The following is a 144179-nucleotide window of genomic DNA, read 5'->3' on the forward strand; positions in this document are numbered from 1 at the left end:
CCCTCTTTGCATGCTAATATCCTTACTGGGAATCTGTCGCATAGACATGGTTCCCAGACCTCTGTCTGCATCCCAGACTTCTCTTGTGTGCTTCAGATAGCAGACATCTGCCTACAAGATATTTTGATTTTGATATCCCACAAGGCCCTAAAGCCCCACATGTCAGAAATGAATTCAACTTCTTTTCTTGTCCTATGGTCCTGTTCCCAATCCCACATGTCCCATCTCAGACTCTGACACTTTGTCGCTCAGCCCAGAGACCTGGGGTCTTTTGGTACTTATGTCCAACATCCTCCCTGCCTCCAATTCATCCTCCTCACCACTGCAGAAATAATGTAGAATCAAAAATAAAATATAATTGTTTTGCAGTCCCCTACCCTCATCCCTGCCTTCCTTCCATTCCATCTCCTTCTTTCTGCCAGATTTTCAAACCCTTCAGTGGCCCCCTTACACCTCAGGATGGAGTTCAAAGCTCTGAATATGTTCTGAACCTTATTTCTTTCCAGAATCCTTCTATCTAGATTCTAGTTGTTTTTAAAACTCTACATTCTAATGACTTCATGCTCCTTGTTTGCATTGATATTTATATGGAAACTTCTCTGAGTCCTTGTTTGCACTAATTGATATTTAGATGTGAACTCCCCCCACCCCTTAATAAGGTATCAGGAAAGAGAGTGGATAGAGCAGAAAGGAATTAAAGAAGGATTGGCAAGGTGCTTGTTTACCCACTGGCTTGAGAAGTTTAGGGCAGGGAAGGAGAGGAACTGTATTCAAAATAGACAGGCGCTGAGCAGATGCTACGCACTGCATCCCAGGTGCTGACTGACAGCCTTGAAGAAGGGTCATTGACCTCCTCAGCCCAGGGGTGTGGTGTGGGTAGGGGAGAGGGGTGCTGTGAGGGCTGGGTATACCAGTGAAGCAGAGGCCACCATGATGAGCAGGAGAGGATATGGTGAAGGGTCCAGGTAAGTCTGGTATGGAAGAATGTGAGGGGACTAGTTAAGACCAGATATTTAGGGGATTCTCAGGTACAGCTGGGAAAGAGGGTGAAGTGGAGGGGAGGTGCTATTTGGCGGCTATCTAGGAGGGAACTCTGCAGCAACTGATCTTCCTACTAGTTGCAGAGAAAACGGAAACCGTCTGACGGGAATTCTGAATTCCACTACCAAACCTGAAAACATAATGCACTTTTCTTCTCTGCTTGCCTCCAGTTACAATGGAGCGCTTGTCTCTGTTACGAACTAAAGGCAGCTATCAGTGTTACCCATACTACCTGCCTGTTACAACTCCTTTCTGTACAGATTTAAACATGACCAAGTGTCTAGCCTCCTTTTATTGCACCTGCCTTGCAAACTACTAATGTATCTCTATTCTACCTTAAAATTCTTCTCAAAAAACCTGCTTCCTATACTCTATCTCCATATCCTTACCTCCCTTTTACTCCTTAGCCTGTCCATTTAGTTCCCACAGCTCTCCTTAAAACAAACAAAACAAAATAAACCAAACAAAACACAGTCCAGGGCCATCAATGACTTCCTTATTTTAAAATCCAGTGGACATTTTCACACTTCATTTTATTTTACCTTGCAATGTTTAATATTCTCACTCTCTTCTTCCTAAAACTTTTTTTTACAACTTTGGCCTCTATAACTCCTACTCCCTGTTTTCTCTTTGTCTGTCCCTTCTAATCCTCCTTTGCAGAAACTGCCTAATTACCTGGATTAATTGCAGATTTCCTCATTCTATACCTGTGCTCTAGGAATCTCATCCTCACTCATAGATTAAAACTTCTATACTAATTCTAAAATTGTGTGTCTCCACATTACAAGCACACTGGGCTTCTTTCTATTCTTCGAATGCACCACGTTGGGACTTTTGCACGAAACTGTTCCTTCCCTCAAGGAAACGCTCCCCGTTAGTAAACTCCCGCTCAGCTGTCATCTCTCAACTGAGGATCACTTTTTTTTTTTTTTTTAATCCTCACCCGAGGACATTTTCCCATTCTTTTGTTCAGGTAGAGTGGGAGGGAGAGAGAGGAACAGAGAGAGAGAGAGAAACATCGATGCGAAAGGGACACATCGAGTGGCTGCCACCCGCACAACCGACCAGGGCCGGGGACAAACTGCAACCGAGGTACATGCCCTTAGCGGGAACCGAACCCGGGTCTCTCAGGACCGCAGGCTGACGCTCTAACCGCTGAGCCAAACCGGCCAGGGCCTGAGGATCACTTTTGAAGGGGAGCCTTTCCTGACATCGTAGGTTTTATGTTTCCATATAACTGTTCCTTTCCTTCAAAGCATTTAATTTATAATTTTGCTTTTGTTCTATGCTTCCTTTCCCTTTTGGACGACTGCAACCCTCCGGAGCTATGGTGAAGGGCAAGGGGAGCAAGGTAAATATTGGTTGTTTTCAGCCTCGCCCACCTTTCCACGGGTAGGTGAACTCTGCCTCTTGTCAGTCAGAAGTTCCTTTCCGGCAGCAATGCTGATGGCCAACGTGAGTCACCATGTACGTAGGACTGCTGGGACCGGCTGGGGTGTAACCAGTGGAAGAAATAAGTTTGCAGCACTTCCAGAAAGTCTCAGGCATGCGAACCCAATGTTCTTTCACACACCTCAAATACTGCCTCTCAAGGCCTCATTCTTCTTGTCCAGCATACATCCTCCCAAGACATTCCTGAGACGGGGCCCTGGGATGGAACCAGCCAGAGGCTACTCAGCCTTTTCTTTTTAAACTTTTTATTTTGAGATCATTGACATTTACATACAGTTGTAAGATATAAGAAAGATTCCATGTACCCTTTATCAAATTTTCCCCAATGGTAAAATCTTGCAAAACTGTAGTTCAATATCATAACCAGTTTACTGATATTGATAGTCAAAGTACACATTCCCACCAGCACAAGGAACCTCACGCTGCCCTTTCATGGGCACGTTCACTTCCCTCCCACCCTCCTCCTCCAGAAACCCTGGTAGCAACTAATCTCTTCCTCATCTTTATAATTTTGTTATTTCAAGAATGTTATATAAATGGAATCACGGTTGCCTTGTAGGACTGGCTTTTTTTCACTTATTATAATTTCTGGCAATTCATCCACGGGTGGCATGCATCAACAGTTTCTTTTTTAACTGCTGATATTTCATTAAATTAATATATCAGTTTAACCATTCACCCATTGAAAATCATATGGGTTGTTTCCAGCTTTTTACTATTATGAATAAAACTTCTATGAACACTTGTATACAGGTATTTGTGTGATAAGAATTTAAATTCACAGGAGTATAATTGCTGATTCTTATGATATTCGCATATTTAGCTATTTGAGAAACTACCACGACAGTTTTCCAGAGTAACAGTCCCACCAGCAATGTATGAGTGATCGTTTCTCTGCATCCTTGCCAGCATTTAGTGTCTCTTTGTTCTTTGGCCATTCTGATAGGCATGTAGTGATGATATCTCATTGTGGTTTTAATTTTTATTTCCCTAGTAGTGAAGCATGTTGAATATCTTTCACATACTTATTTGCCATCTAAATATTATCTTTGATGAAATGCCTCTTTATGTTTTGCCCATGTTCTAATTAGATTGTTTGCTTTTGTATCATTGAGCTTTGAGTTATGTCTATACTCTAGATACCAGTGCTGACACCTATTAGTGTGCTTTGCCATTATTTTCTCCCACTTTGTAGCTTATCTTTTCATCCTTTAACAGATTATTTCACAGACCAAAGTTTTACAATTCTATGAAGCCCAATGTCATGCCTTTGTGGATCATGTTTTTGGTGTCAAATCGAAGAGCATTTTGCCTACCCCCAGATCTCAAAGATTTCCCCTACATTTTATAGCCCTAAATCTGTCTATGATTCACTTTGAGTTCATTGTTTTTGAGTAAAATGTGAGACTTACAAAGGGTTTTTTGTTCGTTTTAAAATAATGTCCAGTTGTTTCAGGACATTTGTTGAAAAGGCTGTATTTCATCCATTCAATTGCTTTTGCACTTTATCAGTCAGTTGGGCATATTTGTGTGGGTCTGTTTCTGAGATCTGTATTCTGTTCCATTGATCTATGTGTCAATCTCTCTCAAGATCTCTTCATCAAGAACAGTTTTAATTACTGTATCGATAAAATGTCTTGAAATTAGATAAACTGATTTTTCTCTTTGGTCTTTTACAAAATTATTTTTAGTTCTTTTGGCTTGTCATATAAATTTTAGGATAATTTTGTCTGTATCTATTTTTAAAAAGTCATTGATCTTGTTATATATACTACGCTGGGTTTTCCAGCCCATGAACATGTCTCTGCAATTATTTAGGTCTGCTTTCTTTTATTAGCACTTTGTAGTTTTCAGCATATAAGTCCTGTACATGGTTTGTTAGATTCATGCCTGTCATTTTTCCCAGCAGTGCTTCCGATATTATTTTATTTACTTACTTTTAAATCCTCACTCAAGAATATTTTTTCATTTACCTTCAGAAAGAGTGTGAGGGAAGAGAGAAACATTGATGTGAGAGAGACACATCAATTGGTTCCCTCCCACATGACCCTGACCAGGGCCAGGACCAAACCACAACCAAGGTACGTGCCCTTGACTGAAAATCGAACCTGTGACTCTGGTCTTTGGGCTGATGGTCTAACCGCTGAGCCAAACTGGCCAGGGTGACATTGTGAAATTTCGGTCTCCAAGTATTCAATGCTAGTATATAGAAATAAAATTGATTCTTGTGTTTATAGTTCCTGGTAAGCCATAGCTAGAAATACATACAGGAGGGCCTAAGTGTTCACAGTTGGAAAATTTCCAATTCCAACTGGTAGGTTCATAAGCCTAACAAAGCAAGCATCTTGAAACAATGAACCCAAACATTAGGTCTGAATGAGGTGGCTTATGGCTTCCTGTGATTATCAATTGTGCTGAGGGGCTCTTGTGGCAGACCAATGGGTGTTATCTTGGGGAGGGGGAGTCCCTAGGAACTCACTCAGGTTGCTATCCTCATCCCTACCTTGAGTGCTTCCCATGAGGAACACAAGAGTTACCCTGAATAATGTAATAAATGAATAAATGCTTCTTGGCTGTAAGCATTTCTATGGAATGTTCATGTCCTTTGATTCTTGATAAAGCTTATCAGTTGAGGGGGGAAATTGTTCTTGCTTCCAGGCTGCTTTCATAAGAACTTCCACGAGTGCAGGACTAAATCTGTAACCTGCCTCCCTCTTCCCAGCCTTGGCACCTTAGATGGCTGTTCTTTTGTGAGCACTCTCATTTGGAGATTCTCCCTTTTTTCATTAGAGAGTTTAACAAAATTTAACCAAAGAATGGTTGGCTAGAATTATATTTTTAACATATGTAGTTTTCATCTATGTAATATTATAAATAAGACATGTGTGAGGGTTATCATGACTAATAATCAGGGCAGCACTGAAAGATATTGTCAAGTTACTTTTTTGGTTTTAAATTCTTACCTCATTCAGACATGGCAACTGCTAAGCTCCGGAGAGCCTCATCATTCTTTCATTTTCTGTAAATATTGACTTGACAAAAACTTAAAATGTAAAACTGACCCAGTCAGTGTGGCTCAGTGGTTGAGCATCGACCCATGCACCAAGAGGTTGACGGTGCAATTCCCAGTCTGACACATGCCCAGGTTATAGGCCCAATCCCCAGTGGGGGTTATGCAGGAGGCGGCCAATTAATATTCTCCTCTCATCAGTGTTTCTCTCTCCCTCTCCCTTCCTCTCTCTCTAAAATCAACAAAGAAAAATTTAAAAGTAAAACGGGCATATTGCCTACTAAACTACTTATCAAAAAAACCTAAATACTGCATTAAACTTATTACAAATTTGACAGATACCCATTTCTAACTCCAAAACTGCAAACATTTATAACTTCTACATATTTCTTCCTAACACTGACTTCTAATAAAAAATACAGGTCATGAAGTCTTGTCATAGATACTTAAAAGAAAAAACAAAAAAAACAAAACAGGTTGGCAATGTCACTGAAAAGTGTTATTTAAATTAGATCTTTGGGATAAATAATATCTTAACATTATTGTTTCAAGGACATTGAAGACTTGAAAGGCTTACTTTTCTTGCATGTAAGCTGTACACTATCGTCCTTGAAATTAGAAGTAGGAATTTGGTCTTTTCATTAACTCCACTTCCTACATTCAAAATCTTCAAAACACAGAGTACTGTATTTCAATCAGAATCATGATCCTCATATCACCGAACACAAAATGTATTCTTGCATACTTCAGTAATACATATTTTAAATTTATAAAAGTGAAGCAAAGGTTGGCAGTGTAAGAAAACTGCCAATACATTGCAAATCTCAAATACTGGAATTAATGTAATACAATATTGTGTGTCATCAGATATTAGATAAAACATGACCATTACATGGATAGCTCTGGAAAATGTTCATAGTTTGTAAGAAACTCCATTCTTTTCAATAAAATGTATTTTCTTTTCAAATATGAACTTTTCAATTTATGACACAGAAGGGAAATATATGAAATCCACTATCTTCCCTTTTCTATATTCTGCTTTCAGTCTTTCATGCTTTATAAGTTTCAGTAGCAAATGCTCATGAACTTCATGGGGAAAATATATTTTGCTGAAGAAAAGAAGTTTGGAGAGTTGAGATAAAAAATATGGGGAGTTTGCCCTGACTGGTTTGGCTCAGCTGTTCGTCAGTCACAGGTTCGATTCCAGTCAAGGGCAGTACTTTGGTTTTGGCTCAGTTCTCGGCCCTGTTCAAGGTCATCTGGGAGGCAGCCAGTCAATGTGTCTCTCTCATGTCGATGTTTTTCTCTCTCTCTCTCCCTCCCACTCTATCTGAAGATAAATGGGAAAATATCCGCAGGTGAGGATTTAAAAAAAAGGCCCAGCCAGTGTGGCTCACTGGTTGAGTGTCAACCCATGCACCAAGAAGTTGCTGGTTCAACTCCCGGTCAGGGCACATGCCCAGGTTGTGGGCCAAATCCCTATTGGGGCGCATGCAGGAGGCAGCCAATCGATGTTCTCTCTCAGCAATGTTTCTCTCTCCCCCCTCTCCCTTCCTCTCTATCTAAAATAAATAAACGAAGAAGAAAAAATACTTGAGACACCAAACAATTCCTTTGGGGGGTGGGTGGGGAATATATATATGGAGTTTGTTGTTGCTATAAATTATTTGGTACCTCTGTATTCTTCTAATAGATATGGTATTAAGAAATGAAAACTCCCATCCTAATTCTGCCATTTTTATTTTACCAAGTTAAATAATATCTGCTTTATCTTTCAATATAGTTATGAGATTACAATAATTCTTGAAATTTATTAAATGCCATTACAAAATTATAAAAATCTGTAATTCCAAGAAAAAAGTTTGCTGTAGTATACAAAATCCTGGTACTGTATATATAGAAAATATCAATAATAGCATCACTATTGCATCAGAACTACTATATTAGACATAATTTTGTAACTATTGTATGAATATAGAATAAATCAAGTCCTAACACATGTGCAAAGGAAACAAAGTATGCTGCTCTCCAAAGCTAGGTATTAAAGTATCTAGGTGTTTATACTTATGTACTTGTTGAAGATCCAAATTCAAAATGTGTCACAGGTTTTTAAAACAAGTGTACCTTGACCCTGCAGTTCTGAGAATATATCTTGATGGAATAATCAAAGATGTTCAGGGATACAGTACCATTTATATTTTTTAAAAATGGAAAGGCCCTACGTGCCTAAAATGAGGATTGCTTCAATACATTATGCTTCATCTACAAATGGACGGGCTTTGAAAATGAAAAGACTACAGAATAGTATACATAACTCCATTAAAAAATGTCTAGTGATTATTTACAGATAGGCTATCATCTTACATTTATCTTTTTATTTTCAATGTCTAGCCATAATATATATGTGATTTTAAAAAAATGATTTAAAAAGACCAAATACATTCATACTTTATACAGAAATATTTTTCAGGTTAAGTGAAAGGTGACATGCTCAATCTACAAATATTCCACAGGAGCTGGTGATATATATGTAAAATATGTAATTCTTTTAAATAATTTTACCAAATGTGTCATTATTAGCCAAAGTCCTCTATACTATTTCAAGCCAGATTTAACTAGTTTATCAAGATTTAAGCACTTGGAAATAATGTATTTTCTCACAGAAGCAATATCACTAGTGGAAAACAGGTTATTATGAAGGTTATTTAACCCAGATAATAGAAGGTATATCTGCAATGAAAAAAATTTTTTTATCATTTAGTAAAATAAAATATGGCCTGGCTGGTGTGGCTCAGTGGATTGAGCATCATCCAATGGACTGAGAGATCCGGGTTCAATTCCCAGTCACAGTATATGTCTAGGTTTAGAGCTGGATACCCAGTAGGGGATGTGCAGGAGGCAGCTGATTGATGTCTTGCTCTCACATCGACGTTTCTCTCTCACCCTTCCTCTCTCTCTAAAAAAATCAATAGAACATTAAAAAATAAAAAAATAAGAAATGAATATGCTGAATGCTGGAAAAGCAGATTAAATTAGAAGCAATGTTCAAATGAAAATTGAAATATGGAGAGAAGTTCTAAAAACTTTCAATAGGTTGACAATATAAGCACTTTACGTTAAATTTCACTTTAGAATCTATGGCAGTCCTTCAACATAACAATCTTTTTATGCATATCACTCATGGTAAGGAGAAACCTTTTGGTCCCCAAGTGGAATACAGAGAAATCTTCTGGTAGTAGAGAGAGAAGTTAAGGAAGAATAAGGGTCTGGAAGATCTGTATATGTGTGAGAAAAAAGGGGTTAGGCTAGTAACACATAAGTACCAAAGGTGACTTAGAACAACTTACAGTGAGAACAAAGGCAGAGGGACAGAGGCCATGTGAAGCCACTTATTGACATAAACATGTTCAGAATTTTTACTGTGCAATGCCCGAGGGCTGCAAATTTTTCTTCCTATTGATACAAGATGAAGGACAACTTTAAAAAGTTAACAACTGTTTGAAGTAAGACTATTTTATTAAAAAAATTTTCAAAATATAAAAATAATAAACATTATGGATATTTAACAAACAAAACATAATTCAACTATAAATAAAAATGTTGACAACCCCACATAAACATGTAATACTATAAACATTCTAAGCATACAAGAGTATTCTAGTTCAAGTTTTACCTTTTTCAGTTCAAGTTTTCATACTTTTAAAAATAAATCAAAAAAAGGTTAAAAAAAAAAAAAAAAAAAAAAGCTGCTACAGCTTAACCAATTACTTTCGCTCCACTCAAAGAGCAGGGAATTTTTCCCCCATGCCAACACGCATTCATGAAATGGATACTTATGGGCACAGGTATTAAAAACTGGAACAATCCAGTCTCCAGACAAGAAAAGATTCCTTTGGTATTTTAAGGTTTAACAATCACAGAAATTGAGTAAAATTAAACCATTGAGTAAAGGAAATCTTGTACCAGACAACATGTTCTATCACACCCAAAATAGGTTCAGGATTCTGAGAATCAAAAATAAACATCTATGAATGCTTTGCTGATACTTAAAAACTGTATCTTAAGAACATTCGCTAAGGTGCTGGAATGAAGTTTTATAGATGTAGAAAACAACCTACACATTAACACAAAACTTGTACAATGTAAAACATGTCTTTGCAACTCATCAAATGTTCTATAAATATTTAAGAATCACCCTGCCTCCTGTTGAGTAAGAGACAAATGGGAATTTAAAGCAGAGCAGGATTACACTGTATTTTGGGACTAGGAAAGTTTTCTATTTGAAATACAGGAAAACTGAGCCATGCTAAATGCTTCATTTTTTAATGTTTCCTCCTAACAAAAGAGCCAATGGCAAACTGAAGAAACTATTTTCTTTTTGGGAAGCTGGGCACAAATAAGTACAATGTCATTCTGCTTATCTTTAAATTGCGGGTGTTTCTGATAGACTGGGCTCTTTACTCGCCACAGACCACTTTTATAACTGTGCTGTTAGGGTAAACTCACAAGCAATCATAGATGAAAGCCAGCAGTCTAAGTGACAGATTCAAAAATGATATTGAAAGGTTTTATAGCACCAATGACTTTTCCTAAGACACTTTGGGGCTGTATCACTTTAAAGTATTATTTATCTTGTAAACAAGAACAAAATACTCAATCTGTATTTTGAGCATAAATATTTATAAACTCTATTTAAAAAAAAACAAATATAGCATGACTAGAGCAGCTAACTGTAAAATCCAAGCATATTGAAAAATATAAAGGTATATAAAAGGCTCTCATAATGCAATCATGCAGAGGTGAACTGCTTCATTCAATTACACAAGTGATTCTGTACAGTTATCTACACATAGCTCCATGAGAATCTTATTCAGGAAAATGAAATAAAAATCCTTATCTTTAGTTAATCAACATATGGCAATTTAACTATGTAACTGACCTACTGGATCTCATAGTAATTTCCAAAAAGCGCAATGATCTTAATGAGAATCAAATCACCTCAACTCTGATTCAAATGGTATATTCAATTTTGTTTTGCTTTATTTTGTTTTTAATTTAAAGGCAAGGGAAAAACAGGAAGATGACAAAATAGAAGTGAGGGTGGTAGTAATGTGATTCACATCCATTAACTAAAACTGTTAGCAGCAAATACAGTCTCTTCGGACAATGCTCTTTGGGATTCTAACTTAGCAGGTAAACCACTATTAGATGGCAGAGAATCTTTCCTTGAAAAAATACTAAATTAATCTGAAAAAATATTTACAGACTCCCTGCAGCTATATGCTAGTTTGCAAATATAAAGCAAAACTAAAGTAATTTGAAAAAGGCCTTGGCCCTGGTTGGTGTGACTCGGGTGAGTGTGGTCCCATGCGTCAAAAGGTCTCTGGTTCGATTCCCGGGAGGAACACACATCCAGGTTGTGGGACTGATAGATGTTTCTCTCTCTCCCTTCCTCTCTAAAAGCAATTAAAAAAGAAAAATGAAAACATGTTCTTGGTGTGGCTCTCTTGGTTGGAGTGTTGTCCTGTAGACCAAAATGTGGCAGGTTCGATTCCTTGTCAGGGCACATACCTACGTTGCAGGTTTGCCCGGTGGGGTGTGTGTGAGGCAACAGATCGATGATGTTTCTCTCTATCTGTTCCTTCCTCTCTCTAACAAATTAATAAAGTAAAAAAATAAAATAAAAGGCCTTGTTATGTTAGAAGACCTTCCAAAGTCTGTACTTTTCCTTCAAATCAAGCCCAATATTAACCATGCTGTCTCCCCAACTAATGTGGATCAAAATAGATCATTTACATTATGACAGACGTGTTCATTCTTTTTATTTTTCATGAAGAGAAATGCAATGCATACTCAAGAAAGTGTTTACAGAATAGTCAACTCTGCACACAAAGAAGTGAAAATATAGCATGAACAAGGGTGAATAGAATCAAGTGTAATTTGGACTTTACCAAGTATAAGCTCCAACTTTCTCAAATACCTCAGAAGAATCTGAAGAAATACTCAAAAATTGATCTTCTGAAATCTGTTTTTTAATGGTGCCCATTATAAAAAGGATATTTTGGGCAAATACCTAGGATTACATTTAATCACACTCTGTAAATAATTCTAAGCCATATTGCTAATAAATAAATAATATGGGCATATACCTTTTAAAACAGGAAAACCAAATTAGTCTTTAACAATTTTAGACACACAACACTATTTCCCCTTGCTTTTAAGACTGTCTTTCATGTCTTGACTGTGAGGAAAATACGCAAAAACTGTGTATATTAGATATTTAATAGATATTTTTCAATACTTATACTCCATAGGTCATCCTATAATACTTAAAAAGAAAGAAAACATTCTCCTTGTTGGTTTTAAAGAGCTAAGAATTTTCTTTAAAAATTATTCAGGAAAGTGGTCTTGGGAACAACTTTAGTAAGTATATTTAGAAGAAATACGCATGTGTGTAAAAAGGTAATTTACCATCTGTTCAAAATTATTTTAAGTGTAACCCCCAATATGTACCCTTTTAAATCCTAGAAAAATTAAAAGTAAACCCACGCTTCACTTTTTAATGATTTTCTTCATCCTAAATTGTTCATGTTAATTAACACAGCATCATGGCTTTATAGATTTCCTAGACACAATTCTCAACTTGGCCAAGACTAAATTATGTCATAATAAGAAAACAAGAGGTTTTTTGCCTTCTTATGGTATATAAAAAAATAAATGGCTACAAAGGGGAGAAAACATTTAAGAATAAAGTTAGACAAAGCACACACTCAGATATACTTCTGGACTCGAGATGTACCCTTAGAGAACTGTAAAGATAAAATGCTAATTATAGTAAACATCTATTCAAATTGATAAAGGGCAAACATAAAATGATAGAGTGATATTATGATAACAGTCGTCTCCAGACAGGAAGAGGTCTTGCTGTTGTAGTCACAAAGCTAAATTCAGGCAATGATGATCTCTCTCTGCTGGAAAAAGAGAAGACTATTAAAAAAAACTTTGAAAACGGTAAAATAAGTGTAAAAATTGAATCACACCATAAATTGATTTCCAATTTGTCTAAACATAAAAAAAAAGTCTATTTGAGAAAGGATCAGATCAAAGTTGTAGACAAAGAAAAAAATCAGCTCTGGCTTAAAATTATTTTAAGACACACCTCTCACCATGCTTCTTTAAAACACTAAGCTGCAGAGATCACAGCTCTACAACATGACTATGATCTAAAAATTATGGTTAGAAAATATGGTTACTGACCAGATAGTAAATTTTTACATAGGTGTCAGTAGGCAAAGTTATTTGAAAAAATCATGAACAAATTCCAAGATATTATATATAAAAAATGAATGAAAAAACCATTATCTTAAGTTTCCCAAAGATTTCAAAGTAACTGCAAGGTATATCTAATTTCCTTAAACTCCACATGATAATCATTTCATTCTGTAGTCACACTATACTAAGTACAATGATTTACAACAAAAATAAATAAAAGAAACACATCAAAATGAGACAGTGCTTGGTATACAAAGGAAGACTAATTTTGGATAATGGGGAGATTAGATAGATTAAATGAAGTAACGAGGAAGGAGGGATTAGGAAGGAGCAAGTATAATAAATTAAAACCAAAGGGTAAAACAAAAAATATTTTCAATTACACTAAGTAATGAATAACAATACTTATAAACTGCAAGAAAATTATTTACCAAATTAGAAATTTTTCAACTAAACAATGTTTCTGTTAGAAATTACTGAATATGGCAGTAGTATTCACCAAAATTTTTCTTAGGACTTTTAGGAAGCTATTTTGGAAGATCATCTGCTGTCATCTGATAGGTATATAATCAGAGAAGAAAAAAAATCACTCTTCTCTAAAAGCCTGCATACATACCTTAGAACAACTAACCAGTTCAAGTTAACAAGAACATGGCCGTTCCTGGGAAAAGGAAAATTTTTTTTCTGCCTTACAGATATTATACACTCATATTTTAATACTGGATTAAATTTCCATTTGTAATTTATAGGGTTTTAGAAGAATAAGAAAAACCCTGAGAGAAAGACCAAAAAGTGAACTAACTTAATTAAGCAGAATTTCACGCAGGATATTTCTTGTTTGAAAAGGCCATACTGTAAACCAGCCATTGATATTTTAATGTACCAAACAAGCAATGGTTTGCTTTCTCCTTGTAACCTTTAAGAACCAATGATTAGTGCTCCAAGTAGGATCGGAAATCCAGTCCTCATAAAACAGGAAATGTCCTTCAGTTAAGCTCAGCCACACTTTCTACAGATAATCAGCTAAAACAGTAAAATCTTATCTTCATAGTAAACTATTAGTTGATACATTTGATCATATTGTAATAAAACAAGCACTATGGAATACTCTCCCACTCCTGCAACATGATTTCAATAAATGCTTGGGCATTGCTTAAATACTAAAATTAATTTTTTTAATGTTACAATTATCCAATAACATTTAAAACAACACTGCTTAGGTAGAGACATAAAATACTGAAATATGTTAAATGACAACTCAACCATCCCTTGAGGTAATCCTAATCAATCTTTTAACCAATAATACATAATTTTCCTCAATTATTTTCTTGTAAGAAGTAGCTAACTACATTGTTCCCAATCCTTTTTTTCACTCCCAACTCAGCCCAGATCAGTACCAAAACAAAAAGCTTGTAATGAGAACTGTAATTAAAAGTGTGTTTCAAGTTTTAGTAGCATTATTATAATAGAAAAGTCTTAAACTTTGACTTTAGAAGTGAAGGGAAGTTATAAGCAGAAAGGAAAAGTGCTAATGAATACAGAAGTTAATCTAGACTTCATCGGCTGAATGGAATTTGTGCCAGCAAGGCAAGCATTTGCGAACACTATACACAAAACTGTACTAAGACACATATGAATTATCATAACCAAACTGAAATTGTTTCAATTGGTAAGATAGAAACAGTAACAACAGGTATGGAGAATTGGTATAGATACATTAGATTGTTTTAGATTAAAAACTAATACACCAGGGAAGCTATAGATGTGAAAGGGACCTTAGATATCATCTAGTCCAACCACTTTCATTTTACAGACAAGGAAACAGCCCTGGATAAGTTAAGAGACTTATCCAAGGCCACAGAGTTAGTTACAGAGCTGGGACCAAAAGCAAAATCTCTTAACCCTTGTCCAGTACTCTACACTAGGTCATCTTTGGATATAAAAAATTAGTAGGATGGACTAGATTGGTGGCTCTTGCCATTTCTATCTTTACATACTAGAAGAAATCAAAAGGCTATTTTACTCCTGAACTGACTACAACATTTAATTCTATAAAAACATTAATGACTTACTAATTGTTATGGAAATTCTACTAAGACTACCTGTGTATTCCTCCATCAGCATTTATAACCCCAGTAGTACAGTCTTTAACTGTAGCAATTGCTCAGCAAAATGGTCCCAATGACTAAGACCTTCAAGAGGTATTTTTGAAAAATTGATAAGAATTAACAAGGGAGGTAATTGTCACTCCATTATTGGAGATTCAAATGTGCATTCATTCATTAATTCATCCAACAAATATCTTAGTGCCCACTATGAGCCAAGCTTTGTGATAATCACTAGAGATAAAAAGATGAATAAGACATGGTCCCCTTCCTAGAGGAGCTTGTAATCTAGTGGGGAAGACAGACATATAAACCAGATAAATTATATTACAATATAAGTACTTGTAACAGAGATCTGAACAAAGCGCTGTATTAAAAGGGAGGGTAAAGGTATGAGCTGGCTAATGACAAAGTCTACTAATACTGTGCAAAAACTACCACATTTGTTGCACACACAATCTCATGCTCAGTCAATAATTAGAAAGGAGGTAGCAATGTAGAGTTTTTTTAAAAAGATAGCTGGCACTAAAATCAGAATGTGTGCATTCAAACCTATTCCTTCCACGACTAGCAGTGACTCTGGGTAAGTCATTCCATCTCTATTATCCTGTTTCCTTATCTGTAAAATGGGAGTTAACAAGTACTTTAAAGGGATAGCTTAAGTTTTGAATGAGAACAGATGAAAGTACATGTAGAGAGTAGTACTAGTATTTATAAACATGGTAATTTTAAAAATTCAATAGCAATGAAAATCTAAGTAAGATTTATAATTAAAATCATTGCTAATAAAAATCTAATTGTGAGCCATATGAACGCTACTAATATTTAATCCCCATACTTCAGGACCAAACTGAAATATACTTTTTTTCTGATTCATTCACAGCAAAATGGCTTAAAATATTATAATTTTAGACTACTAGAGAATGTAAAATGTAACATTACCTATTTGTGATATTTAAAGAAATAATAGGTAATTTCAGTTAAATTGTATGGGATTTTTATAGTAATTTTTAACGTATCAGGCTAAAGTTTACTAATCAAATTATAAAGCCAAAAATCAGCATGGAGATTTAACTGGCCTTTGAAAGATTTTTTTCTTTATAATACCTGTTTGGTGTAAAGAGAAGAAACGTGAGCCTCTGCCAATTTGGCACCTTTCACGACTACTAAAAAGAAAAGAAAACAAACTTACCTAACAAATCAGAATAGTACACAGTCAACATACAAGAGACTACACAAAAATATATCATAGATCTAAATATAGTAAAGAAGGTTTTGAGTAAAGTCACTATTTTGACAAAAGACATCTGATTCTGAAATTTTAAATATAAACATATGCACCAACTGCAAGTCAATATATCTTATGAAATAGTATTACCATCAAGAACATATATATAACTAACCCTAAGTGTGGGAAAAATGCACTCGTGATTCCACTGGCAGAAAACTAGGGAGGGTGGAATTACAGTTTGTGATTGTGAGGACCACAGTATGGAAAGAAAGTTGACGTTTTTAATGTGACTTTTAATATAATCACTATAATCTCAGGAGGAGCAGAAACACTTGTAAACAAAATGATGAATTTAAAAATATAAATATGTATTCTCCCACCCCCTCATTCTACAAAGAATGCATTTATTTTCTGTATCAACTTTAAGTGATCATGTTCACTTGCCAGAGAAATCCACTTAAAAATCACAAAATTTTTGCAAATGTCAAGAGTTTTATACAAGTATAGGAAATGCACACTTAAAATATCAGACTGAAACACTTACCAAACAGTGTTTTCCTAAAGTAGTATCTATAGTACATTTCTTTATTCATACATCTTCAAATGGTCAAGTTTTCTTTCATACATCCAAAATGTAATGTGATGGTTTTCTTATTCACCAAATGTTAGCTCTACTTGAAGTCTGGTTCCAAACTAATCATCCTGCTTTTAAATTTTAAGACATCTGTTGAAAATTTATAGGATCAAACCAAACTGAAGTGGTATAAATTTTAAACATTGGATTGTACATTATTGTAAAGGTACCAGTAATCATCATTACTAAGAATAAGTTAGTGATTATAGCTCCTTTTGTGATAATTGGGGGGAAGGGTAAATCACCATCAGGAATGGTCTATTTTAACTTTTTTTCTTTTCTTTTCTTTTTTTTTTTGAATCAAAGAACATTGTCTTGGTTGTTTTAGATTTTTTTTTTTGTTGGATTTTTTTTTTTTTTTTTTGGTCATTGCTTTTTTTTCTTTTCTTTTCTTTTTAAAAGACCATTCCACTTTATTTTAAACATCTGAATGCATAAGGAGAGAATATATGCAAAGCAGTCATACACCATTATCATTGAAACCCATATGGTAAAATACATACACAAGTCCAACAAAAGGCTAATACATAGTAAAGCCTAAGCATACTACTATGTAATATTATAAATACATACTTGGAGACTTTAGTTAGAGTACTATGTTATCTATTCATTTTTGAAAACATTCATTAAGATTTTAAATGCAAATTCATTCCTTATTTGGAGTAAAACAAAATCCTCTAAGTTATTACAAGTATTGGTCATAAGTTTTCAGACCTATTCATTAAATTACAAAGAACCCAAAGAATTCTGTAATGTCCAGTAGAAGTATGTAATAAAAACATTGCATGTTTCTAGTGTGATGTCTTTAGCAATTGTTTACTGAAATAAAATGCAAACATCAATCTTTCAAAATACAGGATCAGAAGGTAGTTTTCTTCTCGTTTGTCTATTTGTGAAATCCATCTTCATCACATTTACCAAAAATTGTTTTTACAAATATGTAAAAGTACATTAGATAATACTAATGAAACACAGGTAGAGTTCTAGCATATGCAGATCAATGATCAGTCAAATCATCAAATCATCTTCTCCAAGAACGAGATTCATTGTCCTCTTCTTCTTCATCATCATCTTGAAGTAATGAGTCATCCACCATAGACTCTTCCTGAAACTTTAGGTTAAAATGCATTTAGGAATTTACCCAAAAAAAAAAAAAAAAAGAAAAAGAAAAGAAAAAAGGTGACACTTTTAAATATTGATTTCTCTCAAGAGTCGAATACAAAAGGTATTTCTATAGCTAGAATATTCAAGAAACAAAGAAAAGCAACCTTTAATGACTTAGTGGTTTCTCTATAGTATCTACTCTATTGCTTGCATCAAAAAGGCACTAAGGAATTAATCAAAGTAAATCTTTGTACATGCCATTTCTCCTGCCTCTCTTAACCAAATGCTATTTTCTATACCTACAAAACAATGCTTAATATCTATTTCTTTTTTTAAAGAAAACATCAGTAAGTCTTCTCTAACTTACCCTGTGTCTAATGCTGGATACTAAAACAACCATTAAGTTGTATAAAAGTCTATCCAGATTTTCTACTGTACATAAACATTTTCTTTACAGCATTCCTTTCTTTTCTCCATTCCTTTCATAAAAGCTTCTCAGACTGCTTTTCAAACTTTTCAAAATACCTAATACCAGGAGCTCTCCTGCTTTTCTCCCCATTCAATTCAAACTCATGGAAGGACAAAGGTATAATCTAAAATATAAAATGACAAATCATGTATATGAGTTTCAAAACACACAATTTACTCTTGCATTTGACTATGGATATGTGTAACAGCCTTGATTGCTCCTCAAACAAAATTAAGTGACACTGAAAATCTAAAAACAGTAAAACATAGGTTTGTTTAATGTCCCTACCTTACCTTTATTGTTTTAACTTCCTCAACTTTTTCCTACCACTTATTTCATGATTAAACAAACAAAGTTGCTGATTTTTAAGTTTTGGGTTGTTCAAAGGGCTAACTGTTCTTTATGCTCACAAGTCTCAGTCATCAGACTAACTTCTCTCACCCAAGAAAAATGTAATCTTCCACACCGATCCCTCTGCTCAAATATGCCCTTCAACTATATTCCCTGTCCAAGCTCTTGGTTATAGAAAGCGTTACTATCACTTAATGTTCAGGTTCACTGTCACTGTCACCAACTCCTTCAAGATTTTTATGGACAGCTCTGGCTGGCGTGGCTCACTGTTAAGCCTGCATACTGAAGGGAAGGAGGTTTGATTCCCGGTAGAGGGCACTTATCTGGGTTGCAGATTCAATCCCCGCCCCAGCTGGGGAGCATGCAGGAGACAACCAATTGATGTCTCTCTCTCTCCCTCTTTCCCTCTCCTTTCCACTCCTTCTAAAAAAAAAAAAAAAAAAAAAAAATCAATGGGAAAAAATATCCTCCAGTGAGAACTAACAAAAACAAAAGATTCTTATGGACAGAAATAATCACTCCTTCCTTTGGATTCCAACAGCATATTGTTCAAATTGTTATTCAGCACATCAGTCAGCCTTTTATTATAATTAGTTTTCTTATGTGTCTGTCAGCACTACCCCCCTTTCCAGATTATAAGCTCCTTGATGATAGGGACCGTGTCTTATTCATTTTTATGCCTATCACAGTAAGGCATAAATTCTAAAGAACTGCCACATAGCAGGGATTCATTCTAAAGAACTAAAACAATATTAAAATAAAAGATACCTAAAATGTCAATAAAGCAATTGAGAATATATACTCTAATACTTGAAATAAGATTTCCTGTGGATAAAAATCTATGAAATAATTATTGTCTTTTAAGAGTAAATAAAAACTGAGTATATATATAAACATATATATACATATGATTTGTATACATTCTTTCTGGATTACTAATCCACAGATTTCATTAATTCAGAAAAATTAAAGTTGTCTGCATTTACTTGATATCCCCTGCCTGAAATATGGCTTAGGAATAAAAGTTTTATGTTGAAATCACAGCCATAAAATAAAATTTTATATACAAATGTGAATATTTAAGGGCAAAACCAAGTGAAAAAAACAAACATACTTCCTCTTCATCGGGTTCAACTTCTTCTGTTTCAACAGCTGAAATATTAGTTATTGGTTTATTCCACGCCAGTTTTAAATCCTGCCCTTTGAAACGAGCTCCATGAACTGCAGCCTAAAATCATTAAGAACATTGGAATATAGAACATTAATAATTTCTGGGGAAAAAAAGTTATAGTACCTAATATTTAAATTATCTAAACCCAGTGAAGACAGCTATCTATTAATTTGCTTTGTGGTTATTTATGTCTAAGTATTTACCACCTATTATAATGTACTTTCTATGGTTATTTCTAAAATCAGCCTAGTGATTGTAAATTCCTTTAAAAAGAAAACAAGAACAATTTCTCATAACAGATTAGAGCTAATTCACTACTTGCCAATATCTGACTAGAAAAACTATGTCTACATGTTTACAATACAATGATAATTGTCATTCAAGGCAACAGTGTCAAAGTACTTCAACATCCTGAATCAAAGTCTAAATTAGAATCAATAGGCTAAAAATATTTCTCTGCATTCTAATTCTTAATTTACAAATGGCATATATAGTAACTAAAAACTCAACAGAATTAGAATATTTTGCATGTATTTTTAAATTACATCACATGATCACAAATTGTTTGACATATCACTATTATAAAATATAAGTATCTCAATGAAGGAGAAAAAAATCCTGAACTTTTCAATTATAAACTAAAGCACCTTCTACAAAGCTTTCAGAATTGCATATAAAACTTAAACTTAGTAAACAGTAAAGTCTAAGTACTTGCTACATTAAGTGGCTGCTTTGGAAACAATACATTCAAATTAAAGTAACACGAAATAACATAAATCAATGTAAGCAACATACCAAAATAACTCATAGTCACAAAAGATTTATAGCATAATCTCAAAGTACAGCATAATGTGAAATGTAGAAACAATTACATGTTCAATGACATCTGACCATGAGTTGTGTGATAATCAAGTCCCCAGGTATAAATTTTAAACCTGCACATATAAATTTATGATAAATTTAAAGAATTCCATGCCTATTAAAATGTAGCTTAGGAGTTTTTAGTCCATGGCCTCCTCACAAAGCCATGTAACTAAAAAATTTTAAAGTACTTATGAGATTTAAGTTCAGAAACAATTGTAATTTTTGAAACTGTAACTATTACATAAAAATATTATTGTAAGGAATTCCAATTGTCTCATGCAGTATGTCTACTCATAAAACCCATCTTTTCATCCAGCTAGAAAAAGCAAAAAATGTTGGTGACATTTTCTGTAAGTTCTTGACAAAAACTTCTGATGACCTAATTTCATTAATCTCTACATTCAGCATATGCTTCTTCAAATTTATAAGGTTAAGTCTACAATTCTCTAAAGTTTTAATTTTAAAATTATTTACAGGATAATTTTCAAAGCTAGATATAATTTATAACTTTTTATTAACTTTTCATTAGAATATTGACTATTTGGCTGTATATATTTTTTACATTACTAAGTTTGCCTTTTTAAGATATATATATATATATAGTTATTTCAGATAATTTGTAATATCAAATCTTTAAAGTTTAAAAAAATTATTCTGCAAACCACCCATTTTCTTTTTTATAACATTAAAAAATTTCAAGTCATGCCTGGCCGGTTTTGCTCAGCGGTTGGAGCATCGGCCCACAGACCAGAGAGTCATCCCGTGTTCGGTTCCCTCTAAGGGCACGTACCTCGGTTGCAGTTTGTCCCCGGACCTGGTTGGGGTTGTGTGGGTGGCAACCAGTCAATGTGTCTCTCTTACATCGACGTCTCTCTCTCCCTCCCACTCTATCTGAAGATAAATGCAAAAATGTCCTTGGGTAAGGATTAAAAAAAAGATTTCACGTCACATAACGAAAGAAGATTATAATCCACAATTACCCCATCCCTAGAGTAACCACAATTCTACAGAGAGTTTGAAATAAAATCCTACACAGATACTAAAAAGGTTTGCGTATAAACATATACATGATATGGTAAGTATATGGGAACATACTTTACTGGTTTTACAACTTCCTTCTTATATTAACTCATGTTTTTCATAGATCCTTTCTATATCCATACCAACAGATGTCACTCTTCTTGAATGACCACACACACACACACACACACACACACACACACACACACACTCTTACCATATTTTAAACCAATTCCTTGAATATTTTTGTTATAATTATTTGGCAAAATATCTTTTCTCAACTGAATACTGATTTTGTTCATGATGCATGTTTTTATTGGAGGTGGGGTTATAGCTATGTTTTGCCATAAAGAAGTTTTACATTTTCATGTACTGGAATTTATCAACATTTATCTTTATGGCTTTCAGATACTGTGCCAGACCTTCAAAAGCCCTCTCTCTGCTAAGATCATTTTTAGAAATCCCCTAGGTTTTTACTAAATCTTAAGTACTAACACACACACACCCTTTTATCCAACTTGAATTCAGTTTAATATAAAAAATAGACGTGTCTTATTTTGTTCAAACAGTTAGATGTCCCAACACTACTTACTGAATAATCTGTTTTAAATAAAACATCTCCTACCCTGGCCAGTTTTGCTCAGTGGTTAGAGCATCAGCCCTTAGACCAGAGTCATGTGTTCAATACCGGTCAAGGGCACATACTTTGGTTGCAGGTTTGATCCCTGGCCCACTAGGGCCATGTGGGAAGCAACCAGTTGATGTGTCTCTCTCACATCGATATTTCTTTCTCTCTCTCTCTCCTTCCCTTCCCTCCCACTCTATCTGCAAATCAATGGGAAAATATCCTCTGGTGAGGATTAAAAAAATAATTAATAAATAAATAAATAAAATAAAACATCTCCTTTGTAATTCACTAAAATTCTTACATTTACTTAGGTCTATTACTGGACTCTATTTTATTTTATCATTGCTCTATTCCATAATGAATTCAGTATCATTCCTCATCCTTTTCAGAATATTTTTAAAGTTATTCTGATGCTATTTATTTTGTCCTTACGACTTTTGAAAGCTTTTGGCCAAGTCCAGTGTCATATGTCTTAATTACTGTCATTTATAATATTAACCAGATCAATGCTTTTCATAATATACTGTAGCAGTGTTTCAAAAGTTCTGCAAGCATTTCATTAAAATGTACTTTAAAAACAAACACAGTAAGTATAAAATTTAAATCAAGAATCATGTTTAAATGTATGCTATAGGAAGTCTAATTAAGCAAAGGTGGTAGTAATCATAAAGGTGAAAGTTGGGCTAAATGTAAAAATAACACAAAATATAATAATGAATGTGAACTGTAATAAAAAGTAAAATAAATTCACAAAATAAGAAAGAAAACTGGGGGAAATAACCTCAGATGAAGATAAAATTAAATTTGCTCATATCACTGCACAGATTTGATAATCTAGATGAAAATCCAACAAAGGACAGAAAAGCTTTTTACTTTTTTTTTTTTTTTTTTTTATCCTCACCCGAGGATATTTTTCCATTTTTTGTACAGATAGAGTGGGAGGGAGAGAGAGAGAGAGAAACATCGACGTGAAGGGACACATCGAGTGGCTGCCACCCGCACGACCAACCAGGGCCGGGGACAAACTGCAACCGAAGTACGTGCCCTTAGCGGGAACCGAACCCGGGTCTCTCCGGACCGCAGGCCGACGCTCTAACCGCTGAGCCAAACTGGCCAGGGCCAGAAAAGCTTTTTAAAAGATACACGGTCTAAAATCAGTATATCCTGATAATTTCACAGATGAATTCAACTGAACTTCTAAGAAAATATATCTCCAATGCTACTTAATTTATTTAACTCAGAGTATAAAGATGAAAACACTTCAATTATTCTTTATAAAACCAGGTAACATTGATATCTCACAAAAATACCTTCCCCAAATCTACACAGCAATCTTACTTTTGAAAAATTAAATAAAAGTAAGACCAGTGATTTATCAAAAAAAAAAAAAAAGTAAAATAAAATTTATACCAGAAGTCAATGGTTAGTTCAGTATTAGGAAACAATATAAACAGATGAAAAAGAAAAAAAAGTAACCCATCTTTCTATAAATACACAAAAGTCACAATAAAACCCATTTTTGATCAAAAATTAAAACAATCTCTATAGCTTTTAATGAAATAAGAATCATTTCTTCATATTCTACCTTAACTTAAAAAGCCAGCATCATACATAATACTAAAAACACTAGAAGTGACACCATTCATCATTTTCATTCATTTCAAGAGAAAGACAATAAAATTGTCAAGACACTATTACTAATGTTATTTAATATTTTTCTAAAGATACTAACAACCTGAAGTAGTAAGTGTATAAATGTAAAATTTGAAGGTAAAACTACCATTAGAGATACAACTGAACAAATACCAAAAAACCCAAGAGAAGTAAATTTAAAACTATCAAAAGATAATTTGGTAAAATTGATACTTACATATTTAATAAAAAAAGGTGAATAGTTTTTCACTATATATAATCAACAGAAAATATAATGAAAGAAAAGACCTCATGTAAAATAGCAATAAGATAAATTATCAAGGAAAAACTAGTAGGCAGTATGTATTATCTTTGTAAAGGAAAAAAATTTACATGGTCTAAGAAAAGAGGATACACACACGCACGCACGCACACAGATTAAAGATCTTGAAATACAATGATGTTCTAGAGTAGCAGTTCTCAACCTGTGTGTCGCGACTCCTTTAGAGGATGAACGACCCTTTCACAGGGGTTGCCTAAGACCACTGGAAAACAAATATTTCCGACAGTCTTAGGAACCAAGACACTGCTCCTCTATCCGTCTCCAGACGAGTCTGCCCACATGCAGATACACCCACATACAACATGAAGAACTGTATTAAAGGGTCGCAGCATTAGGAAGGTTGAGAACCACTGTTCTAGAGGAAGATTTAGCATTACAACAAAGTTAATTCTTTCCTAAGTTATTCTATATTTTTAGAACCAGATAAACTTATTCTAAAAAACTGTATTGATTTTACAGAGACAGGAAGGGAGAGGGAGAAAGAGATGGAAACACTGATGAGAGAGAACATCGACTGGCCGCCTCCTGCATGCCCCCACTAGGGATTTGGCCCACAACCTGGGCATGTGTTCTGACGGGGAATCAAACCTGCAACCTCTTGGTGCATGGGTCAATGCTCAACCACTGAGCCACACTGGCCAGGCAGATAAGCTTATTCTAAAGTTTACATAAAAAGTGAACAAATAAAAGCTACCAGAAGATTCTGAAAATGAATACCAATTGGGCTTTAAAGAGAATCTAAACAACAGCCCTGATAAACTTAAAATATTACAAAGTTGGTTTAATTAAAAGAGTGAGGCCCGGACAGTGTGGCTCAGTGAAGACTGGGCACTGTCCCATGAACTGAGAGGTCCCTTTTCGATTCTAGGTTAGGGCACATGCGGGGGTTTCAGGCTTGATCCCCAGTGGGGGCATGCAGGAGGCAGCCAACCGATGTTTCTTTCTCCCATCGATGTTTCTCTCTCTCTCTCCCTTCCTCTCTCTAAAAAAAAAAATCAACAAAAACATATTTTTTAAAAAGTATTTTCTTAAAGAACGAGGAAGCAGCACACAAGCAGAAAACTGATAAGGGAACAGAGTCTAAAACATGCTCAAATAAAAATATGAGAAAATTTTATATATTAAGGAAATGTAGCTTTACTCAGTGAAATTAAGTAGGCTCCCTATTTTACTCCTTACACCAAATAACTTTCATATGAATTTTTTAAAACAGTGAATGTAAAATCTAAAAACAAAAAAAGGGAAAAAGAAAACAACTGAAGGACGAGGGAAAATTTTTATCATTTCAGATAGGAGAAAGACTTTCAAACTATAGAAAAAATTAACTGAAGAATTCATTATTGCATGGCAAAATATAGCACAAATGAAAATTTATAAAAATGTTTATAACTTATGAGCTAATTTTCTAGTATATAAAAAGCTCCCACAATTGTTTAGGAAAAAGAATTAGAAGAATCCAGACCTCACCAAAATTATAAGCAAATGACATTAACAACTCAGAGAAACAGAAATAAATAGCATTTTTAAACAAATGTGAAAAATGCTTAACTTCAAACGTAAGAGAAGTGAATTAAAACTGAAAAGAGTTGCTATTTTACAAAGATAAAACTGTTTGATACCTCACTGTGACTTACATACCCATGGATTTTTTTAAAAATAAGAAACATGATAAATCCACTATGTACAGTACACACTATGGCAAGAGTGTGGGGAAAAGGTACTCCTAAATATCTTTGGTGATTTTGTTAAATTAAAAAATATTAGAATTTATAAAAACACACCTTTGGTGTGTAAGCAAGTATGGTACAACCTTGTATGGAGGGCAATTTCAAAACTATCCATCAAAAATTTAAACACACACATCCTTTCACCCAGCACTAATGTATCGAGACTATATCCTATAGTCATATTCACATATGTCCAGATAAATATGCAACAAGTGTATTCACTGCTCTACAGTAAAAGAATAAAAATAATGTAAAGTCCACCAATATGGCTGATTATATTTGTACATCCACATAATGAAATACCTATGCAGTAATGAGGAAATAAGGCAACTCTTGAGGTGAAATGATCTGAAGATAGACTGGTAAGGTGTAAAAGTTAAGGAACACTACTCATATGCTACCATTTGTGTGAGGAAAGGAATTACTGATGTATTCTTGTAGATTCATAGACTCAGTATGAAAATATTAACCAAAAGGACTCAGTTAACAAATGTGTATACTAGCCATAAAAATGGGCAATACATAAATGAGAACAATGGGTCAAACCCATAAAATGTTTCAATCTACAAGTTCATGATTATATAATAAGCCATTTCAAAATATGAACCTTATTCTGAATCCTTAAATAGTGAGTAAAAAAAAAAAATTAAGAAAATTAGGGAAATGTAAACCCTGACTGGGTATTTGATAATACCTAAGAAATATCAATCATTTTTTAAGTGTAATAACAATACTGTGTTTAATTTTTTTAAGGCTCTAACATTGAGAGACACACACTAAGATTTTTGCAGATGAAATGATATGATGACTGAGAATGGCTCCAAAATAAGGACAGAAGGGTTGAGGTGGGTGAAGTATAGACAAAATAAGATGGGCTATAAGTGGGTAACTGCTAACAGTGTATGATGAGTATATGAGGGTTCATTTCACAATTCTAATTTCTACACTATGAAATGGAAAAACTGTTGAAAAGCTAAAGCATTTTATTCATAGGCTTGTTCTAGCTCTTTGCCTATTTATTCTTGCACATCATTATTCAAAGTTTAACACAAATTAGGAACTAAGGAAAGCAGGCATATGGAGAACAGAAGGAAAAAATGAAGATCTGATAAATGATGGAGGAAGAAAAGGTAGGAAAAGTCCTCATGAGGTGGGTTCAATATCTTACATGGAAAATTGGTTCTGAAAATAACACTTAAAAAAACTGGATTAAGCAAAATTAAACAGAACTGTTTAACTTATGCCTTTTCAAGTCACTTTAGATTGTGAACCTAAATGAAATCTATAAAATGCAGCTTTTCACAAATTTATCTGACAAGAGAATTCTTGGTTAGAGGAGCTCTTGCAGAACCAGTGTTCTGTAAATAGTGTGGGAAAACTGACCTAAGGTCAGAAGAGCTAAAGCTGCAATCCTATCCTAGTGTACCTTACATTTTTAGTAACCATAATGATTAAAACAAATTTTTTTAAAAGGGCTAAAACCAAGTTTATTAATGTTTGTAATAACCACAGTATGCAATGTTCATGCAGGAGTTACATTAAAGGACCACAAATTTAAAAAAATAAAAAGTAAATTCTAATCTTTAGAACTTAAGGGGAAGACTTCTTTCCATTCCTTTAATTCTTAAGTTCAAGCTGCATGGCCACTTTCCAAGCTTTAGATTTAGATTTACAAATTCTGGTAGCACAGTGCCCATCATATAGCACTATGTAACAACTATTAAGTAAATCAGTAAAAACATACAGAAAAGACTCTGCTATGGCCCTGGCCAATTTTGCTCAGTAGTTAGAGCATCAGCCTGCGGACCAAAGGGCCACAGGTTCAATCCCTGGCCCAGGTGGAGGTTGTGTGGGAGAGGCAACCAATCGATGTGTCTCTCACATCAATGTTTGTCTCTCTCCCTTTCCCCCTTCTTCCTTTCCACTCTAAAAATTAATAGAAAAATATCCTCAGATGAGGAGTAACAACAACAACAAAAAAAGACTGCTATATACGATTTGATTTATTTCATTCTTTTTTTGTTGTTGTTAATCCTCACCAGAGAATATTTTTCCACTAATTTTTAGAGTGGAAGGGAGGGAGGAAGGAGAGGGAGAAGAGAGAGAAAGAAACATTGATATGAAAGAGACACATCAGTTGGTTGCCTCCCATGTGACACTGATCAGGACTGGGGATCAAACCTGCAACCGGATACGTGTCCTTGACTGGTAATTGAATCTGTGACTCTTCAGTCCATGGGCTGATGCTCTAACCACTGAGAAAACTGGCCATGGCTTTGATTTATTTTTATTTTTAAAATATGTTTTATTGATGTTTTAGAGACAGAGGAAGGGAAAGAGAGATAGAAACATGGATGATAGAGAGAAACATCGACTGGCTGCCTCCTGCATCTCCCCCAATGGGGATCAAACCTGCAACCCAGGCATGTGCCCTGACCGGGAATTGAACCAGGACCTCTCAGTCCATGGGATGACACTCAATCTACTGAGCCACACCGGCTGGGCAATTTGATTTCTTTTGATTGAATCCACTTACACATACTGTTCTTGCTATTAACTTACTAATTATTCTTGCTAAATTACTATTTATTAAGTCAGCCCCATCAATTACTGACTGTTAATGTTACACTATCCTCTATAAACCCAATTTTGTATTTCTACCTTCAGGTCCAAAGAATGGGAGTTGAAATAATTTACTCTTTCTTGTCTCTATTCAGTTTCCAATCTTTTCCCAAGCATTGTTCTTGGTACTTTATAAGTTGTAAATTAGTGAATCCCCACAGCTACTGGTAGTTGAGGCATGAGTGTCAAAATGCACTAATAGAACAAGATTATCTTTCCTTTTGATATAAAAAGCTATACACCTCTTTGTGTTTGGGACTGATTCTAATAAAATAGGAACTTAACTGCTCCATTTCTAAAACTAGATCCTTGTATCTTACAAAGGTATAGGAACAATTCAGAGTAGGAAAAATAACATTCTAATCAGTCATGGGAAGAGTCTATTTTTTTCTGTCCTGTTTAGGTACTTATCCAACTTTAGTACATAGGGTGGTGATAGGAAAATAGAAAATAAAGCAGTAGGAACCATCTTCTATGTAACCAGAATCAAACCATAACCATCTTAACCTAAAGCTAAAAGTGTTCTAGTCACATTATTATTTTTTAAAATATTGTTATCTTTTTCCTAGGAAAAATTTCTCACTTTTCAGTTATATTTGAATGTCTCAATTACCTTATTCCTGTACCTTCACTTTGAAATATTATGCATCTATTTACTATAGAAAATAGAGAGACAGTCATTCATTCATCTATAACAATAGTTCAGAAAATAAGAAAAAATTGAAAATAAACATTAGCAAAGGTTGACAAGTTTCTTCAGAAAGTCTATCCTTCATCTTGACTTTATCTACATTTTGGTGTTAAAATGTCCTTTATTTTATGTAATGATGGTGATGATAAATGCAAAATTTTGTACTTTTTAAGCACTCTTCCTTGACAAAATTAAATGCAGCACCCTTATTTTAAACACACTAATTTTTAAATTTCTAAACTTAATGTTTCCCAAAATTCAGATGTTTAAAACCACTGCTTTAGCCTATATTCTACCTTTACAAGATAAGCTTCAACTTAATTTTCTATTCTGAAATAGAATGTTACAAAATTTAAAGAAATTTTATGGTTTAAGGGAAAGTCCATGATTTAAGCACTTCTATAACAATTCCAAATGTTTATCACAGCAATAGTAGTTTTTCCTTTTGGTCTGTTCAGTAAATCCAACTAAAATGGTATCTACCCTGAGAAGGTGAATCTCATTAGATCTAACTTAACCAAAGTTATTTTGTCTCTTACTCAGTGTTAAAGTCTTTCTTATATATTAATCCCTGGTCTTTTGAATTCACTGCTATTCATTAGAAAATAAATACATCATATACATATACATATACATATACATATACATAATATACATCTGAGGTACAAAAAACAAGACTCAAGAAAGAAGGCAGCCCTGACTGGTTTGGCTCAGAGGTTGGAAGGTAGGCCCTCACATGGGGTCCTGTCTCTCTCTCACATCAATGTTTGTTTCTTTCTCTCTCCTTCCGTCCCTTACACTCTATGTAAAAATCAATCAGTGGAAGGGTATCCTTGGGTGAGGATTAAAAACAGAAAGAAATCCTGGCCGTTGTGGTTCAGTGACTGAGCATCGACCCATGCACCAAGAGGTCGCCAGTTGTATTCCCAGTCAGGGCACCTGACCAGGTTGTGGGCCAAATCCCCAGTGGGGGTCATGCAGGAGGCAGCCAATTGATGTTCTCGCTCATCAATGTTTCTATCTCTCTCTTCCTCTCCCTTTCTCTCTCTCTAAAATCAATAATGAGAAAAAAAATTGTTTAAAAAACAGAAGGCAGATGTCAGTAAGTCTTAGCAAGGACAAAATTATTTAAACTTCCAAAAATTATTTAAAAGGCAAGAGGTTTTTTGCCCCTCAGCAAAAAAAAAATCGTTCACATATTTTTATGTATTATATTTTTAACTGATTTTGTTAGGGGTGGTGAACATCAATGTGAAAGAGAAACATCGACTGGCTGTCTCCTGTATACTTCCCGACCATAGATCAAACCCGAATCCTGAATGTGTGCCCTTACCAGGAATCAACCCGCCATCTTTTAGTGTACAGGATGATGCTTCAACCGAGACATCAGCCAGGGCAAGTACATCTATTTTTAAATTTGTTATTAAATCCACAAACTTGGCAATACAATATTTTAACCATCTATACAATAACTACCATTGTTTTATGTGACAACTTCTTGTAAAGTAAATAGAACTCAGCTACCTATCTAACATTACACTGAAAATTATCGATGAAGCCATCATTTAATGAAAGATCCTTAAATAAGATTACTCAAAGCTAGATTTATAAAAATAGAACTCTAGGATAAGGAATTCCCACCCCACCAACCTAGAAACTAGGTTATTCCAGGGCTCAGATGAACACTTTTCTGCAACTTAACAGACACACACTTTTATTGGGTACAATGCCCCAAGAGCAACTCCTACCAGGTAAACTCCAATATGTACTACTGTGATGGCAATGGTACCAAAAGGATAAATCAATTTTTAGAAGGTTTTTCAAAACTTATTTATACCACAATCAACTTAAAACTTCTGAAAATCATCCAACTCTTCATTCACATTAGATTAATTCTTTGGAATATTTAATGAATTTTTTCTAAGGACAAAATTCTCTAAAATTCTGAACAAAGAACACACAAGGCTTAAAAGGTAGGTCCTATAAATCCCTCACACCTCATACACATTTTCCTTTTATAATCTTTTAAACCCAGAATAGAGACAAGGTTGCATATACTTCTGGTCATTGTTTGGAAAGACAATTCAAGATACATAATTTAAAACAACTATACAAAAAAGACCCTAAAAGCTAGAGCTTTCTTTATATAATGTCTTGGGCAAAAAGCTGTAGAGGTTTAGTTGGGTGTACACTGAGCAAGGGACACTTCTTTAGGGTTCAGCCAACTGGGACTAGGTAGCAGCAGATGAAGGATGGTTAAGAAGGGCAGCCATGAGGATTATACCTCAGCTTCTTCTACCGTATCACTAATCCCTCAGTCTGCCAAAGAAGACTTTGTTCTGGGCCATCTGAGAAAAAGAATAATGGAAAGTGGGGTGGCCCTATCTCCTGTGAAAGAGAAAGAAAGAATTCCCGGTGTCTCATGACAATACAACTTGACATTCAACTTGATGACTATATATTGTGATTATATCAAGTTTTATAGAACATTCTTTGTGGCCATGAATGCTACTTCATATGTTCTATCTATTGTCAAAGTATACTTATTTATTAAGTTTAAAAATTCATTTATATTAAAACTTAAAAGATTTACAAAACATTTAAATCTGAATCTCCAGTAAATTAGATTATTTGTAATACTTACTGCTTCAGCTTCTGCTCTTGTCTTGAATGTAATTACTGCATGAAGTGAAGAGTCATCAATCTGACAATCTTCAATTTCACCATATTGCTTTAAATTAAAAACAATATTTCCTCCAAATAAATATTTTGAAATATCAAAATCCTAATGGTTTTTTAAAACATTAAAATATCAAAATATAACTGAGACTCTATAACAATTCATAGTTGATTGTCAGAAAAAATGATGAATAATTCATTTTAGTACTTAATATTATAAGATACAGGGTAGTCCTATCTTCCAAATACAATGTACAATTCTACACTTTCTAGAATAAAGAAAATTTGTAATTGATTAAACTATTCTTTAAATAAAGGAAACAATGATCAAAACTGAGTTTCCTTATTGTCTTTCCTTTTATACTCCTTACTTTGATCCCAGAATACGCTAAATTCTTTCTAAAGCAGAATATTCAATACTCAGAATACTCTGAGTTGTTGTTGTTGTTTTACATCATTCCCAATTTAAAGATGGGGGTGAAAAAGACTAAGAGAACTTAAGTAATTTTCCCCAACATAACTGAGCTAATTACCAGGGTTAGAGTCCAGATCTTCTGACCCTGCTTTCACTTACTGTCTATGGACTCCTCTAGACCACACACACACACTTTTAAGACATTTAAAAACTAAACATATGAAATTATGCCTGTTTTGGTTTGCTGGATTTTATTTTTTAAATGTATAGGAGGATTTTTCTACAAACAGCAACTTTTATCATAAAATTATAGTCCTTTATATATCATTACTAATACCTTCCTTCTTTCTTAACCCAAAATAAAATTGTAAGCATGATCACATTAAATGCACACACACACTCCACAAAAAAAAATTCTGTGGAGCACAGTAAACAGAATGAACTCTAGAATCAGTCAGATCTAAGCTCTGTTAGTTACTAGCTGTGTAAACTTGAGTAAGTTCCTTAATCTCTTCCTGCTTCATTTTCCTCATCTCTAAAATAAGCACGATAAAGGTACCTACCTAGAGTTGTCAAGATAATTCATAAAATGGCGAGTTATATAAGGCACTCAAAATAATGCCTCCCAAAAAAGAAGTGCTCTATATAAGTTTTAACCTATAATTTTTATCCACTGGGACCAGTAGCAGTTTCATTTCTAGGTTCGCTAGATCTAGAATACAATATTAACAAATAAAATTCCATCTTAATTTTAAAAATCTGGATGAACCATGCAATGTGTTAAATTTTTCCTTAAAAATAAGTATCAAATAAAACTAAACTATAGGACTTCCCTCTCTAAAGCAATAGTTTAAATCATTCATTTCACAATACCTGAAGGTCCACTAAGTGTAAGAATTGTAGTATTTGTAACATTTCTTCCAGATAATAAACAAAAAACCCTACAGCTTATTTTTTTACTTTTTTTTTTTTTTTGGTATGTGCTCCCTAGCGGGAACCGAACCCGACTCTCTGGTCCACAGGCCAACGCGCCAACTGCTGAGCCAAACCGGTCAGGGCCCCACAGCTTATTTTTTAATAATTAATATAATGCTATTATAAATTAATCAAACTCTTTGGTCAAATTAATGAGTTTACATTACTCATGTCACTTTCATAATTTCTCCATCAATATACTCATTATCCCCAACAATGATTATCAGTATTTGTTTTGTTGGTCAGTAAGAAAGTACCGCAAAATGAGGAAGAAGATCTTCTCTATCACTCTCTGTAAATGCAGAAATCTCCAAGGCCCTGGGACGGTGATCCACCACAGCATGACCAGGCACACCTCGACCTCGACCTCGACCTCGACCTCGACCCCTGCCTCGGCCATGAGCTGCACCTCGACCTCTTGAATGAATTCCTCTACCCCGACCAGACGAAAGAATCCCTCGTTTTGCAGCCTAGAAAAAATTAGACACACAAGTTAAACATCACAATAACCAACACAAGCCAAGTGCTGTACTTTGTCAGATTAGTCAAACTTTTATACAATTTGATATCATATTCAAATAATGCCTTATAAAAAGATCTCATAATTTATGCTGGGGTTTTAGTTTTTAAAGTGAAAGAAAATTTATGTAATTAATAAATTTAGAAAACAAAATAACATTAATTCAAGCAATATTTTGAAATTATTAAATGTGCTTTCTCTACTAAGTTCTTATCCTCCAAGATATCAGACATTATCACAAAAAGGCTAGCAATTCTTGATTTCCAAATAATACAGTGTTATTTCAGAAGTCAGTTTAATACATAGATATAAAATACCTACATACACAATAAATGTATTTTCCCATTTGTAACTTTCAAATACAGTGTTTCTATTTGTTTCCCTGTTGACTTCAGTAGTTATCTCAAATTCATCCATTTGTTCATGTACAGTGACATAATACAACCAATGTTGCATAGTAACTTATATTCCACCACATCATTCTATCTGAATAGCACACCATTCTTTCATTCCACATATATTTAATGAATACTTCCTATGTACAAATCTTTACCCTCATGAAAATCAAATTCTAGTGGGGTAAAAAGACATCAAGCAAATAAGTTTATATTATATGATTATGTTAATGAAGTGACTCAAAAAATGAAGTACAGAATACTAAAGATCTGTACAGAACACTAAGATTTGCAATAAATAAACTACTAGAATGAAAGTTTAGTAAGGATATTCTCCCCCGTTTTATTCTCTACTTTATCCCCAGCATATATAATAGTAGCTGGCAGATTGTAGATACTTAATATATTTGTTTATTTAATGAATCAAAGAAAGAACAAAGAACAAGCAAGGCAAGGATAAGGGGTGAGGGTTTCAGCACAAACAAAGGAACCAGAGCTGAAAGGAACATAGTATTTCAAAGAACAAATGACCACATGGGCTGGAGAGATGAGATGGAGGAACTAGGCAGAGCCAGATCATGAATAACTTTAAGAACCACATTAAAGATTTTAAATTTTGTCCCAAGAGCCATGAAAATCAATTGAAATATTTAAAGCAGAGCGCTAGCTGTTGTGGCTCAGTTGGCTGAGCACAGTCCCATGCACCAAGAGATTGGCAATTTGATTTCTGGTCAAGGCACATTAGGTCTTGTGTAGAGGGTGTGCAGGAGGCAACCAATCAATGTTTTTCTCTTTCCCTCCCTCTCCTTTCCTCTCTAAAAAACAATAAAAACATTTTTCTTTTTAAAGAGAATTATCTTTAAAAAATATATTAAAGCAGAAAAGTAGAGTGATAAATCAAATCAGGGTTCAAAAATGTTATTCTGGCTAGAGTCTTAAGAACAGAGAAGGAAGAACAGAACAAGCTGAGATTCCAATCAGCTGTCAGTACAGTAACCCCAAGCTACTGAAGACTGTTGGTTTATAGTGGTGGTAATGGAGATAAAGAAGTAAACAGATTTAAGATATACTTGAAAGTAACATGTATAAAATGTGGTAGTTAATTGGATATGAATACTGAAGGAAAGGAAGGAATCAATGAAGACTCTCAGATTTTTGGTTTGGGTAATTGTTTAAACAGTTTAAACAGCCCTGGCCAGTTTGGCTCAGCGGTTGGAGCGTCGGCCTGCGGTACAGAGAGACCCGGGTTCGGTTTCCGCTAAGGGCACGTACCTTGGATGCAGTTTGCCCCCGGCCCTGGTTGGTCGTGCGGGTGGCAGCCACTCGATGTGTCCCTTCACATCGATGTTTCTCTCTCTACCTCTCTCTCCCTCCCGCTCTATCTGAACAAAAAATGGAAAAATGTCCTCGGGTGAGGATTAACAAAAAACAAAAAAACAGTTTAAACAGTACCCTAAAGAACAAAGTGGTCCCTGAAAAAGGGAGTCCATGAACAAATATGTTTAAGCAATACTGAGTATTTAATATGTATTTTTAAAGAGTCACAAATTAAAATCGCCTCTAAAAAAACCCAATAGTCAAAAATCATGTTTAATATAACCTTTTCCAAATTTATTTGGCCTCGAAGCTTTTTTCACTAATATCTGTTAACAAAAAATGGAATTGGTGTGATGAATGACCACACTCTGGGAAACACTGCATTCCTGTCTGTACTAACTGCAAACTAAAGTTTAGAAAAAATATTTACAAAAAATAAAACAAAACAAAAAGCTCAGAAAATATTATTCAGTGTTTAGCTATGTCACAATAAAGAACTAAAACATAAATTAATAAGAATACTGATAATACTATTATTTATTTACTAAATTTATGAGTCAAAATTTTTGAAATTATAATTTGTTTTTTAAAGTCCCACCAACACAAGGCATCACATCTCCAATATTGAGAAAATACAATTTCTATATTAACATAGAAGAAATCTATCTTTTCCAAAACCTGTTACTTTGGGCAGAACACACAAGTAAATTTAGGATACCATCTTATAGCTTCTTATGACTGATAGAGAAGCTAGAGCCTTAAGACAAACATAGTGACTGCTAAAAATGTTAAAAAATGTTTTTTAATACTTTTTTCCTTATTGATTTTAGAGAGAGAGGAAGGAAGGAAGAGAGAAACATCAGTGAGAGAGAACATTGATTGGCCGCCTCCTGCATGTCCCACACTGGGGATTGGGCCCACAACCTGGGCTTGTGCCCTGACCAGGAATTGAAAACTCTTGGTGCATGTGTCGACACTCAACCACTGAGCCACACCAGCCGAGCTAAATGTTAAACCTTTAATACCTGTATGCCAGTACTTAACATAGGTGTGTACTAGTCAGAAAAAGATGATCAAGTTGCTAACAAATTTGGAAAAAAATATTCTCAGATTAAGCAAAAGTAATCATTTAAAATATAAAAAATTGTGGCATCAAACAATGATAAAGACAAGTACCAATTAATGACATGAAAGTCTCCATACTTATAAAAATATAATTCTGATTTTTAAACATCATTGTGCTAAATGTTAAAAACTCATGTATAGGAATCAATTTCACTTGATTTTTTTTAATATAAGTAATCATATGACTATTAAGAAAGTAGTTTATTTTCTTTTATAAACATCCACAGCACCATCTATAGGCAAAACGTAAGTAAGCATATTCTTTGATGTAATTCTACCACTAGAAGTCTAATCCTTACAGAACTTAATATGCCTATTTATGCATAGGATATCTCTGAAAGAATACCTGTAAAGCCTTTAATAAATTCTGATGCAGGGAAAAGGACAGACCAAAAAGAGAAAAGTAACAAAATCCAATAGAAGTGAAAGGACATGGGTGTTTAGGTAGAATTGCTGCCATCCCTCATTATATAAAAGACTTTCTCTACTAGCTTTGAAAAATTTGTTAACTTCTTCCCTCTTTCTTGTATCAATTCCCAATATATTTGCCAGAGACTGCCAAGAATTGTTGACTAGAATGAGAATGTCTTTTCAAACTAATCACCATAACTACATTTGCTCCTCTTTAGCACACAGTGTAGCTATGATGAAACATACTTCCAGCTGTAATTCTGTATACTTTCTCCTGAGTTCAGTAACTTCTTCTCCAGCTTGCATCTTCTTATATAAATCCAGCTCTGTATCAAGCAATTCTTTCTGCATCTAGAAAATAGTAATTAATATTTTAGATGACAATAATTAATATCCTGTATACAAAACTTGTTTAAAAAGAACTTTTACAAATTCACATTTAATCCATACATTTCTTCTGTCTCCAGTCCTACCACCCTAGTCCAAGACATCAGTCATCTCTAGTCTATACTACTGTTAACAGCTTCCTAACTTATTCCTATTTCCACTGATTTTCCTATAATTCATTTTCCATACAGAAGCCAGAGATTTCTATGGTCTGACATGAAATAATTTTCCAGAAATAACTGAAAGAAAAACAAAATGCGAAGGTATTAATAAGCAATATATAGTATGCTTTTATGTAGGAAAGAATCCATAAATACACACACACCAAGGAAGGAAGAATAGGGAACAGTGTCAGGAATCAAAGAGGAAAGATTTTCTATATATACCTTTTTATAGTCTAACTTTTGAATCATGTTAATATTGTACATATTCAAAAAATAAAATTAAATCAGCAAGAATGAAGGAGATCCAAAATTGAATACATACAGAAATACACTCAACTTTATCAAATTAATTAATATAACCACACAAAATGTAATCCTAGATCACAGTTCTGATTCCTATACCTTTAGTGGAATATTAGTGAGGTTATAAAGAATGCAAATAAATTACAAATTTTATATTTAGTTAGTTGTTGGAAGTGGTATTGTTGTAGCAATTCTGAGGCTATTTGGAATGTATTACAGAACTGAGGACATGAGTACTGCGTTGATGTTAGTGGAAAGCAAGCTGTCATCATGGGAACAGGGGAACAAAATAAAGAAATAAGAGAAAAAAGGAAGAACTATGTGGTGTTGGATTAGAATCAGAAATATCAATAGGAACTAATGATTTTATACATGTACACACATATCAAGCTTAAAAATTGTATGTAATTGTTTTTTCCTTAATCGTTTATTACCACCTGAAATTAACTTGCTCATTTATTTGCTATCTAATGAATTTTCCCTTTGTTTAATCAATAAATCTGTACAGTGCTGTCAGAATATTACTTCTTTGTTCATTAATGTTTTATACCACAAACTTCTTACAAAATAAAGCTCAAACTCCTCAGTCACACATTCAAGTACTTATATCACTTTGTCTTCAAGCTACCATTTCAAGATTATCAGAAACTATTCTCATAATTACTGACTTTCCAACTGTAATCCGCAGGATTCAAAAGTTTGGGAGAGTATTTATTTACTTAATCGTTAATGGAGGACAGGGAGAATGGTAGCATACAATGGTCAGATTTTGAGCAAAGGATATTACCTAAAAGAAAAATGAATCTTAAACAAGGTAGTGTTGTAATGTTTTTTAAGTAGTTATAAGTTAAGTATACATTAAGTATATATTATTAATTAATATGAAAAACAATACAAATTAAAATACCTGAGTCTTGGTTTTTATACTTTTTGGAAGACAGCGTCCAGGAGAAGTAGCTTTGACCTCATCTTTCAACTTAGTTATATTTTTTGTCAAAACCTCTAAAGTTTTCATTATTTCTGCTTTATCTTCAGACTTCATTGCTTTGTTTTTCTCCAATTTTGAAATTAACATCTGCCAAATTGTTAAAAAGAGAAAAATATAAAATATTCACTCCTATTAACAAAACAGCAAACTAAATATAAAATAAATATCTACTACTTTTAGTTTATGTATTCACAATAAGGATTACAACCACTAAAATAGCAGACTAGTGATGCTAACCATTTCCATTCAAGCCTTAATCTTGGTTTACTTTGTAAAGAACTACAGTATTACAGTTCTTTGAGTCTCTTAGAATACAAGAAATTCAATTCAATCCCTGAAAAGTCAATTTGAAATAATATTAACAATTTTACTTTCTAATCCACTTGTTGATATTACTGACTCTAACTAAGTACTCCCATCTCTAGGTACTCCTGGCTCCAAATGGAGTCTGTATTCAGAATAAATCACAGAAAAAATTCTGCTTTCCTTTCATATAATGAGGTATTAGGAAAATGAAATGTTTAAGTACTTTCGTCATCACAGGAAAACAGTACCTGGCCAGCGTAGGAATAATATCCCCAACATGAGTAAGAAACAAGAAGATAAACAGGGTATTATGGGGTAGAAGATACCACACAATCTTATAGGTTCTCTTGAGTCAAGATGGTTTCAGTTTTTGATGTAAAGCATTATGACTTCTCTTTATCAAGCATATCCAAATTTAAAATAAGAAACATACATTTTAAATTAAAATGTATAGTTTCTGTATTTTCAGTATTTTGAAATGTTATAATCTTAATTACCAGACATGATCAAGAACTTACACTAAAATAATATCATAAACTAGAGTAATGATGTAAGAAATACTGTAAGCCATGTAATTTTTAATTTTCTAGCAGTCACTCTAAAAAGAAAAAAAAAGTACAGTAAAATTAATTTAATAATACATTCTACTTTACCAAATATATTCAAAATGTTACATTACAGCAGAAATTATTGAGATGTTTTACTTTTTTACTTCATATTACATCTTTGAAATCTGGTATGTATTTTACACTCACAGTATATCTTAACTTGGACTAGACACAGTTCAAGTAAATAACAGGCAGATGTGGTAATATAGGATATAATATAGAAGATCCCAAACCAATTAAATAAAGGTCCATATCTCAATATTAAGAAAAAGGTTCCATTTCACTATCTGTTAAAAAAAGTATTGCACAGCAATACATCTCCATAAATATTTATTTTCATCTCAAATTTGATAACTATAGTTCCATTTAAACTACTCAAATTCCAAATCCACCATTTAATGTATGCTCTTCACCTCAATATACTATCAATTGATAATATACTTACCATTGATAATATTTCAGTTTTACCATTACCAATTACATTAATTATGTTCCTCAAAAATATCTACATACTGTAAGATTAAATTCACTCAAAATTGTAACATTTATAAATATATTTTGCCAAATCTAGCTTCAATATTTTACCTTCTGTGTTTCAATGTGCTTCTCTAAAATTTCTTGTTTTCTTTTCCTTACATCCTGCTGAAGTTTCAGTGCCTCCTAGAAAAAGGGATCAGAACTATCATTAGAATATTTAAAGGTTATTTTTCTGATAAAATGATTCAAGAGGCTAGAAATGGTCGTAACTGCAGAAGTTTGGCAAAAAAAGTTAAATACAAAGTTTTCCTATGTAAAACTTAAATATGTATGCAAGTTTTAAAACATCAGGAGAACCTTTCATTCCATGATAAAAAGTAATGTTTACTGCTACACCATGGGAAATAAAAGCAGCCAACATACTTGTTTTAGTTCCATTTTGTTATGGGCATTGAAAAACACACACATGAAGAAAAGCTTTCCTACATGCAAATTCTGTACAATAATAGTTGTACTGACCTGCTTTTTTTTCTGTGCTTCACTATTATCCACTGCGGAAGGGGAAACAAGTAAGGTTTTCTGTGCAGCCTTCAAAGCAGCTGGATTATATACCGTTTTTGTTAGGCCGGTAGATGTAGATAACACCTACCAATAAAATTCAATTTTGTAAAACATGTATCAAGCATTCATGATTTTCTAAGTCCTGTTTTCTTATAAAATGTTAAAGCACTTCTGTCAGAATTTAGCCCATAGAACTAAATGTATTATATACATATAATAACTAAATCATTTATTGATTTGAAAGAAGGTTATGAATGATGGATAAACTCTGAAATAAAAAAATTTTGAATTAATATACCTATAAGGGAAAAAAAGCAAAAAACAAACAAAAACTTCAAGAAAAAACACTGCCATTTCTATATCAGAGAAAACATTAGTTGCTCAATATATGTACTAGTATTCCTACTAACTAAAGCAAAATTTGTACATAAGAACATGGCACAGGAGAAAACTGGATGTTGTCCCTCAAACAATTTGCAATTGTTTGTCCCTCATGATCATATGCAATTTACAGGTGAGAAATGAACTCAGTTGCTTTCTTTCTCCATTCCTTTGCTAGCATTGGTCCTTCTGCTTCAAGTGATCTCATTCCCTTAAACTCAAGTCAGGTTCAGCACAACCAGCCACGCTGTCCACAAAGTCCTAATCATTTATTTTTTCTATCTAGGTCCTTCTATGAAATTTTATTCCTATAGCTGTTAAAAAGTATTTAGTAAAAATTACCTGATGATATGTTAACTTGTTTCTTTCCCTGTCTACACTGTAAGGGCCTTGAAACACAAATCATGTCTTTCTCCTCTTTGCACTTCTTCCAGTACCTCATCCTTTCTACTAATTAATTAATTACCTTTTGGGGCTTAGTTTATCTATAAAATAAAGTTCAACTTGATGATATCTAATGTCCTTAACAAACCCATGAGAGTAGATATTTTGGCTTGGTTCACTGCTATATCTTTAGTGCCTAGAACAGTGCCAGGGCACCTCATAAACATTAAATAAACACTTTGCACTATATTAAACTGAAATGATAATAAATCTGAGTAAACAACCTTTTCCACACAAGGGTCACGTTAAGAAAAGTGTATGGGCTCCTTTTTTATCCTTCAAAAATAAAAAGTTGTAATTTCCATAGGGTGGTTGGTTATTGGTTCTTGAAAAGGAGTCTAGAGATCCCTTCAGGAACATCTATGAATGCTATAAAAACAAAACATGAAACCATATATATGAAGAATATAATTATACAGAGGAAAAAACATAGCTTCCAAAGTCTTAAAGGAGTTCATGATATAAAAAGAGATTTAAAAACCATATAAATGAAGAGTATCAATGAGAAAAAAGTACTACTTTCTAGCTACTAAAATGTAAATACCTGGATAAATATCTAGGCAATAAAATCTCAGACATTTCTTGTAGCCGTATTTTTTATGATATATTTCCTCAGACAAGGAAACAAAAGAAAAAATAAATGGGACTAAAGAGTTTTTGCACAGCAAAGGAAACCATCAACAACCATCAACAAAATAGAACAACAATGGGAGGACATATTTGCCAATGACACAGCTGATAAGGGGTTAATATCCATAATTTATAAAGAACTTATAAAACTCAACACCAAAAAAACAAACAATATAATTAAAAAATAGGCAAAATACCTGAATAGATTCTTCTCCAAAGAGGAATAAAAATAGCCAATAGACATATGAAAAGATGCTCAATGTCACCAATCATCAGAGAAATGCAAATTAAAACCACAATGAGATTATGACCTCACATCTGTCAGAATGACCATTATCGATAAATCAACAAACAAGTGGTGGCAAGGATGTGGAGAAAAGGGAACCCTAGTGCACTGTTAGTGGGAATGGAGATTGGTGTAGCTACTGTGGAAAGCAGTATGGAGTTACCTCAAAAAATTTAAAATGGAACTGCCTTATAACCAAGTGATTCCACTTCTGGGAATATATCTGAAGAAATATGAAACACTAATTCGAAAAAATATAGTACCCCTATGCAGCGTTACTTAACAATAGCCATGATATGGAAGCAGCCCAAATGTCCATCAGTAGATAAGTGGATAAAAAAAGTTTGGTACATCTACACAATGGAATACTACTCTGCTGTAAAAAGGAAGAAAATGTTATCCTTTGCAACAGCATGGATGGACTTGGAGAATATTATGCTAAATGAAATAAGCCAGTCAGAGAAAGATGAAAGGCAAGTACTATATGATTTCACTCATGTGGAATTTAATGAACAAACTGAACTATCAAGCAAAATAGAGACAGACTCAGAGAGAGTGAGCAGGCAGGCAGCTCACAGTGGAGGGGTGCACGTGGGGTGGGAGATGGGGAGTTGAGGGACTGAGCAAAAGAAAAAAAAAGAGAGAACTCATGGACATAAACAATAGTGTGGTGGGGACAGGTGAGGGGGTGGCAGAGGGAATAGAGGGGATAAATGGTGATGGAAAAAATAAAATAATTTAAAAATTAAATGTAAATATTTGGGTACCAGAGAAGTAGCAATCTGGACACTGCACTGTAATCTTTTATCATGAAATAAGATTAAGGAACATCACTAAGTTTAGGTAACTTATCACTATTCCTATTATTCAAGAATGCTAGCTTCTAAATAAAATAAAATCCCAGAAAACTGTAATTATATTTGTTCCATATAGCACAACTGATGTTTATAAAGGTTCTTTATAATACTTGATGTACATCAAATGTCACTGATAATTTTCTGCAATAATGAAAACTAATAGTCAGATATCCCTAACAAATATAAGATGGCTTATTCAGTAAAATAGAATAATACAGATTTAGTTTGTAGTCTAACTTCAGTCACCATTCTTGACAAAAAAAATTTACTCCATGCTACCTTACCACACCACTCAATGCGAACGGTATGATTACATAAATGAGACAATAACTTTGAAGGGAGAAAACAAGGTAATCTGCTGAAAATGAAGCTTGAGTGTTTCATAAACTTTTCTTCATGAGAGTTCCATAACAAGTTGAAAAGTTACACCAAAAAAGATTTCTGTACTCAAATCAGTTGGAAATAACGAATATCATAAGCATATTTTCTAGTTTCAAAATGTATTTTAGCATAAGAACTGTGAGAAAACCAGAAGTAAAGAAATTATTTCTTTACATAAGTAAGCATTTCTCCAATTTCAATGAATAGGGAAATCTCCTTTTCAAAGTTTTTTCTATTTTTATTTTTTATCCTCACCCGAGGACATTTTTCCATTTTTTGTTCAGATAGAGATTGTGTGTGTGTGGGGGGGGGGGAGTGAGAAACATCGACATGAAAGGGACACATCGAGTGGCTGCCACCAGCACAACCCAACCAGGGCTGGGGACAAAAGTTATTTTAATAACATTAGACTAAACAGTGCTTTTTCAAAATGAATGAAAGAATGAGAAGACTCCTTTATTCCTAGAAATATCCCACTTCCTTATTCTATCCAAGAAGTTCCTTCAGTAAAAACAGACTATCAGCTAACACTTGAACTTAAGACATCACTGAGTATAAAACACGTCATTTTATATTCCCCTACTAAAGAAAAATGGCTGCCAATTACAACCATAAACACCAATGACTAAAATGTAGCCCAATTTTCAGAGGTGTAAAGTGTGAAAATAGAATGTTTCAAAACAATGAACTATAGGATTGCAGATATTACTCACTATTGAATCTATTTGCTCCCAGAGTTTAGACAGTTAAGTTTGGATTGCAAAATATATCTGTATTTTCAAAAGATGAGGATAGAGTTGTGATAAAAAAAAAAAAAAGAAGAAGAAGAAGAAGAAGAAAATCTGTTAAAAATGAAACCAATGAAGGGAAGTAACAAACCCAACAGAAAAAAATGCTACAATTCCTAAGAACACAGTAACAGCACCTGCAGTGGTCTTTCCAAACTATCACACCTTCTCAATTTTCCAAACAGGTTTCTGTATGTGCTGTATTTTTACATATTGACCTAATTTCCAGTGACCTTATCTCATTCACTTATTAATTCCAATTGTTTATAAATTCTTTTGAACTTTCTACATACACAATCATGTCATCTGTTAGTAAAGATAGTTTTGTATTTTCCTTTCCAATCTTTATGTCATTTATTTCCTTTTCTTGCCTTATTGTACTGGTGCAGCCTATACTACTGAAAAAAGGTGGGGAGAGTGGACATCCTTTCTTGTTCCTAATCTCAGGAGGAAACCATTCAATATTTTATCATTGAGTATGTTAGCTGTAGGGTTTTTCTGCATATATATTTTGTTAAATTCATCAAATTTCTTTTTATTCCTAGTTTTCAGAATGTTTAATATGATGCTGTTATAAATACCATGTTTTTCCTACTGAGATAATCACATGGAATTTTACCCTCCCATCCCCCAGCCCAACTTTATTCTGTTAATGTGGTGAATTAAACTGGTTTCCAAAAGTTAAAACAACCTTGCATTTCTGGAATAAAACCTACCTGATCAGGGTGTATTATTATTTTTCATATCACTGAACTTTTGCTAATATCTATCTAGGATTTTTGTGCCTATGGTTTATGAGACATTGGCTTGTAATTTTCCTTTCTTTTCAGGTTTGGTATCAAAAAGGTATATTGAATTCATAAAAATCAGTTGAAAATATCACATGCTTTGTTGTTAAAATACACATCATTAATCCCTCTTACTTTTCAAGACAAAGGCCATTTCCCTAACAAGATAGAAGTTATAATGCATTAACACCTCCTCATCTTATTTCCTATGTAAAACATTACCAGCCATAACTATTCGTAGAACACTTAGAGAAAAACAGATTTTTGTCATGGATAAGAATAAAAGGAAACAAAGTATTTTGCAAAAATTACTACAAAAAGAAGTTATTACAAATAAAGTTATCCAAGTATCATGTTTTAATAAGCAACGCCCAAGTTTTAATCAAATGCAAAAGAAACAGCTACAACGCTTCACAGACACACTCACAGTTAAGTTAGCTCTAACAAGTTACTAGAGCAGAAGTGACTTGCTTAAATGCACTAAAAATACAGTATCTGAGGAATTATGTATAGGAAGCTTATTCATATGATTACTGTATAGTCAGGTGTTTTTTTTTAATCCTCACCTGAAGACATTTTTCCATTTTTTGTTCAGATAGAGGGGGAGGGAGAGAGAGAGAAACATTGACGTGAAAGGGGCACATCGAGTGGCTTCCACCCACATGACCAACCAGGGCCAGGGACAAACTGCAACAGAGGTGAGTGCCCATGGTCTCTCTGGACCACAGGCCGACGTTCTAACTGCTGAGCCAAACTGACCAGGGCTGTATGGTCCGTTTTCATTATATTAAGTAAATAATCATCTTTTCAATATATCTGAATGTTCGTTCATGATAGTCACAGATATGTTTTCTATAGCAAAACCTAATTATCTGGGGATACTAGGTAGAACAACATGATTTAAAATTAAATTTATAAAACATTTTCAGGGCCCTGACAGGGTAGCTCAGTTGGTTAAAGCATCATCCCAATATGCCAAGGTTGCAGGTTTGATCTCCAATCAGGGTACATATAAGAAGCAACCAATGAATGCACAAATAAGTGGAACGACAAATGGATGTTTTTCTCTCTCTCAAAAGAAAAAAAGCAATCAATCAAAAAAAATTTTTAATAAAAAAAATATTTTCAGGGATTAACAGTTTTCTTTTTAATAATACTAAATAGCTTAAGAGAGACAAAAGGATTAAGGATCTTGTAGAGAAATACTTTAATATCAAGAAAAAAATGTGTAGCAGTAATCAATTTTGGCTACAACTGCTTGGTTCCCAGAAAATTCTGCATAGTAAATAATTTGATATAAGTCATATTTCTCTGGAGAAAAAATAATCTTGATAATAATCTTGTTTTAGTAATCCTGACAGAAGCCAATGTGTTTAGAATATCAAAATTTTAAAAACTGTCATAGATTTCCTTAACCTTTCTTTTTAAAGTAGCAAAATTACACAACAAAGACAAATTTAAAAATTAAAAGGTTACACTTATATAGTTAAGGAAACAAAGAGTAAGACTTGTTCAGAATCATATAGCACGTCAACAGCTATCTCAACAGCATAAGTTTCTATATGACATGCAATGTTTCTTCAATTATACCATACAATTTCCCTCTTGAAATTCCATGGTACAAAAATAGATAAATAAAAGTTCCATGTTACACATGTTAATATATCATCATGCAAAAAAAAAAAAAAAAAAAAAGATATATTTTCAGATGGCAAAAAAAAATAATGCTAAGAAACAATGGCATCCTGTATCAAATGTTTGATATACCTAAAACTGATGTAAGCAGATTAAATATTCAAGTGATTAATCAGCTTGCTTATCAAAATTTAGAAGGGCTTTAATGTGAACAGTATAAATCTTTTTTAAAAAACTAACCAGGATGGTATATGCAGATGCCTTTATTCTTCAGAAGCAGAAGCACTCAAACATCATCTGACTGATCACTCTACTCAAACAATATCTACTTAATAGCTACTGCAATATCTTAATATTTAGCTGTATCGATCAGGTTTTAAGTTTCTTCTCTCTTAGGCCCTCTCACAAAAACGGAAACTCAGAATAATGAAGAATCACGAAAGGGTTTACTTGATGCTATTTACAAGGGATAACATTTTACATTTGTGTATTTATTTGCTTTTAAAATGACAGAAGATACTGGAAGGATAGTAGTTTTGAAATTTCCTGACTTCAATTAAAAAAAAATTTAGTAATATTTGATATGGAGGACATTCTTGTACTCTTCCTAAGACCTCTCTGAATCACCAAGAATAAGCAAAAATAAAATGTTATTCTTTAAACAGGTTCACTGAAGATGACTGAAAGTTATATATTTGTAAATAATTGCTTTCGAGTAATTTTTTTCATAAATAGCCCACTGCCATTAATGATTTTTCAAATTCAATTAGTGGTAACTATATTAGTAAATTATACTATCAACTCCAAGTTGTCCCCCCTTTTATCCTAAAGCTGTATAGAATATACTAAAAAACAATAATGAAAACAGTAAGCAAAACATTTTCAAAAAGTTTTGTAAAAGCTATAATTAGTATGCTTCGATTTCAGAGTCCAAATTTTGACATAAACAGATCCTAAACATAAGTTTTAATACCTCTCCAGAACTGTTAAGTATAAAAGACCTCATATTGTTCATTTACTCCTCAGTTACTCATTATCAAGGAAAATAAACCTAAGCAAAGTAAATATTTACATACTGCTAAATTTAGTAGCATAGACTAAAGAACACAAACTTAGAGAAAAGTGGGTTATCATATGGAAAAATTAGGTTTCATAGAAAAAGTTAGAAATTTTTTTCAATCTTTAAAAGAATGAATACAATTCAGTTAGGGTAGAGGGAAACGCAGACCAGGAAAAGCACCACACAAAAAAAAAAAGAAAAAAAAAAAAAAAAAGAGGCAGGAAATAGCAAGGGACAGTGAGCAGAAAAACTCCTTAGAAAAGAAAGGACTAAAGCAGAGGCAACAGAGCCAGAATAATTGAGGAATTATGACCTGTGAACCAAGCTAGGTCATTTAGCTGAGGAAATGGAGATCTCTGTAAGCAGCTCACACTAGAAGTCTGAGCAGGATGTGCAGTGGACACTAGAGGAGGGACGGCAGCTCGGACACTGCATCCCCAGGCCAGGGCCCTGAACGTGGCAGAGAAAGAGATGTGAACTACAAACACAAGTAAACGACTCTCTAACAGCTTTTAGACTGTACAATCTGAAAACTGGTGGTACCACTTCCAGAGGTGAGGGCTAGGAGGAGAAATTAATTTATATGGGAAATAATGGATCATTTTAGGCATGTTATGCCCGAAGTAATGCTGAGATGCACGAGGAAAAATCTGATTTACAGGATGAGATTCATATTCAAATGTCCAGAACTGACAAAGTTTTACACAGTAAATAAGGAAAATAATACACTGAAGAAACAGTGAAAAGAGCAGGTCAGCTATCTCATGGGTGTTCTATTTACCTATGAAGCCAATTTCCTGTGTAATCTTCATAATGGAAAGAGCCATGGACTAAAAATAGGAGATCCAGATTTTAGTCCTAGCTCAGTAACTCAAGTGTATATATAGGTCAATCAAAAAACTATGTGGGCCTCACCTTCCTTTAACGTGAGGGTATAGAAATGGGAAAGATTATCTAATTCTAATATTCTGTGATTCCATATATCCTAAATAAGACTAATGATCAGGGCATTCACTGATACCTAAACAGAAAAACATACACACCCCATCTACACAGAGCTTTAAGACAGGTCCATAAATAGTCTTAATCAGCATTTGTCCCTTTATTTAAAAAAAAAAAAAAAAGACTAAATGTGCTGTTATACAATAGTTGTTAATTATAAATAAAAATATTACATTTACATAATCTTTCCCAGTTTACAAAATACTTTTAAATTTTATCTAATCCCTCACAAAACCTCATGAGCAATATAAATATTACCATCACCATTTTATGATGAAGAAAAGATTCATAAAGATTAACAGCACTGCCCAATACCATGCAGTTAGTAAGAGTCAAAGCTCAAACTCAAGTACAATTCCTAGTTCATGACCCTCTCTATTAGGCTGCCAGAATATTCAAAATAAAATGTAAAATATCTCTAAAGAACATATAACATAAAGAAAAAGAAAGAATGAAGCACGTGGAAACTAGTGAGTGGCAAGTATTAAAATACTGATGCAAAAAGTAAAAAAGTAGGCAAATATTTTTCTTTTTCAGCAAAAGGAAAGCAAAAAGGTAGGCATAAGAGATACAGACACTATTAAGAAGCAAAAGTTTGGAACTATGAAAAAATTAAAAACTTAAGATGCCACCTGAAAACATTTATGAAGCCAAGACAAACACATCATGCTTCTTCTTACCTTTTCAGTTGCTGAAACAGATGGCTTTGATACAAAACCCAACCTGTCCTTCACAGATAATTTAGTTACATTCTAAAAAAATTAAAATGGACATATTCAGTGTTTCCCCAAACATATATAAGTCTGTTGGGATTATGAACATCCTGATTCTAGTAACATATACTGATTCTGTAAGTATACTGATGTTAATCACAAAACCTGGGCCGTTTCAAAGATAGAGACAGAAAGAAAATATATATGGAAAAACAAACAGTATGCAGTATTGATCATGAAAAACTATGATGTAAAATAAAATGTTTGATTGAGCTAGGTGGTTGCTAAAGTCCCTTCCACTGATACAGAATCATAAATTCTTAGAATCCTATGTTGGCAAATAGAAAGTCTGAACACTGTAAATATTAGATCTGAGTAAATAAAAGAGGTGCCTGCGTTTTGAGCTTAAAAATAAAAGCCATTCTTTCCTAAAGTATATTTGTTTTATAGCCACATTGAACTTGCTAATGATTTGGAATAATAGGATTGGGTGTTTTTTTTTAAGTAACTAATAATTTACCATTTACATTCTGCATGTTTTTTTGTGTGTTTTTTAAAATAGAATCTCCAAATATTTCAAGAATTATCCAGGAAGACTATTTTAATAAGGTGGCAACCATTACCTAAGTGGGATAGTATATGCTAACACTGTTTTATACAGCAAATGCTGAAACATCTGGAGACAAAGGAAAGCTAAGTTTCAGAGACTGAGGGTGCAGAAATAAGAAACTGCCACTCAAGTATGGAAGGGAGTGGGTAGGGAATGACATACAGAGAAGAAAATCCGAGAGTCAGGAATAAGTGATGCAAAGTTCTGAGAGCTGCATAAGTCACCTGAATCAGTGTAACATTAAGCATGCTAAAACCTGACGGATTAAGCCTTCCTGTCCCAAAAGCTTTCAGTTCGGCCTACTGCATTATTATAATCTCTGGAATAGAATTTTAGTTAAGTAAAAGATGATGGGAAAAATAAGATTTAGTATACTGAACTTAACTTTTCAGGCAGATTTGCTGGAAAATACCTCTTCCACAAAGTGAAAGAGAACTCTTTCTTATAAATAAGTATTAACTAGAGAGAAGGATTTAAGATCCAAATACTATAGAAAAAGTAGAATGTGAAAATGTTATGATAATAGTAATAAAAATATTCACAGGTGAAGTTCAAATATGTATACACTATTCTATTTCTGTATAAAATATATACAATTAATTATAATTCAAATCACCAAAGGAAACTAATTTACTTAGAATCTACTATGTACAGGCATAATAGTAAGACTCTGCAGTTAGTTACCTGAGGAAGGTCTGAACTGGCACTCTGGGCTTCTGCTGGTTCAACAGTACTTGAGGGTACTGGACCCAACCGCTCTTTGACGGACTGCTTCACAACAGGCAAAATGGGCTGCTGGACTAAAGGCTGCATTACCTCAGACAAGAAAAAAAGTTAAACAAGCTGATTAGTAGTCCATGAGCATGAAAAATCACCTTTTAAAAATATATATATATATTTTTATTGATTTTAGAGAGAGAGAAACAATGATTGGTTGCCTCCTGCATGCCCCTACTGGGGATCGAGCCAGAATTCCAGGCATATGCCCTGACTGGGAACTGAACTGGCGACCTCTTGGTGCTCCTGGCAACACTCAACCAACTGAGCCACACCAGCCAGGCTGGAAAGTCACCTTTGTTATTTTGTTACTAAATTACCCATGCAGAGAAAGTCTTAAAAGTGCACCTTGTGCCCTGGCCGGGTTCGCTCAGCAGTTAGAGCATCCGCCTGCGGTCCAGAGAGACCCGGGTTCGGTTCCCACTAAGGGCATGTACCTCAGTTGCAGTTTGTCCCCGGCCCTGGTTGGTCGTGCGGGTGGCAGCCACTCGATGTGTCCCTTTCGCATCGATGTTTCTCTCTCTCTCTCTTCCTCTCTCTCCCTCCCACTCTTATCTGTACAAAAAATGGAAAAATGTCCTCGGGTGAGGATTAAAAAAAAAAAAGTGCACCTTGTATTAAAAACCTAGTCACCTTCCAAATGTCTTCACATAAGATGCTTTCTCAATGGGGAAGAAAGGAGGAAACATCTGTAATACTTTAAACAATAAAATAAAAAAAAGATGTTTTCCTTTGCATATAAGAACTTATTTATAGAGAAAAAAATTAAAATCTACACCTATCTTTTTTTTTTTAATGAACTGGAGAAAGTTCAACTTCTGGAAGACAGTTCTACAAGCAATTAATCTAATATTACACATTAAATGATTCACTGACTGAAAGCGAGGGAGGGAGGGAAGGTAGGATTTCCAAGATGAATCCATAGTCTGACTTTGTGGAATATGTAAAGCTATCATGTACTGAATGTCTCTTATAGAAAAGTCTCACTTTTCTATATGCTTTACATATATCATCTTGTAATTGTTTAAACTAGAGATTAACTTTATAATAAAATGAGAGAAGAATTTAGAGAGATTAAGTAACTTCCTCAAGTCTATACATTTAAAAGTGGTAGAGACAAAATCTAAACTCAACAGTCTACCTGACTGCAATGCCTCTGCTCTTAAATACTATGCTTTCTAACAGGTTTCTAAGAAGAGCTTTTAATTTCACACAAATTTCTCTCTTACCTTTGGAGAAGTAGTTTGTAATTGCTGGGTGCTTCCTTCTCTATGCCAATAAACTTTAATAAAGCGATTGTTTAGCACTGCTTCTGTACTTGATATTGCTTTCTTTGCTTCTTCATATGTTGCAAATTGGATAAGGGCACCTTCAGGATCACCATTATAGGCAACCTAAGACGTCAAATATTAAAAACAATGAATTTCCAAATGAATCTGTCACCTCATACATTAAAATTCCTCAACAAATAAAATATTGATCCTTCTAAGTAAGATTCTATCTTTATAATTCCTTAAATCTAGATTACTACCATAGCCTGCTTTCACCCCAGAATAGTAACTGAGGACTGTTTAGAATGGAACAAAACCCTCCACTATATGATACTTAAAAGAGAATGCTCATTTGCACAAATGTTATATACAAGCTTTCAAAATGTTTCACTTTTTACCCCCAATATTAAGACTGACTATGAGAAATAATCTTTGTCAATGAATAACTTTTGGCCAAGATCCAGAGCCAGAAGACAGTGTAAACTACTTTACAAGGGGTAATCTCTAACTAAAAATAGCAAAACAGCCCTGGCCGGTTTGGCTCAGCGGTTAGAGCGTCCGCCTGTGGTCCGGAGAGACCCGGGTTTGGTTTCCGCTAAGGGCACGTGCCTCGGCTGCAGTTTGTCCCCGGCCCTGGTTGGCTGTGCGGGTGGCAGCCACTCGATGTGTCCCTTTCACGTCGATGTTTCCCTCTCTCTCTCTCTTCCTATCTCTCCCTCCCACTCTATCTGTACAAAAAGTGGGAAAACGTCCTCGGGTGAGGATAAAAAAAATAAATAAATAAATAAAATAAAAATAGCAAAACATCATCTGTAAAATTTTCCAGATTTATAATTCTCACTAAAATATTTCCAAGGGTGCAAGAAAATGTAAGAAAAACATAAAAATTTTACACATAAGAAAACTGAAATTCAAAGAGTATATGATTCTGTAGACCCATATTATAAGTGGTTGATACAAGGCTTTACACTTCAAATTTCTTTTCTTTCAACAGTAGTACTTTCCAAAGTGTGGTATATAAACTACTGGTGATGTGAAGCAATACAAAATAGGGAATAAGAGCACAGTCTCTGGCCCTGACTAGGTTGTCTCAGAGGTTAAAACGTTGGCCCAAGGACCAATGAGTCACGGGTTCAATCCCGGTCAAGGACACGTACCTCAGTTGTGGTTCGTCCTTAGCCCTGGTCAGAACATGTGAGAGGCAACCAGTCAATGTAGCTCTATCACATCTCTCCCTCCCTCCCACTCTACCTAATAATAAATAGAAAAATATCCTTGGGTAAAGAATAAAAAAAAGAGCACAGACTCTGAACGGAACTGCCCGACTAAAAGCTTGACTGCTCCTCTCATAGGAACATGAGAAAGTTATTCAACCTTTCGATACCTGTTTCCTCTTTCATAAAAGGGATAACAATAACCATACTGCAGTGTTAAGAGTTAAATAATAATTCATATAGAACAGAGAGTATATAGTAAGTATTCAGTACTGTATTCAATAAATATTTGCGGTAAGAATTTTAGCTAGCATTTTGATCATTATACATTACTTAAAAATACATGTATTGTATAACTAATAATACAGATATATGCAGATACAGCAAAACGACCAGTAAAGAGATGAGAAAGTCCAGCCAGTGTGGCTGAGTGGACTGAGCGCTGTCTCATGGACTGAGAGGTCTGGGTCAAATTCCCGGTCAGGGCACATGCCAGAGTTGCGAGCTCCATCCCTGGATGGGGGTGTAAGGAGGCAGTCAATCAATGTTTCTCTCTCACATTGATGTTTCTCTCTCTCTCTCCCTTCCTCTCTCTCTAAAAAAATATAAGACATGAGAAAAATCAACCTCTCTAGTAATTAGGAAAATGTAAATTTAACAAGAGTGAGATACCGTGTTCTGCCCCTCAGCTTTGAAAATTTTCTTAAATTTAATATTACTAGTGTAATTGTGTGAGGAAAAAAACATTCTTTTTTGGCAACTTTTCTATTCTTCTTCTGGACAACTTTTTTGTCTAGATCTAAATGTGACAGATCAATTAAATTGCCATAAAAAGATATTCACAGATAACTACAGGGTAATGTGTAAAAAATGGGTCTATATCTTTCAAATATATATATATATATTTTTAAGTATGTGTATGAATTGTTTGATATAAGTAAACAGATACAGAAATACAAAACAAAAAAATCTAGAAGAGTACACGGTAAATTGTTAACAATGATGTAACTGTATTATGAGGATAAATAGGGAGAGAAATGTAAGAGACACAAAGAGTTGATGTCAAATCATATTTTTTTTATCCTCACCCGAGGATATTTTTGCATTTATCTTCAGATAGAGCAGGAGGAAGAAAGTGAGAGAAACATCGATGCAAGAGAGACATATCAAGTGGTTGCCACCTACACGACCCAACCTGCAACTGAGTTTCTTGCCCTTAGCAGAAACCAAACCCAGAACTCTCCATTCTGCGGGCCAACACTACAACTGCCGACCCAAACCGGCCAGGGTGAATCTTTTAAAAAATTCTATATAAATCTCTACTGCCCCGCCACAAGCAGGCATGCATTTTTCATCTATTTCATGTTACTTTTTAAATGGCAATAAAACAAAATTTTCCAAATGTATCCATTTAAGCGGTACTAAAATTTATTATTTTTATGATGGCAAATACTTTTAATTGAGAAGAACATCATACAAACTGGGGAAAAAAAGCACAACATTATTTCAACACTTTCCATACATTACACAGTATAAACTCAATACTAAATAACCTCTCAAGTTATGTACACCAAACCAAGCTCTAATTTTAGGTGACGTCAAATACAAACTACACAAATATTTATCTTGAAAAAGTTTGAAAAATGGTACAGGAAAAAGCAAATGTTTAAGCTAATTATGGATTACATGGTATCTGGGCTCCATCTCTTAAATGCATCTCCCATCATAGAGGCAGCAAAAATAATCTAACTAAATCATCTTGTTGTAATGACTTTAAGAAATTAAGAAAATGAGCCCCAGCTGGTTTGGCTCAGCAGTTAGAGCGTTGGTCTGCGGACCAGAGAGTCCCGGGTCCGGTTGCCACTAAGGGCACGTACCTCAGTTGCAGTTTGTCCCCGGCCCCGGTTGGGGGTAGTGTGGGTGGCAACCAGTCAATGTGTCTCTCTCACATCGATGTTTCGCTCTCTCTCTCTCTTCCCCCCTCTCCTTCCCGCTCTATCTGAAGATAAATGCAAAACTGTCCTCGGGTGAGGGAAAAAAAAAAGAAATTGAGGAAATAAAAACTGCAATAAGATTATAGTTTACCAGTGTGATTATTTAACTTTGCTACAATTTTATGATAACCTCTACTGGGTAAAAAGTATATAATAACATGATCAATCAAAACTCCTGCCTTTTCAGAGTACAAAAGTTATTTAAAATCACACATCTAAAATACAAAAAGTTCCATTTCATATCCAATTTAACAAATTTAAATAACCAAATTTTTCAAAATAATTCTTTATAAAAGTATTTTTCTTAACAGAATCACATCACAAATCTTACCTGCAAGTTAACCAAAGTTCCAAATCGACTAAAATGCTCATTAAGTTTGCTGATATTATTTAATTCTGGAGGAATTTTTCTAAGTTCAAGTTTGGTATTTTCATTTCCAAACTGAACTTTTTTCTGGAAGCCTGGGCTGTTTGTTCTATTAAAATTTGGTCTGTAACAAAAATCAAGTTAATTAATACATTCATGTATATATCCTAACCCCTATCAAGTACAAAAAAAATAAAGTTTTACTATGTAAGTTCTATTTTTTAAAAACTGAAATTACTGATTGATAATGAAAATTGAAATTGTCTTCGGAAAAAGATAATGAAAAGATAATAGTGTTCTCGTCTTTCATGGAAGCCAGCTGAGAAGTGTTCTTCCATATCACCTGTACTTGGCACTTTCAATCCACTCCTACTTACACTTCTTAACAGGAAAGGTCCTAGCACCCTATTTCAGTCAATTTGCATACATAACCCTTGCTCCATTCTGGAAAAAGCTAGCTTACCGAAATGTACCCTATTTTAAAAGGTTGATTAAAAGGTAGGAATGACTGTCTCAACCACTTCCCAACTTAAAAAAAAAGGCAGAACTGTAGACACATTTGACACTTGGGGGAAAAAAGGATAAAACTATGGCCCAGAGTGGTTACAATGCATGCCTTAAATCACAGAATTAAAGGCAGAGCCAGAAGTAGGAATTACCTACCTTTACATGATGTTAAAAAACTCTAAAAATGTGTGATCTTAGTCTCTCCTTAAACATGAAAGTTTACAAATGAACCATCATAAACACAACATTCTGGTTTTTTACCTCTTTCTCTGAAGCCCTTCCATGACAACTTCAGTGCCTATCCAGCTTCCCCACCCCACCCCAAAATATTCCTTTCTAGCTCTTAATAGAAACTGCCCCCAGGCTAACACCTCCTCCCAGACCTGACCCACACTTTCTTCCCTAATAACAAGCTCACGACTACTCTTTATACAGGTAGTATTCAATGATATCCCTAACATAAGTAGTGTTTTTAATAGGTGGGGGTGGGTGGAAAGAAAAAATTATGTCCTCAACCACTACACCATTTCTACATGAAAATGCCTTCCAATTACCAGACAACTAATTAACAAATTTTTAGAAAACAACTTACATTTTAGTGGGGTATTGCCTACAGAAGACAATTTTGTAAATTTTATTTTGAAAAATAATATTATACTGTCATAATAATACTCCAACTACCCTAAAAATTATTGAGTAATAAAATTCCTCAATTTCCCCTGCCAGCTTACTTATCAAACCAAGTCTTCTTTGTAGTAACTCCAGGCTCCCCAGAACCAATGGTTCTTTTCCTTGACTCTGAATCCACTACTATCCTCATACTGCTTTTATTAGGAGGCTTTTCTGTTTGAAAAGAAAAAACAAAGATTAACATTTTCTATTTATCATAGCAACACATTCTTAAATTCATATTGAAAACAAAGTTCTGGCGTTTTTGTCCTAATATATATTCTAGAAAAACCAGAAATAAATGTACATTCAAATACAGTAGTAATCTAAGGGAATTTAACATTTCAAATTCACTTCAACCTAACTAAAGAAGAATTAGTAGTTCTCATTTGTCAAATTAAATTATGACTCTGGCCCTAGCCAGGTGGGGCTCAGTTGGATGGAGTGTTGTCCCATACACCAAAAAGCTGAGGGCTCAAATCTCAGTCAGGGCACACACCTAGGTTGCAGGTTTAATCCCCAGTCAGGGTATGTACAAGAGGCAACTGATAGATGTTTCTCTCTTTCTCTTCCCCTTCCTCTAAAAATCAATAAATACATCATCAGGTGAGGATTTTTTTAAAAGGCTTTATTAAAAATAAATGAATAAACAAAAATAATAAAATATGACTCTCTGAACAACTTCGGTGGCTGGGGTGGTGGTAAAATCCATGTCACTGTTCCCCTCTGCCATCACCTTCACCAGAAATATGACCTTTAAGATTCGATAAAACTGCCCTGGCCGGTTTGGCTCAGCGGTTAGGTCATCTGTCTACGGTCCAGAGAAACCCGGGTTCAGTTCCCACTAAGGGCACGTACCTCAGTTGCAGTTTGTTCCTGGCCCTGGTTGGGTCGTGCAGGGGACAACCACTCGATGTGTCCCTTTCACATCGATGCTTTTCTCTCTCTCTCTCTCTCTCCCTCCCACTCTATCTGAACAAAAAATGGAAAAATGTCCTCGGGTGAGGATAAAAAAAAAAAAAAGAATCAAACTTATGAGTTGTGATTGAAGTGAGTTGCTTATTTAAACATCAACATATTAACATAATTAATGCATACAAGATTTTAAAAGATAAATATTCAAGATTGAAATGCAGTGCCAAGAGCTACTGAATATCTGCTAACAACATTTTACATTTACTTAGAGTCTGATACAGCTCTTTTAACCTGTTATTTGCAAATGATGTCAAAATTTAAAACATACAAACCTTAATACTTATAAAAAATAGAATTTTAAAATTCTTTTTAAAGATGGATAAAAATTGGTTGTGGAAATCCTATTCTTAGTATTTCTAAACACATAACTAACCAAGAGAACTTGGTATCTGTTTCAACACAATCTCTCTCATGGCTACAACTTTGATCTCTATGCAGGAGATCATATCAATCTCTCTCTTTCACAGAAACTGCTCTGAGGACCAGTCCTAAATTTCCAACTTCTTGGTTTTCTCTGGCTACCTTCTTCTGGCAATCCCATGGGTATCCTAAAACTATGCACAAAATAAAAATTATCTTCATATTAATGTACTTTTTAAATATTAAACATTTAAATTAATAAAACTACTTTGATTTCTGACTCTGCTTACATTCCTTCAATTCATCTTGTGTGTATTTCCTCTCAATTCCCACTGAGACAACCTTGGTACAAACTTGCATTCATTTTCATGTGATCTACTGTCTTGAACTTCTGCTTCTAGATTCTCCTACTACTGATTTATCCTATGTAGAGAGCTACCAAAATAAGTGCTCCCAGAACCCTGCTTCCATCTTCACCAAACTGACATTTCCCATCAACATTTTAAAATATTATGTATTGGATTTAGGTGTACAGCTTAGTGGTTAGACAACCAGATATTTAAGTGTTCCCCTCGATATTTCCAGTATCCCAACTGGCACCATACAGTTATCAAAATATTTCCTATGCTTTACTTACTTCCCCATAACTATTTTGTAGCTACCAATTTGCGCTTCTTAGTCCCTTCACCTCTTTCAAACAGTGCCCAAACCCGCCCTGTCTCTAGAAATCACCAGTTCTCCCTATCTGTGAGTCTGTTTCCGTTTTGTTTGTTGATTTATTTTGTTCTTCAGATTCCACATGTAAGTGAAATTATATGGTATTTGCCTTTCTCTGACTCACTTTACCCTCTAGGTCCATCCTTGCTGTTGCAAATGGTAAGATTGTATTCGTTTTTTAGGGCCAAGTAATATTCCATTGCATATATGCACCACAGCTTTTTTATTTTTAAACAAATATGTTTTTATTGATATTTCAGAGAGGGACGAAGCAAAAGAGAGGGAAACATCGATATGAGAGAGAAACATCAATCAGCTGCCTCCTGCACACCCCCACCCCCCACTGGGGATTGAGCCTGCAGCCCTGGCATGTGCCCTGACTGGGAATTGAACTGGGACCTCTCAGTCTATGAGATGAGGCTCAATCCACTGAGCCACACAGGTGGTGCGTACCACAGCTTTTTTATCTACCCAACTACTGATGGGCACTTGGGTTGCTTCCATAGTTTGGCTATTGTAAATAATGCTGCAATGAACATAGGGGTACATATATTCCTTTGAATTAGTGTTTTGGATCTCTTCAAATAAATCCACAGAGAATTTGTGTTTTGGGTTTCTTCAGATAAATCCCCAGAAGAAGAATCACTGGGTCATAAGGCAGGTTTATTTTTAATCTCTTGAGAAACTCCATACTAATGTTTCCCATGAACACTACTCCATTTCTATTTATTATTTATTTATTTATTTGGTATAGGCCCCTAGCGAAAACCGAACCCGGGACTCTCTGGTCCGCAGGCCAACACTCCAATTGTTGAGCCAAACCGGCCAGGGCCATTACTCCATTTTTAAAAAGAAACCTCTTAAGACCACTTTACCACCCTGGACAGTTTGCTCAGCGGTTAGAGCATCGGCCCGCAGTCCAGAGAGATGGGTTTGGTTCCTGTTAAGGGCACATACCTCAGCTGCAGTTTGTCCCCGGCCCCAGTTGGGGTTGTATGGGTGGCAGCCAGTCGATGTGTCTCTCTCACATCGATGTTTCTCTCTCTCTCTTCCTCCCTCTCTCCTTCTAGGTCTATCTGAAGATGAATGCAAAAATGTCCTCGGGTGAGGTTATAACAAAAGAAAAAAAAGACAACTTTACCCTCCAGCTCCAACCTTCTCTTCTTACCCTTAACAGCTATTTCCTAAGAAATGTCTACACTTGCTAACTTTGCTTCCTTACAACCCACACAATTCACTAATTCTCTAAAAATTGTTAGCTGCTTCGATTATTGCACTTAACTTGCTCTTGCTAAAATCGCTGATGTCCTCATTTGTTGCTTCAGCTTATGAATACATCCCAGTCTTTCTATTACTTGACCTCTCAAAAGTATTTAATGCTGTTGATCACCTTCCCCTCCTTATTCTCTCTTGATTTTCAAGACACCACACTCCCTGCTTTTGTCTGTGTCTTTTTGGATTCATTTTCTCAGTGCCTTATGTAAGCTCCCTTTTCTCTGCCCACTGTGTCAGTGGAAGCATTCTCCAGGTTATTTACTTGGACTTTCCAATCTCGCTCTACACAACCTCCCCGAGACATATTATCTACTGCAAGGGCTTCATTCATCAATGTAATGATTCTCAAGGAGAACACTTTTGGAACCTTTGTCAGCCAGGCTTTCAGATTTGGGTATGCTTCCGTCCATCTTTCTTTAGTTCTCACTATTACTAATGACACAGAAGAAAAGACTGTTCAACGTGCTTTTTTCATCTGCCCAATTTCCATAGCAGAAACCTGTTGTTTTTAATTTCACCGTCTCTATTACTCCCATTCTAAGTCCCATAAGTTACAAGTGTTGTCAACTCTTACCAACTAAACTTAAATCTTTCATTTCCCACTGTTACTACCCTAGTCCAGCTACTACCATCTCTTCTCCGGAATTCTTTAAATGCCTTTCATTGGCCTCTTACATCCCTCCACATCCCTTACTCCTTCTGTTCAAGTCACAAAATTCTTCCAGATTCTCAAAAGTATTTTAGGATGTATACGCTTTATCTAGACTAGTGGTTCTCAACCTTCCTAATGCCGCAACCCTTTAATACAGTTCCTCATGTTGTGGTGACCCCCAACCATAAAATTATTATTATTATTATTTTTTTAATCCTCACCCGAGGACATTTTTACCATTTTTTGTTCAGATAGAGTGGGGGAGAGAAAGAGAGAGAGAGAGAGAGAAACATCAACGTGAAAGGGACACATCGAGTGGCTGCCACCCACATGACCCAACCAGGGGTTGCCACCCGCATGACCCAACCAGGGCCGGGGACAAACTGCAACCGACGTACGTGCCCTTAGTGGGAAACGAACCCAGGTCTCTCTGGACCGCAGGCCGACACTCTAACCGCTGAGCCAAACCAGCCAGGGCCATAAAATTATTTTTGTTGCTACTTTGTAACTGTAATTATGCTACTGTTATGAATCACCATCGGAAATATGTGTTTTCCAATGGTCTTAGGCAATCCCTGTGAAAGGGTCATTCGACCCCCAAAGGGGTCGCAACCTACAGGTTGAGAACCGCTAATCTAGACCCTTTTGCTGGTTACCTCTGACTTATCCTACATGTCTACAGCAGATCAGGTAGAAATATCCAGTATCGTAGCATGGGTGATGGTCACAATGCAAGTTGTAGGTTCCTTGCTCAGTGGTATCTTCACAGGACCAGTTCTGCAACAGGATTTTTGGCCTTATTCCTGCCTCACAAGCCTGGTTCACTGGCCCCTTTGGAGAGGTCTTTGAGCTATCCAATATCCTTTTTTCTTTAATGTTATTTATCTAAAGGTTTACTATGAGGTAGTGATGTGTTTTTCACCAGTACTTGTGATGTGTTTGCTCCAATTCATTTGTATTCTCTCACTCATATTCTTTTATTGTTATTTATTTAAAAGTGAGAAATAAAAACAAAAAACAGAACCAAGTTCCTCTGAGTATACAATTACCAAATGTGTCTATTACTTATATGTACTGTGTGTATTCAATATCCTTCTTAATAAATCTGTTTTTCAGCACTGGTTTTGCTGACCGCAAACAAAAAACTACTTAGCCCTTCTTCCTACCTATATTCAATCAAGTAGTATCTATCAAATTTTCACCTTCTTAGAAATATGGAAAAAACAATTATCAGGGCCTGTAAGTTATAGTAATATTAGGAATTCCAAGGCATCAAAGAGCCTAATTTTTTTTCATTTGTAGGTTTAAAGTATGAAGCATAAAAATATGATTATCACATAATAGTCTTTGACAAAGTTAAATTAAGGCCATCTATAGGCTATTGGAAATATATAATAATCGCAATAAACAGCATCATACACTTTTAATTAAGTATCTGTCACAAATCCAGGACATTAACTTTCAAACCAAATGGGCAACAGATGTAAACATTTTGGGGGAGGGATGACTGAGAAAAGAAAAGGAAATAGAGGTATATGTAATCCTCAATATAAATGGGTTGCTAAATCAGTTCTGTGGTACATAAAAACAGTGTTATTAATAAAGAATATATTCCTGCCCTGGCCGGTTTGGCTCAGCGATTGGAGCGTCGACCTACGTACGGTACAGAGAGACCCGGGTTCGGTTCCCGCTAAGGGCATGTACCTCGGTTGCAGTTTGTCCCCGGCCCTGGTTGGTCATGCGGGTGGCAGCCACTCGATGTGTCCCTTCACATCGATGTTTCTCTCTCCCTCCCGCTCTATCTGAACATAAAATGGAAAAATGTCCTCGGGTGAGGACAAAAAAAAAAAAGAATATATTCCTAAACCAGCTCACAGAAATAGTGCATAATCTATCCAAAGAATAGTACTAAAATAATCACTATGTATAACGATTCTATGAAAAAAGGCTTTCAAATTTCTAAGTAGGCACACCAGACTTTTCTCTTTTAATAGGTTCACTTCCTGTAACTTGAAACTACATGCACATGGAGCTGAAATGACCACCACTCCAATTTCTACATGGTAAGATTTATATGTAAGGGGTTTTATTCCTCTTCCTTCTCTCCTACCAACAAAAAACTGGCCTAGCTTTGGAATGGCTCTAATAAATACAGATCTGCAGCACATACGGTTATGCCATTCCTAAAGAGCAAGATAAGAAAGAGGCGACTTGATGCTAGAGTTCTAGTAAGAGCAAGGAGTATGCACATGACAAAAAGAAAATAAGTGCTATGTAGTGACCCAAGAAAGGAAGGGGTTATCTCTAACTGGTCAGGTAGGAGAGACTTGGAGGATAAATAGCCACAATCTTAAGTGGCTACTTTTCAATTACAAGCAAGCTTATATTCCTTGCACAGAAACTGTTTAAAAAAAAAATCTTTTCTTCTATTGTTGTTGTTGTTAATGATAGTTATTAGAATGCCACAGACAACTTTAAAACATGTGAGGGAAAGGGAGCATCCATATGAAATATCTCGTGATCTCAAATAGGATACAAATTAAATTGAGTATAAATTAAAATGATCATCACACCTCCATCACAAAAAGTTCTTTGAACACTCAAGGTACATGCTCAGAATCTTAGTTTCCAATGAACAAATTAAAAAATTCAAGGTGCAAGTAATTACAAAATAGTAAACCAAATTAGTTGTTGAGTGTTATTTAATTAATTTAGAGTTTTATTCATGATTAATAAGGCATGACATTTCTTTTTTTACTAGAAAAAAAGACATGAAGGAAAAACTGGAAAGATAACGAGACTTAAAAATTGAAATAGGGAAAAATACTTTTATTGGTGTACATAATATTTTTTATGTCTAACCATCCCTCACTTCCCTGTATTAAATATTATCTGTAGCAAATGCACCATCTTTCTAAGTAACATAAACTCTCTACCTCCTCTGAATCTCCATATCCATTTGAACCTTTAGGGGTGTAGGTCTAACTGGAACCTTTAGTTTTGCTGCATCAGCTTGTGTCTAAACTCTTATGTTCTTCTCCCGTTTAGAAATTTTATCAAATAGTCTCCACCAAGAAAACCTTAAAGGTTAATTAGTCATTTACTAAAACAGAATTCCTTTTGCTTAAAATATATAGGCAAACCAATTTCAAATTCTAACATCAAAATAAACAAAAGTAAAATACATATCAAGCACAAGTTTGTACAGCTAAGTTCATTACAAACTATGACAGAGTCTATCTTTAGGAATTAAAGCAATAATCTCAAGAGTTTAAATAAATCTATTAAGACCGCAAATGACAAAAAATACCCAACAAAAGCTACATTAGAAAATATGTACTTTTATAAAATTCCTTTCCCCTTGGAAACACCACAAATAGGGAAACACACATTCTCTTTTCTCTCATGGGAGACCAAAGGATTCAAGAAACAAACATAAACACCATCCTTGACTCAACCCCTATAAATGTGGGACCAACTGTTTTTTTATAAATGTTTATCATTCCAGATATTATGAAAATTATAAGTAAAGATTAATCATAGTACCTCTGGGTGGCAAATCCATATCCCCTGATGTCAGTCCTATCAAGTTGGGCCTTTGTGCATGCACTCTGTGTCTATACATAGGTCTGGAAGTGTTTGTTATGCTTGGGGCCTCAGGATTATAGCCATCTGTGTCATATGTATCTGGTAATACAAAAACTGTAATTAAAAAACAATTATAAAACTCCACTTCATAATTTTTCTATATTGTCATAGAAAAAATAAACTATATATTGCTAATATAAAGCTAATATATTTCACATGTATTAAAAAGAAAATTTAGTTTTATAAAAGTAAAAATATTATTAAAAAGAAAATGTGACTTAGATTTTAAACACATCTTAATTGAAGATTTACATTTAATGTACATTCACCATGTCTACATTTTTATTCTATGTCATTTTAGTGAGAAAAATAGACCTGCTAGAGCAATTCACTCTCTAAAAATTTTTAAACTCATCTAAAACTGTATTACATTATAAATGTAGAGAGGGCCAAAACTGCACCTGCAGTAAAGAGAGAGGGTGGAGCAGGAGGCGGCTGGTGATGAATGCCAGTTGTTACTACAGTAGGAACAGAACTGGTTGCAGAGTTTGGGGGAGCATCCATGCCAGATGGCTGCAAAGGAGGAAGTGGAGGTGGTGGTCCTGTCAAAACCAAAGAATAAGAAATATCATCTGAAAGCAAACAAATAAAATAAGTTATTTGCATATCCAAACATGATATTCTCATTCATCAAACTATAATATCTACAAATATCAAGTTCCTACAACTGTATTAGTTATCTAGGGTAAAATACCCTTTTAATGATTTCTAAAACAGGTTTCTCTTAAGTTATAAAGTACTACAGGCAGCTGGGATTTATCAGGGATGTGCATAATTCAGAGCCACCCCAAACCATAGGTTTGGCATAGCCAAGCAAAGTAGGGGTGTAGGTCTAACTGGAATATCTTGCTCTAGTTTCCAGTACCTATAAAATTACTTTAGATACTTTTAATAAAAGCAAGCATCAAACTATTAACATTTTTAAAAGACTATGAATGAACAGATAAAAGTATAGGCAAACAAACATATTTATTTACCTGTGACAGGTGGTAGACTGGGTGGTAATGGGCCTGGAGGTGGCACTGGGGGTCTCAGATTCACAGGTGGGGGTGTAAGAATTGGTGGAGGTGGGGGGAGCCCGGGAGGAGGTGGTCCTTCAACAACAGGAGGCTGTGCTGGGAAAGGCAGCATACCAGGAAGATTCACATCTTCTACAACTACAGGGTCACTTCCATGATCGAAAGGGCACATGTCTCCTCTCATACAGAAACCCTTTTCTGTGAGGAAAAACAGAAATATAAAAAGTGCTGGACATACAAAGTTTCTCTAAGTTAAAAAAAAGTTAAGCTATTTAAAACCAGAAATATTTAAAAATATTGGGCAAGTATAATTAACCATACCACAACAGCTACCTACTAATTCCAGTAATTTAAAAATACTTATCAAGTGATAATATAGCTAACACAGACACTAAAATATATTATCACCAAATAAAAATTAGTATATCTAGCTAGCAAGATGGTATAAAACTTCCATGTGTATGTCATTAGAAACACTTCCTGTATTTAAATCTCACTTAAAACTTTATGAATAGTACAACTATAGCTTTCATACAATTTATAAAACTTTTACAGTAAAACCTTGAGAGTGTTCATTTATAAAATTCTTAAATAGGTGATATTCACTTTTCTAGTTCTACTTACATGCCAATAACATTAATGTTTAAAGATGTGAGTTTTGTCAAAATGTTTCAGTAGCAGATTCCCTCATAAGTAACTCTGTGAATATTACTCTTATTTGGTAAATTCCAAATGTAAGACTTACATGCAAATAAACAATATATTTAAACATATATTCAGTAGTCAGTGGTGATCAACTAATGAAGTTTTCAAGAATACTGAGAAATTCGTGAATGCTTAAAATTAATTTCCCACTATTTCCAATAGGTTAAGTCTTTAAATAACTGTGTGCAAACTAAACTTACAGAATTTAGTCAGCTGGAAATATTAATTCAATACTTCATGAAACAGTTGAAAGGCTTACCATCATAGTCTCTACACCGTTTCTTTGGTATTGGTGGTCTGACATATGAGTTATGGTCCACTTGGTCTTCATGAAATTCAGACCAACTTTCGGTAGTGTTATTACCATGATGTGTAGGAGCAATTACTGTTATCGTGCTGCTCAAAGTAGGTACAGGGTAGTGACCAGATGAAATATTAGGTACTGAAGAAACTGGAGTATAATTGTTTTCTAGTGGATCTGTTCTATCCAGGTCGTATTTAGGTTTTACCAGATCCCTTTCTGCAACAAAATGTAAATTACTTATAAAACTGTTTTAAAAAACCATGTCCCAAATCTAAGAAATAGTACTATTTTTGCTAAACAGAGAATGTTCAAATTTTAGACAATCGTCTTTTTCTTTTAAAATCTAACAATAAGTACACATTGTTCCAAGATAAGCCATTTCTTTTCAATATGACCTAAACTATAAAACCACACATAAATGTGTGTTTAATGAGTTTAAAATTTCTTGAAGTTCTGTTTACAGAAAAGAGATTTTAAAATTTTCTTAGTATGCATAACTTCAGTCCACAAAACAAAATAAAACTACGGTTGCCCAGCTGGTGTGGCTCAGTGGATTGAGGGTCACCCCATGGATTGAGTGGATCCGGTTCAATTCCCAGTCAGGGCACATGCCTGGGTTGTGGGCTCAATCCCCAGGAGGGAGTGCGCACGGGCAACTAGTCAATGTTCTCTCTTACACTGATGTTTCTATCTCTCTCTCCCTTCCTCCTTCTATTAAAAAAAAAAAATCAATAAAAATATATTTAAAAAAATAAGCCCTGGCCGGTTTGGCTCAGTAGTTAGAGCATTGGCCCGCAGTCCAGAGAGACCCGGGTTCAGTTCCCGCTAAGGGCTTGTACCTCGGTTGCAGTCTGTCTCTGGCCCTGGTTGAGTCGTGCGGGTGGCAACCACTCGATGTGTCCCTTTCACGTTGATGTTTCTCTCTCTCTCTCTCTCTCTCTCTCTCTCTCTCTCTCTCTCTCTCTCTCCTCCCACTCTATCTGAACAAAATATGGAAAAGTGTCCTCGGGTAAGGATAAATAAATAAATAAAATAAGCCCTGGCTGGTTTGGCTCAGAGGCTGGAACATCAGCCTGCAGACCAGAGTCCCGGGTTTGGTTCCCGCTAGGGGCACGTTCCTGAACTGAACTGAACTCTACTGAACTAAACTAAACTAAACTAAAACTATGGTTATTTTTTCTGGGATGAACATTTAATTGTCATCCATCTAAAGATCCTAGCATGCCTTTTCACAGTAAACACTATTTGATAGAGAATGGATGAACAGAGGAAGAAAATTAGCCCATACTAAACATAAATAAAGAAATTAATTATGGGCTGCATATGGTCCCAAGGAAAGGGAAAAGGTATTAAGGAGATTTGTTAAGTGAAGCACCATGCAGAGAGGCCTAGCCCACACAGATCATGGGGGGGGGGGGGCACAACTCTAAAAGAAGAGTAACAAGAGAAGTACAGGATTTATAGAAAGGCTATAAAATTATTCCCTAGATTAAAGATGGCTATACCATAAAGGTTGCAAGGATAGCTAAAATCTAAGCTTGAGTAAAGGTGATTTATTCAAAGGTGTTTATTATTTTATTGGCTATATCTTCCTTTCAATAATTAAAAGAAAAATTATACATGTTGGAAATGACATGGTCTTGCAACTACACACATCTGAAATAAAAACGTTTAACTGTTTCCATAGTTTTGAAGCATAACTGATATATAAGTAACTGAAAATATTTAATGAATTCTGATCTATGCATCTACCTGTGAAATAAAACACCACAATCAAAATAAAGTACATACTATATACATACTCATCACCCCCAAAAGTATCAGTGTACTTCTTGATAATCCATCCCAGGCAACCACTGATTTGTTTTCTGTCACAGATTGGTTTGCATCAACAGTTCTTTCCTTTTTATACATCATATGGGTATACCTCAATTTGTTTATCCATTCACCTGCTGATGAATATTTGGGTTGTTTCTAATTTTTGGCTATTACAAATGAAGATGCCATAATCATTTGTAGACAAGTTGTTGGGGGGAAATACACTTTTACTTCTCTTAGGTAAATACCTAGGAGTGAAAAGGCTGGATCATTTGGTAGGTGTAGGTTTTATAGTTTTAAGATACAGTCAAAGTATTTTGCAAAGAGTTTCAGTAGCTCTCCATCCTCACCAATATTGAATAAAGTTAGTCTTTTTAACATTAGTCATTCTGATGGATATGCAATGGTAATTCATTGTGCTTTTAATTTGCATGAAATAAAAATTTGAAAAAGCATTCACTTGGACCAATACAAATTGGAAAAAATGATGACAACACTGACAAAATTAAAACAAGTTTTAAGACTCTTACATAAGAAGCGTTTTCCCAATAAAAGAATGCCAATGAGAATATACACATATGATTTATGATTTACCCCTGCTTCGTGTTCTGCTTCTGCTTCTAGTCCTGCTTCTGTCCCTATCCCTGTCACGAAGCCTCTCTTTACTCCAACTTCGACTCCGACTCCTGCTGTAACTGCGACTTCGCCCTCGTCTTCTATTGTACCGGTCTCTGTAAGAATCTCTTCGAGGAGGGTTTCGATCATAATCTCTTTTGCGAGAACGATCATCTTTTTTCCTCTCATCACGACTTCTAAAGAAATAGATGATCACTTTCATGTCAATAACTTTCAAGTAGATACAGGAAAACTCTAATTAAATGCAAAAGTTGTAGTTAATTCTTGTAACATCATGATTCTTTATCACACCATCAGAATACAAACACAGGAAACTCAAACAATAAAAAACTGAACATGATCTGCTTAAGAACTCTAAAACTCCTTTAAGGGAAAAACTCTTAAAGTCTTGCCCGGCTGGTATAGCTCAGTGGTGGAGCATGGACCCAAGCACCAAGAGGTCGCCAGCTCCATTCCTGGTCTGGGCACATGCTCAGGCTGTAGGTCAAATCTCCAGTGTGAGGCATGCAGGAGGCAGCCAGTTGATGTTCTCTCATCAATGTCTCTCTCTCTCTCCCTCTCCTTTCCTTTCCTTTCTAAAATCAATGAAGAAAAAAAACTCTTTAAAGTCTTAATCCTCAGTCTTATTATATACAAAGTCATCTATACATATGTCTTATAGTACATTATAGTACATATTGTCTTGTACATATATGTACTTGTACATATGTGTACACTTACATCTTATCTCACAGGCATGTATCACATCCAATGCATTCTAAATGCCTTTGAAGCCTTAATGAAAAAAATTATGAATTCATATTAAAAAGAACTTCAGGCAAAGAAAGGTCTCATTGAAATTTCACTGGAATTTGAAGTTAAGAATAAAAATAATAACAATAACTATTCAATGCCAAGCACTATTCTAAATATCACTTCTAGGACCCAGAAATCTTAGATATTCTTGGTAAAAAAGGACTGAGTTATACTTTCTTAGACCAATAAAAGAATAGGTATTACTCGCCTCAGTGTAAAAGACAATCAAGTCTAAACAGTCATGTAAAAGATAACCAATGTCTTATCACCGAACATGGTTCAATGAAAGAATCACCTATTTTCTCTGTATCGGGAGCTTGACTGGGGAGGACTGTGATTTAGCCTTCTAGAAAACTTCTTCTCTCGTTCTTCCTCCTTTAGGATCTGATATACAAAAAAAAGTGTGCAGAAGTTGAGAAACAGTTATTCCTTACCATGTTACTATTTCAATAACTTAACTGATACTAAAATATAAAAGTAAAATGGTCATCCTCTAAAAGTATTCAAACAAAATAAATTTCTCCTCTAAACACCATAATTTAGTTTAACCATTCATGACCAGCATGCTGAAAGTTAAAGTGAATCTAAAGAAACTCGTAAATTCTTATCTTAGGTAACATTCAGTGATGAGAAAACATTTTAAGCAAGTGTCCTCATTTTTAAATTATTAGTGAAAACCCAACTTTATTCCTTCTTTCAAAAGTCCAACATACGTCCTGGCCAGCATGGTCAGTGGTTAGAGCAAAGGCCTGTGCATGGAGAGGCTCGGGTTTAATTCCTGGTCAAGGGTTGCAGGTTCAATACCTGGCCCGGGTTCGGGCACACATGGAGACAACCAATCAATGTATCTCTCTCATATCGATGTTTCTCTACACTTTCTCTCTCCCTCCTTCTCCCCTCCCTTCCACTCTCTAAAAATCAATAGAAAAAATATCCTCCAGTGAGAATTAACACCACCGAAAAATAAAAAGTCCAATATACATTCATGTTTTGGTTCATGGATTTGGTTTGTCACTTAACACATTAGGTAATATAGGAGAATGCATTAGAACTAAGTCATAAAAAAAAGAGAACATTTGAGAAAATAATATGAAAGACAGAACAGTTCTTCAGTTTCTCGCAGCAGTGTGGCAGCTATATATTCCTCTTTACTACAAAAGGTCTCCACTCATATTATATAATTAATAGAAAGCAGTCCTGCCCTGGCCAGTTTGGCTCAGCGGTTAGAGCGTCGGCCTGCGGTCCGGAGAGACCGGGGTTTGGTTCCTGCTAAGGGCACATACTTCAGTTGCAGTTTGTCCCCGGCCCTGGTTGGTCGTGCGGGTGGCAGCCACTCAATGTGTCCCTTCACGTCGATGTTTCTCTCTCTCTCTCCCTTCCTCTCCCTCCCTCCCACTCTATCTGTACAAAAAATGGAAAAATATTCTCGGGTGAGGATAAAAAAAAATAGAAAGCAGTCCTGGAAAACATTCCCTTATTCAGTGCTATTTTGTCTAGGCCAGAATTTTCCATGCTGTACTACCCAAAACACTGTTTCCATAGGACATTAACAGGTGTTACTAGAAAAAAAAGAATTTAGAGAATAAATAAATTCAGAAAATGTTAAACATGTAGCTTCTAGAAATATGGTAAGGCTCAGATTTGCATTTTTAATAAGAACCCTAAGATATTCTGATGTAGGTAGTCTACAGACAATATAAACAAGTTCCAGTTTGTGCCAGATGCTCCAGCATCCCTTTGGTTAAGAGTCTCTCACTGTCAAAAATGTTCCACATTGGATGATAAGTTAAACAGATATCCTATCAACAAACAAAACTCGGACACTGCTTAAAAACCTTACTTTAACAGTATGGCTTTTATTCCTTAATACTTTTGTTCTCTTGCCACCCACATGAACCCACCCGCATCAAAAACACTGGGTACAAATAAAACCCTCCTGAGGCACTTTTTCCTTTCTATTTGCCTCACTGCACACTTGTGAGTAATTTACGTTGACAGATCATCCTATTACATAGCACATAATCAACTGGGAACTTTTCCTACACCCACAGCACTTTAATCCAGATTGTCACCTGATATTTTAACAGTTCTGAAAGATCAGGGATAAATATCCTTAATAATTGTTTAAGAAAACTGTGCTTTGTGAAATACTATTATATAAATAGATATAAGACTAAGACTTTGCCACTAACTGGTTTTGGGGAAAGACTTCTTACTGTTTCTCAAACCAAGAGCCCATGATTTACTAAAGATTTTTTATGAATTAAAATATATTTTTAAATAGCAAAAATCAGGAACCAACCCAAACTTCCATCAGTGGGCAAAACTTTTAAGTAGTTGCCAGCACAATATCTACTATCCCTGTCTTCCTTACTAACAGAATCCCTATGGAATTGGTACAGAATAAGTAGTTATAAATTATGTCTGGTTTTCCCCTGCAGAGAGACATAATGGGAGTGTTTTATTATGTATGTGTCTGTTTAACTACATACATATTAATGTGTATAAATATGTTTACGTATACAGGGATAAAAATATAGTTAATACTATGTAACACTACATATGCATATATTATTGCATAATAAACATGTTTTAGTTATATAATCTGAAAAAAAAAAGATTTATGAGGGGTAAAAAAAAAACAAAGGTCACAGCTACATCTTCTACCACACAACCATCTCTCAATATTAATATCAATTACCACTTACTGAGAAACCTGCTATGTGCCACATACTATACTTGGTGACTTTTCAGATATGCATACCCTTGATGGCCTGGGCACCCTAGTCTTTAACAAGCTTCCCTGGTTCACACATATTATCACTACTCCTTAAGCATATCCTATGTGACTTCACTGGGACAGGCCTCTGGAAGCTTGAATCTGTTTCCCCCTAGACTTTGCTCCACACACGTTGTTCCCTTGGCTTTTTTCTTTGTATCCTTTCACTGTAAGAAATCATAACCATGACAATGACTATATGCTGAGTCCTGTGAGTGCTCCTAGTGAAATCACTGAACCCAGAGTTGGTCTTGAAGACTCCTGACACAGATACAGAAAATGCAACTCAGTTTAATTATCCCTTATATGTTTTTAAAGAAAATATAAGGTTAAACACAAATTCTTACCTCTTCTTTTTTTATATCTTTTTCTTGGTGCTGAAAAAACTCTACCTTTAAGCTTCCTGATGATGGCTGTTCTGGAGGAGGTAAATAACTCTTTGTATTCACAGCATCAAAAAGTTTTTCCACAAATATCTGTGTCTCTAAAAATAAAACAAAAAACCCCACATATTAAAAGACATATGCTACGATATTACTCTTCACTTAAAATCCTCCTAACCAGTAGGCCATGTCACAAGTCTCATGGTGATACTGATCCATCCCATTTTCAGAGTGATGGGGACTGGAATGCCTGGAGTTTCTGGGCCAGCCACTTCCAGCCATGACTAGTTTCCATGTACCCTACCAGTGTGCAAACACAAATATCACCATCATCTAGATGTTGGCAAAGTGAAAAAGCTAAGAAGCACTGTGCTAGACAACATTCAAAGTAGATTCCTAAAGAGTACTAACCTTTAAATAAACAAGCATTCAGTCATTTTCTTAATCAAGCATTCGATCATTTTTTTAATCTTAAAAGAAAAAATATCAGCATGGTTTAAGAAAGAGCATAATGAAAGAAAAGCCTTCCTGTATAAATAAGCTATGGATATAATCAGTAATATTATTATTTGTTCAATTTACAGCCTTTCTCTTATTGAGTTCCTTTAATACTGTGGATAATCTTTTCTTTTTTTTTTTTAATCCTCACTCGAGGACATTTTTCCATCCTTTGTTCAGGCAGAGTAGGAGGGGGAGAGAGGAACAGAGAGAGAGAGAAACATCGACGTGAAGGGACACATCGAGTGGCTGCCACCCGCACGACTGACCAGAGCTGGGGACAAACTGCAACCGAGGTACATGCCCTTAGCGGGAACTGAACCCAAGTCTCTTGGGACCGCAGGCCGACACTCTAACCGCTGAGCCAAACCGGCCAGGGCTAATCTTTTCTTTTTAAAACTTTTACTAGTATTTATTTGATGCTGATTTACTCCTAGGCCAAAAGCTTTTGTTTCTTCAGGGACATCTTTTTCTTCTGTGCAATCTCCTCTGTTTAGGAACAGTTTGCTCTTTTTCAGTAGGACCACCTCAGTGTGGCAGGGAGAGCTCAAGTATGGGTTCATCCACCTACAAGCTCTGTAAGTTCTGCACCTATCTTGGGAGCTTTCTTCACCTGGATGTGCTCAATGACCAAAGAATCTACATCGAAACCCTTAAGTTCAGCATTACTCTCTACATTTTTAAGCATGTGCAGCAAAAACTCAGCACTCTTTTTGGGCCACTGACCCTGTGTCCAGCCCATTGTTTGGCCTGGGCACACCTACCAACTCACCACTGTAATGACAGAATGGCACACATTGCTTCTGTCAAGTGTTCTTAAAGTGAACATGAAGATTTGAACCTCTTGATTTGCATGATTTTGTGAGGTCTTCTAGGTCAAGTGAATAGTGAACCATTTTCAGAGGTCACCTCAGGCCGCTTTTGGGAATAGCTATATAATCTTATTTTAAATAACTTATTAAAATAAGGTAGTATTTTAAAACCATATATCTTACCTTTTTGAAGAAATACATCCAGTTGATCAATACATAATGCCTTTAACTCTTTTTCACTTTTGTCTTTTTTTACCAAAGCAAGAACATATTTTGCTAGGGCTGATGGATCTGCATCACAGCTGAAGAAAAAAAAGCAGTGTTGAAGGAAATTTGGCCACAAATAATTGCCCATTCTACAAATTTCAGTTACAAATGGACTTGGCATAATAAATAGTTACATGAGTTAATATATATATGAAAAAAGCACCTGACACATGGAAGACAATTAAAGAAATATAAGTTCTCCTTTACATTAATATATTCAGAATCCTTCCAAATATATACTAATATATGTATTAAAAATTCAGTAGACTTTATTAAAAAGAGAAATGATAACAAAGTAAAAAGAATTTCAAAACATCAAAAACTAATATATTTAGTGTGGTATGTGATAAAAATACCAAAAGGCTTTCTCCCCTCAGAAAAAGAGTGTGCAATAAAGACGAACCTAAATATATACCACTTGATATATTATTATTTCTTTTTTGTAATCCTCACCTGAGGACATTTTTGTATTTATCTTTAGATAGAGTGGGAGGGAGACAGGGGGGGAGAGAGAGAGAGAGAAACATCGATGTGAGAGAGACACATAGACTGGTTGCCACCCACACAATCCCAACAGGCCGGGGACAAACTGCAACTGAGGTACATGCCCTTAGGCTTAGCAGGAACCAAACCCAGGACTCTCTGGTCCGCAGGATGACGTTCTAACCACTGAGCCAAACTGGCCAGGGCTGATATATTATTTTAACAAAAGAAAAGAAAGTCTAGAAACACCCAACATATATAGAAATTTAGATTTTATAATGGTGGCATTCAAATCAATGAAGAAGAGATAAACTATGCTACCTGCTCCTAAATTCCTGACCCACAACAGTGATAACTGTCATGAGATGATAAATGTCTGCTGTGCTAAATTAATTTTCTGGGTAATTTGTTACTTATCGTAAGTCATCATCTCTCATAGATCTACTACCATTTATTTGCAAAGACTTGAAGTGGGTTATAACCTAAACAAGAAGCAAGGAGGAAAAAATCCATTTTAATGGTAAATGAGAAATGTTTAAAAACTTTTTCTTTGTAATTCACTTCAATATACTTACTTATAACAACAAATTATTTTTAAAAAAATAGCCCTGGCCGGTTTTGCTCAGTGGCTGGAGCATCTGAAAGGTTGTGGGTTCGATTGCCGGTCAAAGCATGTGCCTGGGTTACAGGTTTGATCCCCGGCCCCGATGCGGTCATGTGGGAGGCAACCAACCGATGTCTCTCTCTCACATGGATGTTTCTCTCTCTAACTCTCTTCCTCCCTCCCTTCTACGTTATCTAAAAAAAAGTGGAAAAATATCCTCAGGTGCAGATTAACCAAAAAAAAGAAAGAAAGAAAAAATAATTTATGTTAAATTAATATTTTCATATTTAATTATAATGAGCACAGAAATAGTTAGATGTGTGATAAAATAAGCCTAAAGAAATGGGACAATAACCTCATGATGTATTTACAGATATATTTATATCTGGCAATCTTATATTACCACATGAGAGAACATGTAACAATACTTATGATGTGCCCTGGCCAATATGGCTCAGCAGTTAGAGCGTTGGCCCACAGACCAGAGAGGCCCAGGTTCGGTTTCCGTTAAGAGCACGTACCTCAGTTGCAGTTTGTCCCCAGCCCTGGTTGGGGCTGTGTGGGTGGCAACCACTCGATGTCTCTCTCTCACATCGATGTTTCTCTCTCCCTCCTCCTCCTCCCCTTCTCCCTCCCGCTTTATCTGAAGAAAAATGCAAAAATGTCCTCAGGTGAGGCTAAAAAAAAATAATAAATACTTAATGATGTTAGGTAACTTGAATAAATACAATCAACTAAATGTTAACCTAACTAGACATCAAGCTGAACATACTTCAATTTACTGGAAATCACTAATACTATCACAGTGTTATACTGTTTTATTGCAATTACTGTTAATAACAAATTCAGTCTCTACACTGAATCCAAACTGGTTTGATTGTTGTGAATTTTCAATAATGGCCTTTCCAATGATGTAACTGTCACTTTACATGTCTCTAAACTACACACCAAATCTATTCCATTTTCATCATGTTAGTTTTTAAACAAGACACTTTAAAACTGGATTAAAATGTCAGCAGCTAAAAATCTGAAAAAAGATCTTTGTGATTTTTATAGTTATTATATGACCTATAGACCACTGATTTATAAAACAGCAAGACAGAATTCCCGAACAATCTTTGCTCAACAATTCTGAATAAAATCAAGAACCAATAAAAGTCACAACCACAACAAATCAACTACAATAAACAAAAAATTTAAGCGCTTAAGATAGTCTGAAAGGCAGACTTCTTAAAATTTGTTAGATTGTAAGTTATATACTAGAAGATTTAGAATTTCACATTTAAACAGCATTTGATAGGCAATTTTTCTTAAGTCCTATAAGAAATCATTCCATTCGTATTTCAATAGCTTTTAAAAAAAAACAAACCAAAAAAAGGTATGAGCTTGCAAATCACAGTCTAGTAAAAAATAATTTGAACACTGGAAGTTTAATAATATACCAAAATGTTACGTATCAGGGACAGGCAAAATGTGTTCTCTTTTCCATCTGTCTTAATTAAAAGTGTCAATGCTGCATCGTATCATTCTAGCAATGATAACCTGCTATACAAAATTAGTGATGCAAAATGGTCTAAATTACCTAATCAAAAGAATTACATTCACAATGTCAGGGGTTAGTTATTTTTAAAAACTGTCTCATGGCAAGCAAGACTGATTTGCATTAGGTACTTCACCAAACCAACTGCAACTGATAACAGGTTTGTGATTTGAATGATACTATTTTGTCAGAGCCAGACTTGACCCTCTGCTCTACTGCTAGCATTCTGGAAACGTGTAGAAGAAAAGGGGAGCTGAAATCTTCTTTCAGATCAGAGAGCAACACAATAAACAGATTTTGAAAACGTGTAAGGACAAAGGAATACTGAAAGAGTGATAGACTGCATTCCCACCTTAGAAACCATGCCAAATTCCCACTAATTCTATATTCCATAAGCACCTAGCCCAGCAAAAACAATCTGCCAATAAAGTATAATTCTAACCACAGAGTAATTACATGCGTGTTTGTTTAGGGGGGGTTACAAAGGGGGTGAGGAGGTGGGAAAAACACAAAGAAAATCAGAAACTACAAATAAGGAAGGCATGAGACATGACCTACCCATATCATTTGTGAAAGGTGGAGTGGAGGGGGAGCAACTAAGTATTTTAGTTAACATAAGTCAAATGAGAAAAGGTGTGAAATGATTGGGAGAAAACTTAAATAATAAAGATGCAATAAAATAGAAAACTGAGAACTACAAAGGAAACAGTGCAATTCTCCTAGTTTTAGGGAGTGCTTTCACTTCTAGGTGCCAACAACTTTTATAAATACATAAACAAACTCAAACAGGTTCTTTGAAAAAGACCAGAATGGTAAATGGATGCTGTTAACAGATAGCTTACTAGGGATTCTCAGTCTGGAAAATGGAAGTGTCGGAGAGAACTTCATAGGTTTTCAAATAACTAAGGGGCTATCACAAGAAAGGATTACATTTATTCAATATATCCTCCGTGGGATATAATTAGAACCAATAAGTGGAAGCAACAGATTTTGGCTTAAAATAGAGACAGACTTTTTTAATAATCAGAGGCCTCCCAAAGGCAGAATAAACTGTCTGAGAGAAAGTGAGTTCTCCATCATTAGAATGGTTTCAAGAATAGGTTGAACAGCCCCTGGCAGATAAGCACTAGATTGGATAGTAAATCACTCACAAACCCAAAAGAGCATAATCCTTAGGTTTAATTTTGTTCATGGGATATTGTGCAGCTATACGAAACATAAGATAATACAGTTCTCTTTTCCATTACTAATCTATAGATATTAGTAATAATTTTTAATTACATAGCACTACAGAGATAAAAGTGCACAGTATGTAAGATAGTTTTATCAAAAACATCAAAACCTAAAATAGAACTTCTTACTCATGTGTGTAGTCTCTAGGCCTAACACAGTAGCTGAGACAGAATACTGAAAGAGAATATGTACAAATCTATCTCGCTAGATCAATATAGTAACTTTTGTCAAGAACCCTTTTTTCATCTTCATAAAGTTCTTAGGATAAGGTAAATAGTTTACTAATTATCTTCTAAATACCACATTTATCTTTCAGAAAATATTTAATAAACATCTACTATGTCAGACACTGTTTTTAACTTTGAAAAAAAAATTTACACTGAGGGTGTAGGGAGGAGACAGACAATGCATACATACATACATACAAACAATATGCTGTTGTGCAGACAAGTGCTCTTAAGAAAAATGATGCAAGGTAAAGGGATCAAGTATAGAAGAAAAGGAATGAAGGGAAGAAAAGAGGAAGAAACAAAAGATAGGAGAATAAATAAATGAATATATCTTAGGTAAGATCTCAGAAAAGGATTCTGATGAAATGATATTTAAACAGGGATCAAAACAGAGTGCAAGCAAGTTTTCTGCGATCTGGAAAAAGGACAGCCTAGGCCAAAGTACCCAACAAAAAAGGCATGAGGTGGGTGCCTACTTGATACATGAGGAGCAAGAGTACAGTGGGATTGGGCAAAGTGGGCATTCATAAAATTTGGATTTCTAATCTCACATCTCTGTAAGAATTTAAAATTAATGGCTTGAATAAGCTTTGACAAATTTAATGTCCAGATTGCTATGAAGTCATTCAAACCAATGTTTCTGAAGGCATTAATATAAAATTTTATCAATTTCTGGATATAGTGTGTTAAGGATACAACTAATAATAGCCTTGAAAAGCACAGGGGTGACCAACGGGGAGGGTCATTCTCTTCCAACTGTCATCTGGGAAAGGAAGCTGAAGAAGCCAAAGCAATGCAAAAATCAAATGTTATAAGAAAGTCTCCCCCCAAAAAAGCCCCTGAATTTTCTTAATACTTTAAATAACATATATATTATATTAGGGCTTATCTGATTTATAATTACTCCTCCCAACACACTCGTCATATTAGTTTTTACTTTCTAATTTAGAAATTTCAAAACAGTAAAAGAATAGTAAAGTAAAAAAATAAGCTATTACTCCAGTACAATATTTCAAAAAACTATTTTGTTTTGCTCAAGTTTCTTAGAAGCTTTGGAAATCAGTGGAAGATAACTGATAAAATTTAACCCAAGCTTCTATTTTCAGTTATCTTGAGAAGATGGAGCTGGAGGTGGCAGTGGGAATTTAAAATTAAATTTAAATATGTTAACTTGGTAACTTTAGAACACGAATATATACCCACGTCTGTTCCTACGGAATTTTCACTTTAAATTCAGGAAAAATAACTAATTTGCATAGGCCCTAGTTCTATTATTCTCTACTTAGACTACTCTTTTAAAAATCCGAATTCCATTACAACAAATATCATACACTGAAAAATTAAATTGCACCCAGCCAGTGTGGCTCACTGGTTAACTGACCCATGCACCAAGAGGTCGCAGGTTCGATTCCCAGTCAGGGCACATGCCCAGGTTGTGGGCCAAATCCCCAGTGGGGGCATGCAGGAGGCTGCTAATCCATGTTATCTCTCATCGATGTTTCTCTCTCTCTCCCTCTCCCTCTCCCTCTCTCTAAAATCAATAAAGAAAAAAAAGAAAAATTCAATTGCTGCAGTTTATCATCTAAGTTCATTCAATTAAAATTAGTAGGCAGCTCTGGCCGGTTTGGCTCAGCAGTTAGAGCATCAGCCTGTGGTCCAGAGAGATCTGGGTTCGGTTCCCACTAGGGGCATGTACCTCGGTTACAGTTTGTCCCTGGCCCTGGTTGGGTCGTGTGGGTGGCAGCCACTCGATGTGTCCCTTTCACGTCAATGTTTCTCTCTCTCTCTCTCTCTCTCTCTCTCTCTTTCTCTCCCTCTCTCCCATTCTATCTGAACAAAAAACGAAAAAAATGTCCTCAGGTGAGAATTAAAAAAAAAAAATTAGGAGGCAAAAATAATTATTTGTATGTAGCATTAGTTACAGCAAAGTTACTTACTGAGAATAAGTGCACCCACTTAATTTCACAAAATAAAATCACCACCACAAAATAAAATCACCACCACAAAATAATCATATCCAATCCATGAGAATCATAAAAATCAGTTATCACTTAAAAAACTTATCACAATACATGTAATTATAACACTGAAAACTATTCAGTTAGTTCCTTCATTTCTCTGTATTACCCCCAAGAAATGGCAATTCCTTCCTAGCTCAAGAAGAGTGGTTCTCAAACATTTTGGTCTCAGGATACCTTCACACATTAAAAAAAAAAAAAAAAAGTTTTTATTGCTGAAAGTAGCACAGACATCCCCCTTTTTTCCCCATTGACTCCCTCCTTCCCGCTCCCACACCCCTCCTGCCTTCGCCAGCCTAGTGTGGTGTCAACTGGTTGTGCATATACGCATATAAATTCTTTGATCTATCTCTTGCAACCCCTCCAACCCACCATCCCTCTGAGGTTTGTCACTCTGTTCCCTACTTCCATGATTCTGGATCTCTTTTAGTCAACAGCTTATTTTGCTCATTATGTTCCACAAATAAGTGAGATCCTGTGGTACTTGTCTGTCTCTGACTGGCTTATTTTGCTTAGCATAAAACTCTCCAGGTATCTCTGTGCCGTCTCAAAGGGTAAGAGATCTTTCTTTCATATAGCTGCACAGTATTTCATTGTATAAATGTACCACAGCTTTTTTTTGTAATCCACTCAACTACTGATGGGCACCTGGGCTGTTTCCAGATCTTAGCTATTGTAAATAGTGCTGCTATAAACATAGGGGTGCATATACTCTTTGTGATTGGTATTTCAGGCTTCTTGGGATATATGCCAAGCAGTGGGATAACTGGGTCGAATGGCAGTTCCATTTCTAATTTTTTGAGGAAAACACCATATTGTTTTCCATAATGGATGCACCAGTCTGTATTCCCACCAGCAGTGTGCTAGGGTACCCTTTTTTCCACATCCTTGCCACACATTAAAAATTATAGAGAACTGCAAGGAGCATTTATTTAAGAGAATTATATTTATCAACCTTCACCATATAAAGCATTAAAACTGGAAAATTGTAAAATTAATTTAATTTAAAATAACAATAAATCTGTTACAATTGAATATAAATATTCCCCCTTTGGAGAGAGAATAATCAAAAAGAGAAATTTACTGATACAAATAAACGTGAAGTCCACTAGTTGGGCTAACTTTATGCATAGCTGGGTTCAACAGTTCAAATAATGGCACCACATGCAAAGAGGAAAGGCCTTGGGAGCACAACTCCAGAAGGCAGCCATTCCCCAAGCCGGGAAGAACGACCTCACCAGGAAACCTAATTGGTTGGCACCTTGGTCTTGGACTTCTCAACCTCTAGAAAGCCATGTAGACCTAGCAGCGGCCTGGGGCCTGGGGCCTGGGGCAGACAGCCCAGGCCTAGGCAAATGGCCATTGGAGAACAGCCAGGAACACAGAGACATGGACTGAACCAATGGCCCAAAATTTTTGGACACTGACCCTATTCATGATGAAGACAAGCCTGAATTTCTTTCACAGTGGGAGGAACAGAGATGAGACTGGGAACCTGGGGCTGCTTTCTATTTCCACCTAAATAAACCTTACCACACCACAACGTCCATAGGTGGGTCCTTGGAATGCTTTCCTTGTAACCTATGAAAGGACTCCATTTCCACTGGAAACATATGGCAAACAAGCAGGAGGGGAAGAGCCCTGGCTCGTGATAAAACTGCTCAGAGATCTTCGCTTCACTCATCTCTCCCCCTCCCGGCTACTGCCTGTGTTTCTCTGGTTCATCTCTGTTCTCTCCCTGCAGTTGGGCTCAGATTGAGTGACCTGGCTGCCCTGATACTCCACATAGCTCAGACCTCAGCTTGCAATTTCCCCTATTGGCAGCCGCGCTCGTTAACGTGGACTTAGGATGTGGCTAATACCCCTGCTGCCTGCTTGCAGTGCCCACCTCACGGCCTCACCTACCACTCCATCCCTGCACCAGACTCCATTCTGTAGTCCCTTGGCTGCAACTGAGTAGCGCCAAGCCATTCACCCTTGGCTCTTACTCCCCTCTGCCTCCACCCTATCCATGCTCCCAAGTCAGGGCCCCCTAGCCCAGAAGCTTGCCTCTGTGCATCCTGGGGCCAGGCACCATGGGTGGGTGGGGTGCCTGCTGGTGCACTGCCAGTCTCACACATGCAGCATGCAGCACAACTCTCACAGCCTGGGCACAGAGAAAATGGCCAGAGCTGCTGCTCATCTGTGGGCACAGGGTGTACGTTCAAGGTCCCTAGTTGGGAAACCAAGTTCCTCTAGTTGTGCAGCTAAACTAAGGAAATCATGCCTCCAAAGCTGAACTTTCCCAGACCCCCATCCTCATTAATGCTCCTAGAGGTATACAACAGGTAGAAAGCCTCAGATGCAAATAGTCACAAAAATGGAAAGGTCTATATTAAACTAATCTAAAGACTGAATGCTTGTTAATCTCTCCCAGAACTTTTGGCCTTCTCATACCCCAGGTAACCAGCAATTTATGATCTTCCCAAGGAAGGACTGGTATCTCTGTCTAGCTGGCCCAGCTAATCCTCAGAATGGCTTAACAGGGATGTTCCCCTCCCTCCCAGGGGAGGCTGTCCTAATCTTACTAAACCCCATGAAGGACCTGGGCCACTGGGAATATGAAAGACAGGGCAACAAGTTACTAGCCCACTACTAAAGGCCAAAGTTATAGGACAAGTTTTTCCACCCAAGGCAGCAAAAATACTAAATACCCCTCATACAGATAGACACAAGGGTAAGGAACTGCTCCTCACCCTCTGGTAAGGCTAGTTAAGGTCAGAGGCCATCAAAAAAACACCTGTGTGGAGTTAAATAAACACAACTTGCATTGCCTTATCACCACTGTGAATGTAATGCTCCACATCTGATAATTGTTGGAAAGGTCCATGCCCCATTGGGAGAGGGTCTTGGGATGCCAATGGCTGGCTAAATAGGAGTCACACAAAATCCCAGGTTCTGTTCAGTGACATGGGGCTAGGGAGCACTGAAGAGACTCATGCCTCCCCCAGCTAACCACTTTCTCCCTCTCTTTTATGAAAAGAACATTTTCTCTCCCTAAAGAAAATAGAATATACCACTTACATCCACAGTGCCTCAAAAGACCACTTTTAGTGTACATACTCCCCAACTGTCCAGAATTTAATTCTGGATCCCTCAAGGAAAGGGCTTATATAGTCTGTACCTTTCAGATGCAAATACCTGGTCTCTAAGAACTCTTATCTGTGCTATCTTTTAAAATGCAAATTTCTGGGAGTTAAATCTTATCAAGAAAGAAAAACTTTACCCATTTCAGCAAATCAATTTAACTTATTTCAACTGTTCCTTTCTAGATCAGTGAGTTTTGCTTTATAATACCTGTCTCATAGAAGTATGTCTCTTGAGTGCATTTGCCAAAAAAGGAGTCTATGTTTCTAGAAGTTACAAAATGTGTTGGCCAATCTAAGGAATGCTAATTGCTTACTTTTTAGCTGTCGAATACAAAGTTGGAGTTTGGTCCTTTTCACTCTGTTGAAAGGACAAGGACATTTCCTTTTGCTTTATATTTTTTCCATCCAGAATTTGGCAATTCTTAATGACTGAGTCATGACAATAGATTTGTTTGCATGAATTTATTAAGACCAGCTTCCAATTGTGGTTTTATAAACCAAGACTTTGACTAGAATGTCATGTCTGAGAGAGACATGCCTGGATTCTGGATGTCACCAGAAACCCTTAAGAAATGAAAACTGCCTTTCAAAGCTACTAAAAGCCCATTGGAGAAAACAGCCTGGGACCTTGCTTATTCATGTGGTTCATGGCAGTCTTTCCAGGTAAGGAACGAAGGTTGATTACCTGAGAAGATGGCAAGAAAGGAACTTCAAGACATTTTGGGGGGCCTCAAGAGCTTGAGAAATTTACCCAAACCTATGGGTATTGCAGACCAAGCTTGATAGCAACTGTGTGGCTTGCCTTCTTTGGCCTGAGGGACTGATTAAAGGTCAATTTGAACATTCTTTATAAAATTCCAACAAAGCAGATTTAAAGAGCCTATATGACCAATGGCTATTCTTGTGTTTAAGCCAAATAATAAAGGCCAAATTAAAACTGGACTTAATGCAGTCTCTTTAATAAAAAGTGAGGGTAATTTTAGGAAGAAAAATTGTGTTTCAATAGAAATCACAATGCCCAGTTGTGGACACTGGACTCCAGTGCAGTTAATTATCTTCAAAATTTTGTTTTTTACCTGTAAAATAAACTGGTTCTTGAATTCTTCTAGTTTTCTTCAACACTCTAAGCTAATATTTTTTTTTCCAACCATCTTTAGACTAGAAATTATTGAGAACTAAAACTTTTTTCCTAAGGCTATGTCTGTATATGCCATACAGAGTTTACCTGAACACCTGATGACATCATCAGAAATGTTCAAACAAGGAGGATCTATCAGACTGTAACGGCTAACTTTCATTCCAGCAAAAGCCTTGCATCTATCTAGGAGTCTTCTCAACTGACAGTCTTACAGACTCAGAAACTAGTTTATGATCTGCTGTGTTCATTAACCTTTGTGGGTTTTTTTGCTGTTGTTTTCATAGGATGTATGCCTATGACCTTAATTAGATATCTGACTGCTTGTTTACACAGTATAGACCTTACTTTAGAAGCCCATCTGGATCACCGCCTTCGAAAATGAGACTTCAGCGGTCTGGCTGGATTGCCTTGTTGTCAGGACTAGGTGGTTGAGTGAGTGAAGTATGGAATGGCTTCGCTTCAAACAGCTTTTGCTTTTCTACCCAAGTAGTTCAGACATAAAGAGCCCAAGGTTCTTCAGGGAAGAAATCTTAGAATGTTCCCCTTAGCCTAATTTAAATCAAGTATGGTAAACAGCAGGACTTCAGAGAGGTGTGACACTCCTTTCTTCATGGAAGCCCCCTCCAACCTAATCTAAAACACTGTAAATAAAGTTAGTCCCTCCTTTTATCACCTTATTCTTGCCTCTCACCAAAACTTTAGTTGCTATAATTTTCCTCATTTTTGGACCACGTCTTTTTAACTTTGTCAAATTTGTCACCTGTAAAATACAACAAGAATACCAGCTTGTCAAGCATCACCATCCTTTCACCATTGCACATACCACTTTCCAAGGACAGCACCAGACTGGCCAGAACTCTGCAAAATCCCTCATCCTGAGAGAAGACTATCCCCCTTCCCTTTAATTCCTTTCTTCCTTTGGGAGATAGGAAGAATCTCTGGGCCTGGGCATAGGCAGGACTAGCCCCTTGAGAGCAAGAAGCTACAGAAGATACTTTCATTCATTTACCCTTGTAAGATTACAAGGCCCAAGGTTCTTTGGGGAGAAAAACATGCTAGCGTAGGTAGCCAGATATCAATAAAGGAAGGAAGCAAAGGAAATCAGATATTATTAAGCCTAATAAACCAGACAGCTGAATCTGATAGGAAGTTACAGCTTCACACACTCCCCAAGAAACCACTAGTCTATTCCCCACAAATTACGTGGGGAAGGGAGAGAACAAGAAAGGGGAGGTAAGCACATGAGCAGAAGACAAGATGGCAACCATAGAGACCTGTCTGTCTAGCCTTGGAAAAGGATCAGATTGGATAAGAAACACAGAACCCTGGAAGATCTAGGAAATAAACTGATTAGGGGGAGGATCCCTGGCAAGCCTGCAAAATATTATGAAGTCAACTGGTTTGAAAGGGCATCTAGTCCTGCCCAAGCTAACATGACTCAAGCAGAAAAAAGGGCTAAAGGTCTTTCTCACTCACTCGAGCTCTTCCCCGCACCCCTAACATGTGATTGCCCTTTGCTGGCACACTCTCTCTCCAAAGTCATGGGGCCTAGCAGCTGCTGGAGCCCATAGCAGATAGTGTGGGCCTGGGTACAGCATCAGCCAAATAGCCAGGAACACAAACAGAAACACAGACTGGACCACTGGCACAAAATTTCTGGCACTGGCCCTACTTCTGGGCCTGATGAAAACATTGAACTTCTTTCACAGTGGGAAGGACGGAGATGAGACACTGGGACCTGAGGACAGGCTTGTATTTCCACCCAAATAAACCTTACCACACCACAGCCTCCCCAAAATAATAATGGCACCAGACCCTTCTTCTTTGCATTCTGCTTTCCCTTTATTCATTTTCAGTCCGGCCCTCTCCATGTGGCAATAAAGATGGCCCAAAGCAGTTCCAGGCTTACATTATTCTGACAGTTAGTGAAATCCAAAAAAAAGGTCTTCCCTTCTCTCCCCCCTATCCCCATACCATACTGGTCCTTGAAAATGACTGATCTTCCCCGGCATGGGCCACATTCCCATTGCTGGGCAAGGATGGGCAGAGCTCCATGACTAATAACCTCACCTGATACTAAGTACTCTATTTTCTAATTTAAAAAAAAAAGTATTATATTTACACAATAAAATAAAATTTTAGTGACAAGACACAATTTTTCATATTTTTTTGCTAATACCATTAATGTCTAGCTTAGAAGACGACCAAATGATTCTAGTATCTACTTTTACATTCAACTGTTAAGATATATGTTGGTTGAAATATATGAAGACATCAAGTCTCACACACATAAACAGTTGGAAAAGTGGGGATTTCACAGACCCTACAAAATATGAAAGGGTCTCAGGAAAGCCCAGGAGTCCTTACATGACACTCAAGAACCATTGTTTTAAAAATTACTTAGAAGGTATTTATTAGGTGCCTAATTCAAAGACAAAGTCAATCTTCATCTTCTCAAAGAAAAGACCCAATAATTAGATTATAAAACTCTATGCTATTCAATGCAGAGAGCTTAGCCCAAAAGACACTGAGCAAAAAGGTGTGATCATAGCATCACTCCACAGAACTCTTAAAAGAAAAGTGTAACTGCAGATGAAATGCTAATATGGCAGCCCACAACAAAACCCCATATTTAGGATGTGTTTTAGATTCCAATTCATAATTGAAGAAGAGTTGAGTTCTCTGGGAAAGGGCTCTGCCTTCCAAAGGCTTCAGTTACTCTTATGTGGATTCACATTCTACTTAGTTACAAAATCAATTACTAAAGAATAAAATACAATAAAACTTTGTAGTTATAGATACCCAAACCTCCTGCCCCCTTTAGAATAGGAGTTAAAATCTGATTACTATATTTTAAATAATATTCCCTTTCAAATCTACGTTGTCCTCTAAGCCAAACTGTCTGCCTTTCCTTGAAGCAATTTGGTAGTGTGAGAAAAAAAAGAAAATCACTGGACTGAACCCCAAAAACCCAGGGGTTTTCAGAGTTCCAGTCTGGTGTTATTTTACTTTATTAATTACTTATATAATCCTGGGTTAGCATTTTATTTCTCTAAGTTTCAGCTTTTTCATTTTTAAAACAAAGTTACTGAACGATATGGTCTGATAAAAGTGGTCATTTTTAAGAATAAAATGCTAAGCTTTCATCATCACTGATTTAACTCCCTCACCTCCTCTCATTTCCAGGAACTTTTAGTTAACTTTAAAATAATTATGTAATAAATATGTTTCCTCTAGGTCTTTTTCAAGAGCCATCGAATCTCCTTTTCTGAACATTCATGAGCAAATCTTAAACCTTTGGGAGAATTAAATAATAACTAAATTCTATGAAGAAGAAACAATTTATATACTTTTCCTAAATTGCCAGACCTTAAGATCTGTACATATTTGTATCATGGTTAAATTATGACTGTTGGGTGTCCTGGCCGGTTTGGCTCAGTGATTAGAGCATCGGCCTGGGAACCAGAGAGTCCTGGGTTCTATTCTGACCAAGAGCACATACCTCAGTTGCAGTTTGTCCACAGCCCTGGCTGGAGTCGTGCGAGAGGTAACCAACCAGTCTGTGTGTCTCTCTCACATCGATGTTTTTCTCTCTCTCCCTCCCTCCCACGCTATCTGAAGTAAATAGAAAAATATCCTCGGGTGAGGAATTAAAAAAAAAAAAATTATTACTGTTGGTGTACCTGTCTGTTTCCCAGATAGGGAGTCTACAAAACTATATCTACATTTTCCCCAGACCCAACCACAAGGTGTTATGGAGTATCTATTAATTATCACTAAGCATATCAACCAAAACTCACAAAAAACAGCTCTGATTTTACATCAAACCCAATTATGGTAAATATAAAAGTTCAAGGTAAAAAATCTAAGATACTGCCCTGGACAGTTTGGCTCAGCTGTTAGAGCACTGGCCCGCAGACCAAAGGGGCAAGGGTTCAATTCAGGTCAAGGGTACATGCCTGGGTTGCAGGTTTTCCCTGCCCCGACCAGGGCTATGCAGGAGGCAACTAATAGACATGTGTTTCTCAACATCAATGTTTTTTTTTTTCTCTCTCTACCTCCCTCCCTTCCACTCTCTCTAAAAATAATCAATGGAAAAAAAAAATTTAAATCTAAGATACAAAAACAAGTCAATAAAAATGTCCCCAGCATTTTGACAAGTCCTTCCTAGTTGCTCTTTCCTCCCATATCCTGACTGCTCAGAGATGGCCCTCATATATATTCAGTACATAAGTTCCAAGAATATTACCTTCCCTTTTCCTACCTCCTGCCAAAAGCCAAATTCAGGCATTTCACAACTCATTCTTAAAATTAGGATTAAAACAAACAAAAAATACACTAATCTTCCTTGTCTCCAAAATGCTACTGTCTAATCAACTCTCTGCACACCATAGTATCAGTCTTAAAAAGAGATCTGATCAAGTTTCTCCCTTGCTTTAACGATCTTCCCCAGTGTCCATAACCTGGTCCCCAAAACGTTCAAACACTTTGGTATGGCCATAAAACCTCTTTTTAATGTTATACCAACAAAGGCTATATGGATTCAAAAACCTCTTCCTAACCTAAAATGCCCCCCAAAAGGTCCTAAGTTGTAAAGGCTAAAAATACTTCTTGTTGCATTTAAAACTATATTACAGTCCTGGTCAGTAGTTAAAATGTCCATCTAGGCACCAAAGAGTTGTGGATTCAATTCCTAGTCAAGGGCACATACCTGGGTTGCATTCAGGAAGCAACCAATCGATGTGTCTCTCCCACATCGATGTTTCTTTCCCTTTCTCTCCTTCTCCCCGCCTTCACTCTTTTTTTTTTAAATCCTCACCCAAGTATATTTTTCCATTTATCTTCTGACAGACTGGGAGGGAGGGAGAAAGGGAAAGAGAGACATCGATGTGAGAGAGAGACATCAACTGGCTGCCTCCTGCATGACTCCAACCAGGGCCAGGGACCAAACTGCAACCGAGGTACGTGCCCTTGACCAAAATCAAACCCATGACTCTTTGGTCCATGGGCCAATGCTCTAACCACTGGGCAAAACCAGCCAGGGCTCTTCACTCTCTCCTATCAAAAGAAAAAATATCCTCAATGAGGATTAATTTAAAAAAATAAATAAAACTATATTACAGACATCAGCATCATGGCAGGATGAGTTATTCCCCTTTGATTTACAACTAATCAGATATGCACAACTGGGGGAAAAAAAAAAAAAAACCTCTCATGATATCCAAGAAATCCAATCATCTGTGCACCAGAAAGTGGGGTGGACTGGACCACAAACAGGCAGGAAGCCAGTCACTGATGGCAGAGCAGTGTTGGCCAGCAGAGCAGTGTTGGCCAGCAGAGCAGTGAGCCAGAACAACCTTTCTGGCAGAGAGGTGGAGGGTGAATACTGTGAGTGGGGGTCCACATGGCCATGAGCACTATGGCTGGAGGGATCAGTTGCTCTCTCCAAAGGAAGACTTCAGTGACTGGAGGAAGGGAAAGGGAGGAAGGCAGACAAAGGGAACTGAAGAAAAGTGTCTCCCCATTATCTGCCCAAGAGGTCACCCATGGATCTCTGGGACCCCTGCACTTGATAAACCCCCTACTGAATCGTCATCCAAAGCCCCAAGCGCTAAGCACATACCACCCCCGGGCTTTGCCACCACCCTTTTGCCTACTTTTTTTTAATGTCCCCACTCCCTAACCTAGCAGCAAGTCAGTTCCAGTAGGAAAAAACAAAAACCTGCTATAGCACCACCTTCTGGAAAACAAAAGGAAGGCTCCTAACTACCAATTTGTTGATCTGTTAGAATCAAACTAAACAGGTCTTGCTTAAATAAGAAAAGTGTCCACTACTTCAAATACAGCAACAGAGACTCTTCTCATCGAACACCATACAAACAAACCCCAAAACATGAAATACTGCAATCTAATTGATAAAGAAATTAGCTGTTAAAATAAAGATATCAGCTTTCATACAGAAATTCAACTAGCTAAAAGAAAACTCAGAAAGGCAATACAATGATCTCAGAAATAGAAGTAAATAAACAGAAGGAGTACTTTAGCAAAGAAATTGAAATTCGGAGAACCAAACAGAAATTCTGGAGCTGAAGAACTCAATAAATGAATGAGATTTTTAAAAATACATTAGAATGCACTGGAAATAGAGCAGATCATATGAAAAAGAGAATTAATGAGCTGAAGGACAGAAATAATCCAGGTGGAAGAGGGGAGGATAACTAACATTTTTTTTAGAAGTGAAGAAAACCTATGAGAAATATGATTCCATTAGAAAAGCCAACATAAGAATAATAGGTATCCCAGAAGGAGAAGGGAACAAAAAGTGTATTTCAAGAAATAAATAACAACTTCCCAAACCTGAGGAAGGAAAATGGATATACAAGTCCACAAAGATAAAAGAACACCTTATTATCTCAACACAGAAAAACCTTTTCCAAGACATATTATATTAAAATTATTAAAAGCCAATGATAAAAAAAAGAATTTCAAAGGCAGTCAGGAAAAAATAGAGTGACCTACAAGGCACTGCCATTAGGCTACCAGCAGATTTCTCGGCCAGGAGAGGGAAGAATGACATACAGTCAGGCACTCTCTCTTCCTCTATCTCTAAAAATTAATGTAAGAACTTATTTCAAAAAGTTTACATTTTGACAAAATAACAATAAAATAATAAAGTAAAACAAATTATAGTATATTCACATAGTATAACACTATGGAGCCATTAAAAAGAACAGGAATCTACTTAAGAACATAGTCATATAGGAAGATGTGCAGAATGTCTGTTACGTGAAATACTAGTTACAGTGACAAAGGACTACTAGGACCCCCATCTATATAAAAAATTACATACCTAATAAACATAATACATACATGTTTATTTTTATAAATATATGCTTACTTGTTTACATAAGAAGTTACAAGACCAATTTGGGGGTTAAATTTTTATACTGTTGAATTTTTATTAAAATAAACACGCATAATTTTCAACTAAAAAGAAAAATTGTCAATCAGGACTAAAATACTATGGACATTATTATTATAACTATATAACATGCATCTGAAAATGGCATATCACTTAAATAAAAGAAACAAACTACAGATACATTCAACAACCTGGATAAACCTCAAGAACATTATGAGGATTAAAAGAAGTCTATTCAAAACAGTACCATTTATTCTATGATTCCATTTAGATGAAGTTTTACAACAGGTGAAACTAATACATAGTGGGGAGGGGGCAGAATAGTGCTTGCTACTAGGGGTAGGGGGAGCATAGGAAAGAGAGTGAAGACACTTTCCAGGGTGATGGTAATGTTCTTTATTTTGAGAGGGGATTTGGTTACAAAGATCTATGCATTTGTCAAAACTCATCAAAGGGTACAATTAAGATCTGTGTACACTGTTGTACACAAGTTATATTTAAAGAATTTAAAACTGCAAACAAATACTGGACTCTAATAAGTAATATGTATGCTAAGGTATTTAGGGGTAAGTACTCTCATGTCTGCAATTACTCTGAAATACATCAGAGTAAAATATACCCTAAAATATTAATGGCAGAAACTAAGTAATATGAGTGTGTCACTATAAAATTTTTTCAACTTTTGTACATACTTGAAATTTTTCATAATAAAATGTTGGGGGGGGTGGGTGAAGAATTACATAAAAACAACCAGAAAAGTTCTGAAAACAATTATTAGTGACGAGGGATTAACCTTACCAGGAATTATAAATGCCAAAAATTAAGAGTGCAGTCTAACAGACATATATCAATGTAATATATAAAGTCTAGAATAAACACAAATGTGTGTAAGAATTCGGTATATAATTAAGGTAACATCTGAAATCATTAGAAAAACATGGATTATACAGTCAATTGTGTAGGGATAACTGTATACACCTGAATAAAAACAAACCAATAAAGCTAGATCCATATTTCATAACTGACACTCAAACTAGACATTTTCAGGTGGATAAAAGATTTAAGTGCTAAAAATAAGATAATAAAGATACAGCTGATACCACTGGAGAACTGTCAAGACACTGAGTGACTTAGTTCAATTTCTAGCTCACTGACTTACTGTGATAAGTCAATTAATACTCTGGCATTCAGTAAGCACTATTAGTGATAGCTATTGCTATTATTATCACTAGACTCAATTAGCTTCATCTCAGAATAGGGAAGATTTTTCTGACTATGACACAAAACCCAAAGACCATGAAAGAATAAATCTAACTACATAAATATTTCTCTATAAAAACTTACCATGAACAGAATCAAATCATAAATGTCCATATGGGAGAAAGATCTGTAGCTCATATCACAATTTTTCCAGTGGTATGTACTAGCAAGGCCCACTGTGTCCCACCAGCTTCCAACTTTGCACTGGGTTAACTTGGGTGAGTTTTCTCTCTGAACCCCAGACCTCTGTGCTTTAAATAGCAGATTCTGACTTTATTTGAGCTTAGGAAAATCCTTGAGATTAGTAAGGGTTGAGATAACCGAGAGAGAGCAAGAAGAAAAATGAGTGGCTAATTGTAATTTAATTTTACTTTATTTTATTGGATTGCTTAGTCTTGGCAAAATCTTTGCTGGTTAAATGAAAGACTGAACTCTCTTTAGCTCTAATAGAGAAAGGACACTTACTTTCCAAACCAGAATAGTCAATGAGATGACGATAGTTGAGGTGATGACAGTTGCTGTAGATTCACGAATCAGCAGGAGCCCCAAAAAGACCTATCTTTTCTTTGTGAAGGGTAGGGTGCCCTAGAATGGGTTCACCCTGAAAGAGGCACCTGTGCTTTGGAAAGCCTCACAGTTCTGGAAGCATGTGGTAAGCTCTTGCTGGCCCTTCCTCAGGTATTCTTAGGTGACTAAGAATCTTTGGGGATTTTCCTGGGGAAAAATTTCCTCCAGGAAATTTTGGCCCATCTAGAGACATGCACATAAAGGCTGCTTTTCCCTAGAAGTTTCTTCATACTCTACAGATCTCAAAATTAACCTGGGAAATCTTGCCTTTCAGTCCAACAAGCCCCATGACAGACATCCTCCCGTTAACATTAAGATGGCCAAAATGATGATCCTTTGATACTTCTAAGTTAATCTTTTGCACTCACAATTTTTAAAAGCCAGGAATAAAATTAGGCATATTTAATTGGTCTCTCAAAGCTTCAAAAAACAGATTTGCTAAATGGATCAATCTATGTCTTTTATGTAGCACCTCAATTCTTAAAGGTATTAAAAACCTTTTTAAAGGTATTTTAGGTATTAAAAGTATTTTAAAGGGGGGAAGTTCACTTAGAACTTGACTTGTGAAGGACAGATATAAACTGCAAATGCCTCCAAAACAAAACTTAGATCCAACTGTTCTTTTATAAACGAGTGAGTTTTTCTCATGGCTAAAAGGTCTCTGCATCTGCTGCATGTTAAGTCTAGATAGACAGATACATAGTTAGACAGACCAACAGAGATATGTTGTAAACATGACATAATTTCTACCTCTGGATGCTATTGTTAAAGCTAATATGAGCCCTAGCTGGTGTGGCTCAGTTGGCTGGGCACTGTCCCATGCACCAGGAGATTGCCAGTCAGGCACATGCCCAAGTTTCGGGCTCAATCCCCAGTCAGGAGGCAGCTGGTTGATGTTCTCACTCTCATATCGATGTTTCTCTTTCTCTCTCTAAAAAAATCAATGGATATAAAAAAAATAAAAAACTAATTTGAAGGCATGTGATTAAAACAATTAGGTAATCTAAAATTCTCAGAAACATATAAACTAACTCAAAAGCTTTTCAAGTTCACAGAACCTAAGATTAATCCTTAGTAAATAAAAGTTAAAGTTTGTTAGTTTAGGTAGAACAACTTTAAGTTATTTGATATGAAATATAATATTAGAGTGTTGGCCAGGTATCTCAGCTGGTTAGAGCATTGTCCCCATTCACCAAGGTTGTGGATTGTTGGGAAAGTTGAATAGATACCTGCAGAAAAATGAAACTAGATCACCTCCTTATAGCATACACAAGAGTAACTCAAAATAGGGTAAGGACTTAAATGTAAGACCAGAAATCCTAAAACTCCCAAAAGAAAACATAGGCAGTAAACTCTCTGACATTTCTCCCAGAGAAATATTTTTTCATACATCCTCAGGCAGAGAAACAACAGAAAAAATAAACGATGGGACTATATCAAACTAAAAAAATTTTTGCACAGCAAAGGAAACCATCAACAAAATGAAAAGATAACCCACTGAATGGGAGAACAAATTTACCAATGACACCTCTGATAAGGGGTTAATATCCATAATTTATAAAGAACTTAAGACAACTCAACACCAAAGAAACAAACAATCCAATTAAAAAATGGGCAAAGGACCTGAATAAACATTTCTCTAAAGAGGAGATAGAGATGGCCAATACACATATGAAAAGATGCTCAACGTCACTGATCATCAGAGAAATGCAAATTAAAACCATAATGAGATATCACCTCACACCTGTCAGAATGGCTGTCATCAATAAATCAACAAACAGGTGTTGAGGAGGATGTGGAGAAAAGGGAACCCTCTGTGCACTGTGGATGAGAATGCAAATTGGCCAGCCACTGTGGAAAGTAGTATGGCATTACAGCAAAAAATTCAAAATGGAACTATATTATGACTCAACAATTCCATTTCTGGGAATATATCTGAAGAAACCCGAAACACTAATTCGAAAGAATATATGTACCCCTTATGTTCACTGCATTGTTATTCACAATAACCAAGATCTGGAAACAGTACCCCCCCCGCAAAAAAAAAAACCAAAAACCAAAAAAACAAAAACTCATACACACAGATAACAGTATGATGATTACTAGAGGGAAAGGGGGATGGGAGAAGGTAGAAGATGGTAAAGAGGGAATAAATGGTGATGGAAGGAGACTTAACTTGGGGATGGTGAACATACAATACAATATACAAATAATGTATTATAAAATTATACACCTCAAACTAATATAATTTTATTAACCAATGTCACCCCAATAATTTTTTTAAAAAATTAAATAATAATCAAGAAAAAAAAGAGAGCCTGTCTTCATAAATGACTCCTCAGTTTTTATTAACAATTCAGAATTTGAGCTAAAATTTCAATATATGTAGGAATAACTTAGCTATGTTCCAAAAGGGCCCCTAGAACACCACAAAAGATGTTTTTTTTCCTCCTTACAAAACTGAAATTTTACAAGAATCAGGCCTGTTGTTGTTTTTAATGTAAAACTGCATGGGACGCATTATAAAACAAGTGACGTGAAGTGCCAACAGCAATCAAGACTCAATTACAACAGAAGGGTAGACAGTCCACATGAGGGGTTCACCTCAAGGGCCCAGCTGGGGTTATCAGGGAGGCTGTGCCACTGGACCCTACAGGACACCTATTACAATAGGCCATCCCAGCAGGCCTAGGAGACATACCAACTCTACCTAGTACATAGAAACAAACACAGGGAAGCAACCAAAATGAGAAGACAAAGAAACATGTCCCAAATGAAAGAACAGAACAAAACTCTAGGAAAAGAACTAAACGAAATGCAGATAAGCAACCTAACAGATGCAGAATTCAAAACACTGCTTATAAAGACACTCAATGAACTTAGTGAGAATTTCAAGGAACTTTACGAGAACTTCAAGGAACTTTGTGAGGACTTCAAGAGCATAATAAAGGACCAGTCAGAAATAAAGGATGCTTGCCTGGCCAGTGTGGCTCAGTAGTTGAGCATCTACCCATGCACCAAGAGGTGAATGGTTCAATTCCCAGTCAGGGCACATGCCCAGGTTGTGGGCCAAACCCCAGAGGGGGGCATGTAGGAGGAGGCCAATCGATGTTCTCTCTCATCAATGTTTCTATCTCTCTCTAAAAATCAATAAAGAAAAAAACAAGTTAAAAAAAAAAAGAAATAAAGGATGCACTAACTGAAATAAAGAATAATTTATAAGGAATCAACAGTAGAGTAGGTGAAGCTAAGAAGCGAACCATCAATTTAGAATATAAGAAAGCAAAAAACGCCCAATCAGAACAGCAAAAACAAAAAAGAAGCCAAAAAAATGAGGATAGTATAAGGAGTCTGTGGGACCATTTCAAGTGTACAAACATTCGCATCATGGCAGTGCCAGAAGGAGAACAGAAAGAGCAAGAAATTGAAAACCTATTTGAAAAAATAATGACAGAAAACTTCCCTAACTTGGTGAAGAAAACAGACATACAAGTCCAGGAAACAAAGTCCCAAACAAGATGAACCCAAAGAGGTCCACACCAAGACACATCATCATCAAAATGCAAAAGGTTAAACACAATGGGCAAATCTTAAAAGCAGCAAGAGAAAAGCAGGTAGTTACCTACAATGGAGCTGCCATAAGACAGTCAGCTGATTTCACAAAAGAAACTTTGCAGGCCAGAAGGATGCAGCAAGAAATATTTAAAGTGATGAAAAACAAGGACCTACAACCAAGATTACTCTATCCTGCAAAGCTATCATTTAGAATCGATGGACATATCAAGAGTTTTCCAGACAAGAAAAAGCTAATGAAGTTCATCACTACCAAATCAGTATTATATGAAATGTTGATGGGTCTTCTTGAATAAGAAGAAGATTAAAAAAATATGAACAATAAAATGGCAATAAATACATATCTATCAACAACTGAATCTACAAACAAAATGAGCAAGCAGAACGGAAACAAACTCATAGATACAGAGAACTTTTTGTTGGCTGCCAGATGAAAGTGGGATTGGGGGAATGTGTGAGAAAGATAGAGGTTTTAAGAAGTACACATTGGTTGTTTGACTGATAACCTCAAAGGAAAAGGGGGGAGGTGGGACGAGAAGAGAAAACCAAAGAACTTACATACATATATGCATAACCAACAGACACAGACAATAGTGTGGAGAAGGCAGGAGGGGGGTGGGTGTGGGGAGGAGGGCTCAAAGAGAGAAGAAAGGAGGACATCTGTAATATATCCAACGATCAAGATAAGTTTCTAAAAATAAATTTAAAGCAAAAAACAAACAAGTAACAAAAAAACTTATACGGTATATTGTAAATATATAGTTGTAAATTTAGTAAATAGTTAAGGCTACAGGAAACCCAAGATGGCCATTTGGTTCTTGCAGGCTCCCTGAAAACTTCCTTAAAAAAAAAAAAAAATTATCATTAGTGTTGAAAGTATTATAGATGCCCTCCTTTTCCCCCCACTGACCCCCTCCCTCCCTACTCCCACCTTAATCACACTATTGTCTGTGTCCATTGGAAGCCCCCACCCCCCTTGCATTCCTTCATGCATTTAAGCAGGACTTAAATTAAATGAAGAATCTTATGAGCTAATATTACTGCCAGGGAACATCTTATATAATATATATAATTGCCATGGTCTGATAGTCACTTTAAGAAAATGCCAAATTGGTAAATACTTCCTACCAGTGAGCTGCCCAGGAGAAAAAGACTTTAGAGATCACTGATTGCCACCTGGGGATTCTGTTTATTGGAAAGGACATCGAAGACTCTCTAACTATTGGAAGGGACTATTTATTAGATGCCTAATCGTGATTGGACATCTACTCTTGTCTCTGGCATGCATCTCTGCCTACAATGAACATCAACAACTCCTCTAAGATAAACCACTGACATTAGAAGTAGACAGCTATCCCAAGGTATCAACAATGCATGTATACCTACAGACTGATGTTGAACTCTGAAACCATTTTGTCCTTACCTGCCTGCTAATAACATTAATCATAATAATAGTTACACTTGTCCTTTGGGTTTTTCTATATACTCTGTTTATGATTACCAAAGTAGAAGATAACTTTTAATAGTCTTATGACTTACATAAATGTTACACTAGATGCAAAATACAGAAACATGAACCGTATGACAAAAACTCAGATCATGATAGTGCATAGGATAGAAATAATCTAGGGTGTTAAGGCCATAAGACCTGGTTGCCTTCCATTTACCTACCCCTCCCTTTTGAGAAAATTCAGCCTCAACTCACATCCCATGCTTACAGTATTGCCTCATCCCCAATGATCCATCATTTCAACAAGATGATGTTGATACGGAGACTTCCTTAGAAATGAGCCTTCCTAGTACTGTGAAATCACACAACCTGACTAAAAGGTTGATCATCAATGTAACCTTTGGATTGATAACCAAATAGGGGAAACTGTGGACAAAAGGGAGTGTCAGAAAAGGGGGTGGGGGAGTGGGAAGAGATAAACCACAGAACTTATATGCATGTATACATAACCAATAGACATGGACAACAAAGCCAGGGACGGGGCGGGTGTGGGCTGGGGAGGAGGGTGCCAATGGGGTAAAAAAGGAGAAACATCTGTAACAAAAAAATAAATTAAAAAATTAAAATAAAATTTTAAAAAAAAAGGGCGGACATTTGTAATACTTGCAAAAATAAAGATTTTTTTTTTTTAAAAAGGGAGCGCTAAAATAAAACGGACAAATCCAGTAATGGAAAGTAACCTCACAGAGTTATTGGATCATAAATTCCTAACTGGGCAGGTCATGGTGGGGTAGTCACACCTGAGCATGGCATGGTGGGTAAGGTAGTCAGTCACACCTGAGCATAACTTCTTTAGTAAAAGGTTCTTAAGCAAGTCTTGTCCATTATTCTTATGCATCTAGGTTAATACACCTTTGAAATGCCAGAAGTAATCTTCTTCCAGATTCCTGAAAAGCCACCCTCAAGGTAGCACGTAATCTTTTTTTTTATCCTCACCTGAGGACATGTTTGCATCTATCTTCAGATAGAGTGGGAGAGAGGGAGGAAGAGAGAAAAATATCTACATGAGAGAGACACATCAACCGGCTGCCATCCAAATGACCCAATTGGGGCCGGGGACAAACGGCAACTGAGGTACGTGCCCTTAGTGGGAACCGAACCCAGGACACTCTGGTCTGTGGGCCGACACTCCAACCGCTGAGCCAAACTGGACAGGGCTGTAATCTTGTTAACTATCTTGTACCTTGCTTTCCCTGCTTTTAAGTGCTCTTCCTTCCATTCCCTCCCTAATTCCAAATGTATAAAAGAAACTGCAAAACTGTTATTCTCAGAACATTTCAGATCTGGCTTCCTGGCAATGCCATGAGTTTGACTCAAATAAACTCTTTTAAAAATAAAAATTCTCTATAGATTTGGACATTCCTTACATCAACACCTGAATAATTTGGAAAAATAAGTGAAATCACCAAATATTTATTTTCAAAAATATAGTTTGAAGTTCAAATAAGAGAACTAGGTGGATATACAGCTAAAATTGAAAATAAGAGCTTAAGGTTTTGAAGAGAGATTAAGTCAAACATAAATATGTGAGAAATAAGTGCACAGAGCATTACTTCAGAGGAAATGCTCTGAAATTCAATATAAATGTGTATGTAGTATATGCAACATCCTAAGGAAGGAAATCTTTAAACTTTCAAAGAATGTACAATACACACAAATTTAAGAACCACTGGCATAGATTATAATAGAAACCATCCATGGGAATGAAAGTGAATAAAATGGCAGGAGTAGAAGTGATTGAGGGTGAAAAATATAAGTCAAGAGAACAGAACTTGCAAAATACAATTAAAAACAAAACTGATTTGCCTGGACGGTGTGGCTAAGTGGTTGAGCATCGACTCATGCATCAAGAGGTCGCCAGTTTGATTCCCAATTAGGGCACGTGCCCAGGTTGTGGGCCCGATCCCCGGTGGGGGGCATGCAAGAGGTGGCCAATCGATGTTCTCTCTGATCAATGTTTCTCTCTCTCTCTCTTCCTCTCCCTTCCTCTCTCTAAAAATCAATAAAGGGAAAAAAAGCTAAAAAAACTGATCTGAGATAAAGAATCAAAGCATTAGGAAATCAAGACCTCAAAAGTTTAACAAAAAAAAGGGCAGCATTAACATTGTCTAATGTTATAAACACAGGTCAAAGAATATAAAGTATATATATATATATATATATATATATATATATATATCTTTACATTTATTTAACATTAATCATTGGTAACACTGAGGTAAATAATTCTGGTTGAATATAAGCAGAAAGAAACTATATTGTAAAGCATTAAGAAATAAATGGCTGGAGGCAAATGAGTGAAAAATTAAAGACTACTGTATTTTAAGATTTACCACTGAAAAGAAAAGAAAGCTGGGATACAAGCAACTAGAGAAAAAGTATGATTTATTTTTTGTTTTTGCTGCTATTGTTGCTGAGTTTTTCTTCCTTAAAGAATGAAAGACTGATTTTCTATGCCCAAAGGAGACTGTAGAAAGGGAAAAAAAGGAAGGGACAGGAGTAAAGTTCAGGACTAAAATGATCACTTTTCAGTTCTTCCTGTAAAACAGGAACAAAAATAAGTTTTAATGTGGTAAGAAAGGTACAGTAACAGGAGTGCGTGAAGGGGAAAAGACTACGATAACTCCAAAGAAGTTTCTATCTTAAACTCTAAAGAATTGATAACCATGACGTCTTAGAACCCTGCTCCTTTACAGTAGCAGCTACCACTATGAATATGTTATAGTCAAAAATAGAATACAGTAATAGGAACATATAATATAGTAGTAAATTAAAAATATGACTCCAGAATCTAAAAGCTTTAGTTTAAATCACTTTAGTCACATGCTATAGCTCACTCTGGGACTCTGGGCTAGTTATCTTAACTCTGTGCTACAGGGCCTCAGTGTCATTACTTGCAACACGGAGGTTACAATGCTTACCTCATAGAACTTGGAATAGAAAACTTTTATCAATGCATAGAAATGTTAGGCGGTAGTGGTAGCAGCAATTCTAGTGATGATAGTAACAGTAGCAATAGTAATGTAACCTATTTATGTTTAACCAACCAGTATTTAAGGAAAGAGGAAAGGCTCTAAACAATGTGCCTCATTCAATCCTTTCAACTACAAAAGGAAACAAGGATAATTCTAACTATTATACTAATAAAGAAAGGGGAGGTTCACCTGCCTAAATTACTCAGTTAGTAAGTGGCAGAACTAAGATTTGAACACTGGTCTATGTGGACAAAAAATTTATTTTATTTTCACAACACTACCTTTACAGCAGTACTTAGCATTAGCAGAATGAGCACAAAACTAGGCATTCTGTTCTTGACTACTAAACTCACAAAATCTGAGCACATCATTAAATGTCTGCCTTTCAATTTTATTTTTAGAAAAATTAAGTAGTTTAATTAAATCTTGAGGTTTCACTTCAGCTAAAAAAGTTTATGATTTTATAAAAGTACCACACTTAGTGAGTGTGTGTAACTCAGAGAAAGTTTTAAAATACAGCAGAAGACCTTTTCTGTTTAAAAAACAGAAACCTTAAACAAAGAAACAAACAAACAAAAAAGTTTAAAGTTTTTCCAGGACTTCATTGTCAAAAAGAAATGAATGTTAAAGAAAAGGCCAATATCTAATTTATTATTAGCAAGTATGACTAAGCAAATGTATGAGTGAACAAAACATCAATCTTAATTATTTCAAGATGTCAATTTTATCACCTACATTTTCAATAATTATTAGAAAGAAAACTCAATACCCTCATACACCTACAGACCTATAATCAAATAAAATACAAATTTACCGAATTATATTTCATGCTGAAACTGCATCCAGGCTATTTTTGTTTTAAATATCAATCTGAAAACTCTCCTGCCCTAAAACCATTCACTAATAGAAATACTATCCTTTAGTGACATCCAAAATCCTTAACATGACTCAACCAAGTCATGTGATCTGGCTCCTCTCTCCAGAGTTATCCAATGCTATTCCTCTGGCTCTTTTTTCAGTTTCCTCCAAGACACCTTTTTTCTTTCATTTTAGGGCCTCATCCAAGCTGTTTTCCCAAACCTAGAATGCTCTCATAACTCTCCATTCCCATCCTGTTGCCCCAGCCAACTGCTCTTCATCCTTCCAGGCTGAGATCAAATGTCATCATGCCAGGAAATCCTTTCCTGATCTCCCAGACATACATTTTGAGAGTATTCTGAACTTCATAACACTCACTAGTCTTGTAATTACTTGTTCAACACTTGTCTTTTCTGCTAAATGGTAAACAATATGAAGATGGCCATTTCATGTTGTGTTTCCTACTATTTTCCCAATATCTAATATATTGCTTAGCACAGAGTAGATTAAGTGTTCAATAAATGTTTGCTGAGTTAATACATTCAAAATGTGGGGCAGCAAGTCCAAAACCATGAGATACCTTCTTGCTAGCACAAATACCTAAAAAGTTTTATACAGCCCTGGCTCATGTGGTTCAGTGATTAGACCATCAGCCCAGGACTAGGGGTTTGATTCCCTGGTCACGGGCACATACCTGAGTTGCAGGTTTGATTTCCCAGCCCGTCAGGGCATGTGCGGGAAAGCAACAAATCCACGTGTCTCCCTCAAATTTAGGTTTCTTTCTTTTTCTTTCTCTTCCTCCCCCTCAACCCCCACTTTTCTCCTTTCCATTCTCTCTAAAAATCAATGGAAAAAATATCCTTGAATGAGGATTAACAACAACAAAAATTCTACACAAATTTGAGTTACATCTTACTATTAGTCCTTCAAATGTTCCTTCCTCAAATAGGGACTATTTGGCAATTATACAACTTTCAAGTAAAGCAAAAAATCCTTCCTGATAATGAACCCATCTTCAAGTTTTACAAAACCAAGATTAAAAGCCCGTTTTTAAATCATTGGAATTAGCTTTAAAACTCATGATCTAAAATAATTCACCCGAAATACAATTAAAGGGACAGGAACTTGGATAAGGGCTCAATTTTATCACACAAATGTATGTCATAAAAGGACCAATCCCAATTCTTACTACTGTAGTGCCTTATTTATTCCAACAGTAATGACTACAGTGCTAGTCATCTGAGTAGGCTACATGATACCTGGAATATGCTTCGCTAAAACTAAAGAAAAATCATAAGCATACACACTAAGTAATTATAACAAATTTTCTTTTAGGTTAGTAGGGAAAAAAAGGAAATGGTAGTAAAGCTGGTAAGTAATTCTACAACTGGAGGCTTAAAAAGAGGAATACTGGTTTTGTGTGTGTGTGTGTGTGTGTGTGTGTTTTAATCCTCATCCGAGGATATTTTGACATTTATCTTCAGACAGAGCGGGAGGGAGAAAGAGAGAGAAACATCAATGTGAAAGAGACACAACTGGTTGCCACCCACATGGCCCCAGAGGAGTCAGGGACGAACTGAGACTGAGGTACTGCCCTTGGCCAGAATCAGACCCACGATTCTTTGGTCTGCAGGCCAACACTAATTGTTGAGCCAAACCGGCCAGGGCAGGAATACTGTTTTAACTCATAACATTTTTAAATTTTCTGTTCATCTGATGCAATGCTAAATATAAACCTGGCAGTGTTCAGACTTTCTTAACACATATTCATTATTTTCTCCATTTTAGAGATGAAGAACCAGAGGCACTGAGTTAAGCAACTTACCCAATATTTTACAGCTGGTAGAGACACAACTCAAAGCCAACCAATCTCACTCTAGAGTTCTCCCTCTCAACCACTACACCACACTGATGCTCACAATCTCTTTCAAATGCACTGAAATAAAGTTTCTATCTGAACCACCCACTCCAGTAAAACTATTTTTGCTAAGGTCACCAATGACTTCTACCTTGCCAAATCTAAGGGCCACATATCTGCCACCATCTTTTCCATCCATTCTGCAGCATCCCATCAGGTGACAACTTGCCTCTTGCCATACATTCCTTTAGTAACACACATCCCAATTTTCTTCCTACCTCAGACCTGGGCTCTCTTCTCTTCCCTATCTACCCACTTTCCTAGGAAATTCCCACAGTTCCATGGCTTTGAATACCATCTGAATGACGCCAAATTTCTCTAGTCCTGCCTGAGTTCTCGATGCATATACCCAACTATGTACTTGACATCTCACATAGATGAAACCAACCACCTTACCCTCCCTCCCCTCAACCTGTTCTCCCCAGCCTTCTCTACCATCACCCATCCAGTTGCTTACTCTACCTTCTTAGTCATCATCCTTGACTTCTCTCTCCTTCATCTCCCACATACAACCAATCAGCAAGTTCTATCAAATCTACTTATAAAATATATTTAGTTGCGTCTCCACTATCACTCTAATGCAAATTACCTACATCTCTGCCTACAATGCCCTTCAGAATGGTCTCCTTGCTTCCATTTTTGCCCCCTTAATCTTTACAAAGAAGTCAGAGTTAAAACAAAATCAAATAATTAGTCTCTGCTTGCTTTAAATCATCTAACGTCTTCCCATTCTAATTTAAATGAAATCCTAACTCTTGACCGTGGTCTCAAAGATCCTACAGGACTTGACCCCTGACTATTTCTCCAACTCCAAATCCTCCCATCCTCTCCTCCCCCACAAGGTTCCTTACAGCCACAACTGTCCATGATCACTACTGCTACAGGGTTGTTGCACTTGCTGTTCCTTTTGCAAGAAACATTCTTCTTCCAGACTTTCACACAGATGGTTCCCTCTTCCCTTAAGGTATTGCTCAAATGTCCCCTCCTCTGAGAGGCCTTCTAATCACTCCTTTACATGATCCTCTATTATTACCACTGTCACTGCTCTTATCGTTATCTGAAGTTTTCTTAATTGCTTATTATGTCTTATCAACTTTGGAATTTGAAAGCTTCATCACCAAGGCTTTCCACAGTACTAAGTAGGTGCTTAATAAATATATTGAATGAGTGAATTTTCCCCAATGCGTTTTAAGTTGTTTATTGTAAATCAACCAATTTTGATAAAGCACTTGGCTCCTGATACATTTTTTATGTATTCAAAGACAAAGCCTTAAAACACTCCTTAATTTTCCCAGTCTAAAGCATTTGTGTACGCTGAACCCTGCCCTCCCCAACAGATACATAGCCGATCTATAGCATCCCACTTAAAACTGCTAAATACTCCATATGAATAGACTGCATTTTCTTTCTCCTCTCCAAGCGAACGAACGTGTAGGTGGGAAAGGGGAATTTTACTGAGCATCTCAGCACCTGTTACATCTTCAACCAGTTAAGAGAGGTGCCGATGAGCCAGACAGCACATGGGAGACGTGGCTTTTCTTTCAGTAATAGTATTTAGATAAAACGTAAGTGGCTTAGACTAGAACTATCCAAATCCTTAATAGCGGTCATTCAACTCGTTTAAATAAACATGATAAAACAGTCTGTGGGCAGGAGGTTATGCTCGGATTCACTAAAAACAAGAAACCGACGGATTTGGGGACCCTCAGGAAACGTGTGTGTGCGCGCGCGCGCGTGTGCGTGAGTGTGAGTGTGTGTTGCGGTCGGTCCACCTATAACGGGAAAATAAGAGGAGAAAGCGTTCAAACTCAGGGCTAAAATAAAGGCTCTCTGGGGTGTGCAGAACCTGGAGAAGAGGGTGGAAGAACAGGAGAAAACACAAGAGCCCTGGGACCTTCGTTCACCGCTTCGGCCTCCACCGCAAGCACTTGGGGAACTGCACTGATCTGCGCCCCTCTACCTCCCATTTCCATCCCTGCAAGGCGATAGCCGCGGATACTCACATGGGCTCGAGAGTCTTGCTGAGCCAGGACTTCAGTGCCTCGAAGTTTTCAATGATCATTTTAGAAACCATCCACAGTGGCCCCGAGGCCCGTCACACTCCTCCGCCCGCCCAGGTCGCGGCCGCTACAGCCGCCGCTGCCCCCGCCCCCTCCTCCGCGCGCCGCCCGCGTGGGCCGCGGGGGAGGCGTCGGTGGCAGGTTCCCGCGAGCCGGGATCGGTGAACAGCTCCGCGGGGACCGCCACAGGCCGCGCGTGCAGGAGGTGCCAGGAGCTTCCCCCTCCCCGACCCCGGCCCGGGCAGAGGCAGCAACGGCTTGCCCGAGCCCTCCCCTTTCCCTCCACCCAGCTAATCTTTCTGAACTGGGACCGCGACACACGCCTAGACCGGGGCTTTCTCTCAGCCTCGGGATCAGGTGCTTGTCGGGAACGCAGAAGCAGCAAAATGAAAAAGCGAAGACGAAAAGCAGCTCAATGGGAACGACTCAGGGGGTCTCCCCAGCTCCCAGCACCCCCAAGAAGATGGCTGCCGGTAACTCTCGCGAGAATTGAGGAAGTCTCGCGATGTCTCCCGAAGCCTGCTGGGAAGACACGTAAGATTCGCGGAGAGCGAACTGTACGGAGTGCGGTAGTTGATATTTTGCGAATGTGGGTTCCTTGCGGCTTTTGTACCTTTTTACCCTCGAGTCCCCTTAAGAAATGAAGACTTTACTTTTTGCTTTCTAGGAGGAAAAATCGATGCCTGCAGAAACTGCAGGAGCCCCAGCTGGTCCTGTGACGCCGGCGGTGGCGCGTCCGCTGGAGCGCTCCTGGACGGCATTCCCACCTGTGTGCCTGTCGGTTCCAGTTGTGCTGCGCTGTGCTGTCTCCTCCGTTTGCTTGTGTCCTGCAGTACCACCTTCTGTGTGTGCTGTGATGTGGTTTGGGAAGCACAGGCTGGTCTGATCTAACCCACTGAGACTTCCAGAGGATAAGTGTCTGGTGCAAAATTACGGGCTTGTCGGCAGAGCACTAATAACTCAGGGATGCCGCATGTGAAAGGTGAGATAACCTTGACAGTTCTCAGATAGTTTCCAACCGTCTGAGACTTCCGTCCTGTCCCAAGCTGACGATAAGAAAGGTGTTTGTGTTTTTAATGCACTTCTTTTAGAGCGATTCAGGCCCAGAGAGGGAAATTACATAGCCTCAAAAGAGAGAGCCTTCATATCAGCATCTCAAATAAATTAACTTCCCTTCTCCTGGGTAGTCAAATAAGTTCGATTTCTGTCCGAGTTGCTCTATTTGCTATTACTTACTACCATTAAAGTACTGGGTGGCATTTTACAAAAGGTCTAGTGCCCATTAACTATAGTGAAATGAAAACAATTCACAATATAGACACTTAGAGTAAGTAGACCAATAAAAAGTTCTTTATGGCAGACACTAAATTGTCGTTAAGAACGCAAAGTTTATAATTTCTTGGAGTGAAGTGGCCGTAAGCAGTAAGTGGAAAAAATTATCAGGTAAGTAAAGCTAGACATTTTGTTTTCAAATATAGCATGTAGTGTAGGATGCAAATTAAAATCTAGCTGTGGAATAACCAGGGTGTTGATTAAAGCAATTTAGCTAAGTGAAATAAGCCAAACACAAAAGAACAAATGTTGCCCTGGCCGTTTTGGCTCAACGGTTAGAGCATTGGCCTGAGGTCCAGAGAGACCCAGGTTCAGTTCCCACTAAGAGTGCTTACCTTGGTTGCAGTTTGTCCCCAGCCCTGGTTGGGTCATGTGGGTGGCAACCACTCCATGTGTCCCTTTCACGTGGATGTCTCTCTCTCTCCCCCCCCTCCCCCTCCCATTCTATCTGAACAAAAAACGAAAAAATGTCCTCGGGTGAGGATAAAAAAAAATAAATGTTTAAAAAAAAACAAAAGAACAAATATTGTATGACCACTTATGAGAGGTACCTAGAGAAGCCAAACTCCTAAAGATAAAAAGAATAATAGTTGCCAGAGGTGGGAGGAGTAGGGAAGAGAGTAAATAACTCAGGGAGTTATGTTTTAATGGGTAAAGAGTTTCAATTTGGGATGATGAAAAAGTCCATCTGGAGATGGACCATGTTGATAGTTCACAACAATATGAATGTACTTCATGCCATTGAACTTTATACTTAAAAGTGGTTAAAATGAATTTAAATGTACATTTTACTGAAATAAAAAATTTATAAATTTAACATTGCTAGGGGAATGGTTTATTTGTTTAATAACCTTGTCATTGGCTGACTCAAGCAATGTTTTCAACCTCATCACCATTCATTACAGACTTTACAGACTTCCAAAACTAATAGTCATTCATTCCTTCGAAACTTCCAAAGCTAATCATCGTTCTACTGTCAAATACTATATACTCCAGGTAAACTGATTTGCTTGTCCTCCACTTTTACAAATACTTATTCACATTATTTCCACTGGGAATGTCTTTACTAACTTCTTTCTCTGGCAGCTCAAACCTTACACATACTTCTGTCTCAATACCACTCCTAGTGTATGTTTAAAGTCTCTTATTTTCTCTAAACAATAGCAACAGCCTTTTCATCCCTCTGCCTCTTAGATTGTCCCCATATCAGTTCATATTCAACTACCTTCATTTTCATTCCCTTTTTTAAAATAGGTTTTTATTGATTTTAGAGAGGGAGAGAGAGAGAGAAACATCAATCAGTTGCCTCCCAAACACACCCAGACCAGGGACTGAATCTGAAACCTAGGCACATGCCCTGTCTGGGAATCAACTGGTGACCTTTGAATGCACTGAAGGACACTCAACCAATTGAGCCACACCAGCCAGGGCCATCATCATTGCCTTTAATTGTAATCATTGTGAAACTTGAATCTAAATCATGTTACGTCCCTGCTTAAAATCTTCATCAACTCCCACATTGTCTTCAGTATAAAAATTCAAATTCTTTAACATCCTCTAAAAGGCTTTTCATAATCAAACTCATTCCTATTTGCCTTAGATATTTCTTTCAGTGCCTATCAGCCTTTGATCCAGCCATTCTGAACTATGTCATGTTCCTTAAAAGAGGTATGTTTTCATTAAACTGAGACATTGCAAAATGTATTTCCCTCTCTTTCACTTGACGGAATCCTGCTAATCCATCAAAATCAGTGTGCCCTGGCTGATGTGGCTCAGTTGGTTGTGTGTTGTTCCATGCACCCAAGAGTTGCCAGTTCAATTCCCAGTCAGGGTACATGTTCAGGCTGTGAGCTTGATGCCCGGTGTGGTGAGTGCAATGGGCAGCCCACCAATATTGCACTCATACATCAATGTTTCTTTCCCTTTCACCCTCTCTAAAAATAAATAAACTGTTCTTTTAAAAATACATATATATCAATATTTCACCTTTGGAAGTTCATCCCTGACCTCCCTGCTGTAAAGCAAGTGTCCCTCTGAGGCTTTCTCACATCAGCCTGTGCTTGCTTCTGTTACAGCATTCATTGCTTTATTTTTGCAATTATCTAATCTGTTCCTTAGTAGACTATAATTTTGAATCTCCTGCTTCAAGCACAACTCCTGCAATATGGAGTGAGTTCTCAGTTCAATATTTTTTGAATGATCAAATGAAGCCCTACCACTTCCATGAAATCTTACTGACCAATGTAGCCTTCCTCTTCTAAATCCATGATACAGTACTTGTTAATCACATTAGTCATCAGTGCTGTCTAGCATGCTTCAGTTCCTTACTCATTAACATTTATCCCTCATCATGTCAGTGCTTCATCTTCTTTGGCTTTGCCTTCAAAGTTGACAACTAGTTAATGTGATAATCAGTGCTACTAGGAAAAGACTAAACCCCTATAGTCTACTTTCTCTATTCAGTAACAAACATTTCAGAATGTCCTATGTTAGGTTACTGACTTAACATTTTCCAACACACCACGCTCTTTAAAAGCCCTGTGAGCCCTGGCCGGTTTGGCTCAGCGGTTAGAGCGTCAGCCTACGGTCCAGAGAGACCCGGGTTCAGTTCCTGCTAAGGGCACATACCTCAGTTGCGGTTTGTCCCCAGCCCTGGTTGGGTCGTGTGGGTGGCAACCACTCGATGTGTCCCTTTCACATCAATGTTTCTCTCTCTCTCTCCCCCTCCCACTCTGTCTGAACAAAATATCAAAAAATGTCTTTGGGTGAAGATAAAAAAAATAAATAAATAAAAGCCCTGTAACTTTGCTAGTGCTGTTCCTTTTGCCTGGAATGACTTTCCTTGTTGCTCAAATACCAGCTTCCCACTGATGCCTAGACAAAGGTAGTTGCTTCTTGGTTACTACTTGTAGAATAGGAATTAAAACATTTTATTTTGTTTTTTCATGTCTCCTTACCTAGATTATGAGCTCCTTAAAGGCCGGGACTCAAACTTATTTCTCTTCATATTTCTTGCACTTAGCACAATGTCTGGAACTAAAAAAAATGTTTATTTAAGGATATGTACTTCATTTTAAATAGGAGGAAAGTAGATATGGGAAAATATTTTGGATAGGTAAATCATAATGATATATCTCCTAACAAACCTATATATGTCCTTTTGGTTTACTTAGCTGCCCTGATCCTAGGAATATTTTCCAGAGTGTGCTTAATTTCTCAGGTTCTTCCAGTTCTCCTAGCTTATGGATACAATCTTATTGCTCTCAATAGTGCTTTTTGGGTCTTGTTTAAAACTCAGTCTGCATTTCAGCATCACAAAGATACTCTGTGTTCTTCTCTTTGTTTTATAGTTTGTTCCTCTCTTTGGAGAATTACATTTAGGTCTTTATTCTCTCTGGAATACATTCACATATATGGTGTAAGGCAAGGATCTAGCTTACTTTTCTCCAAATGGGAAATCAACTTTTCTCTGTAATCTGTTCCTTCCCCATTGATTTTTGATGCTACCTTTACCATATGTTCATATTTCCATTTATATGTGGTTCTGGTTCTGACCTCTTCAATTGGTCTCTTTGTCTGTGACTACACCAGTACCATGTTTTTATTTACCATCATCTTGTAGACTATCTCAATACATAATAGAGCAAATCCCTTCGCTTTGCTCTTCTTTCTCAAATTTGACTTGGCTAAATGTGAACCTTTAGTCTTCCAAATACTTTTAAGAAGGCTCATTGAGCTTGTCAAAAAAAAGTTCCATTAAATTTATAGATTAAGGACTTCTGGTCAAGATGGTGGTGTAGGTAAATGCTAAACTACAGAACAACCATCATTCAAAACCGCCTGAAATCAAACTGAGTGGAAGTCCTACAACTACAGAATTAAAGAAGCAGCCACATCGAGGCTGGGAAAAAAAATTATTAAAAAATAAATAAATAAAATTTATAGCCCTGGTCAGTTTGGTTCAGCAGTTAGAGCGTCGGCCTGCGGTCCAGAGAGATCCAGGTTCGGTTCCCGCTAGGGGCACGTACCTCAGTTGCAGTTTGTCCCCAGCCCTGGTTGGGTCATGCGGGTGGCAGTCACTCGATGTGTCCCTTTCACATTGATGTTTCTCTCTCTCTCTCTTCCTCTCTCTCCCTCCCACTCTATCTGAACAAAAACTGGAAAAAATGTCCTCAGGTGAGGATAAAAAAAAAGAAAGAAAAAAAATGTATAGATTAATTTGGATTGAATTGATATTTTATAATATACAGCAGTCACTGAGATGCACTGCTCAAGCATACCTTCTAGAAAGGATTCACTGCTCAGCTGCAAGGCACATAGTTAGCTGACAGCCTCTAGCGTTAATTCCTGGGTTCTCTCTGCTTTCAAGCTGAAAGCTTGAAATACACACAAATACTTTTACACTATTCTCAAGGCAGTCTCTGTCCCCAACTGCCCTTATTCAGCCAAGACTGAGCAAGGAATGGTATAAAGCTCTACTTAGCACTGGAATGAGAGAAACTTGGTCAAACCTGCAAACTGATGTCTCCCCCTGCCCAACACTGCTTTCTCCCTTTCCCTTCCATCAGTGTACCTCTGCAGTAAACCTTCTGTACTTCTAACTCTGTCTCAGCATCTGTTCCCCAGGGGGCCCAATCTATAACACAAGTTAAATCTTCTGATTCATTCTAATTAATTTTTTAAAGCTATAGTTAATAATAAAATGTAACTATCTCTTCTGGCCCAATTACTTCTTTGAAATTGTACTTAGCCACCTCAATTTAATACAATCTCTCCCAAGACATACATTCTAACAAGCCTTGGACTTTTTATGGCCATCATTTAATCAACACCTATCATTTTATTTTTTAAATGTATATATACTTTATCTTCCATCTAATGCAACAAATTTAATCCCCTATGGCTTCCATAAGTACCTTATTTCATCAGTTACTTTCTTATCTCCTATTTTCAACTCTTGCACTCCAGTCTTTCCAATTCATTGTTTAACAAATGTTTACTGAAGGTCTGCTCTGTTTCAGACATACTTGCTGAGAATACAGTGGTGGACAAAAAAGACATGATATCTGCCCATGGAATTTATAGCCTAATATATAAGGGGACATTTAACAAGTAATCATATATGAAAAAATATATATAATTACAAATTATATTAGGTATTATGAAAGAAAATAGAGGGAAATATGAACCTTTGTAATACCTTTGAAAGTTTCAAGCATGGCTTTTCTAAGGATATGATATTTAAATGATTAGGAAGAGTGAATAATAAGTAGAAGTTAGCCATGTGAAACGAAATGGAGACAAGAACATTCCATGCTAGCATAACAGCTTGTGGGATGTTCTGAGGTAAGGACAAGCTGGGATCTCTAAGAAGTCAAAAGGTGGCAGAGTATCAAGTTAGGGGGGAAATAGCTGTAGGTTAAATAAGGTAAACACAGGCCATATTAACATTTTTGAACTAGATTTTATTTCAAATGTGATGTACAGTCATGAAAGGTTTTTAGTACATCTGGATGAATTGAAAACATGAACACACACAAATACTTTTAAGAAAAAGCTTAATTAAATTTGGTCATTTTTATGTAAAAATAGAAGGGATAGAAATCACCTTTAACATAATAAATGCCAAGATTTTTAGTTCTCTAGAAGTAGAATTAAGAGAATGTTAAAGGGAATATGGTTTTCTCATTTGAGACTAGACACTGATAACTTGAAAAGGAAAGTAATGCTTGCTGTGGTCCTTAGGTAATTCAAGAGGAAACACTTCAACAATAGATAATGTAAAGTGGGATCAGAGAACATACTATAATTTTCCCCTTAATAAGATCAGAGTACTTCTGGTAAAAGAGTTTGGTCGACACCTGACAGTTCTTTGGTGGACACTCCATTTATACTGATAATTGATTATAATGACTTCATGTACTTTTATAGAAGGGATCCAAAATATACCAAAACATGCCCTGGCCAAGTAGCTTATTTGATCCGCAGTCAGGGCACACACAAAAATCAACCAATGAATATATAAATAAGTAGAACAACAAATCTCTCTCTCTCTCAAAATCAATAAATAAAAATTATATATATATCAAAACAGTACAGAGTAAGAAGAATTAGGAGTGGTGCTATTAATACACTGAGCTCATTACCTTGTTCCACAGTAGAGGAAAAGTCCTTACATTTTAGAAAAGCACTGGCCAATAAAATTATGATGTGAGCCACATATATAATTTTGAATTTCCTAATCATCACATTTTTTAAAAGTAAAACAAAACCAGGAGAAATTAATTTTAATAATATATTTTATTTAGCCTAATTTATTCAAAATAGTATTATTTCAATGTGCAATTAATATAAAAATTGTTGAGATATTTTACTTTTTTGTTGTTGTTGCTGTTACTAAGTCTTTGAAATCTGGTGTGTATTTTACACTTATAGCACATCTCATTTCAAACAAGCCACATCACAAATACTCAATACCCATACATTGCAAGTGGCTATGGTATTGGGCAGTATAGCTTTAAAACTTATAGAGTATCTTATGTGGGCATTTAACTGTGCCTGATATCTGTTGTTCCAGTGTTGTTGGTCATTTTCCTCTGCTGGGCTCTGGCTCCCAGTAAGAGAGGGCTTAAATTTCAAAAGCCCTTATTAAGATTCTGCATCATGCCCTGGCCGGTTTGGCTCAGCGGTTAGAGCGTCGGCCTGCGGTCCCGAGAGACCCGGGTTCAGTTCCCGCTAAGGGCACGTACCTCGGTTGCAGTTTGTCCCCGGCCCTGGTTGGTCGTGCGGGTGGCAGCCACTCGATGTGTCCCTTTCACATCGATGTTTCTCTCTCTCTTCCTTTCTCCCCCTCCCACTCTACCTGAACAAAAAATAGAAAAATGTCCTCAGGTGAGGATAAAAAAAAAAAAAAAGATTCTGCATCATTACTTTTATAATAGGCTGTTTTGTCCTAAGGCTCCTAAGGAAATAAGAACAAAATGTAGAGGTGAACCTTCTTCAAAAGATTGTTTATTCCTGCCCTTGCTTACATTAACCAGAGAATAAAAGAGGGAAGGAGAAGACAGAGTATACATAGTTTTTTTCTGATTCTTGGTTTGAAAGACAGAGACATCTCTATAATAAATATTTGTTGGAAAAAAGCAATGAAATGAAATGATATGGCAGAATCCCCACAGAAATTGTCTAGGGATTCTATGCATATAAACATGTAAATACCTACTTCTGATGGAATTCCAAAATGAAATTTGTGAATCTGCTGTGCTGTCTCTTGGGATGGTTTTCTTGAGGTATATGTCCTCAGAATAGCTAATGGAATGTCATTTGTAGCATGAAAAATGAAAGGAATCCCAGGAGTCTTGATTCAGTGTGAGCTGTCAGACTCTCACCCAGGTTATGGGTTTTGTTCTCCAGTGTTCACTCATTCAACAAATATATACTGAGATCCTAGTGTGTGCTATAAGCATCTCTAAGCCCTGGAGATACAGGTGTAAACATGACAGGCAAGGTCTCTACCCTCATGGAACTTGTATTCTAGCCAGTCTGTTAGGCCTTCCCAGGGATCTTTTTGTTTTTCGGGTCTCCTTGACTTCCTAGATTTTTTAAATGTCTTTTTTTATGGAAATTTTAAAATATATACAAAATCAGAAAGAGGTATAATTTTCCTCATCATCCATTTTCTTCCATTTTTGACTCATGGTCAACCTTATTGGTACTCCATCTTCTCCCCTTACCCCATTCCAAATTATTTTAACAGCATAGACATCACATCATTTCACTGTCACATTGATGGTTTTTCATAATATTACATATTTTCTTCTCTAGATAATGAGGTTTACATCTATCAGTCATTACCTGTGGCAGTATGTACAGGAAACTTTTGAAATGAATGCACATGTGTATGAATATATAATATATGTATATATGCATATATATCTTCAACCTCCATCCAATCGATCATATATCTTGAGTCTTCCTCCAAAGCATGCCTAGAATGTACATGTTGTCATTTAAACCAGACTGTATATTTCAGCAAAATAAATTCATAATAGCCCATTTTGATTACGTCGCTATTTAAAACCCTTTATTGACTCCTCATTTTCCAAGGTAAAGTACAAATTTATTTATAGTAATACTTAATTGAAATTAAGTGTTCTTTGGTATTAGGCACTGTGCTAAGTGCTTTATATTTATGTTAATCTTCATGACTTAACATTCCCATTTTAAGCTTTGAGTTGCCCAAACTCAGAGATTGAACTCATATCAGTAAAAAACAAAGACCATGTCTTTTCTAGATTTTTTTATTGAGACATGCCTAGCAGTCCAGCTTTATATCTCACTTCTTCACCTTTTACACTCTGCAATGCTGCCAAACCATGTATTTGTAGTTCCCCAAACAAACAGCACTACAGTATGTAATAGATACCTGGTAAATGCTAAAGAAATAATCACAACATAAATATATATGTATTTTTTAATGTCTTATTTATTTTTATAATATTTTTTGGTTTATTTTAGAGAGAGAGGAAGGGAGAGGGGAAGAGAGAGAGAAACATCGATGAAAGAGAATCATCAATCGGCTACCTCCAGTATGCCTCCTACTGGGAATTGATCCTGAAACCCGGGCAAGTGCCCTGAACCAGGAATCAAACTGGTGACCTCAGTGCACAGGATGACGCTCAACCAAGCCACACCAGCCAGGGTCATTATATATTTTTTAGAGAATTTGAGATCTTTTTCTAAAGTATTAAATGAAACATGATGAGGTGACATCAAAGGAATGGCAGCATGAGAGATCCCCTTGGCCTCTCCTCCTGAAACTTCAGCAAGTTAATCATTTGTAACTCAACAAAGGATTTCCTGCTCAATATAAAAGCATGCCTAGGAGACCCAGGCATTGAAGCACTTAAAGGTGGGCAACCAGGAAGAATGGGGAGGCAAGAAAGGAGGAAAGCCCACACAGCCACCGATGCAGTCCTGCAGCCAGGAGCTGGTGACCGGCTCAGCCCAGAGAGGGGAGGCAGCTGATAGCAGCAGGTGCTTTTGTGGGCCTGGAGGAACAGTGTTGGTGGACTCTCCAGCAGGGTGAGCAGCTGAGTCAGCAGAAATGCCCAGGCAAGGCCACAGCATAGGAGTTTTTCCGCAGCTGTCTGCTATTGGGCAGTGGTTTTTCTAACGAAGAAACGGGAGCCACAGAGCCCTGCCACCCCCTGAACTCCCAAAACTCACATTTAGTTGTTCTTGGTTTTGGGTCAAGGAGCACATTATCTGTAAACTGAGAGCTAATGCTGTAGAACCATTGTTTTCCTCTGTGACTGGTCCCTAGGTGGGGTGATTGGGAGAGGGGTGGGGGGTGCCAAGGTCCAGGGTCGCCATTACGGTGAGGGCAAAACAAGCCCCATCCCGAAGCAGCGCAGCTGTACTGTCGGATGGAAGCCAAGAAGGACAGTTCTGGGAGGTCACAGAGGTAAAAATTTTGTAATTCAGTGCCACCGATTGGACAATAGTAGAAAGACCTCTTCAGAGAAAGCTGCTGGAGAAAGGTTTGTAATAAAATAGATGCCTAGACAAAGGAAACCAGCAAATACCATAAATAACCACAGTAACAAGGAAGCTCAGAAAGAAAATGAAAAATCTCCAGAAAGCAAGCTGAAACACATGGAAATAGGTAATATAAATGACAAAGAATTCAAGGCTGTAGTTTTGAAAATACTCAATGAGATGCAAGAAAATACAGACAGACAATTCAATGCACTCAGAAAACAAATTAATGAACAAAATGAGTACTTTACCAAAGAGATTGAAACTTTAAAAAATAACCAATCAGAAATCCTGGAAATGAAGCATGCCATTAAGGAGATTAGGAGTGAACTACTGAGCATAGGAAACAGAGCCAATAAGATGGAGGAAAGGATTAATGATATTGAACATGGAAATCTAGAAATGACACAGAGGGAAGAAGAGCTAGACCAGAGCATTGAAAGAAGAAAGAAAGAGAAGAAAGAAAGAAAGAAAGAAAGAAAGAAAGAAAGAAAGAAAGAAAGAAAGAAAGAAAGAAAGAAAGAGGAGGGAAGAAAAGAAAAGAAAGAGCTTTATGGGAACTATCTGACTCCATCAGAAAAAGCAACATAAAAAGCATAGGTATACCAGAAGAAAAAGAGGGAGAGAGGAATGGAGAGCCTATTCAAATAAATAGTGGATGAAAACTTCCCAAACCTATGTAAAGAACTAGATCCATGAATGTAAGAAGCAAACAGAATACCTAGTTACCTCATTGTATTAAAACTGTCAAAAATTAATGACAAAGAAAAAACTCTCAAAGCAGCCAGGGAAAAGAAGTGACATACAAAGGAAAACCCATCAGAATATCATCCAGCCTCTTAGCAGAAACTCTAGAAGCCAGAAGAGAGTGGAAACAAATATTCAAACAACTGAAAGAGAAATTACCAGCCAAAAATAATATATCCAGCAAAGTAACCCTTTAAATATGAAGGAGAAATACTTTCCCAGACATCCGGAAGCTGAGAGATTTTATCACCAGGAAACCTCCATTGTAGGAAATACTCAAGGGAATTAGTCTACCCAAAACAAAAAGCATAAGGTCACAACCTTACGAGTTAGATCACCAAAACTTACAGCATAAACAGGGATAATTTGTGACAACAAAAACAAAAAAGGGGAGGGGATAAAAGTCTGAACTGGTAAAAGAGGATGGAGATCAGCTGCACCCAAAAGAAAAAAAATAAATAAAACTACTATATATATGCAAATTTATTTTTCATAAACCTAAAGGTAACCATACACCAAAACCCCCAAATTAAGACACATAGCTTTAAAAAAGAAAAAAAGGAAACAGAGAAAAGAAGTATGGAATAGAGAAAAGAAGTATGGAATACCACAAAACAAAAACAATAGAAATACAAAGGAAAAGAACCAATGGATGCACAGAGCTACTACAAAACAAAAGATAAGATGGTTATAGGAAATCCTCATACATCAATAATTATCCTAAATGTAAATGGACTGAATTCACCAATAAAGAGGCACAGAGTAGCAGAGTGGATCAAAAAACAAAACTAACCGTGTGTTACACTTGGGAGACACATCTAAGCTGCACAGACAAAGGTAGATAGATTCAAAGTGAAAGGGTGGAAAAAAATTCTCCATGCAAATAATATCCAGAGAAGCTGATGTTGCATACTTATATCTGACAAAATAGACTTCAAGATAACAAAGATAACAAGAGACAAAGATGGACATTTTATAAGGATAAGTTATGTAGAAAAAAGCATAGGTACTAAATTTACAGACCTTGGTTGTAGAAAACATTTTATGAACTTGACTCCAAAATCAAAGGAAGTAAAGGCAAAAATAAATTGAGACTACATCAAACTAAAAAGCTTCTGCACACAAAAGAAACCAATAACAAAACAAAGAGGCAGTAGACCAAAAAGATATTTGCAAACAATAGCTCCGACAAAGGTTTAATATCCAAAATATATAAAGAACTCATAAAACTCAACACCAAACAAGCAAACAACTCAATTAAAAATGGCAGAGGACCTGAACAGACACCTCTCCCAAGAAGACATACAAACAGCCAACAGCTATATGAAAAGATGTTCAATCTCACTAGCAATTAAGGGAATGCAAATCAAAACTGCAAAGAGATACCACCTTCACACTTGTTAGAATGGCTGATATCCACAAAACAAGTAGTAAGTGTTGGAGCGGTTATGGAGAAAAGGGAACCTTTATTTACTACTGGTGGGAATGTAGAGTGGTACAGCCACTATGGAAAACAGTGTGGCAATTCCTCAAAAAATAAAGAATAGAACTACCATATGACCCAGAAATCCCTTTCCTGGATATATACCCAAAAAACTCAAAAACATATATTCACAAAGATATATGCACCTCTATGTTCATCGCAGCATTATTCACGGTGGCCAAGACATGGAGCCAACCAAAGTGTCCTTCAGTAGAGGGTTGGATAAAGATGTGGTACATATACACAATGTAATACTACTCAGCCATAGAAAAGACGAAATACTGCTATTTGCAACAACATGGATGGACCTTGAGAATGTTATGTTAAGTGAAATACATCAGGCAGAAAAAGCTAAGAACCATATGATTTCACTTATGTGGGATATAAAACTGAAACTCGTAGACACAAACAGCAGTGTGGTAGTTGCCAGAGGGAAAGGCAAGGCGGGTGGGGGTAAAGGGGGCCTAATATATATGTGACAAAGATAATTTGACTTTGGGTAATAGGGGCACAGTGCAATATACAGATCTTGTAACATAGAAATCCACACCTGAAACCTATATGATCCTATTAACCAAAGTTATCCCAATGAATTTAATAAAAGGAAATTAATTAATTTAATTTAAAAAAGAAAAGTTTTTGCCCTGGCTGGTTTGGCTCAGTGGTTAGAGTGTCAGCCCTCGGACCAGAGAGTTGCGGGTTTGATTCTGGTCAAGGGCACGAACTTCAGTAGTGGTTTGGATCCTAGCCCTGGTCTGGGTCAAGCGGGAGGCGACCAGTCGATGTGTCTCTTTCAAACCCATCTCTTTCTCTCTCTTTCTCTGTCTCTCACTGTATCTGCAGATAAATGGAAAAATATCCTTGAGTGAGAATTAAAAATATATATATATATATATGTTTTTATTGATTTTTTTAAAGGGAGAGAGAGAGAAACATCGATGTAAGAGAGAAACATCGATCGGCTGCCTCCTGCATTCCCCCCAACTGGGAATCGAGCCCGCAACCCAGGCTTGTACCCTGATGGTGAATCAAACGGGGACCTCTCAATCCATAGGATGATGCTCAATCCACTGAGCCACATCGGCTGGGCAGTATTATTTTATTTTAAATTTCAAATGTTTTTGATGCATTTCAGCCTATAAAATCTTTAACCTATTTGTAAAAGCAAGCCATGCTGTTTTTTATTTTGTTCTTTGCACAAGGAGGCCCTTCTGTTTAAAACAATCACTGTGCCCAACCCAGTTCCTTACCTAACCCCTAATCATCCTTCAGGACTTCTCTTCAGGAAAACTTTCCTGCCTGGGCTGAATGTTCACAAGCATTTATTTCTATCATAATTATATCACACTGTATTGTTAATATTTGTCTGTCTACCACATTAAAATAATAGGTCCCTTGAATCAAAAGCCTTCTTTCATTTACTGTTTTACTCCCAGTATCTAAGATACAACAGATAATTTGCTTGCTGCAGTAAGGGAGAGCGCATACCATGAAGGGTTCAACATTTCAACAGGTAGAAGTTAGGGAAGAATAGCTTTAGAGTTAGTCATGGGATGGCCTTGGCAGAGATTGGTCAGAATTTGTAAACCAGAAAGTTGCTGGAACAATCAATGGTCTTGTCTTTAGGACACGTGACTTTGTGTGGAGTTAGTGTTATGTTCGTTTGTCTGTGGTCTTATTTAGAACACCACAGGTCTGAATGAGCTGGTGATAAGGGTCTGAACTTAGTTTGCCTTACATATCATGGTTCTGTTTTTCATATCAATTTTTCCATTTTGTGAACCATAACACTGTTTTGCAAGTTGTAGCTTTTATTTCAGCTCAGTTTCTCCCTCATGTTTTAGTGACCAGCTGAATTGATTTTCTCTTTAGCAGAAGATTAATGGCAAAGTTCCTGTCCTCAAGGAGTTCCCAGTCTAGGCTATTATAATATAATCTGATATATGCCATATTAGCAATATAAATAAAGTATTATAGACTTTAAAAGAAACAACTTTTGCCTGGCTGGTGTTGCTCAGTGGTTGAGCATCAACCCATGCACCAAGAGGTCACCCGTTTGATTCCCATTCAGGGTACATGCCCAGGTTGTGGGCCCAATCCCCAGTGGGGGGCATGCAGGAGGCGGCCAATCGATGTTCTCTCTCATCGATGTTTCTCTCTCTCTCTCTTCCTCTCTCCCTCCCACTCTGTCTGAAGATAAATGCAAAAATATCCTCAGGTGAGGATAAAAAAAAGAGAGAAAACAACTTTTTGAAATCCTGTCATATGCAAGGCTCTGCATACATTATGTGTTAGGCAAGTTACATACATTATTTTATTTAATCCTTGATGATCCTAGGAAGTTTGTGCTATTTTTCTTCATTTTAAAGTCAAGAAACTGAGATGCAAATAGGTTAAATAACTCACTCAAGACCACCCAGCTAAGAGAAGATCGATCTAGGACTGTATTAAATATTTGCCAGGTACCATCCTAAGTGCTCCATATAAATTCAAAAATAGACCTTTGAAGTAGCTACCACTCTATCCTATTTCACTGTTGAGGAAACCAAGACATGAGGAAGTGAAGTAACTCATCTAAAATCACAGAGTTTGTGACCACGTCGTAGTGGCAGGATTCAGACGTAGGCAGCCTGGATCCAAGGTCCATGCACATCACTATCTTGTCTGCTACTTCTCTTGAGCCCTGTTTGCCACTCCCCCCCCATAAAAACTACAGTGGAAATTCTTGCTGGGAGCTGAAGAAGCAATAATGATCTATGAGAGTTGAGAGGTTCTGACTCAGGGTCTCTCATGAAATTGCAGTTAAGATGTCTTCTGAGGCCATAGCCTTTGAAGTCTTGCCTGGGGTTGGAGAATCTCCTTCCAAAATGGCTGTTGACAGGAGTCCTCAGTTTCACATCGTATGGGCTTCTTCATATGGATGTTTCAGTGTCCCTATGACATGGGCAGCTGGCTTCCTCCAAAGCAAGCAGTCCAAGAGAGAGTGAGTGGAAGCCACAATGTCTTTATGAAAAAGCCTTGGAAATCTAATACCTTTACATCCACCACATTCTATTAATCAAAGTGAAGTACAGTCCACATTCAGAGAGAGGCGAATTAGGCCTCACCTTTAGAAAGGAGGTATACCAAAGAATTTGTGGCATATTTTAAAACCACTGCACTACCCATGAGGCTGGGTGAGTATTATATCAGTGATTCCTTCAGGAGCCTCAGCAGAGAATTGATGGCTTGCATGCCTACAGTACCTTTGGGGATAGAGACTTTGATGGTATGCTTGTCAATGTTCAGCAACTGGCTTTCTAGAAAACTAAATGTATGGGTACATACGTATATATGTTTTATTGATATAAAGGGTGTGTAGCATATAATTTATGAATAATAACAATATATACAATATTCTTTATTGTAAATTCATACAACAAATTGGTTGTCACAAAATGTTTTAGGTGATTTTTGCCAAATGCTTGTATCTGTAACATTTGCTGCATCACTTTTGTATTTCTAAACAATTAACAAAAAATTAAATCAAGCCCAGCTCTGTAGCACCTGCCAGTTTCCATGGTGTAAATGCTCTCACCATAGCCAATTTCAAGTTACCAACATGGTATCACTGAACGCAGATGCGGAAAGATTCACAACAGCACACAATATACATTATTTCTACCATAGAGATACAATAGATGTAAAAAACTTGAGGAGCATAAATAATAATAAAAGAATGCCTGGCCGGTGTGGCTCAGTGGATTTAGCATCATCCCATAGACTAAGAGATCCCAGTTGGATCCCCAGTCAGGGTACATGCCCAAGTTGTGGGCCCGATCCCCAGTAGGGGGCGTACAGGGGGCAGTCAATCGATGTTTCTCTCTCACATTGATGTTTCTATCTCTCTCTCCCTTCCTCTCGCTCTGAAAGATCAATAAAAACATATTTTAAAATAATAATAATAAAATTAAGTAGAATACTTAGGAAATGATGAGTTTTGAGTATGTGTTGCCTTTTTAATATAATTAATGTAATTTTAAGTTTAGATAATTTCATTTTTAATAATATCTATGTTTAACAACTAGTCAGCAAAATACCTGAAAAATAACAATCTGCTCTCATAGGCTTCTAACAGCTATCTCCTGCACACCATTGACTAAAAACACCTTTACTATCCACCACATGGGGAACTCCCAGTGTATTTCAACAATCAGAATTAAACACAAACCAACTAATGAAAACAACATCTTATGTAAGAAGCACCAGTGTTTGAGAGAGGAATATCAGTCAGAACAAACAAGGGGAAAATAGAACTGATGAGAGATGAAAACATAAATTTCTTTTTAAAAAAATTTTTTTCTTTATCGATTTTAGAGAGAGAGGAAGGGAGAGGGCAAGAGAGAGAAAGGAACATCAATGAGAGAACATGGATTGGCTGCCTCCTGGATGTGACCCACAACCTGGGCATGTGTCCTGACCAGGAATCAAACCACGGCGACCTCTTGGTGCATGGATCAATGCTCAACCACTGAGCCACACCGGCCAGGCAAAAAACATGAATTTCTTTAAAGAGGCATTCTCAAATTGATTTAAGTACAACACAAAAAAATTAAAGAATTTAGTAGATAAATGGAAGGATATGATTGTCACCACTAAGACAATAATCAATGATCTACAAGATAAAAATAGAAATCATAAAAAGTAAAAAGAGGTAGCTTGTAATTTTTTGAAGCACAGCACAGATTAATACATTGTAGAATATAGTGTCAGGACACACTGCAAAACAATATAGATACTCATATTTGTGTAAATAATTGCTTAGCTATGCAAATATTTTATATTCCTTCTAGCTTGAAAATATGCATATGGTATTCCTAATCAATTAAATCTAAATATACTAATACAATATGTAGGTTTTATGGTGACTACAATTTGAAAGCCATAATAAATTAAAAAACAAATTATTTTGTACATATAGAAATTTTTTTTCTGTACAACCTATATTTAAGTGGTACCATATTTAGGGATGCATTAAATGGAACAAATACTTTAACATTTATATTCAAATGCTCATCTTCACAATATTAATGGTATATTAACAGAACTTAACATTTATAAGTGAATAAAAACATGCACTTTAAAACTTTTCTAAGACAAGTATCACATGGTCTCACTTATTTGTGGAATATAATGAACAAAATAAGCTGATGAACAAAATAGACCCAGAGACATAGAAGTAGGGTTCAGACTGACAAACCTTAGAGGAAGGAGACAGAGGGCGAGGGAAGAGATAAACCAAAGAACTTATATGCATATAAGTATAATCAATGGACACAGACAACAATGCTGGGGTGGGGGTGGGGGATTGGGAGAAAGGTGTCGATGGAGGAAAAAGGAGAAACATCTGTAACAAAAATAAATTTAAAAATAACACTCTTCTCTTTAATAGTGACAAATGAATGAACGGAATTAACCATATGTCCATTTATTTCTAAGTAAAACCTAAATACACTGATATGCTACAGCAGAGCCAGCAGAGGGAGCTCCAACTTTTTTTTGCTTTTTAACTTACTAAAGAAAATTATTTTATCTTTTAAAAGCTGTTGGATTCTGTCCATGTCTTACTACTTTGACCACAATGATGGTGACTTCCCAGGTCACCACAGCAGTATGTGCATGTTTGAATTGCCTTTACTTTTTCTATAAGTTGTACCAAACAACCACGTATATCTTTCATTTGTATCATTCCTTCAAATAAAGTAATTTGGTACTCCCCACCCAATAAAATAAAATAAAAACTGTTGGAGTCTGAAAAATGCTATTGTTATTTAAATAATAAGTGTACTAGTAAAAATAATTTTATAGCTTTGCTTAAAATAATAAATACATTCCCAAACAAAAAAGATATCACTATAAATTATTTTATTTAGAAAGGGCGAGCAGTTAAAATTACATTCCTTCCATTTACTTTTCTAATAGCCTTTACTTCAAAAAAATGTTTGCCAAGATTTCTGGTTTTGTTGCCAAGACTAAACTAAAACGGAAAGCTTCTAGCATGAAAGGTAAAATATGACACATTTTACATTTAATTCTTCATATGTAATAAAACATAATGTAAACATATTCCCATCCACTCAGTTCTCAGCCCCTTCATACACATAAACACTATCCATTATTAATTTTTATATATCCTTCCAAAATTTCTTCATGAATGTACAAACACATGAATATAAAATTTTATTTCAATTCATTTTTATGCAAAAAAATTAGCATATCATACACCCTACTCTGTATCTTGCTTTTAGCACTAATATATCTTGGAAGTATTTCTGTAAGTCTATAGTGTAGGCCTTACTCATTCTTGTTTTTAATTGCATAGTGGAAAGCAAGTGTATATCATAGGGCCCTGGCCAGGTAGCTCTATTGGTTTAAGTGTTGTCCCAATACATCAAGGTTGCAGTTTCATACCTGGTAAGGAAACATACAAGAATCAACCAGTGAGTGCATGAATGGGTGGAACAACAAACTGATGCTTCTCTCTCTCTCCCTGCCTATCTCTCTAAAATCAATTTTTAAAGTAAGAATATATCATAATTTATCTGTTCTTAGTTGAACTTTTGAGTTGTTTCCAATCTTTTCCTATTGCAACATGTTTTTTTGTTTTGTTTTGTTTTGTTTTTTTAATCCTCACCCGAGGACTTTTTTTTCCATTTTTTGTTCAGATTGAATGGGAGGGAAAGAGAGGAAGAGAGAGAGAGAGAGAAACATCGATGTGAAAGGGACACATCAAGTGGTTGCCGCCCACAGGACCCAACCAGGGCCGGGGACAAACTGCAACACAGGTACACGCCCTTAGCAGGAACTGAACCCGGGTCTCTCTGGACCACAGGCGGATGCTCTAACCGCTGAGCCAAACTGGCCAGGGCATCAACATGTTTTATATTATTTTACCTCTTTTCAACTATAAGAAAGTTTATTTAGAAAGTTACAGAGGAAACATGCAAGATGGCAGCCCATCACCAGCAGAACGCAGCTGGGCGGAGGAAAGTGCAGGTTTCCTATGTTATTCGAGGTGAAGTGGAGAAGTACAACCGAAACGGAGTCAGTGCCCTGCAGTTGGACCCAGCCCTCAATAGACTTTTCACCGCAGGTCGAGACTCCATCATAAGGATATGGAGTGTCAATCAGCACAAGCAAGATCCATACAGAGCATCCATGGAACACCATACCGATTGGGTAAATGACATTGTACTCTGTTGTAATAGGAACATATTAATATCTGCTTCTTCTGACACAACGGTAAAAGTATGGAATGCACATAAGGGATTTTGCATGTCAACATTAAGGACACATAAGGATTATGTAAAGGCCTTAGCATATGCCAAGGATAAAGAACTGGGTTGGACAGACAGATATTCCTTTGGGATGTGAATACTCTAACAGCATTGACTGCCTCAAATAACACTGTCACAACTTCTTCTTTAAGTGGGAACAAAGATTCCATTTATAGCTAGCTTGGCAATGAATCAACTGGGAACAATCATTGTATCAGGGTCCACTGAGAATGTTTTAAGGGTATGGGATCCAAGAACGTGTGCAAAACTGATGAAGTTTAAAGGACACATGGATAACGTGAAAGTGAAGTCACAGAATGAGTGGATCAACAAGAGTATGAGGCTCCTGCTCTGATTTCTACCTTGCTTTCCTGGCGTAGGCTCTGAGGGTACCTGCACAGAGGATTAAATGAACCAGTAGGGGGCAGGTCCCTCCCACCATCAGCACCAATCCCTGTGCTCTGAGGAATCACAAAAACATTTTTTATATAAAATAAAATTATACCTAGCAACAACAACAACAAAAAAGAAAGTAAGTTACAGAGGAGCCCTGGCCAGTTTGACTCAGTGGTAGAGTATCGGCCTGCAGACCAATGAGTCCCGGGTTCGATTCCGGTCAAGGGCATGTACCTCAGTTGCGGTTCATCCCCAGTCCTGGTCAAGGTTGTGAGGGAGGCAACCAGTCAATGTGTCCCTCTCACGTTGATGTTTCTCTCTCTCTCCCTTTCTCTCCCTCTCTCCCCCTCCCACTCTGTCTGAAAATAAATAGAAAAATATCCTCGGTGAGGATTAAAAAGAAAAAAAGAAAGTTACAGAGGGAAAAGAAGGGATCCTTGGAGCTGAGGAGAGAGAAAGGTAAAGGTAATGTGCCTTGGGGAAGAGGGAAGGGAAATGTGCGGAGAGCGGGGGGCAGGGAGTTTTGAATGATAACCTTGTATACATGTGTCATGCTATACATATGAAGATTATGTGTGAAGGATAAAATCCCAAAAGTGGGATTGCTAGGTAAAAGGACATTTGAGTTTGTAATATTAATGATTATTGCCAAATTACCATCTATTAAGGGTTATATCAATTTATATTCTCTCAGGAACAATGTTCCTATTCTTCACAATATTACCAACTGAGGGTTATCAAACTTTTGCCTTTTGCCAATCTGATAGATGAAGCATGTATCTAGTTGTAGTTGTAATATACATTTCTCTTATTAGCATGAGTGAAGTGAACATCAGCACTAGAGCCATTTGTATTTCCTTTCCATGAACTTACTGTTCATAATGCTTTGCTCATTTTTTTATTGGGTTGTTGGTTCTTTTCTTATTAATTTGTAGGTGGTCTCTCTTTATTAGGGCAATCAGCCCTTTGTGATATGTCACCACTTTGTTGTCTTTTCATTTATGGTATTTATTTGGCGTGTAGAAATTTTTCATATTTATATGATCAAATTTATCAATCTTGTTTAATGCCATTTATATTTTGGATCATAGTTAGAAAAGGCATCCCTGCTCCCAGGTTATAAAGAATACTCCCATGTTTTATTCTGGTATTTTCATGTGTTGTTTTTTTTTTTCATTGATTTTTGGAATGTGACTTTATTCTGGAAGTATGGTGTGAATCATGTATCTAACATTATTATTATTATTTTCTTTTATCCCAGGGCCGGGGATGAATCGCAACCGAGGTATGTGCCGTTGACCGGAATCGAACTCGCCACTCATTGGTCCGCAGTCCGATGCTCCAAAACGCTGAGCCAAACCAACCAGGGCTCTAACATTATTTTTTGAAATGGGTAACAAAATATCTGATGCCACCAATATAGTATAACATTCCTATGACTTCATCAAAAAACTATTAGAAATAATAATTGAATTCAGTAAAGTTGCAAGATACAGAATTAGCATACAAAAATTATTTGTATTTCCATACACTAACAATGAACTATCTGTAAAAATATAAAGAAAACAACCTCATTTACAATAGCATCAACCACAATAAAATACTTAGGAATAAATTTAACAAGGGAAATGAAAGATCTTCACATTGAAACTACAAGGTATTGATGAAAGGAACCGAAGAAGACACAAATAAATAGAATGATATATTCTGTGTTCATGGATCGAAAGAGTTAATATTGTTAAAATGTCCATACTACTCTAAGCCAGCTAGAGATTCAATCCCTATCAAAATGCCAAGGGTATTTTTCATAGAAATAAAAAATATATATATGTATGAAACCACAAAAGACCCCAAATAGTCAAGATAATTTTGAGAAAAGAAAAAAAACTAAGGGCATTACACTTTCTGCTTTCAAACTATATTATAAAGCAATAGTAACCAAAATAGTATAGTATTGACATAAAATCAGACACATAGACCAATGGAACAGGATTGACAGCCCAGAAATAAACTCATATATGGTAAACTAATATTAGACAAGGGAGCCAAAAATATTAAATGAGGGAAAGATAATCTCTTCTAAAAATAGTGTTGGGAAAACTGGATATTTACATGCAAAAGAATGAATAAAATTGGACCCCTATCTTACACCACTCACAAAAATTAACTCAAAATGGATTAAGGACTTAAATGTAATGACCTGAAACCGTAAAACTTATAGAAGAAAATATATAGGAATTATTTTTTTAATGAAACCAAAAGCATAAACAACAAAAACAAAAATCAACAAGTGAGACTACATCAAACTACAAAGCTTTTCCACAGTTTGTAGTTACTGAATAGCCACAGAGATATAGATTGCAGCACAGAGAATATAGTCACTATGTCAAGATAAATATGTATGTGGCCTGGTGGGTACTTGAAGCAGCAGGAAGACCACTCTGTAAAGTACATGATTTTCTAACCACTTTGCTGTACATCTGAAACTAATACATAATAATATTGAATATAAACTGTAACTGAAAAAATTTTTAAATAATAAAAAATAAACAAAAAGCTTTTACACAGAAAAAGAAACAACAAATTAAAAAGCAACATATAGACTGGGAAAAATATTTGCAAACCATATGTCTGATAAGGGTTAATATTTAAAATATATAAGAAACTCACACAGCTCAATAGCAAAAAATACCAAACAATCCCATTAAAAAGATGGGCTGAGGATTTGAATAGACATTTTTCCAAAGGACGCATACAGGTGGCTAAAAGGTAGATGAAAAGATGCTCAACATGACTAATCATCACAGAAATGTAAATCAAAACCACAATGAGATATCACCTCACATCTGTCAGAATGGCTATTATTTTAAAAAACAACAACAATAATAAAAAGAAAACAAGAAATAACATGTGTTGGAGAATATGTGGAGAAAAGGTAACCCTCATACATTGTTGGTGGGGTTGTAAATTGATTCAACACTATGGAAAACAATATGGAGTTTCCTCAAAAAACTAAAAATAAAGCTACTATATGATCTAGCAATTTCACTTCTGGGTATTTATTTTAGAAAAATGAAACCATTCATTCTAAAATATATGTACCCCATGTTCGTAACAACATTATTTACAATAGCCAAGACATGGAAACAGCCTAAGTGTCCAATGACAGATGAATATAGAAGATGTTGTATATATAGATAATGGAATATTATTCGGCCACAGAAAAGAATGAAGTTTTGCCCTGGCCAGTTTGGCTCAGCAGTTAGAGTGTCGGCTTGCAGTCCAGAGACCCGGGTTCAGTTCCCGCTAAGGGCATGTACCTCAGTTGCAGTTTGTCCCCGACCCTGGTTGGGTCGTGTGGGTGGCAGCCACTTGATGTGTCCCTTTCACATCGATGTTTCTCTCTCTCTCTCCCTCCCGCTCTTTCTGAACCAAAAATGGAAAAATGTCCTCGGGTGAGGATTTAAAAAACAAAACAAAACAAACAAAAAGAATAAAGTTTTGCCATTGTGACAACATCAATAGACTTTGAGAGCATTATGCTAAGTGAAATAAGTCAGACAATGAGAAATGTCCAAGGCCCTAGCCAGTAGCTCGGTTGGTTAGAGTGTCGTCTGGATACGCAAAGGTTGCTGGTTCAATCCTCAGTCAGGACACATACAAAAATCAACCAATGAATGCATAAATAAGTAGAACAACAGACTGATGTTTTTCTCTCTCTCTCTCTCTCTCTCAAATCAATACATAAGAAAATTATAAAAAAAGAGAAATATCTCCCTGACCAGTTTGGCTCAGTGGTTAGAGTGTAGGCCCATGGACAGGAGAGACCCAGGTTTGGGTTCCTGCTAAGGGCATGTATCTTGGCTGCACTTTGTCCTCAGCCCTGGTTGGGGTTGTGTGGGTGGCGACCACTAGATGTGTCTTTCTCACCTCGATGTTTCTCCCTCTCTCTTCCTCCCTCTCTCCCTCCCGCTGTATCTGAAGATATATGCAAAAGTGTCCTCAGGTGAAGATAAATGAATAAATAAATAAATAAATAAATAAATAAATAAATAAATAAGGGGAGAGAGAGAGAGAAAAATATCCTATGCTCTCACTTATATTTGGAACCTAAAAGCAACAAAACAAGCTCATAGATATGAAAAGCAGATTGGTCACTGCCAGAAGCAAAGGGTGGGAGTGCAAGTGAAACAGATGAAGAAGTCCAAAGGTACAAACTTCCAGTGATAAAATACATAAGTTACAGGAATGTAATGTACAGCATGGCAAATATAGTTAATAATATCGCATTGCATATTTGAGAGTTGCTGAGTTGATCTTAAAAGTTCACACAAGAGCTCCAAATGGGTGGCTTGGTTGGTTGGAGTGTTGTCTCAAACATCAAAAAGGTTGTGGGTTTGATTTTTGCTCAGGGCACATACCAGTGTTTTGGGTTCAATCCCCAGTTGGGGGCACACGAGAGGCAACTGATCGATGTTTCTCTCTCTCTCTTTTCCTCTCTCTTGAAAATCAATAAACATATCCTCAGGTAAGAATTTATAAAAAAGTTTAGCCCTGGATGGTTTGGCTCAGCTGTTAGAGCGTTGGCCTGCGGACTGGAGAGTCCTCAGTTCAGTTCCTGCTAAGGGCACGTACTTCGGTTGCAGTTTGTCCCTGGCTCTGGTTGGGGTTGTATGGCTGGCAACCAGTTGATGTGTCTCTCACATCAATGTTTCCTCTCTCTCTCTTCCCCCCTCTCTTCCTTCTGCTCTATCTGAAGATAAATGCAAGAAAATGTCCTCAGGTGAGGATAAAAAAAAAGAAAAAAAAAGTTCACACAAGGAAAAAAAATCTATAACTATGTATGATGATGGATATGGGGTAGACTTATTATGGTGATCATTTCACAATACATACAAATATCAAATCATTGTGTTATACACCTGAAACTAATACAGTGTTGTGTCAATTATACCGCCATTTAAAAAAAATCAGGTGACTATATTTATGTGGGTCTATTTCTGGGCTTTCTATTCCATTCCATTGATCTATTTGTCTTTTCTTTCACCAAACCACACTTTCTTTCTTTCTTTCTTTTTTTTCTTTATTGATTTAAGAGAGAGAGGAAGGGAGAGGGAGGGAGAGAGAGAGAGATGGAAACATTGATGAGAGAGAACATCGACGGCTGCCTCCTGCATGCCCCCCACTGGGGATTTGGCCTGTAACCTGGGCATGTGTCCTGACTGGGAATCAAACCTGCAACCTCTTGGTGCATGGGTCAGTGCTCAACCACTGAGCCACACCAGCTGGGCCACTCTTTTTTGGTTACTGTAGCTTTATAGTAAGTCTTAAAGTCAGCTAGTGTCAGTTCTCAAACTTTGTTCTTTTCCTTCAATGTTGAGTTTGCTATTCTGGTTTTTTTCCCGTAAAACTTTAAATTCTGCAAAATAATTTACCAGGATTTTTTTTTTTTTTTTGTACAGATAGAGTGGGAGAGAGAGAGAGGAAGAGAGAGAGAGGGAAACATCCATGTGGAAGGGACACATCGAGTGGCTGCCACCCGCACAAACAACCAGGGCCGGGGACAAACTGCAACCGAGGCACATGCCCTTAGCGGGAACCGAACCCGGGTCTCTTCAGACCGCAGGTGGACACTCTAACCGCTGAGCCAAACCGGCCAGGGCAATTTACCAGGATTTTGATTGGAATTTCACTGAATCTATGGATTAAGTTGGGAAGAACTGACATCTTGATAATATTGAGTTTCCCATCCATGAACATGAAATATTTCTCCATTTACTTAATTCTTTTATTTCTTTCCTCACAAATTGAATTTTTCTTTATATAGCTCTTATACATATTTTGTTAAATTTATACATACATATTTAATTGGGGGGTGCTAATGTAAATGGTAATGTGTTTTACTTTTAGATTCCACTTGTTCACTGCTGGTATATAGGAAAGCAATTTTGACTTTTGTATGTTAACCTGATATCTGCAACCTTGCTATAATCACTTACTAGTTCCAAGAGTTTTGTTGTTATTGATTCTTTTCTACATGGACAGTTTTATTTCTTCCTTCCCAATCTGCATGACTTTCATTTTCTTATCTTGTCACACTGTTAGCTAGGACTTCCGGTAGGATGTTGAAAAGCAGCCGTGACAGGGGAACATCCTTTCCTTATACGTCATCTTAGCAAGAAAGCTTCAAGTTTTTCACCATTAAGTATGATATTAGATGTAGATATTTTTGTAGATGTTCTTTATAAAGTTGAAGACATTCCCCTTTATGCCTAGTTTGCTAAGGTACTGCTTTTATTGTTGTTATTTTTTTAATAGGAAGGTAGTATAGCAGGACTCACACTCCAAAATTTGTCTTCCCTATGGAATCTCTGTTCAAATCTTTGACTTTATCTGGGTTACTCTAACTCTTCCCTGTGCAGGGAAGATACCTAAAGATATGAGCAGAGAATCTGGATTTCATCCTCTCTGAACCTTTTCTTTAGGAGATTTTTTTTTCTTTTCAGCTACAGTGGTCACCCCAAACTTTGTGCTTTGTTTTTTATTTATTTAAAGTCACCATGACTGTGGGTTTCAATCTAAGTTTTAGCTCCCTCACTGGAGCCTAGCATCAAAATAAAAATTACATATATAGCTCTGCCCAGTTTGGCTCAGCGGTTAGAGCGTCTGCCTGCGGTCCAGAGAGACCCGGGTTCGGTTCCTGCTAAGGGCATGTACTGCGGTTACAGTTTGTCTCCAGCCGTGGTTGGGTCATGCGGGTGGCAGCCACTCGATGTGTCCCTTTCACGTCAATGTTTCTCTCTCTCTCCTTTCCTCTCTCTCCCTCCCGCTCTGTCTGAATAAAGAATGGAAAAATGTCCTCGGGTGAGGATAAAAAAAAAAAATTACATATATATATTCACCTGTTTCCACTTCTTCAAGTATTGACAACTTCCCTTCAGCTTCTGCCTGATTTTGGTCATTCTTCAGTTCATTTACGTACTTGTTTTCTGAGTAGTCTTTAAAAATCATTATGTATATTTAAATGATTACTCTGATGTAAGTGCGGAGAATTGGGTTTAGTGAACAAACATTGGATGCAGGGAGCCCCAGGTAACAGAGTGATGATGATCTGAAATGGGACAATGATCATAAGAATACAGAAGGCAAAAAGTTGATGACATTTACAAGCTTATAGTGATGAGCTTTGTGACTTTGAACTGCCACATTTGACCCATCTAAAATTTTCTTGGGGGCATTTTGAGATCTTGCTTCCTGGCATGTCACCAGTTTGGTTTAAATAAACTCTTATAAAAATTCAAAAATTAAATAAATGAAACTTTCTTCATTGTATAGGGAGGATCAGAACAGAGGTTGAGATATTAGTAACCAGAATTACTAACTGTTTGTCACCTGAAGCTCATAAATGAGGCAAAAATGAAGATAATTACTAAGAGCTTTAAGCAAAAATATTCTTGTTCCATTCACAGAAAATAAATCCAGACATGTCTTGAAATACCATTGATGTTCCATTACAGAAACATATTATATCAAGTAGGAATTTTGTCAACTACCAGCAATTAGAGACCTGACTACAATAGCTTAAACACCTAAGAGCTGATTTTTTTTTCATATAAAAGTAGTACAAAAGTGGGCTATCCACTCTGGAACAGAGTTCCACAGACAACAGGAATCCAGGCTCCTCTCTATTTCAGAATTGCCTTTCTTGCCATAGCTAGCATCTTCAAGGTCACAAGATGGACACTGGAATTGCAACCATTATATATCCATTTCAGGCTGGAATACACAGAAAGGCTGAGGAGTAAATGGACTATTCCAAGCTTTGTGCTAATAAGATCCCTCTAATAAATCCCAACCTCTAACTTCTGCCTATATTTCTTTGACCAACACTTAGTTGCATAGTCATACCTACCTACAAAGGAGGCTGGGAAGGACTTGTTCAAAAGCTGGAACAGTTGTCACCTTGAATGAAATTGAGATTATGTTAGTAAGAATAAAGGAGGAGAGAGGTCGGTCAAGAAGGCAGCGTAGGTAAACGCAGTGTCGCCTCCATCCACAACCACATCAAAATTACAACAAAACTACAACACAACCATCATTCAGAACTGCCTGAAATTGAGCTGAATAGAAGTCCAACAACTACAAAATTAAAGAAGCCACCACATCGACACTGGTAGGAAGGGTGGAGGCACAACAGGCTTGTCCCACACCCAGGTGTGGTGGATAAAAATCAGGAGGGTCACTTCGGCTGGGAAGGCCCTCCCTGAGGAGTGAGGGGTTCCTGTCCCACACCAGGCATCCAGCTCAGGGTCCCAGTGCCAGGAATAAAAGTCCCCATAACTTCTGGCTGTAAAACCAGCGGGAACTGAGACAGAGGGAGGCTGCTGCTATAGAAGCCCCAGGCAGCTCCTCTTAAAGGGCCCACGCACAGACTTACTCAGACCCGCTCCCTCTGAGCTCCAGGGGAGGCAGCTTGAGGGGCACCAGAGAGCAGGGAAGTACTGAGCTGTTTGGCCTCCAGATGAGGGCTGGAGGGACAGCTTTCTCCTGGACAGACATGCTGGTGAAGGCCTTTGTTCCTTTGGTGAGCCCTTCCCCCATGGGACCAGCAGGCAGGTGCCATATCTGGGACTCCAGCAACCAAGCTCACACTGTTGGCCCTGCCCTGGTGATTACCTGAGGCCCCGCCCCACCCAACTTTTGGGCCCACCCAAGCTGTTTCCAAAGGCTTTTTCATAGGATTGGCCTGACTTGGATCCTGCTTCAGAGTTTCCTAAGATCTCTCAAACAAGCAGCATCTGGTACCTGAGCCCACCAATGCACCTGGCACCATCGGACCAGTGGACACCCCGTGTCAACATAGACCAGTGCACAGTAGTGGAGCTGTCAAGGTGCCGGTTGCGGAAACCACAAAGAGCCAAGAGCGAGCCCCACCCCCCGCAGTAGCAGCCCGATCAAAGTCGAGATATACCCCCAGCAACAGAGGCTATAGAGCAGACATCCATCCCCAGGCAACAGAAGCACACACCAGCAACAGAGACCCATCCCCAAAAACTACAGCAAAGGCTGAGCAGGAGCTGAGCCCCACTGGGCAGCAGCACTCCCCAGCCACCAGCGGTGGGACAGGGGGCTCCAAAGGGCCCTGTGCAACAGAGCTGCCCCACAAGAGCTGTGGGAATCCGGGAATCTAGAGGGACCTGTGTGACCCAGCAGCCCACAGGAGTGGTGGGAAGCTGGGAATCCAGAGGGACCTGTGTGACCCAGCAGCCCACAAGAGCGGTAGGAAGCTAGGAATCCAGAGGGCCTGGTGTGACCCAGTGGCCCACAAGAGTGGTGCGGAGCCAGGGCTTGAGAGGGGCCAGTCTCAGCGAGCCCCATACCTCTCATTAAATGGCCCCAGGCTTGGCACTAGAAGCAGCTAACCTTGATTTACAACTTGGCTTTTCCTGGACACCTCCAAGCACAGCACAAGAAGCAGCCATCTGCAGTTCACTTTGTAGCTTATGCCAGGTGGCCCTGGATAGAGCACAGGCAGTGGCTGACCTTGCCCCAGAGCCAGCACACCTGGTGGACAGCTTCAGACCACATCGAAACACCACCACCCAACCACCTCCACAAGTGACACATTCAATGAGTGGACTCAGTGGGTACCAGAGCTCTGCTAAAGTAAGCCTTGCTCTGTGTGGTGGGTGCCTACACAGCTGATCCTCCAAGGTAGTGGCTAGAGGGCACAGCCAGTTCTTGCAGCTGACCAGCCTGAGTAAACCCCTCCCACTGATGTGCCAACAGCAATCAAGACTCAATTACAAGATAAGGGTGTACAGTCCACACTAGGGGTGCACTGCAAGGGCCCAACTGGTGTGATCAGGGGGACTGTGCCACTAAATCCTACAGGACACCTACAACAGTAGGCCACCCTATGAAACCTAGGAGGCATAGCAACTCTGCCTAATACATAGAAACAATCACAGGGAAGCAGCCAAAATGAGGATACAAAGAAACATGTCCCAAATGAAAGAAAAGAACAAAACTCCAGGAGAAGAACTAAACAAAATGGAGATAAGCAAGCTAACAGATGCAGAGTTCAGAACACAGGTTATAAGGTTGCTCAGGGAACTTGGTAAGATATCCAAGGGACTTAATGAGACCTTCAAGTAACTTAAGGAGACCTCCAAGGAACTTAGTGAGAACATCAACAACATAAAAAAGGGCCAGTCAGAAATTAAGGATGCACTAACTGAAATAAAGAATAATTTACAGGGAATCAGTAGAAGAGTAGATAAAACCAAGAAGCAAACCATTGATTTGGAATATAAGGAAGCAGAAAACACCCAACTAGAAGAGCAAAAAGAAAAAAGAATCCAAAATAATGATAGTGTAAGGAGCCTCTGGGACAACTTCAAGCGTGCCAACATTCACATCATAGGGGTGCCTGAAAGAGAAGAGAGAGAGCAAGAAATTGAAAACCTATTTGAAACAATAATGACAGAAAACTTCCCCAACTTAGTGAAGGAAACAAACATACAAGTCCAAAAAGCACAGAGAGTCCCAAACAAGTTGAACCAAAAGAGGTCCACACCAATACACATCATCAAAATGCCAAAGGTTAAATACAAAGAGAGAATCTTAAAAGCAGTGAGAGAAAAGTAGTCTGTAACCTACAAAGGAGCTCCCATAAGACTGTCAGCTGATTTCTCAAAAGAAACTCTGCAGACCAGAAAGGAGTGGCAAGAGATATTCAAGGTGGTGAAAAGCAATGACCTACAATCAAGATTACTCTATCCTGCAAAGCTATCATTTAGAATCGATGGACATATCAAGAGTTTCCCAGCCCTGGACGGTTTGGCTCAGCGGTTAGAGCGTTGGCCTGAAGTCTGGAGAGACCCGGGTTTGGTTCACGCTAGGGGCACGTGCCTCGGTGGCAGTTTGTCCCCAGCCCTGGTTGGGTCGTGTGGGTGGCGACCACTTGATGTGTCTGTCCCTTTCATGTCGATGTTTCTCTCTCTCTCTCTCTCCCCCTCCCACTCTATCTGAACAAAATATTAAAAAATGTCCTCGGATGAGGATAAAAAAAAAAAGAATTTCCCAGACAAGAAAAAGTTAAAGGAATTCATTATTATATGAAATATAATATATGAAATATTGAAGGGTGTTCTTGAAGGCGAAGAAAAACAAGAATATGAACAATAAAGTGGCAATTAATACATATCTATCAACAATTGAATCCACAAACAAAATGAGCAAGCAGAACAGAAACAGACTCATAGATACAGAGAACATTTTTTTGCTTGCCAGATGGGTGGGAACTGGGGGGATGGGTGAAAAAGATGAAGGAATTAAGAAGTACAAATTGGTTGTTAGACTGATGAACCTCAAAGGGAAAGGGGGAGGGAGGGTGGAATGAGATAAATCAAAGAACTTCTATGCATGTATGCATAACCAATGGACACCAACAATAGTGTGGGGAAGGCAGGAGGGGCGGGAATGGGGGGGAAGAGGTCAATAGGGAAAAAAGGGAGAAATATCTGTAATACATTCAACAATAAAGATGAGTTTTTTTAAAAAAAGAATAAAGGGGGAAATTGATACTGAATAAGCAACCAACCTTCTCTTCCACGTGTACCAAATTATTTCACTGAAGCACTCTTTCTTTCTCTCTCTCTAAAAAAGGGGGTGGTGGTGAATATAAGGACCCATTAGCAAACTTCAGGTATCTCTATATAGGCATACCCAACCTAGGTGCTCAAGTGGTCATTAGGAAATTACTTCCTTATATCTCTCATACCTATTTTTATCTGGATTGTAAACAAGCTTGGACTACCCTCCCCTCATGCTGGAAAGATAGCTACTAGAAAGACTAGGCTTAGTTTCCCAATTTATCAATCACAGTGGAAAGAGATCACCTGTTTTTTAATAATTTTAGAATGAGCCCGGCCAGTGTGGCTCAGGGGATTGAGCATCAGTCCATGCACCAAAAGGCCATTGGTTCAATTTCTGGACAGGGCACATGCCCGGGTTGTGGACTCGATCCCTAGTGGAGGCAAGCAGGAAGCAGCTGACTTATGTTTCATAAAGTGTCTATCTCTCTCTCCCTTCCTCTTCCTAAAAACAAAAATTAATAAAACATATCATTTAAAAAATAATAATAATTTTAGATTGAGTCATAAGAGGGATTCATGGTCTTATGAACCTCAAAGGGAAAGGGGGAGGGAGGGTGGAATGAGATAAATCAAAGAACTTCTATGCACGTATGCATAACCAATGGACACCGACAATAGTGTCATGGTATCATGTGCCTATTCCTACAGTCATTGTAAACCAGGCATGTTCTGCTCTGATTGATCATAGACCTCATCCTCTTGGGTCAGTCTCAACTAAACCTTATGAACTGAGTTGGGGCAGGTATGTTTTCCTGTATTAAACACAGTGCCAGAAAAAGGGTGACTGGATGTCAGACAGGCATAAACATCAGTCCGGGTGCGGAGGCCACTGATTGATGTGTCTCTCTCACGTCGATATTTCTCTCTCTCTCTCTCTCTCTCTCTCTCTCTCTCTCTCTCTCCTGTCCTTCCTTTTGCTCTCTCTCTCTAAAAAAAGGAAAATATCCTTGGGTGCAGATTTAAAAAGAAAAAAAGATTGATTCAAGCACTAGTCATCAATTGATACTAAAACTAATGTATAAATGCTTGAGGACTAACAGGATAGTTACATAATTTCAAAGTTTCTTTCCCAAGGGCATTTATGGACTCCTATTAAGAACAGTGTTTTGAATATATATAATATATAGGATTACAAAGAAAATCAATTATATTGAAATGATTATAAAATATTATTTTTGTAACAGATGAGTTTTTAAAAATATGCTAAATAGCAATAGATTTAGAATATAGGCAAGCCAATGTTAAATTTTATTTTTATAACATTTATCAGTGTCTTGGCTGTTGTTGCTTGACATGAATAAGACTGATAAAATTTTTTTATGGCAATGTACATGTCATATAAGACATCCAGATGACTCCCAGTATTTTTTGGTTATAAGTGTTGGCAATCTTGTGATAGTACTATTGAACAGAAAGAATATTGTCCATTAATAACTTTTCTTGATGAAACTGCTTTTACTTGTTATTATGTATTATAGTCCAAAAACACTATAAGATTTATTTTAGACATTATGAAGAAAACATTCAATTATGTCTTTATTAAAGAATATATATACATCAATTGTTCTGCTTATGACAGAATACAGAATCTACCATAGTGGTCTTGAACCCAATTAAGTCTGAATATTCTAAACTTCTTTAATGAAACAACTGTTTCTTAAAACATTGCCTAGAATAAAGCAGGCATTTCTCGACACATATTGAAAAATACTCAAAACTTCTTATATTTGTTTGCTAGCATTGTCATAATAAAGTAACACAGAATGGTGGCTTAAACAACAGAAATTGATTTCCCAGGTTAGAAGTTCAAGATGGAGGTGTCAGCAAGTTTAGTTTCCTGAGGCCTCTCTCTGGCTTGCAGATGTCTGCCTTCTTTCTGTGTCCTCATATGGTCTTTCCTCTGCATGCGTCTATGTCCTAATTTCCTCTTACAGGAACACCAGTCATATTAGATTAGGACCCACCTATACATGACCCCAGTGACCTATTTGTATGGTGTGTCTCCAAAAAAGTAGTGGAGGTTAGGACTTCAACATGAATTTTGGGGGCACACAATTCAGCCCATAACACTCCCTTATATTAGTCTTATAAATTTTAATCTTTATCAAGTTTACATTGTAAGAGGAAACAAAAATAAGTACTACAATTATTTTTAAATTAGAGTTATAAATTATAGAATCACTCTTTTTCTAGTCATTTGTTTGGAAATTTATTTATCTATGCTAATTACAATTTACTAGTTGTTATAAGCTATATTAACATTCCATCTGGGCAGAAGCAAATATTAATGAGGCTGATGGAATAAATTGAGCTCCTATTTCCCAAACTCTTCATGTAAATAGAATACAGACCTCCTAATTAAAATAAATCTGGACCTTTGCATTGATATCCCTTTTATAAAGGGAACATTTAACAATGTTTCAAGTAAGAATTTGAAATTACAGAACTTCATGTGTTGGAAAATAATTATATTATCTTTCCAGCATACAAACTAAATTATAAAATTACCTTGAGTGTAACATAAGTGAGAAAAAAACCTGAGGGTGTTTTTCAGAAGGACTACTTGTCTTTTTTATAATTATAACCAAAGCCAATTTCATTTATACAAGAAACTTCTGCCTTGTAAAAGATAAAAAGCTAGAACACCCTACACTTGGAATTCTGGCTTTTTTTTTTAACCAAAAAACATTAGAATCACCAGGAGATAATATTATAATATCCTAAAAACAATGGAAAAAAGAGAAAGATTGTCTTCTTTATATATTATGTACGCAAATATGTGATCCATGTCATCTATTAGAGAAAGCTTTTATATCAATTTTATAAAATGTTACCTATGAAAAAATTTAATATATATTAAAATTTACCCTTAAGTATGTGTATTTGAAATATACATACATATTAAATATATATATTTGATATTGGATTGAAGCTGTTCAAATTACATATTAGCTATAGATTTTTCATAGATGCCCTTTATCAGTTTGAGGAAGTTCCTGTCTATTCTTATTTGTTGATATTTTTAAAATCATAAATAGATGTTGAATTTTGTCAAATGAGTTTTCTGCATTAATTGGTAATAACAATGTGATGATTTTCTTTAGACCGTTAGTATGGTGAATTACAATGATTGAACTTCTGTTCCTGAACCAGCAGCTCTGCGTTCCTGGAATAAACCCCTCCTAGTTGTGATGTATTATTCTTTTTATATGTTGTTGGATATTATTAACTAACATTTTGTTGAGCATGTTATTTAATTTTAATTTTTTTATTTCAAGACTACATTTATTAAAGCTGGGGACAGTGAAACAAAGAAGGGCTTAGGACAGAAGAAGCAACAGGAGAGCCTAGCAGGGCTGCTTTGACTCACTGGGAAATTCAAGAAAAGGGGACCTTGGGCACAGGTTCAAGGCTGTTAGCCTGGGATGAGCTACTGCTGCCCATTGCTCCCCTTTTTGCAAGTCTCCTGGGGTCCCTTAGAGCTTAGGAGATGTGCCTGTGGGGAAAGAGGAGGGGGAAGGGAAGGCGTGGGGGTGCTCCTGGGAGGGAGGGAGCGCTTGTTGATGATTTCAGTGTCTTCGTTTTTGAAGGTATGAGTCTGTAGTTTTCTTTTCTTATAATGACTTTGTCTGGATTTGGTGTGAGAGTAATGCTGACCTCATAAAATGAATTGAGAAGTGTTCTCTTCTGTTTTCTGTTAGAGATTGTATATTACTTTTATTTCTGCTTTAAATGTTTAGTAGAATTATCTAGTGAAAAAATCTGGGCTGGATATTTTTTTCAGAAGATTTTAAATTATGAATTCAATTTCTTGAATAATAATAAGACTATCTAGGTTAGGTATTTCAGCTTAGATAAGTTTTAGAAGTTTGTGGTTTTTCAAGGAATTGGTTCTTTTTATATTATGTGCATAGGAGTAATTAAATTTATGTGCATATAATTGTTTATAGTATTCTGTATTATGTTTTTTATTGTCTGTAGTGATATCTCTCTTGCAGTCCTTATGTTAGTATTTTTGTGTCACTCATTCAGTCTTGCTAGAAGTTTATCGATTTCATTTTTTTTCAAAGAACCATCTTTTTGTTTTACTGATTTTATGGTTTTTCTGTTTTCAACTTCATTGATTTCTGCTCTAATCTTTATTATTTCCTTTATTCTTTTTGCTTTGGGTTTATTTTTCTCTTCTTTTGCTTGTTCCTAAATTAGAGAGTTTATTTATTTATTTATTTATTTACTTACTTACTTACTTACTTAGGTACGTGCCCCTAACGGGAACCAAACCCGGGATTCTCTGGTTTGCAGGCCGATGTTCCAACCACTGAGCAAAACCGGTCAGGGCTGAAAGTTATTTTATTAATTTGAGACTTTTCTTCCTTTCTAATATAAATATTTAATGATATAAATACCTTAATAAGCACTGCTTACCTATTGTCTCTCAATTTAAGGGTTGCTATATATTAAGATTATTAGTCCTTTGTCTGTCTTATATGTGATCAATATTTCTCCCAGTTTATCTGTTATACTTAGCCTTTGTTAATGTGTTTTAGTGAGGCAAGTTTTTAAAAATTTTTATGGGATCAAGTTTATTGTTTTCTTATTGCTTCTGATTTTGAATCATGATTAGAAAGTCTTTCATTACACCAAGGGTAAAGAGGAATTTACTCCCCCCACTT

General features: G+C 36.5%; 1 protein-coding gene across 11 annotated transcripts; it reads right to left on the reverse strand.

Annotated features, from left to right (window-relative positions):
• Window positions 1–17043: 17043 nt before the first annotated feature.
• On the reverse strand, window positions 17044–107523 carry RBM26 (RNA binding motif protein 26). 11 transcript variants are annotated; one of them, XM_036249725.1, is made up of 22 exons: window positions 106976–107523; window positions 74932–75050; window positions 73403–73539; window positions 70572–70660; window positions 69440–69657; window positions 66983–67243; window positions 65977–66216; window positions 65401–65541; window positions 64898–65038; window positions 57435–57546; window positions 56161–56320; window positions 52580–52744; window positions 51258–51389; window positions 49931–50002; window positions 40957–41082; window positions 40546–40620; window positions 38966–39133; window positions 37451–37555; window positions 33694–33906; window positions 32012–32098; window positions 19784–19897; window positions 17044–17856 (listed from the first exon to the last, which is right to left on the reverse strand). In XM_036249725.1, the coding sequence occupies exons 1-22, from the start codon at window positions 107044–107046 to the stop codon at window positions 17767–17769; spliced, it is 3036 nt and encodes a 1011-aa protein (XP_036105618.1). In that variant the 5' UTR covers window positions 107047–107523; the 3' UTR covers window positions 17044–17766. The 11 variants fall into 11 exon arrangements, with proteins under 11 accessions (XP_036105618.1, XP_036105617.1, XP_036105619.1 ...); XM_036249724.1 differs by having other exon boundaries at window positions 51258–51380; window positions 64898–65053; XM_036249726.1 differs by having other exon boundaries at window positions 51258–51380; window positions 106976–107081.
• Window positions 107524–144179: the final 36656 nt, after the last annotated feature.

Source organism: Molossus molossus, unplaced genomic scaffold, assembly GCF_014108415.1.
Source record: "Molossus molossus isolate mMolMol1 unplaced genomic scaffold, mMolMol1.p scaffold_m16_p_9, whole genome shotgun sequence".
Lineage (NCBI taxonomy): Eukaryota > Metazoa > Chordata > Mammalia > Chiroptera > Molossidae > Molossus > Molossus molossus.

What these genes read in the sequence shown, in the direction of transcription:
- RBM26 (XM_036249720.1), bottom strand. Translation starts at nt 107,046, where the DNA reads ATGGTTTCTAAAATGATCATTGAAAACTTCGAGGCACTGAAGTCCTGG. An exon ending in GGATGTATTTCTTCAAAAAG is followed by an intron (nt 73,540 to 74,931) that starts GTAAGATATATG and finishes TTTTATTTTTAG; the next exon opens with AGACACAGATATTTGTGGAA. An exon ending in AAGCAGAACACGAAGCAGGG is followed by an intron (nt 67,244 to 69,439) that starts GTAAATCATAAA and finishes ATTTTGTTGCAG; the next exon opens with AAAGGGATCTGGTAAAACCT.